Genomic DNA, 119,719 nt, shown 5'->3' on the forward strand with positions numbered 1-119,719 from the left:
ATCAAGAAATTTTCAATCAAGTTCTTGAACCTGGGATAGGTAGCTACAAAAAATGTGAATAAACTGTTTTGTAAGTGTAGCCCTCTCTTTATTCCCCAATGAATTTGAAATGGTTTATTCAATGAGGTAAGTAGGCTAACTTAGGGCCCTAGGACCTAGGGCTAAGCAATTAACTTGTGAATGTTGAGTTTTAAATACACGTAAGAGTTGTAAATTGAAATATTTTATAAATTAACTTTCAAACTCTTTAACAAAAAAACTCAGATCCTCGATATCAACACATTTTTGCTGCACATCCATGTTTCAATGCTATTCAATCCAAATTAATGGATGTAATTTTACAAACAGGTAAGGAAAAAATTATTCTATTAACCCTGGAGCGGGCGCTTAACCTTCAAAATTTGCATGCGTTTAAGTTTAGTGGTAGGGTATATAAGGTCATTATTGCAAGAGAGGGGGGCATGTGGAGATTTTATCCGCAATGAAGCAGTTATGAATTTATGGAAAAAAATTATTTGATAGTAAAATAATCATGTAACAGGATAGGTGGGCTTAATTGTATTTCAGGTGTTTTGTAGATTCTTTAAAAAAATTCTCTGCGATATGTAATAAATTTGGAAGAAATAAAACAAAAACCTAGAAAGAGCGCACATAGAGAAAACCTCCAAAACTTAACCGCATTTATTAACTCACATCGCATATTGAACCTAGGGAAACGGTAGGTGTAAACATTGTTTTGGGGAAATCCAGGATTGTGCGTGGACACAACTGGCGACATCAATTAAGTAGTTTTTTTAGTCAAAATCCTAACATGCAGAGCTAAACATCGCAAGCGCCTGGAAGATTAGTTATACCTAGTCTGAATTAAAATATTATATGGATTAAGAAACTGTCTTGCCATAACTAACGTACACGTAGATAATGTTTTTTTTTTACTGCTTGTTAAGCATGCTGGTTTAGGGGGGGGGGAGTGTGTATGAGACAGACGGCATTGCTCTCCTCAGTTTAATTAGAAATTTTATATGCTGACTCATAGTTTCATTTTTTAGCAGTCCATTTCAATACAGAACTCCTAGTCTATTTATTTATTTTCTTTAAAAGCTGATTTTATTTTAAATTAAGTCACCCTATACCTAATTACATCCGTTTAGGATATTTATAAGAGATTATTGAAGTTACCATTCCTGATGGAAAAAGTAAAAAATCTCCAAATTGAAACTAAATAATACTCTGTTGCGCCATATTTACAGATGAACAGCTCGTTGTAGCTGCCCCTACTGGGTCTGGGAAGACTGTTCTATTTGAACTCGCAATCGTTAGACTATTGCAGAAAATAGATCAGATGGAGAATTTTCAAGATTTTAAAATTGTCTACAGTAAGTAATACGTTTAAATGTTTTATTCATTTTGCTCAAAGTTGGTTAAAGTTGTGTATATTCTTTGATAATATGTACTGGTATCTCAACTCAATTGTATCTAATTCTCAACCAAGATCTTCCAAGACATGGATAGTGTATAGGAATAGTGTATAGGATTAATAGTATACTAGTGTACATGTTGCTCGAATTCGAGCAATTACAAAGTATTACAGGAGTTATTTCAGATTGAATAACAGTCATATTTACAATGAGTTTAAAAGAGTCAACTCAAATATTACCGTTGTGTAACTCAGACCCTGTTTATCTTCGTTATTGATAAACCTAAAGCATTCCGGACGGTTCTCTCCTTCTCAAAATGCCTCGCTGTACAGGCAACACAGGTCATTGATAGAGGGCCAATTGAGAACGAAAAGTCGTTTTGGGGTTGTGTTATGGCGCATTTGTAAGCAAATAGTTGAAGTTGTCCAGGTTCAGGTTCAGACTGTGATGAGTTAAGCCTATTACGCGCCACTACTCTGTAGCTGCGGTCGTTATCACGATTGCACCTCCTGTCTATGTTTCGTTGTCGTTGCGTCGGAGACATTTATAAGGAATAAACAACAAATAATAAACAAATTATAGCTACACAAAACAACGATAAATGCACAAACTTAAGTTACAATCATGCTAACACAATCCATCATAGCGACACAAAACAACGATAAATACACAAATTTAAGATACAGCCATACTAACACGATCCGTCTTGGGGGTTATGTTTACACAAACTCAAATAGTAAATAAATGTACTCAATGTGTTTCATTGAATTGAAAAGTAAATAACAGCAATAAAATTATACAGCTGATCAAAATGTAAACAATTATGTTCTTCATAAGGATAACATGGGAACTTTCAAAGCCACTGGGGCAGAGCCCAAGGGACTTTTTCAAAAATGTAAGGTCAGTTTGCAAATCTACGCGACACGCTCTTTCCAATGAGACGTCAATGGTGTGGTGGTGGTACTCTTGTGATATGGTTTTAAACTATTCTGGTTGTCAGTATTACCTTGGATTTCTGGAAAGGTGTGATGGGGGCCCAGAGAATTGGACCTTTTACCCAGACCAGGAAGACAGCCCAAGCCAGCTTTGATTACACTTATTTAACTAACACACTTAAATACCCTAATTTTGGTTGACACCTTCCAAACTAATATATAAATATATATAAGAAAAACCTGATTGAAGCAAGAATTGGTTGAATTGTAACTGGTAGATGAACTAAGCAACCCCTCTAACCGGCAATTTAATCTCTTGGAACATGTGGCTTCGAAACATGAAAAGGATTGTTTGATTCCGTTAGGCGGAATCAAACTTGATAGTTATTTACTACATTTTCCAGCGTACCTGCGAAGCCAGTGGCTTCCCCCCCTGAGATTTACTTCTAGCCTAACATATTTTAATATTTTACTTAAAACTAATAAGTTAACTTAGCTTGATTATTGTTCATTCTGTACGAAGTTTGAAGACTCGAAGTTCGTCAAATCACGGCAGCGGGCAGACAGGGGCGAGAGAAGAGACGAGCCGGCTGAGCTTAGAAAAAATTGGTCCAAGAAAAAGAGCGGTTGAACGGCATGCTAGCGCCTTACGCCATGAAGCTGTGGCGCTTGCGTCACAACCACCCCCCCTCGCGCAAAAGATTTTTTTTTTTTTTTTTTTTTTTTTTTGAGGTAGGTGAATGGAGTGGGAGGTGTGACAAGTTGTGTGAAAGGTGAGTTTTTTGGTCGAAACGCCTCCCTTCATCTTCGTTTCTGGGTCCTTAGATATCTTGACACGGTTTGGATTCCAAGGAAGCCGAGAAACAATGAGGGAAGCTTAAAACCGCCCAACCAGACTGGCTCGGCTTGGTTCATCCATCGCAAAACATTGGGGTGTGAAGCTAATTTAAAAAATAAATAAAATAAATAAATAAAATAAAATAAATAAAATCGGTTAGGAAATGGCGGAGGAGTTCAACCGACAAACTTTCGTGTAGCGTATTAATTATATAGATTGGATAGAGCAGAATGAGCGTGGGAACGGTGTCCCCGCTCCACTACACCACTTATAATAACATAGGTATCTTTAACAGCCTAGATGATATTCCATGATGTTAGTGATAACAGGTTTGGTTGATAGATTTTAATTTCAGTGGCTCCTGTCAAAGCTCTGTGCTCAGAGAAGTACCAAGACTGGGTGGACAAGTTCAGTAGGCTGGGGATCAACTGTTTAGAAGTAACAGGTGACTTTGACAACCTTGACTTCAACGACATAAAACAATATCAGCTGATTTTGACCACACCAGAGAAGTGGGACTCACTGACCAGAAGATGGAAGGACCACTCTGTGATAGTGCAGCAGATCAAACTGTTTCTCATTGATGAGGTAATTTTGTAGGCAATATTGACAGTTTGGAAAAAAATTGCATTTAATGAATACATTTAATATTTTAAGAGATTTATTAAATTTTACCAGTCTATTTTCCTCCACTAAAGGATAATTCCCCTGCTGCAAATCTGCAGACTAAGCAAATTTCAATTTGCCTGATTGGATTTTTACAAAAATATTTTCTTAAAAATTTTGGATTTTTCTTTTTACATAAAATTAGTGTGAATTAAATAATTAGGTATGCTGCTACAGGGGAGGAAATTAGGTATTTTTTAGGAAAATGTTAATAAATTACAATACAGTAGCCTATTAAACAAAATTTTCAAATTTGATCAAAATATGTTCATGAACAAGCAAACTACAACAGTTTACTTATTTTCCATAATAATAACATACGAGAAACTTAATTTACAGTTAGGGCCTATATGAAATTTTCTCCTCAACCAATAAACACATAACAACGCTTCAATATATTAAATTATTTGTTTTTTAAGCTCTACAAAATGGTTGTGCAAAAACTATTAAATTTATTTTTTATTTTTAGGAGAAAATCAATTTTTAGTTTATAAAACCCTCTAAATTCCATTCCCGTCAGCGTTTGTACTAAATTTCATCAAAGTCGGATGATTTTCACTTGAGTTATCGTACTAAACGGACATATGTATTTGAATTTTTACCGATAAATTTTTAGCCTTTCTAGTCATTTTGGTGACGTCAAAACAAAAAAGTAAATTGGTCCCGGGTCCAGGTCTTACCATGAGAACTACGGTAATAACTTGTTCCCTACATGGGAATCCGTATAGTGCTTGAACTTATAGAGGTTCAGCTTGTCTGGTAGTTAGAACGCTGGGACTTCTGTCTTTGATGCTGGCGTTCAAACCACAACAATCCCGAATGGCAAGCTATAGTCTACTAATGCTGTGATTCAGTTGTTTGAAGCCCACTCTTGATTGGTTCACTTATATGGAAAACAAAAAATTATTCAATTTTTAGGCGAGGAGAACTCCTTTCTCTGAAAGTAACGTAATTTTTTTAGTATTCCCAGTTTTAATAACAATTATAAGTTTACCTTGTGGCTGCCAGGTTGTTGAAGTTGGTGATGATGAAGCTCGATGTACATTTCACCTCTTGTGTGTCATCATCGGGAGCCCAGTTGATATACATTATTGTTCACACTAAATTACTGTATTTTGCCATTAGCTGTATTTCTTACAAGTACCTGAAGTGCCAATGGTGTTCGAACACCGGTACTTATCCTGGATAAACATTTGTTTGAGCTGTGTGAAAGATTTACTAGTAAGTTAGTCCAACTCCAAAACTAACTAGGCATCCATTCAGCTAAGCAAAATTATTGGGTCTTAAAAACTAAATTAGCATAAGAAATACAATAATGATTTCAGGTCCATTTACTAAATGAGGAGAAGAGAGGAGCAGTGTTGGAGGTTGTAGTCAGCAGAATGAAGACTATTCAGGAGACGGTGGACAGATCTTTCCAAGTGAGGTTCATTGCAGTGTCTGCCACCATACCTAACATTGAGGACATAGCTCTCTGGCTGGGCAACCCACAAAAACCTGCGGTTTACGAAAAGTAAGTGTTTCAGACGATAATGGTGGACTGACATTTAGTTGTCGTTGTTGTGGTTGATGCGGTTCAATTGGCTCGGCAGTTTTGTCTGTTTTGGGTTAACACTGGTTATGAAAATCATAATCGGTTTGAGAGTCGCCTCATTTGATACCTAGAAGCATCGGTCCTTCCAGTTTGTTAATAAGATGTATGGCGAGGCAGGGACAGTTTGTAATGTAGGAGTCAAATTGCTGTTTGAACCTTTAAGAGGTTTATGGGCACAGACTAGGTATTTTAGGTTTAGGTGGCCCAACATTATAATTGTGTCAGGAATATTTTTAATAATGTATTTTTAAGAACATGATGTAACCTGTTTATATTTTTGGAAACAAACACCTTGTATATTACTTGACAAAGTCATGTCGCCCAGTGGATTATTTTCCACTATGCCGCAGCGTTTTGTACAAAGAATTTTTTTTACAAAAATTGAATTTTTATTTTCTGAAATTAATAGTCTGCCACAATTGCGGGTGATGATGACAATGGCCTTGTAATTGCAGGAGAGGTTCACAATTTGCCTGCGATCGCAGGGAAGTTCCACCTGAGGTTCAGGGGACACAAGTGCTCTAAATCCAACACTAACGGCAACACTAACTTTTAAATGCTTCTGAACTTAAGATGACGACCTATTTCCAGGATAGGTGAGGAAATGAGACCAGTCACTCTCAGGAAGATCGTCAAAGGTTATCCTTCACATCCAAACCAGAATCCTTTCGTGTTTGATCTAAAATTGAGCTACAAATTAAAGCAAATCATATTTGAACACTCGAACAGCAAGCCAACTTTGGTACGTACATGATTTATACTGTAGTGTTTATAACTAATGTATAGTTTGTGTTAGGTAGTTTATTAGTTTATATTTAGTAGTTTTTATCCACATGATTCATAAATAATTATGTACTATTCGGTTCTGGAGTTCAACGAATACAAAAAAAAAAAAACCGAATAAGTAGGCTATTTATATTTACTGTATAGGCTATATTGAATGTTCCCAAAACAATGACAGATTGTGCTCAACATAGCGAGTGACAGGTTTTGGGTTTGGGTAAGCTGGGGTAGAATGCCCTTGAAAAAAGTATAAATAACAGACATTTTCTTCCCTGAAAATTTACCATTAATAATTCTTTATATTTTTTACATTATATTTAATTAAACTTAATAATTCTCTAAGTAACTAAAATGAAAAGAAACACTTCAATGCATTGTTTGTATTGCACAAGATCGCCCATTGATTAAAAACATGTTGTATCTTCATCCATTTTTTCAAGCAAACTTCTTACATACATATTTCACAGATATTCTGTTCCACTCGCAAGGGTGTTCTTCAGTCAGCAAAAGTTCTGGTGAAAGAAATCTCAATTATTTTATCACCTGTTCAAAGACAGAAATTAGAGGAAATATCCGCTCAATTGTCCGACAGCCAGATAGCCGGTAAGATTTTTTTGATAAAAATTAAAATAATTGCAGCATAAACTCTGAGATTGGTATTATAATCAACTAGTTGTTACCCACGGGCTTCACCCCGTTTGACTTCATAAGTATTAATAAAACTATTGTTGGTTAGGTTAAGCTGAAATAAACAAAACAGAATACAGTAATACAAACAAATAATCTCACCTGATTTTAATAAGGTAATAAATTGAAAGAATAACATACAAATTAATACAGCTGAGGTATTTTTAACATTAGTCATATGGAAAGTTCCATTTGGAAAGCAATTACGACCTTATAGGGCAATTTAAGAAACAATGGATAGTTTTGCGCAAGGTTTCTCGTCACGACGAACATTTTAAGTAGGCCTATATGGTTTATGGGGATGTGACTTGTAGTTTTCTCAAAAGTTCATGGGTACTTTTGGCTTTATATATAGATTTCACAACCCAACAACATGATTTAATATGTCAGCCATAATGAGTACGGTAACATAACAACAGCTTTATTTACTTACATCTATTTGTAAAAAACTTGATAATATAGGTTAAAACTGAACCTGAGATGTGCTGCAACCTAGCATACAGGCTTAGAACTACTACTCTAGCAGGGGTCTTCAACCTTTTCTCATACTATTCTCATACTTAAACACAGTAGCTAGCCGACCTGGAGATTGGAAATCGTACGCAAATTTTGTTGAACAGGAATAAGACAGTTGATTGCACTTGACTCTGGTACTGGTAATGACTTAATCAGTCCTAGGCATCGTGTATCTGTCGGATCTGACTTTCAACTCTAATACCACAGAATACCTTCTGCTTGGGGTCGGCTGTCATCATGCTGGTCTGACTACTGAAGATAGGACTTTGGTCGCTGATCTGTTTCGATGCGGATACATGCCAATTCTGATTGCCACCAGCACTTTAGGTAAGTCCATTTTGACTTATTTGTAGAACATATGTATACCACTAAGTATATTTATATACTAAGTAGAACCTTACTAATTTAAGCCTTAATCATTTTAAAACCTCTTAAGGACTGTTCACACCGGCGTAGCCAGACGTATTAATACTTTTTCGGAATACGTAGCTGACGTAGCTCCTAATGTAATTCATAGAGAGTGTTCACACCGGCGTATTAATACGTGAGCTACGGAAGCTACGGCTGTCACCGCCACCCTCCCTCCACCTTATAATTAATTTATTAAGCGGTAAATGTTGGATTATAACACCAAAATTAAGAATCACTTAAAAAAATCATTAAATCACTATAACATAACAACCTTAAGAAAACTTTATATGATCAATATAATAATACTTCATCATACGAGTACCTAATGTTCACTAATATTTTGCTTGTAAATCTCCTTATCAAAAAAGTCGTCTCTCTTAATATGGTCTATTATGGTTCATATTGTGGGCTGATATTTATGAAACATTAATGAATTATTTTTAGACATAGGCCTACGTCTTACTTACACAATAGAATATTTTATCATGTAATCCATGGATGAGCAAAATTATTGCATGTTTTCTGATAATATTTATTTTATATTATAATATAGCACAAGTTTTATAGTCTACTATATACGGCCTAAAATTAGAATGAAACATTTTTGTCAACATTAACTCATTAATCAACAGACTTTTCAGGGTACTATAAAAGCTGCAATTGAACCGTGACAATCTTAACTGAAATCCATAAAACGCTAATAAAAATAAACAATAAAATTACCAAATATAAAATAATATAAAAAAATAAACAAACAACAGCCGGCTCACCGGCTACGTAGCCGTCAGACGTAGCTGCGGTGTGAACAGTGCACGGGCGACGTATTAATACACCGAATACGTCTGCTGACGTCGGGCTACGCCGGTGTGAACAGGCCTTTAAATAGCGTTGGAAAACTATGTTACACTATGTAATCATTAAAGTATCATTAAATAGGCAACTCCATAAACCAAATTTAGTTTTTTAAATAATATTTACGACATTTTACTGAATTTCCACACAGACTATTTTACATTTTTCTTTATCACATTAACGTTTAATTTTCCCCTCTCCTATTTAACCATGCAGTTTGCAGATTGCAGGAAATAAGAGCAGCGACCTTGGTCAGGTATTGAACTTGAGGATGTCTAATCGTAGTGTAATATTCGCTAATGTTAACCATGAAAGGGTGGGTGATTAAGCAAACCAACCAAGCCGTCGTAATGGTTGTCCAGGGTAGGACAGATTTAAATCAAGTGTACGTTCTTAACGGAGTAAGAAGTTAAAAATTGTTTTCAAGTGGTTTGATTCATTTTGTGTGTTTTTTTTTATGTGAACAATTATGCCGCTTTAAAGTGGAAAACGTGGGTATACTTAAAACTCCCAAGCCAGAACTATCATTGCGTCGGTGATAGATTACTTCGAGCGGGAATGTGACAACAAAGGTCCATTATTAGGCGCTAAAATAATAATAAAAATAAATAACATGTGTAATTAATACATAAAGTCCCAGTACAATTCATGCTATTTTGGCTGATTAAATAGGATGCAACAACATATTTTCATATCATTCTACCCTTTTTCTAATTACTTATAAAATTAAATATCGTCTTAAGATTAGGATGTTATAAGAAGTATACAATATTGTATCAAAGCATCATCATACTACGGCTGAAAAGATATAACTTTCGGCCACTTTGTTAATTTTTATTCAAAACACATCGTATTTTGTATCAATCTTCTTAGTTTTTGTTAGTATTTTATGAATATCACATTTATATAAAAGTATTACAAGGAATACAAAAATTAGCAATTTTATTGGAGGTGCTAGTTGGTGACTCATCAAGGAAACTGCTTCGAGCCCCGAGGGGAGATAAGAACCAGCCCGTGTAGCTGATAGGGGCGCGCGCCAACTTACTGTATACATACTGTAATCCAATAATTTTGAAGTAAATTAAAATGTGATAAATGTCCAAATGAAGTTAGAGTTTTTTTTGCAGTTTGAAAAAACATAGTGTCAACTAATTATATGAGGTGTTTCCTGTGCTACAGCTATGGGTGTCAACCTGCCAGCCCATCTAGTCATCATCAAGGGCACACAGCACTATATGGGAGGAGTGATGCAAGAATACGCAGAGGGACAAATACTGCAGATGATGGGACGAGCCGGCCGACCACAGTTTGAGACAAGTGCTACTGTCGTCATAATGACCAAGAATGCAACCAAGGTTTGTCACATCAATAGATGTAGCCTGATAATGGCACTGATAGTCATACAGTGTGATTTTTTGGAAAGTAAACGGAATTTGTATGTAATTTCAAGCTTGTTGTTATTCTGTTGTGTACTTGTATTTAATGTACTTGCAAGTGGGACTTAAATAAATCACAATTTACATTTCGAAACAGAGATTTATTAGGAGCTTCTTAAAATATTACAATTCAGTTTGGTGTTCTTTTTAAGAGAGCAAGTCTCCTTCATAATAAAAGTGAGCTGGCCGTCTCAGTGCTAACAAAACATAACACTTTCAAAACCTCTGACTAAACATAATGTTTACTAGCCTATATGAAACAACTCACAGCATTTCTAAGATGGGACAATACCTAGAACCATCGACTTTTGGATATATTTATAAACTATTAAGTGTCCTATGGTATTATACCAAGAGAAACAGTTTCAACAATCTGACACATACTTTCTCCCATTAGCCTGCCAACAACCCTTATGGGTAAGCAGTAGGAGTAGCTATGCTAGCTGTTTTAAGAGGAAAATCTCAAAAGTCGCCTGTGCTATGTCCAATCTAGTCTCTTGTCTAGATAATATTCATTTGTTGAATGTAGCCGAGACCCTAAAACCTAAATACTACAAGCTGTAAAACAAAGGTTTGATCTGCAGGACAAGTACGAGAAGCTAGTGGATGGTAAGGAGCTGGTGGAGAGCTGTCTACATCGCTTCCTAGAGGATCATCTCAACGCAGAGATCATCCTGAACACCATACAGGACGTAGCCATGGCTACTAACTGGATTAGGTCCACCTTCCTGTACATCCGAGCACTGCGCAACCCTTGTCATTACGGCTTGCCTAAGGACCTGTCCAAGGATGTCTACGAGTCTAGACTCGTTGGTTAGTAGTGTTATACTTTTAGTGAGTAAATTCTGGATTATTTATGTTACTGAACACATTAAGTAAGTAGTTTACTTCATTCTGCAAATCCCGTTTGGAGGAAATGTTTGTTCTGCAGATGTGAGAAACAATTTATAACACAATATAATATTAGTGATAAATTATGAACTTTATCATACATTCAAACTGTGTAGTTTTTGTCACTTAAAAATTATTTGGGGTCAAAAAATATCCTTAAGTTGATAAATTATGCATGTGATACAAAGTTGTAATGTAAACTTTACACTTGGAGGTGTTGGCTGCCACAAAACTAGAGATGACACTTTACAGGATAAAAAAAGAAAAGGTTGGTCACCGACCAAAATAATTTATCAGTTTGAATGTTCTCAAAGTACTTGGTTACTATCTGTCAGAAAAAAAACTAGGTAGTAGGGATGCAATCACTTTGAGTGCCATCTATTTATAAACACATGTGTCTTCCTCAGTGGGCTTAAGTTGATTAACCAAGGGACTAAATCAATAGTGGACCAGTTTAAGGTTTTTTTAGAACAGGAATAATCGCCAGTTTTCTTTATGTAGGTACCATCATAAACGTTTGTTCTGTATACACTAACATTTTATTCTCCATAGGGATCTGCATGAGGGCACTGAATAGTTTGGTACGTTTTGGACTTGTGACCATTGATACCAACGGTTACGACATTCAGGCTACTGAGAAGGGATCTCTCATGGCTCGTTATTACATTGGGTTTCACACCATGAAAATATTTTCTCAGGTAAGAAAACATTTGTCGGGTTCTAGCTTTAAAACAAAGTGTAATTTTTTTTATTAGTAAGGATTTTACTCCTCATGGTAAAAACACCCTGGTAGCTTTTTGTATATTTTTTGATTTAAAATCTAACTTGTAAAATTAACGATGATAGCTTTTCGTCAAAACTATTTTCATGAGATGTAAAAAATTAAGTGTTCTTTCTGTCAGTGGCCTACTTAAATGAAGTATTCCAAGTTTTAATAATTTCTAAGGTATAACCTGAGAATAAGCATCTGGAAAATGTTCTGAATCTGTAAATATTCAGGGGAGATAAAACAATCTAGAGAGGCAAACAATATCCAAACAATCGGTCTAAACAATATCGGTTTTCCTAGAGTAAATATAATGCACAATCCTAGACAGTAAGATTTGAGATTCAGAGTTTGGAGACAATAATGCTTCAGAAATAAATGAGTGTTTGTTGTGTCAGGTGAAGGGTACAGAGGATCTTCCTCAGATGCTGGAGATGCTGTGTCAGTGTCATGAGTTTGCTGATGTCAGACTGAGAGTGGATGAGAAGGTGACACTAAACAGTCTCAGTTGCAACAAACACGGTCCTGTTGTTCATTTCCATTGACATAAATGAGTGTTTGTTGTGTCAGGTGAAGGGCACAGAGGATCTTCCTCAGATACTGGAGGTGCTGTGTCAGTGTCATGAGTTTGCTGATGTCAGACTGAGAGTGGATGAGAAGTTGACACAAACAGTCTCAGTTGCAACAAACACGGTCCTGTTGTTAATTTCCATTGACATAAATGAGTGTTTGTTGTGTCAGGTGAAGGGCACAGAGGATCTTCCTCAGATGCTGGAGGTGCTGTGTCAGTGTCATGAGTTTGCTGATGTCAGACTGAGAGTGGATAAGAAGGTGACACTAAACAGTCTCAGTTGCAACAAACACGGTCCTGTTGTTCATTTCCATTGACATAAATGAGTGTTTGTTGTGTCAGGTGAAGGGCACAGAGGATCTTCCTCAGATGCTGGAGGTGCTGTGTCAGTGTCATGAGTTTGCTGATGTCAGACTGAGAGTGGATAAGAAGGTGACACCAAACAGTCTCAGTTGCAACAAACACGGTCCTGTTGTTCATTTCCATTGACATAAATGAGTGTTTGTTGTGTCAGGTGAAGGGCACAGAGGATCTTCCTCAGATGCTGGAGGTGCTGTGTCAGTGTCATGAGTTTGCTGATGTCAGACTGAGAGTGGATGAGAAGGTGACACTAAACAGTCTCAGTTGCAACAAACACGGTCCTGTTGTTCATTTCCATTGACATAAATGAGTGTTTGTTGTGTCAGGTGAAGGGCACAGAGGATCTTCCTCAGATGCTGGAGGTGCTGTGTCAGTGTCATGAGTTTTCTGATGTCAGACTGAGAGTAGATGAGAAGGTGACACTAAACAGTCTCAGTTGCAACAAACACGGTCCTGTTGTTCATTTCCATTGACATAAATGAGTGTTTGTTGTGTCAGGTGAAGGGCACAGAGGATCTTCCTCAGATGCTGGAGGTACTGTGTCAGTGTCATGAGTTTGCTGATGTCAGACTGAGAGTGGATGAGAAGGTGACACTAAACAGTCTCAGTTGCAACAAACACGGTCCTGTTGTTCATTTCCATTGACATAAATGAGTGTTTGTTGTGTCAGGTGAAGGGCACAGAGGATCTTCCTCAGATGCTGGAGGTGCTGTGTCAGTGTCATGAGTTTTCTGATGTCAGACTGAGAGTGGATGAGAAGGTGACACTAAACAGTCTCAGTTGCAACAAACACGGTCCTGTTGTTCATTTCCATTGACATAAATGAGTGTTTGTTGTGTCAGGTGAAGGGCACAGAGGATCTTCCTCAGATGCTGGAGGTACTGTGTCAGTGTCATGAGTTTGCTGATGTCAGACTGAGAGTGGATGAGAAGGTGACACTAAACAGTCTCAGTTGCAACAAACACGGTCCTGTTGTTCATTTCCATTGACATAAATGAGTGTTTGTTGTGTCAGGTGAAGGGCACAGAGGATCTTCCTCAGATGCTGGAGGTGCTGTGTCAGTGTCATGAGTTTGCTGATGTCAGACTGAGAGTGGATGAGAAGGTGACACTAAACAGTCTCAGTTGCAACAAACACGGTCCTGTTGTTCGCTTTCCTATTGACGGTCGAGTTAAAACCAAGGAAATGAAGGTCAACAGGTTAGTCACCAAAGGTTTATTGATTTTTCACTGTAAAAACCGATTATTTTCTCAAAAAGTGATGCAATTTTAAATATTTTGTTAAATTAATTGGTTTGATTTTACATTCTAAAGAACAAAATCTCCACAAATCTGTTACACGATTCAGAAAATTCCAAATAACATGAAAATAATCATATGTTTTATGCATTTTTGTGGTTTTAGTATTTTGACTATCATCATTATAATATAAAACACATGTATACCAATACTGGTAAAGAATAACTTTAAAAGGTTCTGCTATGTGGAATTTACTTGTTGACTGGAAATTGTCTGATGTCATACTGATCACAGTAATCTGAAAGAATTGCCCACATTACTTTGACCAAGGGAATATGTGTTTATTTGCTAAAGCAATGTGTTTTTTAGCACAACATGTTTATTTGCAGCTTGATTCAGGCACTCCTCAGCTGTGTTCCCATCAATGACCCATCTCTGAATCAGGAAGCTGCGAGACTGGTGAATATTGCCGAACGTCTTATGAAAGGCAAGTTGCGATATTATCATTTCATTTTCACCAGGCTATCGTCAACGAAGGAATAAGATTAGAGAAATTAAATATAGTCTCGATTTACCAACCTTTGGCTATGCAAACCTGAGTATAACCCATCCTTGAAATAAATCATTTCCATACCCCTATTTCCATACGGTATGATCTTCGTGTCTGTGTACTATAGTGGATTCATCGAGACAGTCCCACCTTTTGTGGCCTCTAAAGATGCAATTGACAGTTCTGTTTGTTTTTCAAGTGGTACGTATCACACAGTTTGTTACCTAACTATTTATCTTCTACGCCTCATGTCTTGATCACAGTAAAGAACAGAAAGCTACTTTTTTCCTTTGGTTTTATTATTTTCCCTTATATCCAACCTTTCCCCTAATTTGACCTTGCTGCTGCCCGTTTGGAAGGATTAATGGAGACTAGGGCCTACTGTAATAATAACAACACACTGTAATAGGTTAGTGATTTATTTGCAATGGTTGCATATCATATGCAGTATAACTACTCATACAAGTATAACTCATCATATGCAGTATATCTAAAAGGTAAGAGAACATCTTGGTTACTAAGGGTTTCATAGACAAGCAGAATATGAACGAGCTCCAGTTAGAATTACCCTAACTCGAGAATGTTTAGGTTTGTCTCTGTACCTGTGGAAGCAGCCGCACTTCCAAGCATTGGTGTCCAGCCTGGTATTGTCCAAATGTCTGGTGTGTCGTCTGTGGGAAGACTCGCAGTACGTGGTGAGGCAGCTGCCAGGCATCGGCCCCGCCTTGGCCGCACTGCTGGTCGGGGCTGGCAAGACAACCATACAGTCAATCATCGATGCTAATCCAAGGGAAATTGAGATGGTAACTTGCTATCTTTACTTGTTCACATAGATAAGAATGGATTTGAAAATATGATTTGCCATGTATGGTGATCAACTGTTTTTGATTACTATAGTACAGTTCTCTCTCGTTTTGATCCTATTACACCAGGCTATGGCCATTTACGTATGACTTACTCACACATACACAGACACTGCTTTGTGTACTAACAAGTGATAATCTGTTTACGTACTGTTGTTTGTTTGGATTTTTTTTGCTATTTTTCCTTTTTCCTTACTATAGTATTGTAGTTCATAATGTGTAGTTAAAAACATATCCAATAATTTTTCTATCTTCTGATCCTAACGTCCTCTTTTTCAGTTTGAACAATAATACGGACTTGAACTTTCCAAACGAGAGGAAGTCCAACACGTAGTTATTCTATGTAACATAACCTATTTATTTTGTATGGTAGAATAATTTCCGAGGAAGTAAAATACGCACATTCGAATATGCAAGCTCATAACTTCCACCATTGATCAAGTGATTGGTTCCTGACTCAATTTTTTGCACACAGCTGGTCAACCGACACCCTCCATTTGGCAACACACTACAGGAGGCGGCGTGGCGTATACCCAGGTTCTCTCTCTCTCTTGCTCTTGTGGAGGAGGGTGCCCAGATACAGGTGGCAGTGGAGGCAGTCAACCCAGGACATAACCAACAACACTCTGTCAGTCTAGTGGTGGGGGACAACAACAACCAGATCCTGCTGATCAGGAGATTCCAGTGAGTGTTATGTTGATTTCAGCTGGGCGTAAAGGAGTGAACATTTAAAAACGTACGTTTTCAGGAAAAGCACTTTGCAAATTTTTTTCCACTTTTTTCAAAACTTTTATTATTTTTTTTATTTCATTAACATTTGAAGTTTCATAAAATGTCCATGGCAACGCAATATCTTTGGTAGTTATTTTTTTAAAGAGCATATTTAGTGGAAAAACACAAAATCCTGTCACGACCATAACGGACGTTTAAATGAATATTAAAAATGGTTAATATTATTTTTATAACTATGTTTTGCTATAAACTAATTTACTTTTATGACCATTATACAATAAAAAGGTCACTAAGCTTTTAGTATATTTGGTCTTTCCAGAAAAAAATAAAAAAACTCAAAAATTGAAAAAAAGCCAATAAAATCTTTTTAAGTTTGTATAACTACGAAAAAACTTACCTGAGACCGGAAAAATCGTTATGTTTGTATAGAGGTGTGCTTCTTTTGTGTATAAAACATTGAAATATGACGATATTTTAATTTTTTAAATTGTTATGATAGAAATCATAAACGTGATGGTCAGGGACAAGCGGTACGGTCGTGAATTGTCTGGAATAATTTAAATCTTTCTAGGCAATCCTTCAATTATACTGTTAGTTATAATAAAAATATGTGTTTCAATTGAACTAAACTGTTCAATTCACAATTATATTAAAGTTATTGTCACGACCAAACACACTATAATCCATAAGGCTGGATTGGTCGTGAAAAAACCCGCGATGGTCGTGAAACTTTGGTCGTGAAATTACGTGTTATTTGGCTCTGTTCTGGTGGTAGCCCTGCACCTCATGTTCGAGGATACAAAGTGGACTTCTAGAATAATCTAGCAATTGAAATATCTTATAAACAAAAATTAACACCATGTCTACTTCATCGAATGACTACGTACGGTCATGGACACACCAAAATTACAAAAAAACACAATCTTTCCTTTATTAATCTTGTAATTCCTCCTTTCAACTCGAAACGACCGGCACTACAATCCTGACGTACACCCCGAACTAGTCTCTCAAACCAACTGACTCCATCGATGCCAGGCTTGCCACTGTCGGGCTTCAAAGTTGAAAATTTTTCCCAAATGGTCGTGACGCCAAATCGAGGGACAGACTTATTTTGTTATGGTAGTCAGTTTGCAATGACAATAAAATTATAAAATGCTCCTTTTTTGTAAGTTTAATAACCATTGATGACATAAAAATATGGCTTTATATATTTCGGCATGAATAATTAGTCTAAAAACAGCGTGAAAGTTGGAAAATGTACCCTAGGGACACGTCACGGTCGTGAATTTTGAGACTTTAAAAATACGAAAAAAATACCTAGAACCTATTTAAAACCAAATAAATGTGTGTAACATGTTGCCCCCATCCCAAAAAATATTAAAACACATAATAATAAACTACAAATCCAGTATCTACGAAGTAAAAGGCCAGGGACATGAAAACGTACGTTTTTAAATTTTCACTCAAAGCTTGTTCAGCCTATACAGTTTATCCATTGACTATTGACAAAACAACTACACATTTCCCCTCCATAAATCTGTAGGCAGTTTTAGAATGAAAATGGACATAGTTGGGTTGAGCTACTAACAGTTGATGTCAATTTATTTCAATCTATATGTTGAATTTGTCAACTTGTTAAGCAATAAGTCAAGCTTAATAAACATTTCCTGTAAATAAATCTCTCATGTCTCATAAATGATCAAAGTGGCTCATTTAACTATGTTCTAGAGAAAAAATTGGGCTAGTATCTAAAAGTCAGTCATATAATATGACTTAAACATCTTTTGATCAGACTTAGTACAAATTATACATCTTTTACATTATTTTGTCCATATAAACTGTCATAATGTCTATTCCAAGTTTTCTCACATACTTATTATAATAATTTCATTACAATTTTGGTCTTAGTGCAGGCACCTCCCATCTGGTTAATTTTCTTCAAATTGTGTTTCTTCCCCTTCTCTTAGCCAAGCCAATTCACCCTCCTACTTCTTATCTCTGCCAACACTTCTGTTTTGACGGGTTTTGTTGTACAAGTTTCCGAGTTTTCCATTCTTTAGTATTCCCATTTAGTCATTTCATATCTTTGAATGTTTGCCCAAATAATAGTGTGTTCATCATAGTAGAATGTATTTTGCCTGCATTTTATTTTATTGATATACAAATTGTAATTGAGATGTTTATGATTTTTATGTTTTCAGAGATTCATTTTGGACATCAAATAAGCAGTTTTTGACAAAAATTCCAAAGAAAGTTTGCAAGGAAGCATCTTCTGTAGAAGCATATCTCATCAGTGACTCATGGGGTATGCTCAAATGTTTTATTGCTCTACGTCTATAGCAATTATAGTTAAAATGTAAGTCTTGACCTTCACTAACAAAGTTAACGGTCAACAAAGTATCAAGTACTACATAAAATTGAAAAACGAGATATTTTAAGACCATTTTTACAAAGTGAACATCTTTTTTATTAATAACCAAACTACATAGGCAGACCACCTATATTCTGACTAATGGTTTTGGTGTATTGCCAGCCTAGTAGTTAGCATCTCAAGCGTTGGTGCAAAAGGGTCAGTTGCCTTAAAAGCATTTGCAATTCTTTCATAAAAATGGCTTAGACACTGAAGAAATGATAAAAAATGAATGTGTTTTTCCATTCCATTGGCACATTTTATGTTTTTGCAGGGAATTAAATTGAAATGCATTTATTTATAAGCATCTAAGTACAAATTGTTTTTTTAGTAATGGCACTAGATAAAGAATATACTATAAAAATTTTACAATGTACGATTTTGAATTACGATGTTTTCTGAAATGAGTCATCACCAAATCCATTTTGTTTGCATACAATTTCAGTTTGTTCCTTAAAGTCAAAATTTACAGTTAAGGTTTCAGAGGAGATTGCTAAGATTATGACAAAAAGCTTCTAGCAAAAAAAAATATTAATAATAATAATAATGAAATGGTCCAAAACCTCCATTAAGTAAGTAATTCCCCTTGTGCAGTGAATCCCTGCAAAAATTTATCTTTGTTCGATTTAATCGTACTTAAAAAACCATAATATTTCAGTTTTTTATTCTGACTAAACTTACCATTTTTGAAGAAATCATTTCCACAATTTACTTGTATGCTCTTGTGACCGAAAAACATTTGTAACACTGTCAATTAATGTGATCCAACGACATATATTTTAATACCTTTGAAATGGCGATCATACAAATGTAGGTATTTTAAGCCAAATATGAATGGAGATGAGTGTAGGATGAGTGGTGCGATATTGTAGTCTTGTTAGTGATTAAGGCCGACATATTCCTTAGACACAGCTGTTAATTATAGCCCATACAGCCAATGGCAACTAAGGGACCTACATTTTATAGTAGAATCCAAACAAAATTTTTGCCTTGTAATAATGTTGGTGATTATTTTGGACTGCATGCAAACTATAGTATTTAGCAAAATTTAGGTTCACATAATCTAATTTTACTCCTATGCTTATTCATATACATGCAACACTAAGGTAATATTCTGTAAAAATGTGTGTCCTTTTAGTTGGCATTGATGACAAGGCATCGCTCTCCCTGACCAAACCTGCAGTCTCCAACAATAGATCTGTTGTACAGAAAACTGTCAATACCAAAGTGAGTTATTTGATTTGCTACTTGTAAATACAGTAGAACCTCACTGATCCATCATCTTTAGGACACACTCCTGTGTGTTCAAGACAACATTGTTGCATTATGCTTGGTTTTAACACTCTTACTATAGATCAATCAGTGACTTTATGCTTATTTTCATCATATCACTCATCTTAAGCACAAAAACACTATAAGTAAGAATATGTGAAAATTAGCACGTTTTCTGATTTGATACGTACAATTTACCAAAGAATCCACCAATTCCATCAACTTCCACAAGAGGCATTCGCCATTCAATTCAGTAGAGCCTCTTCCACCAAGCCTGTATCCACTATCTGTGAAACGAATGCTCACACTCATTACATTGATGACCGATCATTAGACAGTTTATTGCATGTTTGTAGGATGAACAAATTAAACTACACTCCATGGCATACATAAACCGAATTAGTTCTTAAGTTTACAGTGTACACACTTCCGAGAGGTTTAAATTCCATTTCCATATTAATGATGTACTTTATACTTTATGTAGCCATTTTTAGCAAAAAAGAAAAGTTGTTTGGCCTACAAAAGAGTGTTTGTTTGGTACCGTTCCCTTCCTTATTACACATTTAATCATACCAGCTGATTTTAAAATATAGCATTCTTTCCCTTATATGTCTTATCAATTGTCATAGAGTAAAAATTAAAATAGAAAATAAAGCACAAAGAGGGTCTCATTCAACTATATTATCTTCCACTTGTTGCATTTAGTGCATAGATTTCCTTTAGCTTCAGAATTATGTAATAGAAGTATTATTTTTGTTTCTCTTTTACACTGATTGCTATATGATTTCTTTCAGACTTTGAAAAATCAAAATACTCCAAAACAAAACCAAACCTTGAACCGCAATAAAGGAAATCCTAAGTCAAACAGAGGGTCTGTAGATTTGACTAGATATGAATACAAACCATCCAAGCAGATAACAACAATCAACACTACAGATGAGAAGTCACAAAATTACAATCTTCCAGTTCATCAAAAGGAACAGGTGGCAGTCCAACCTAAATCGAATAACAATGTATTTCCTAACGATGAGGAAGATAGTCCTGATTTTGATTTTTCTGATGTTTTTGACGAAGCGCCAAATGAATCCTCGAATCATCAGAGTAACAATTATTCCATGTCACAAGCTCTAACCCAAAGCAGACAACAATGTGCTCCAGACAGTATATTTCTGACCCAACAGTTGCCACAAAGAAACTACAGATTGGATCAAAATGTATGTAGGAATATGGATTTTCCTGAGCTTAGGCAAAATGTAGAGGACAACCCTTATTCCTTTGCACACAAACCAGCAAATCAAATGAACCATTCACAATTTCAAAGTAGATATTTGAATTCTCAGCAAGAAACCCAAGGTGTTTCAAGCTATGGAAATGAACAGTGTTGGAGTCAAAGGTTTGAAAATAACAATCAAGCCTCACAAACTTTTGACCGAAGGTGTGATAAGACTTATGTAAATGGAAGTTCTCAGGAAGAAATTTCATCCGAGGTTCCAGTTAACAGGTACTTCTCATTAAATAGTCAAAGACTTCAGACAAACCAACTTGAAGCCAAGTCTCCATATATTGGTAGTAAATGGCAGTCAACCTGTACGAATAGGGAAGGAATTGACTGTTTAAATTATTCCAGGGAAACAAATTATGGATTCAACCATACAAATTCTTATAGAAACACTGTTTCTCCTGAACAAAGACCCAATAGTGAGGTAAGCAACATAAGGAAACAATACTTAAGTCAACTATTGGGAAAAGACATCCCAGTTGCTTCAGAAGCTCTAGATAGAGGACATACATTGTCTAATCATGATTTTCAAAGCAATCACTTGTCAAAAGACTATCTACACTCTCAGAAAGATGTAGTTAAAAGGTTCCAACAAACAATGAATTCAGAAACACTTGAGAATTTTACAGTCAATAGTCAAAGAGTTGGTTCAATAAATACATGTGAGTCAGTTCAAAACCGTGATTGGATCAACGACTCACCAGAACAAAGAGACAATGGTGAGGTAAGCAACATAAGGAAACAATACCTAAATCAACTATTGGGAAAAGACATCCCAGTTGCCTCAGAAGTTCTAGATAGAGGACATACATTGTCTAATCAAGATTTTAAAAGTAATTACTCGTCAAAAGACTATTCAAATCTACACTCTCAGAAAGATATAGTCAAGAAGTTCCAACAGACAATGCATTCAAAAACACTTGAGAATTTTCCAGTCAATAGTCAAAGAGCTAGTCCAATCAATGCATATGGTACGGTACAAAACCGTGATTGGATTAACCACTCAAATAGTTTTCATTGGCAATCAACTTCAGTTGATGAAGACAGAGTATGTATCGATAAGAATAGACCTACAAGGAATGATGAATGCTATCGGAACATGAACTACTTATCTCAGTCATACTCAGGAGCACAGCAGCCGGAAAGTATTCAAAATTATGATAATCTTGAAGGGAGTCAAAAGTTTGTGGGTTGCCCTGAAAAAGAGTCATCAACTATTGAAAATCAATTTGCATCTCATGTTTCATTTAGTCAACCTAGACTCCCAGCTAATAATTATTTTACCAAATGTTCAGAAAGACAGAGTGCAGAATCCTCCATTGGAGAGTATGCTAGGACATTGAACAATGAAAGTAGGTTAATGAATAAAGACATTAACAACGAACGTCCCTTCACATTCACACCAAACGATGGTACACGTTCATTTGTGAGTAAGGAATCGTATTCACAATCATCAGGCTACAACTTCAATTTATCCAATGATAAAACAATTTCTAAAAGTCCCAAACAGACAGGGTCTTTGAATAATCAAATGTCAGAGTTTCATGATTATTCATCTAATGTTGATTCAGGAACAACGGGACACAATGCCAACAGTTTTTCTACAATTACTAATGAGATTCAAAGACAAATACTTTCACGACCAGCATCAAATAAATATTTTAGTGCCATTGAAACGCAAGAACCCCATCATCCAAGTCAACTTATGATCCAAAGAGGAAACCCCTTACAACAATACAATACAAGCAGTTTTGCTTCCGGTACATCAGCTCAACACACCCCTTTTATACAAAGATCAAACTATGATGATTTGAGAAGTCAAGCCAACCCAAGAATGGATTTGAATGAAGGAAATAATTACAGTGCTGTTTCTTCACCATCTCATTTTCATAATGCTCAAAACAACTGTAAAGAGGTAACTCCCACAAAGAGTTCTCTGTATCATAATATTCCTGCAACTTCTAATCCCAGGCACTTCTCTCAGGAATCAACTTTGGAACCAACCAAAAAAGACCAGCTGAGAAAAATGTATTTGAATTGGCTTCTGAACAAGCCAGTCGAAAATGTAAAGAGGGACAGCAAAAGAAGTTATCTGAATTCTAATGAACAAGATATTTCAAGTAATCGTACATTTTCTAATCAAAATTTTCATGAAAATAGTTCTCAGGTAAATAAAAATCAGGATATAAAAAATTTCAGTAATATAAATGTTGATGAAATTAGCAATTCAAATAGTAATGAACAACTTATGGTCTGCGTAGAAGCAATTAGTTCAGGTGCCGAAGATGATTTTGTTGGATTTGATAATATTTTTGATGAGGAATTAGAAGATGATGCATTGGTTTCCAATGAAATCTGTTTACCAGTTGAAACACCACCAGTTAGAAACGTAGAAACAATAGAACTGTGTAATGAAACAGAAGAACGCGAGACAAGTTTGGAGGATGATGTCATCAATGATTCTAATGCTCAAGTAGAGACTTCAATTTCTAACATGAAACAAAAGGAAAATATGGCAAAGGAAGATGTGTTATCGCCTTCAATGGATGATGTTTGCTCTTTAAATCCGCTTGTATCAGATGACTTTGTTTCTCAGACAATTGCCAGCCGGCCAGTTCAAGTGAAGCCTATATTTTTCATGTATGGACAATCAAATAAATGTTCCATAGATGGCTCCTGCGGCAAATTTAATGCCAATGAAGGTGAGTGTATGTTGTTTATGCTTGTTTATACATATATTAGGCCATGTTTATTATATTTAGAACTAGCTGTGTGCCCGTTCTACGCACGGGGATCTCATCATAGTCAGTTAAAACCTTCTTATATACTAAAGCACAGCAGTTGGTTTGCATATTTTCAGATATGCTGACAAAACTATTCCTTCGCAAATACAGTATCTGACAGTTTCAAGCCAAAACTAATGCTTCGCAATTAAATGTCACCCGGATCTTTTTGGTCCATATGTTAAATGCAATGATTAAACTAAAAAAACTGTATCAGCATTCTTGACACATACTTTCTCCCATAAGTTTGTCAACAACCTTTGGAAATGGGATTTGTACAATTTTGTTCAGAATTTAAAGGATTATAACATAATGGTTAAAGGTATTTAAGGTACTACCTCAAACTCATAATTTAACACTTTATTCGGGTTGACATTTTCATTTTCAAGGTGCTCTTGTCCTTTCCGTGAAATACTGAGAAATAAAGGACATTAATGCGTTACCAACAGACATACACACAAAAATAAAGAACTTAATTAGGGAATTTGCTACGCTTTAAGCATAAAAAAGTACATATAAAATTAGTATTTGAAATCTTTGTTAATGTCATAAAATTTTATCATAACAATTTATATTTGCTATTGCTTGGACCGGAGATGACCCGAAATTCTGTCGAAATGCTATCTGAATCGGTTTGCTATATGAAATGAAGTACAGTAGGCCTACTATAGACGATTTAGATTGGTGATTTATAGTAAAAATTACCAAAATAGACCACGAACTATTGATACATAAACAACGTTCAAAGCGTTTGAACAATTCATGATGGTTTGCTGAATAAATGTTTTACTAAAATGCGTTATCGCTTAGCATAAACTAACAATTTGGAATCCAGACAGAAAAAGCAAAAAATATACAGTTAAGACATCAATAAATTGGATAGGCCTACGCCTGTAATAAATAAGGTGCAACACCACTAACTAATTTGTAAATTACTGTGATGTGTTGGTACGTAAAAATGATTCTTGCTGCTACCAATGGTTAAAAGGAAAAGAACCAGTACCGTACCAAAAACAACGTTTACAGTTAAGAACTGTAGTACATCCGACCAATTATATGCGTTAATCAAGGTTATTTATCTCTTGGTTTTGGATTTTCTCATAAAAAGTTATCGGCAATCAAAGTTATTTCCCATTAATTGCTTTATTTGTACACAACTCTTAATGTAAACTTATCGGTGTCAGTTTGAAAAAAAAAAACAACCTTATACAACATAACTTTCTGTTATTTAATAGATTACGTATTCTCTAAACAATGATTGCTGGTATATCTATTAACATTATAAGGAAATGTGACAAAAATTACACAACGTTGGGTTTTTGGACGTTTGTAATTTTATTTCTTAAGTACCTAGGTAGGCCGTGTATTCTATGGAAAAGTACCGGTATCAAGGATCGTTGTCGAAAAGGTTGTTATAAAAATAATTCTGTAAGAGTACGTACCCAAGAGATGGGCTATGGGCCTATTGGCTGTATGGTCCAGCGATTGCATCACACGGTGAGTAGGAACTATTAACTATATATAGTCAATGGTAGGAACAGAAAGTGACACATTGGAAAACCGAGCTTAGCATCATCCGTAAACCTCTGTTACAATCACCCTCTGCAGTTGTGATTTTTTACTTCACACTTTACACAACCGCCATTGAAGAGTCGTCAATGAGTGGAACCTTGTTTCTAAGCTATTGGTGACGATCATTAGTAAATTTAAGTTTGCCAGCCTTATACAACACTGATTCAATATCTTCTTTCTGGTTATCAAAACTCCAGAACAATTTTATACACAAAGAATGTCTGGTTCCTGACCTGGATGATGCCTAGTTATTTAATTTACGATTACACTATATTATTCCACTTGCGATTAATTAAATCCGTTATGTCAGAAAAACGTTTTTAATCTCACTTGGATGGGATTTGCCTTCAAAACGTGATCGGAAATGGTTGCGGTGTTTGTAAACAACATTTGTAAACATTTCAGTGACAGCTAGAAAAAATAATCTTGATCCGAACAGCTGTTCGTTATTTCATAGATGATTATGTGATAAAAATTGGACGAAAACTTGACAAAAATCGCACAAAACTGCATTTTTGAACGTCCGTAATTTTAATTACAAAGTAGTGAGGCCATATTTTAATGGCTAAAGACACTCTCGCCAATCCAGTGAATACATTAAAATGACTTGGGTCTTGATAGGTACTCTCGTTTTCCTGGAGAAGATTGCGTAAAATGCCATCTTGAGTGTTGCAGAAAGACAGAAAGACAGACAGACAGACAGACAGACAGACAGACAGACAGACAGAAATTTAGATGAGACTTGTTTCGGCTTCTTTAATGTATAAAACGTAAAAATAACCTAAAAATTTACGATTCTGAGCAATGTACAGACAAAACTCTAACTTTATTTATATAGATAATAACATAACAAGGTTTATCCTTGTATACAAACAATAGTTGTACCAAATAAATATTATTTTGTTTGGCTGTGAATTTAGGTATATATTTTCTTAACTCCATCAAAATATAAGTAATGTTGCAACATGCTGATTCTACCTATTGTAAGATTTTTTTCATTTGATTGGTTTACTAAAACATGCTGTAACATGGATATGAACGTCAGTTCATCTCTTGGATTCATTTATACCATGGATGACTACATCGATAGGGTGGTACCTTTACAAGCATTTTTATTTTCAATTCATTTTGGTGTTTACATAAAAAAAAAACATTTTACATTTAGGACTTATCATTAATCTGTCAAAATGTAATCAACTTTTTTAAACTTTTAATTTTTCAGAAATAAATTTAGATGGAGCCGAGAATTCTGGTGCAACAAAAGAAAAGGAAGTTGTAGCAACTGACGAGCAAAAAGAAGCCACTTGTACCAAAATTACATTAAAACAGGATGAAAATATCACCCACCAAACAAAACTTGGTGGTGATACAAAAGATACAAGATCTGACAATGGTCGTATTGTAAAAAATGTTGAAACGGTTGAGCAAAAAATTGTTGTGAACAATGATATAAAAAATAACGTACAAACAGAAGCAGAGTCATATATAAATGATCATGATGGGTGTCAAAACATAGGGAATGAAACTGGGCCAAAAAATCTTCAGTCAAAAACATTGAATCTAGAAAGCTTGCCAGCTGATTTGAGATATTTTCCCACCACGGAAAACCAAAATAGTAAGTTTCCCATTGCAATATCAGGTGGAGAAACATCAACAGATAATTCAAGATTTGATCCAAGCATTGGAAATAAAAACAATAAATTTCCTAATTCAAAAATAGATGAGACAAAGACACTTCTGAAAAGATCAGTTTTGGAAAACATAAATACAGTACATGCTAAAGTTGAAAATAGTCAAAAGACTGTGAACAAAAATGAAAATCATCAACTAGAAAGTGATGGAGCTTTAACAAACATCAAAGACGGCTTGAGTTCAGATGAAAAGGTTGTCTCCAATAAAGGTTATGGCTGGAAATATGAACAAAAAGAAGATGTTTTTATAGGCAATGCCAAGTAAGTGGAAGTATTTTGCCTTTACAAGTTAATATAATGCCTTTACAAGTATTTTGTATAGTTTAAAAAGTATATAAAGTATATTGTATGCTGAAGGTAAAACCCACTAAATCCTACAATGGTTTAAAACAGTTTTTCCTACAGTTACCTGACAAAGCAGACTTCCTTGCACTGATTATAGCACGCAAAGTAGCTAATTTCTACATTTACCTACTTTTGCCACACTCATTTTACTTTGCCGCACTCCAGTATTCTAACCAAACAACACAAAACATGGTGCTTTTATAAGGCACTTAATAAGTGTACGCTTGAAAATAAGTTGGCAACACTTAAAGATACTACGACTACGATCTACGAGCTATACAGTAGTAAAAATATGCTAAACAAATACTAAAACAGTTCAAAATTCTTTAACTAGGTATAACTTTTTTCTTTCTTAACGACGTTCTGTAAAAATAAAAATCTATTCGTTGAAGTTTAGGCCTACTCATAACAATATAACTAAAATTGTTCTGAAAAATGAAAAAAAAAATACAAATTTGTATGCTTTTTTAGGAAAAGTATTATGCATCAATTTAAAAGCCCTATTTTAGATATTTTAATTAACCTCTAATTTACAACTATCCTGATGAAAGTTCCTCCATACACTCCAGTTATGTTGAAGCTCTGTCAAGTGAATTTTACAATTTTTTAAAAGCTGTATCATCATTTTTTTCAGGAAGATCCACAATGAGGGTACAGAAATTAAGAATGCAATTAAAACTGTTTCTTCACAGGAAATCATATCAACCGACAAAAAAAGAAAATTTGAAGATTGGACAACTGACTTTGTAAAATCAGTTGTGATTGGAAACATCAAACTTGACTCAACTGATTCACTTCAACCAGGGTAAGATTTTGCAATGTCGCTAACTCAATCAATAATAAGCTAATTAATTGTCTTTGAAAATAAAAATTTTAAACTCTTCTGGTGAAAAAATCAAGTGTATTCCTCCTCAACAGTTGCTTTTTCTAGATAAAACTCAGTTGAACTATGATAATTTGTGTTGCCCTAGTCTTTGTACCTTTTTTTCGTGATAAACCATAGTAATCTTGGCTCAAAGTTGTGTTAGGTAATATTACAGCTTAAATAACTCAAGAACATATAACATTTCTTAGCCACCGTTTTGACAGTAAAGAGGGAAGGGCAGGGACATTATGTTACATTTATTTAACGATTATATTTATATCCAATGAAGTTTTTTATTTTGATTTTCCCAACGTAAGAAAGATTTTAAGACAAGTCAAATGGTTAGTTGACATAAACATGTTATAGTTATAAATACCCCCGCCGCAGCAAACCTGCAAACTAAGCGAATTTCAACTTGTCTGATTACATTTTTACTAAAATATTTCCATAAATAAAACATAAGTTATATATTTCCAATTTAAATAACATTAGATTTAACGAGTGCTTAGGTTTGCTGCTACGGGGAAGGTAAAAAGTGTTTTTTGACAATATGTCAATAGTATAGGATGAAATAAATAAATTTGCCAAATTTTATCAACATTATATCCATAAACAAGTAAATTACAACAGTTTTCATTTTCTCCATAAGAATAACAAGTGAATTTTAAATTACCTTTTTTTTTAATTTTCTCCGTGACCGTTAGGCATACAACAGCGCTTCAATATACTAAATTATTTGTTTTTTTTAAGCTCTACAAAATGGTTTGGAAAGAAATTGCTAAATTTTAAGTTTTTAGGGTCAAAAATGGGAAAAACCTATTTTTACCCCATAAAACCCCCCATAAACCCCTGTTCCCATGGTCCGATCATGCTGGTTCGCGAACTCGTTCGAATAAACGTAGGTTTACCCTTTTGTACCAAATTTCATCAAAATCGGATCATTTTTGCTCGAGTTATCGCGCTAACGGACACACACATATATATATATATATATAAATATATATATTGAATAAATATATCGTTCACTATTGAGGGCTACTATTATTATTAATAAATGAAATAAATAATTAAACATTTAGTACCTTTTTTTTTAAGTTATTAATTTATTGATATATATCTAATATATAAAATTCTCGTGTCACAGTGTTTGTCTGCAAACTCCTCCGGAACGACTTCACCGATCGTTATGAAATTTGGTGTGTAAATTCTGTAGGTATGCGAATCGGACGTAAACTATTTCCCGTTTCGAAATTCTTAAAAGGGCTCTGCCCAGTGGCTCTGGAGTTTCCCATGTTAACCTTATGAGAAATGGAATTAATGAATCTTAACAGCTGTTTCAATTAAACAAGTTGGTTCTGTTCTATGATGTTCAATAGCATTAAAGTTACAAGGATTACCAACAGGGTGCAGCACTATTATTTCTTTTACATTTATGACAACAGCTAATTTGCAACCAAAAGGTGAGTGAGCGTAGCGAACAAACTTCAACCTGGAGGCGAGTGAGCGTAGCGAACGAGCTAACCTGAAGGCAAGTGAGCGCAGCGAACGATTTCCAACCTAAAGGTGAGTGAGCGTAGCGAACGAGCTCCAACCCAAAGGTGAGTGAGCGTAGCAAACGAACTTCAACCAGGACGTGATTGAGCGATGCAAACGAGATCATCTTGAAAATTAAACGTAACGGTACTTTCTTTCCATCGGTCTGTCTTAGGGGAAACCTATAACTTAGGCGATACGAAGTTCGCCGGGTCAGCTAGTATATATATATATGAATTTGAACGGATGGTGTTTTTGGCCTCTGGGGACCTCAAAACGAAAAAGTAAATCGGTCCCGGGTCTAGGTCTTACCATGAGACCTACGGTAATAGCTTATTCCCTATATGGGAAATTCGCTAAAAAGTGTTAATTTTTTAAATTTACATAATGCTAATGAATTTTATTACCTACAGCCTGTTGTTTGTGTAATCTATTTTTTTATTTGTTGACATTGAATTAGTTTTTGTAAATGTTTTCAAGTGATTCCCTCTATGTAATTAGTTGAAATCTCAATGAATGTAAAAACCCGTAGGTTGTAATTTGGTAGTTGTCAGTGACTCAGTTTGAATCATTTGATTTTTTCAGAACCAGATCAGCTGGGGACATTTCCTCCTCACCTCAATCAATTGTCTTTGACATGCTACTGGGCAAAAGCAATCAGAAAAGTGTAACAAAATCAGTTGATAACCAATCACAATCAAACTCCACATTAAACACGGCCAAACGTCAACGGCTGGATTTGTGTCAACCTAAACTGAGAAGCAAGATTAATTCTTGGGAGGTAAGGAGATCATTAATAAAAGAACCAATGATTCCAAATATGAAATCAAGTACTATGAATTTTGGTCTTTCTCAAGAGATTATTGATGAAAAGATGAGATCTGTGGAAAAAATAATGGGACTAGGAGATTTTAAAAGCAAATCAGTAAGCAGTACTTTATCCAAGTTCGATTCAAAGTCAATCAAACAGACTTTGACACCTTACTTGTCTCAAAAGCGCAGAGTTGGGGAAAAGAAATCCATCACCAGTTCTGCTAGACAAGTGAGTAATCATACACCATCAAGTGCACCAAAATGTACGATGACACCTTCTTCTTCTTCGAAGCTCATAGAAATTGACTTCTCACAATACACTTCAGATCATAATAGCAGCAATGATCTCAGTTCTCCAGGTGGAAATTTGTCAAGTTATAGCTTGAAGTCTTCTACCCATAGTCACCAGCCAAGAGCAAAGACTTCTATACCGGTACCATCTCCTCAGCAATCTTTGTCGCACGGTCATTTGCGTTCACCATTATCTGATCAATATTTTAATGTGATTCAAGCTAATTCCTCCTCAAACTTCGGCAGTCCAGAGAAAACATTTGAATGTGAAAGAAACGAGAATTCGCTCTCTCCTATTTGGCCGAATCCACAAACAAGTTACCAACCCCCAAAAAGATACGTGACATCAAAAAAACTAGATTTGTTTGATTTTCCAGAAACAAATGAATATTTGTCAAGCAATCTTCACTCACCAGAAGACATTTCGTATTCACCAACATCAGACCAAGATGATTCGCCAATTCCAGGTGAGTACTCTTGTTTAATGTTGCTACTTTGTTCCCGAATCTTAGTTGTAGGCGATGCCAATAGACACATTCTTTTACCTTAACTGTTCGTTTAGAATGTTGATCTTTTTATGGTGATCTAAATAAAGACAATAGTGTATTACAATTTAAGAGGCATGGGCAAACCAGTGGTGTTGTGACTTGTGTGAATTCTCATTAATAATTTCCTACGCTAACATCGCTTTCTGCAGCTTAGACGGATTACATCTATGATTTGAAATACCCTTTAATTAACATGTGTCTCTGTAATAGTATGTTTCATCAACACTAGGCCAAAGAAACACTTTCAAATATACATTTAGATTTTGACACAGCATCGGAACTTTTTTAGCTGGCTCTAATTTATTACTGTAAAACAGTATTATGTTTAAAATTTTGACATCGTAGATGTCTATACTAAAACAACACATTTCAACGTGTTGTATTTTTATTGAACATAATATCCAGCTACGAGATATATACTTTTCCACCATGAAACAGTTGCATTACACACACAATACTATGCAAATTCAACATCTTTTGTCGATTTAATTATTTTAATTGGTAGAGTTTTACCTTTGACAATCTTAACAAGATCTTGATTTTGTTTAGATATTGACTACAATGAGAGCCCGACATTTTCTCACTTATCTAGTGATGTTTCTCCAATAGCTTTCTCCCCAATGGCAGAGCAGTACCCAGGACTTTTTTAATGAAAGGGAACAAGTTCATAAAGTACAGTTATTAATACAATTTATACTTATTTATAGGATTAGATTTAGTCTATGTTAAGATGATTAAATGACTAGCTTTAAATTAGTGAAAAAATATAATTTCTCCCATTTATTTGTTGGCTGACAAATAGTGATAGGTTTGTTCTAACATTGTTTTATGTTACAAATGTTATTTTAATTATTGCCATCACTATTGTTACTGGCATAAAGAACCTATAATCAGCGGTATTCTTGTAAAAATAAGTAAAATAATACTGTTACTTGTTATAGTTTTGAGTCGGGATTAATTTTAGGGATTTTAGTTTGATTCTTCATAATAGTTTTCAAAGCAGAAAATTTTATGTTTTTGTTAATGTTTTTAGCATTTTTTCATATTTTCAACTGAAGAATTTCTTTAGATATGTATTGATAGGATATAGTGGTCATTTAGGAGATTTAGATCCTTAGTTTATTTTTAAAGTACTGTATTCATTGTTAGGTAAATGATAAGATATTTCATTATTATAGGCTAGGTTTGTAATGTAAGCTTTGTATTCACTATAGGAATAAAAATATGATTCATAATGCTATAACCAATGCTCGTTTACTTTTCAAACTGATTTATTCTCTTTAATAATGTAAATTTTTTGATAGACAAAAAGTAACTAAGAAGTTTATAAGAGAGCTTAAAGTATTAATCAAGTTCATCGACACAGTATTATTTTTCTATTTTGTCTGTTGGGACAATTAAAAATTGTGTCAAAGGATTTAAGTAACCATCAACTTAAACTTAAAAGTTTCTCATTTTCCTGTATTAGGTAAATAATTATCAGCATTTAAAAGTACTGTAAAATTAAATTTAAAATTAATTAGTACAGAATTTCATAATTCTAGCCATATAAATTAACTAAATTATGTAAGACTATTTAATATGTACATTATATTCTAGTAAATCAGGTTTAATATCCCCCCTAAAGCACCAAAATTACTCTTAAATGAGATAATACTTACAATTTTTAAAGTTGAATTATGTTTTAAACCAACACTGGCCTCTAGTTGCAAGTCTTTATAAAACATAAGAAGTTTCAATATCAAATAAAAATGTACAAAAAGACAAACCTAAATGTAATTAGTTTATACTGTTTTATTTTACAATTATATATAGTAAAGATAATGTACAACATAGGTATTTAAAATAATTCATTCAAATTAGGAACACTATAGTATGGAAATTCTGTTCACTTTAGTTTCACTCCTCATTCTTTCAAACATAATGGGCTTAACCCTTCACTGCTGACAAATTAACAAGGTGATTAATTGTGTTCCGAAACAATTAATTAAAACAACACTGATTATAAATTGCCAGGAGTAAGCTCAATTAGTCTGATTCAGTGCCAGTCCGCAAAAATAGATTTGGGTCGTCTCTTTTGGCAACCAGCCCTGCTGCCATCTCAGCACCTATACCCCGTACAAAAATGAAACCCGAAACAAAATCCAAAATTCCAGTTCAGAAAAAGCCTGAAGAACTACCATGGGACCTGGTCGACCGATGTTTTCTGCCCATAGTGTTTTCCCATGCGGCCGCAATAATTTTGTCCACGATTTTAAACAATCTTTACATTTCCCAAGTGTCAATGTTCGCTCTGTTTTTCTGGTTCCTAGTGATAAGTGTTGGATCTACGATATTTTACCATAATTTGAAGGTAAGTGGGATAGTTATTTCAATTTACGTTTCTGATTTATAGTAAGGTTTTGATAGTTGATTTTGACTGGGTGAAATTGATCCAATTTATTTTAGTTTGGATGTATTTATTTATAAACTTGGTAATATATATACACCCTGCATAATGTTGTTAGAGCCAAAGTTTTTCATTGTGTAGTTTTTTTTTTATATAAAGGGATATACCTACAAATAGTAGGTATTTGGAAATAGTATCAGAAATCACAGGTAAAATCAGGGTTGCTTGTGTGAGTGTGTTATTTCTAACCGCAAGAAACTTTGTCTTTTTATGTGTAAACTAGCTGATCTGAATTGTACTTGGTTTTAACTGACTACTGAATTCCCGTACGTAGAACGGGCTAACACCTCGTATTACTTAATTTTTAAATGATATATTTACTGAGGTTCTGAATTAGTTAAAATTTGCAACAATGTCTTCTTTAAATGTGAGGAATTTTGTATTTAAATGTTTATCTTGAAATAGTTAAGATGGGAAATAAAAAAATTGTCTATAAACTATTTTTGTGCAGTAATGGGGTTTTTAAGGTACATATTTCAGATAATTTACCTGAGAAAATTTGAGACAGCAAGGTTAGAGATACACAATAAAAGGCTATGTAAAACTGTGCAGGTATTTTTCTAGTACTAATAAACTAGTGCTAGATACGTAAAAAAAAAACAATAAATATTTTTCTGACCATTTTTGTTTCTTTGTATCTATTAAGACCTCTGGCTTGTAATTAATTTATCCAACAAGCTAGCTAAACTCAAAACTCAACAGAAAACCTTGGATCTATAAACTGACTGAACTGATGTGCCCAAACTAGTAGGTTGTATAACCGGAAAACAATATCACCCAGCAGTTATAACCGGTATTTTAACCTTTTATTAATACTGGATTTCTGTGTGGTAATAACAATTGTCCTGTATAGGTGACGGCAGCAGGAAAGGCAGTCCTAGTGACAGGTTGCGACTCTCGAATCGGTTATGCCATCGCTAGACAGTTGGATGACCTGGTAATAATCTAAAATACAGAAAGTGTAATATTAACTAAAACTGGGTTTGTTTGGCAATATTTTAACAAAGACTTTTAGCTCTTTTTGAAGTATTCTTAGCCCCGTGTTTCCTAATGAAAATTACAGTAGTATATTTCATAAATGTGAAATGTGACCTTTGCGCTGAAAATACATGGCTAAGAAGCCTGGCCCTCCAAAAAATATTTGTCAATTGAAAGTCTTGATATCAAATTTTAAATCTAAATACATTTGGTGCTTTAAGTGTCCTTGGAGAGCCTAGACGTGCTAACTTATAAAGCATTTTAAAATCTACAAAGATCTCCAATCTCACAGTGTCTTAGATATTTAAATTATCACTTTGGTGTTTGAAAAATATTTTTTTGGTATAAATAACTCTTCAGCAGCTGTTCTCATCAAAGATGGCCGCTAGCCTCCGAGGACTCTTAATTACATTTGATAGATTAATGGTAAATATCCTCTTCAATGGTTTGTTTATGGTCTGAGTGCACCTCTGCTTTATTACAGGGGTTCACAGTGATAGCTGGGTTCCCTGTGAAAGACGAGAAGTCCGCTAAACTCAAAGAGGAATCGTCTGGAAGACTTCACATCATCCAGCTTGACCCTACGTCGGAATCTCAGATACTTCAAGCTGTCCTGTATGTCAAGAACCACATTCCTCAAGGTATGAAAGTTCTTGATATTGGTAATAAACCATGGATAGCTGAGTACTTATAGTGTCTGTCACATTACTGAGTGTAATTGGTTCAATGCTGAGAAGTCAGTAGACTTTTGACCTCATTCATTACACAAATTACACTATACCATAGCTACCTTAATCAAGTGATTATGTGAAATCCCACATTATTTGTGTTGTTAAAGATTTCCTAGTGTAAAAAATTGTTGGACCTAGATGAAAATTTAAAACCTAGTTTCGTACCACTCTTACCTAAAGTTTTGTTGTTTTTTTTTTAAGGACTCTGGGCATTGGTGAACAATGTTTCATGGGCAGCTTTTGGTGAGATTGAGTGGGTTCCAATTCATATATTTAAAAAATCTACCGATGTGAACTTCATAAGTACCGTCAGAATCACTCAGCTGTTTCTGCCTCAGATTAGAAAAACGAAAGGTAAGTACTTGCATTTTCAGGAAAAGACTTTTATTGATGAAAAATCAAACTCCATACACAGCGTCTGTCAAGGTTTTTGATAAAGTTTAGGAACATTTGTAGTTTTATAAGGTTTAGATATTAATTTGTGGGATATTCATGATGAAGTTTTGTTTTTACCATCCAAGTTGTATATGGGTATTGTATTCGTTTGAAAGCTATCCTTTACATGTTTTAAATTTGAACGCTGTAAACTAGATGAGTAAATCTTACTAATATTATAAATGTGAAAGTTTGTTTGTTTGAAGTTCAATCACGCATTAACTACTGGATGGATTGGGCTGGAATTTGGCATGATGATAGCTCACATTCCCGATTAACATATAGGCATATTCTTATCTCGAAAAACCTTTCGGGCTTCGCCCCAGTGGCTCTGTAGTTCCCCATGTTAAATATGTTACATATTTAAAGTGAATTAAAGATTTTATAGTCAGCTGATTCAACTAAAAAAAGTTAAAGTTGGTTCTATAATATGCAAAAGCATTAAAAAGATATAAAATTTACCAACAGGCTGCAGCATCATAATTTTTTGCATTTATGAAAACAGCTAATTTAAACTAAGCAGCAACAAAAAACTGTGATACACTATGAGAACTACCTGTCAAGGTAGGATTGTTTACAGTTATGTTTATGTTTTTAATTTCATGAATAATTGGTGATATTTTGCGAATTTTTGATCATTTATTTTTCTCCATCGTTCAGGTGAAGTGGTTACCATTATGGCTATGGTAGATTTGTAATACTATAGAATACTGTAAATTTAAAGAAGCAAATTTTATCAATCTGTGTCCTCCCTCATTGCAAACGCAAAGCTTGATTATAACTGCAATAATCATTTTATACTTATATGCCAACCCCGTACGAAGGACGGGTACTCTGCTAGTACAAGATAAATAAAACAGAAAATTAAATTTGCTATAGCTGTAAAATATAATTTAAAGCAATTCTCATTCTTCAACTACAGGTCGCTTGCATCACAATTAATTGAGACATGAGGTTAAATGGTTTTTAAGGTACTTGTCGGTGATCCTACTGTCGTCAATGGCAATAAGTTTAAAAACTAAAATCTCATCATCAGGTCTCAAAAGACTACATTTTTTGGAGTACAGATTTTAATCTCAAAACTGATCGTCATTGTCAACAGTAGGATCACGGACGGACGGATAACTTAAACCATTCAATTCTACAAGTGATCCTGGGCCACTAAGCACCATGAGACATGAGGTGTAACATAGAGGTATTTACTAGGTATGTAGAGTTATGTGCTGTCCATCTGTGAGGTATACAGTGTGTGAAAACTACCAAAGTTTAGTCAAACTCTACCGCAGTTTCCTTAAAGACTGGCATGTCTTCTGAGTACAGAGGAGACAGGGGCTATCTAGACACACCACAGATGTTACAGTCACGCCACATGAAACTAGCATGTCATTCGTGGTAGTCAATAGTTCAGAGAGAGGGTCAAATAACATGGAAGTTTGGATAATCAAACATCAGATGATCAAAACTCTACTCTACCTGTACCTAAAACTCTCACATGTAACAAGTTTTTAGAAGGATGTCCTTTTGTTAACCACAATGTTATTCGTCCAGTCAACAAACATTGCTATGAATATGTATCATTACATTAGTTAATGTTCACTACAGGAAGGGTCATCAATGTGATAAGTCTGCTCGGACGAATCGCAGCACCTGCAAAGTCTCCATTTTGCTCAGTCAAGTTCGGCTTGGAAGCGTTCAGCGACTGTTTGCGGCTAGAGATGAGAAGATGGGGAGTTGACGTGGTGGTTGTCGAACCTGGGGTTGCCAGCACAGGTTTGTAGTCGTTATTCCTTCACAATGATTTCATGATAGAATAGCAACTCTTAAACATAAGTGCAAGGGTTATTTTACCTGTGATACCTGATACCATAAAACAATCCAGTACAGTTGTAGTGACTAATTGATTTGTACTCATTAGTACTAGTACATCAACGGCTCCAAAATTGTACTTGAGTACTTGACCAAACTTATTGTTGTAAAATGCTTCATGTGTCATCTTTTAAGTGTTGTCTGTCCAGACTTTTTTTTTAGAAGAGAGAACTCCAAATGAGTGGAAGAAAGTCATAGTTGTTAAAATACCAAAGAAAGGGGATATGACAAATTTATAACAATTTCGAGAGGCATTACACTTTGGTCAGTTCCAAGCAAAGTGCTGGCCAGAATAATTCTAAACCGAATAAAATATTCCATTGAACTGAAATTGAAGAAAGAATAGGCAGGTTTCCGGAAAGCAAGAAGTTGTTTTCAGCTGATTCGTAAACAGGACCACTTTATTTATATGTACGTAAGCATTCTTTTGTTATAGCAAGCTGGTTCGATGACAAAGCTATTCTAGAGGAAGCTAAAACAATGTGGAAAGAGATGTCTGAAGAAGTGAGATATGATTATGGTGAAGACTACTTCGAATACAAAGTACGATCCATGCCGGAATACAACGCCCCAACGGTAAGTTAATGAAGATCTCTGTTCCATTAATTGGACAAAATACCAGGAAATCAAGTTTATTGGTAAGATTGCTTTATAGAAACAGAAACAATAGTAAAATTAATTTTATCACTCATGTTCCTAAAACTAAAACCTATCAAGAGCTAGGACCCCACCTTATTCATCCAAATTTTATCACGTTTGTGTATAAAAAAAATTAGGAATATAATATATGCAGTATTAGTATTTGTTTGAAACAACAAATTGTTTTCAAACTTCAAAGCACATCCACCTACGCTGTTTTTCTTCCTTAAATCAAATCATTACGTAACTTATATGTTCTACTTTGTACTTATTAATGTGAGACAAAGAGTTTGTTTCAAAGCTAATTTAATTGTAAAATTAGAGACAATTATTCATATGTTTTTACAGGATGTGGATTTGAGCCCAGTACTGAGATCCCTCGTAGACGCGGTAAGCCGAACATTTCCTCTCGCTCGATACACCCCAGTTACTCAGCAGGAGAAAGTTCAAGCTTTGGTGGCGGACCATCTTCCTCGATCCGTGTACGACATTATCTACAACTAAGGTAAGATCTACAATCAATTAATCATTTGACAGTGATGTATACTTGGGTGTGCATTCTTAGCTGAATATTAATGTAGGGCAAGTTTAGAATGGAGTAAGAAAAACAAGATTATCTCTGCTGTTTCATTAGTCAGGACAATTTATTTCAGCTAAATGATTGGGAAGAGCTGGGTTCAGGTTGGGGCTATCAAAAACGGAAAAGCTTCAGACTTTTCTTAGAATTGATATGCTGAGAATCCCGGGTTCGAATCCCGCTGGTGGCACAAACTTTTTGACTAAGATTTATCATTATCAGCAAGTTTGGTTGGTTTGGTTCGGTTATGACAGTTTAATTTTATTATTAAGTCATTATAAAATTTTAATTGAGCAATTTCTAGTTTTATTTAATGAACAGAATTATTTTTTCCATTAATAAACTTTTTTTATATTATTTCATTATCAGCAAGTTTGGTTAGGTTAGGTTATAATAATAATGTTAAAAAAAAATTATAAAATTTAATTTGAGGCATTTATAATTTTATTTTATGAACAGAACTATTTTGCGATTAGTAAACCTTCATTGCCAAAATGCTCTCTACTACAGCGCTGTTCACGGAGGAATTTTGAACTAATGCCTCAATCGAATCTTACCTCCGCTAAGTCAGACCCGAAATGGTAGCCTTCTAAAGGTTATGAAATCACTGTAACCACCCAGGAACTTCATTGCCGATTTTTTGTTACATGTTTAAATATTAAAATAAGTAACTTTTCATAATATTACAATTTCATCTTGAATTGAAAGTGTATAAAATAATCTGACGTGGTCTATTACTTTATTTCATGTTCAAGAGCAAAAAGAATCTTGAATCTTATAACCCAAATAATAATTTAAAATTTATTTATAAATTCACAATATGTTTTGTGTTGCAGATTTGTCTGATAAGTAGTCCTCACATTGCGCAATTTTTCATCGTTTCACATTTATTTTTGTACAGAAGAGACGTTTTTTGACCCAGCTTGTGTTGTTGAATATAAGTTGTATACTTTATTTCTCTCCTGGACCTTATAATTTGCATTTACTTTGTAGAAAAGCTTGTTATTTGTAAATTGTAACCTCTGTAGGTTACAATAAAATTACAGTTAGAACAATAATTTTATAGTGTAAATAAAGAGATTACAAAATTGTTAAAGATCTATCCAAGTGTACAATTTAATACCTGTCTGCTCAAATTACTGTAGATAAAAAAAATTACTGTAGGTAAAAAAAATTACTGTAGGTAAAAAATATATTACACCGTTCTGGGACTTTTCAGCCACACTGTATATTAAATTGTGATGCAACAATACCTTCATATTACAATTCAAATAACCACATGAAAAACTATTTTACCTAAGACCATTTTTGAAGTAGCCGTTGAAGTTCAGATCTTAATAGAATTGAAAAGTTTCACAAAAACAGCATGTTTACTTTCAACAGCATAGTTTTACTCATAAAAACAAGGGTAACGGATCAATGAGGTTCAAGGATTGAGAGAGAAGAAAATAGTAACGATTCGAACTTTAATTCAGGCCAATTTCACTGTCAAGTGGTGCAATTAGTGTTTGGTACAATGTTTCGTTGCATCAAACGAAAACATAACCTCTCTTAGAAGTTATGAGTAGTGATTTTAGGTAAAGGTAAATTAGTGTACACAGCTCACGTAAATAGTGTTAACAAAACTTTCTTTACACAATCATTGCGTAAACTACTATTTTTGTACAAAGGCAAAAATATAACACTTGTTTTCTTTTCTCTTTGTCAATATTTATTGAAATAATATAACACATGTAAAACTTACTAGCTAATCATACAAAGCAACATGACTCAAGTCTAGACAGGGCAAGCCTTGTTTTAATACACATAAATACAAAGTATAAATACAAAACATGTAAAATCAGGAACACTAAGAACACAACAGTTGCAGTGTCTGCGTTAATAAACCGTTTCGAGTCCTTCTTGAATCTGACCAATTGTATAAACAATAACAGTCTTGACACATTTATTGATAATACAAAGATTAAAATTTAAAAAAAATACACTTTTATATAACAAATTTCCTTGAATAGACAAAACAAGGGTTTTGATGTAATAATTTAAACTACAAATAAAAAATATTATATAAAAAAAAATTCAGTGAATAAAATGAGTAAAAACTTCGAAACATTGATCTGTTGTCACTTCAACACATTAGGTCGGATTCAATCATAAAAAGCCACTTAAATAAATGCAATATCTCGTTCAGTCTTATCGGATGCCCTTCTTGAGGATACTAGTGACTGCCTTGGACTCGGAAGGTTCCTTGCGCCGGGCCGGGTCGACCATGAAGCACTTCCACATGCGGATCGTCTCGTCGGCGCCGGCGCTCAGCACTGTGGTTCCATCAGGTGACATAGCGAGATGCAGGACTCGCGCCGTGTGGCCTGTCAGCTCTGTCGTCTGGGCAAAAAATAATATAAATAATATCTTTACTATCACAAAATGTACAATAGTATTTGTGTGCTTACTCACAAACGTAGGGAGTCACTAAATACGTGACATTGTAGATTTGTTACTCTAAACCTAAACAAAAACATGCATCCTACAACCGCCTGCCTATTTTTAAGTTTCTGCGAGTTTCAAATAAAAAAAAAAATAAAGTAAAATCACCAATGAAAACCTGTGTGAAAATGAATAAGCGTAGTATTCATACCAGACAAAATATAATTGATAATAATATTTCACTCTAACGAAGCATCAGTAAATTTATACAGAATTTCAAGAGATTGGCAAACATGAGGATGTCAGTTAAGCAATGAATTATTAATTCTCAGTTTAACTGGGTTTTTATTTGAACAAATCTGACTAGCCAAATAACTACATTACCTTAGTAGTAGTACTGCGTGTAAATTACCTTAGTCAATTGAGGATATTTCCAGATGATCAACTGGTTATTGGCGTAACCGTGTCCAGATACAATTTCTTTGTAATTTGCTGACCACAGCAAAGCACACACCTAGGATAACAATAATTTATGTTAGGTAAAGGTAAAAAACACTTCATTCCAGGAATACCTACATTAATTCTGCCTGGATAGCATCGTTTGCAATACACAACAAACACATTTAACACGCACATCATATAAATAAATATGTTATGTCTGATAGGCCTATCACGGGTACGCAACATTGCTGGTGTTTGGCAATGGCAGCTCGCCAAAACATGTAACACTTTGCCGAAGGTTACAATTTGGAACTGATAATATGTTCATGATTTCAATATAAGATACAAAACATGAGAATAAGCAAAAACAATAAAAAATAAACGGTATCGGCATTCTGACACATACTTTCTGTAGCTCATCAACAACCTTTATCATGGGTAAGCGGTGAGAAATATGGAAATTCTAAGCCATTGCTTCAGAATCAGGCTAATCAATCTACTCTGATACAACACAACAACAGCCAAGAATGTGTTAGAACTTGCAACATTGGTAGGTGGAGTAGGTTAGTTTTGCCTAACCATTTTCTTTGCGTACAACATCACAGGACAAAATTATTTTGCATGTCTATAGGTACCCCAAAGGTGTTTTATGAAATGAAATAATGTTATGTTTTGTTACTCCCCATAAAATCCCTATATACCCCACACTTTCATAGTCCAATCGAGCCGGTTAGCAAACTCATTCAAATAAATTAAGGTTTACAAGGTGGTACCAAATTCAGGGTGTCTAGTTTATTTCCATTATAAAATTCAAGACTAATTCCAGACTTTTCAAGACTAATTCCAGATTTTTCAAGACTTGTTTCTACAAAAATTAGTGGGTGTTGATACCAAAATGTATCGATTCTCGATTCTTGATACCGATACCAATTTTTATAGATTAACCAAATTTTCTAAATAATACTACACCAACCCCTGTCTTTGTCATAAAGTAGTTATATGATAATGTGGTGTTTTCAAGTAAAGAAACAATGCAGCAATAAAAAATTCTAACTAGCAAATTTGGTTTTTGTTATCATGAAATCTTTCGCGTACCGTACGTTTAGACATCATCATTGACTTCAGCGGTTACAGAAACGTCATCGTCATCGTCCGCGATCGCGGCAAAATCATGAACATTTCCCGCGGCTGTTTAGACATCACCATCATCTCCCGCGGTCACGGAAACGTTATCGTCGACGTCCGCAATCACGGCAAAATCATGAACATTTCCCGCGGCCGTGGAGACTACATCATCGTTGTCTCCCGCGGCCGTGGAGACATCATCGTTGTCTCCCGCGGCCGTGGAGACATCATCGTTGTCTCCCGCGGTCACGGAAACGTCATCGTCATCTCCCGCGGTCACGGAAACGTCATCGTCCTCTCCCGCGGTCACGGAAACGTCATCGTCATCTCCCGCGGTCACGGAAACGTTATCGTCGACGTCCGCAATCACGGCAAAATCATGAACATTTCCCACGGCCGTGGAGACATCATCGTTGTCTCCCGCGATCACGGAAACGTCATCGTCGTCTCCCACGGTCACGGAAACGTTATCGTCGTCTCCCGCGGTCGAGGAAACGCCATCGTCATATCCCGCGATCGCGACAAGATCATGAACATTTCCCGCGGCCGAGCAGATATCATCGTCGTGTCCCGCGGTCACGGAAACGCCATCGTCGTCTCCCGCGGTCACGGAAACGCCATCGTTATATCCCGCGATCGCGACAAGATCATGAACATTTCCTGCGGCCGAGCAGATATCATCGTCGTGTCCCGCGGTCACGGAAACGTCATCGTCGTCGTCGGTGATCACGGAAACGTCTTCGTCGTCGTCCGCGATCGCGACAAAATCATGAACATTTCGCGCAGCCGAGCAGATATCATCGTCGTTTCCCGCAATCGCGACAAAATCATGAACATTTCGCGCAGCCGAGCATATATCATCGTCATCTCCGGCGATCGCGACAAGATCATGAACATTTCCCGCGGCCGAGCAGATATCATCGTCGTGTCCCGCGGTCACGGAAACGTCATCGTCGTCGTCGGTGATCACGGAAACGTCTTCGTCGTCGTCCGCGATCGCGACAAAATCATGAACATTTCGCGCAGCCGAGCAGATATCATCGTCGTTTCCCGCGATCGCGACAAAATCATGAACATTTCGCGCAGCCGAGCAGATATCATCGTCGTTTCCCGCAATCGCGACAAAATCATGAACATTTCGCGCAGCCGAGCATATATCATCGTCATCTCCGGCGATCGCGACAAGATCATGAACATTTCCCGCGGCCGAGCAGATATCATCGTCGTGTCCCGCGGTCACGGAAACGTCATCGTCGTCGTCGGTGATCACGGAAACGTCTTCGTCGTCGTCCGCGATCGCGACAAAATCATGAACATTTCGCGCAGCCGAGCAGATATCATCGTCGTTTCCCGCGATCGCGGCAAAATCATGAACATTTCCCGCGGCTGTTTAGACATCACCGTCATCTCCTACGGTCACGGAAACGTTATCGTCGTCGTCCGCGATCACGGAAACGTCATCGTCGTCTCCCGCGGTCACGGAAACATCATCGTCATGTCCCGCGGTCACGGAAACGTCATCGTAGTCTCCCGCGGTCACGGAAACGTCATAGTCGTCGTCCGCGATCGCGGCAAAATCATGAACATTTCCCGCGGCTTTTTAGACATCACCGTCATCTCCTGCGGTCACGGAAACGTTATCGTCGTCGTCCGCGATCACGGCAAAATCATGAACATTTCCCGCGACCGTGTAGACATCATCGTCGTCTCCCGCGGTCACGGAAACGTTATCGTCGTATCCCGCGGTCACGGTAACGTCATCGTCGTCTATCGCTGTCACAGAAACGTCATCGTCGTCGTCCACTATCGCGGCAAAATCGTGAACATTTACCGAGGCCGTGTAGACATCATCATTGGCTTTCGCGGTTACGTAAACGCAAGACGACGATCGCGGCAAAATCATGAAAATTCCCGACTTTGAAATCAAATTTAAGACTAAATCCCGATTTTTCAAGACCATTTTGAAATTCAATACTAATTCCCGATTTTCCCGACTTCTAGACACCCTGCAAATTTAATCAAAATTGGATCATTTTAAAACTAGAGTTATCATTTATCAAGCAAACGGACACACACGACACACATAAATGAATTTGAACGTGTTTTCCTCTGGGGAAATCATAACAAAAAAGTAAATCAGTTCCGTCTAGGTCTTAGGTGAAATTCGCTGACACTAACAAGCAAAATTTCAAAGAGTATATTTCACTAATATTATGATACATACCTGGGACTTTGTGTCGATGGCGTTTACGCAAGTTCCCGTGTTGCAGTTCCAGAAGCGGATGTGTCGGTCTGCAGTTCCGCCACCAGAGGCCAGTATGCTCGGTTGCCACGGACACCACGCTACGGCCTTGACTGCCGCCTGGTGAGCGCTGCAATACACATTGAAAGAACAAAATCATAACACGTCTATACTTTTACAATTCTTAAGCACTTCAATCAAAACTAACCTGAATCGAAATCCTACTTTCCAGTAGAATCTCATCCATTTCCTTATTCCAGTTGCTCTAGAAGTATCTCTCGATTTACTGGATGGTCATCGCACATTTGTTACTTTCAGGTAGTTTTTCTTGTGTGAGATACAGTACAAAACCAATAGAGTGTTACTGTCATTACACTTTTTTTGTTTTATGTAAGTGTAATAGCTGAGCTGTTTTAAATAGTGTAACTATGTTTTAATCTTTTGTCAGAAAAATCTACCGAACAGCAACATAAACAAAATAAAGATAAAGTGGAATGTAAATCATTTCAGTAATTCTAACATATTTACAACAATGAGGAGGATTCATTGATATTTCACCTGAAGGAGTAGAGGGGTTGGGGTAGAGAGTAAATCTGTGCAGGAGCCTGTGGCCAGATGTTGAGCATGTTGTCGTTGCCACCACTCGCCAGGTACTTGCCGTCAGGAGACCACTTCAGTCCACACACCTACAAACAGACATCATTACAAAGATGGTGGTACGCACCAGACTTCCATGCAAGTGAGATGACTAAAACATGTAGCAAGGTGGGTGTGGAATTTTTTAAATTCCTATGATAGATAGACCAGCTGATAAAAGTTGAGAGCTCCGACAACTGCTCTTTCATCTGGTTGTTGGAATGTTTAAGACCCTGAATGATTGATTTGGGGGTGGACCTTATCTCTATCAGCATCAGTCACAAGTAGTCTTTTTGTAATCCTTGTGTAAGTACTTTTTCCTCCAATAACTAAATTTACTCAAATATTATTTAATTTGATCCACAACTTGTTTACCAAACTTTCTTTCCACCTTATTTGTTCACTTTCACACATACCTCTTGTGAGTGGCCGGCCAGTGTGGCAACGGCATGTTCTCGCTGGCGCACATCATGGTGTATGATCTGACCACTGCGTGCGCCGCTAGTCAGTATGTAGGAGTTCCATGCCAGGGAGCCGACACGAGTCGTGTGAGCCGTCATCACTCGTACTCGCTTTGCCTGTGTTGTGTCCCACAGCTGACCAAACAAACACATGAATAATAAGAGTAAAAGATATAAACAGATGTTCTTTGTGCAGTTTTTGTCTCACACCTGTATTGTTTTAAATTAGGTTAAGTTTAGTTTTCAATAGGCACAACTAATCTAGAATTCTGGTGACATTACATAATGACGTTTTTAAGAAATTGTACTTAGGCGAGGCCTATTATATTTCATACAAACCCTAAATAATATTTGTATTAGTAGCTGAAACATAGACCCAGGAATAACAAATACCCCCGCCGCAGCAAACCTGCCGCCTAAGCGAATTTCCATTTGCCTAAATTGATTTTCAATTGAATGTATTTAATTAGCATTAGGTTTTATGAGTACCTAGGCTTGGTGCTACTGGGAGGGTAAAAAGTGTGTTTTTAGTAAAATATGAATAACTTTGTATAAAATAAATCAATTTACCAAGTTTGATCAAAATACATCCATAAACAAGCAAACTACAACATTTTACAATATTCTCCATAAAAATAACATGGGAATTTTAAAATAACATTTTTTTTTAATTTTCTCCGTAACCAATAATTGTACAAAAACACTTTGATATACTAAATTATTTCTTTTTTTAAGCTCTGTAAAAAGGTCCGGAGAGAAATTGGGAAATTTTGTGTTTAGAGGGTAAAAAATTAGAAAAACCAATTTTTACTCCATAAAACCCCCCGTAAAACCCTGTTCCCATGGTCCAATCATGCTGGTTCGCGAACTCATTCAAGTTTATCCCGCCTTATACCTTCAAACCAAATTTCATCAAAATCGGACAAAAATTACTCAAGTTATCGTGTTCACGGACACACACATATATATATATATATATATATACATATATAAAAATTTGAACGAATGGTGTTTTTGGCCTCTGGGGACATCAAAATGAAAAAGTAAATCGGTCCCGGGCCTAGGTCTTACCATGCCACCTACGGTAATAGCTACTTCCCTATAGAGAAATTTGCTAAAAGAGATTATGATAGGCAAAGATTCCACGATCTTAAACAAAGACAGCATAGTTTTACATGTCGTGACATGTTTATTTACCTATAGGAATGAAATGAAATTAATATTCATACAAAATATATATGATGTCACAATAGGGGTTTTTTTTTTTTTGCGAACCTTACTTATATACAGGGTGTTTCAGAATTTGTGTCGGATATTTGAGGGTATTGTTCCTGGGTAAGAAACAAATCCAAATATAAGGCAAGTTTCATTTACAAAAGAATGCCTCAGCCGGGCTACCTTAACTAGGTCTCAATACCTGGACAGGTCCGTTGAACGTTCCCACAGCCAACATGTCTCCCTCCTGTATCCAGTTGAGTGAGCACACGTAGTCGGTGCCCTCCAGCTCCATCAGCTGGTCTATGTTGCCCGTGGTGGCGTTCCACAGGTACACACTGCTGCCTAGAGCTACAGCCAGGATGTTGTTGGTGCTCCAGTCTATCAGGTTCAGGTCTGCCAACACCACAAAAGATCCAATATACTTTAGATAGTACAGTAGAACCTCGATACTTTCTATACTTTAACACAGGCTGTGATGACATGGCATGTTGGCAGCGGCCGAGGATGGGTTCCAGAGGTCCTTATTGTTCACATGCACAAAATAAATACTTTGATGATCCCATTGATTTATATTTTTTTAAACATGCAAAGTGAAAAGCAGTTGTATGGGTGTGTTGCTAGCCTAGTGGTTAGCGTCTCGTACTTCGGTGCGGGAGAGACGGGTTCAGTTAACAGCACATCCACAAAACTTAAACGGGGGTGGACTGCTTTCTCTTAAAAACTTAAAAGCATTTAAAAATTGATTTGTAATTGGCATTATAAAAATGCCAATGGCATGAACACAAGAAAAAATTAAAATATGGTACGGTAGGCCTATTACAATCTCTTTTATAAATGAAGATGATTTGCAGGTATTGTATCATAGCTATTATACAGTAAGAAGCCAAAGAATTTACCTAGTAGAAATGTAAGTGGATACGTTTGTTTATACTAACTGGATCAGAGGATTAGTTTTATACTAATGTATTCATTAAATTGGTTTGCTTTATCTTGTGTTTTAAATAGTCCATATGTTTAGTGTCCTATACAGGTGAGTTTCTACTGACCGTGTTAACTTCGCCAGTGGGTTCTACTCACTAAAAGGAACAAAAAAGTTTATGGGAAGGTATGTCCGAAAATCCATATTTACCCAGATATCCGCCATTTTGTTTTTTATACAAAAATATTTTTATCTGTGAAGTTTTTTATTCGATGATTATGAAACTTGGTAAACATGTTACCATACACAAGACCTATAATAGAAAAAATAATACAGTTGTTCCGATGGTAAATTTCAAAATGGCGGCCGTTTGAATTTTTCTAACTTAAATAACTCGAAAACGGCTAATTCTATGAAAAAATGTCAAGGCTACTTTTTTTTAGCATTTTTAATTTCCTATCAAACGATACCAAGATCAAAAAGATCGGACAAAAGATAACTGAAATATAACGGGTTTTGTGTAAAAATAAGGCAAAGTTAGTCGGGGAACCCCTAATTTTTGCCTTATTTTTACACAAAAACCGGTTTATTTCAGTGATCTTTTGTCCGATCTTTTTGATCTTAGTATCGTTTGATAGGAAATTAAAAATGCTAAAAAAAGTATTCTTGACATTTTTTCATAGAATTAGCCGTTTTCGATTTATTTAAGTTAGAAAAATTCAAACGGCCGCCATTTTGAAATTTACCATCGGAACAACTTTATTATTTTTTCTATTATAGGTCTTGTGTATGGTAACATGTTTACCAAGTTTCATAATCATCGAATAAAAAACTTCACAGATAAAAATATTTTTGTATAAAAAACAAAATGGCGGATATCTGGGTAAATATGAATTTTCGGACATACCTTCCCATTAACTTTTTTGTTCCTTTTAGTGAGTAGAACCCACTGGCGAAGTTAACACGGTCAGTAGAAACTCACCCTGTATAGGAAAATTTACTGTGAACATCATGTTTTATATCAGCACAATATAAATGTTTAAAAAGAAAAATATAACTTTTACACCAGCTCGACACTCTGTTAGCGATACATTTAACTATATGTTTTATTTGAATACAAAAATGGCTACACGCTGAATTATAGTATCTACTCCAAAGTATAAGGGTATAGGATACCCTAGGTAAAGGTACAGGCAGCCTACTTGGATGATTTAAAACCTCAGACATTTTGCCATCTATGTCCTTATTGTGTACGCCCACTGAAAACTTGTTTTACAAGTACACTAAAAACTTTATATGAACTTATGGACTTACAGTAGTCGTCAACAATTTCTGGAGCATCCAAAATCCTATCGGGAGCTTGTGGAATGTAACGGCTTGCGCCTCTCGTTGATGCAGGAGTCTTGGACTGGCTATAAACCACTTTTAGTGGATTTGTGTATCCCTAAGAAAAAAATAAACAATTGACATAGGCCTACATGGAAGCAAATAATGACATTAAAAACTAAAACTATTCAAACCAGACGTCAATGAGATCTTTTTAACTGAATGGTGTTCATTTGGTGTACCTAAATACCAAATGTGTGAAACGTTTATTGCCAGCACTCCAAAAGTGTGTTTTTTTTTCAACAAATAAAAAAGTATGTATTAAATAACAAATAGTAGTTTTCGTTACTAGTCCCTAAAGTAGGTTTTTTTGGGACGATGTCGTGTTGGAAATTTGATTAAGTCACAAAAAAGCATTTTAGGACGAGTTATGAACAATATTTTTCATTACATTGTCATATATTATACTGTAGCAGAAAATACCAAATATAGCCAAAACCGTTCGATTAAAAAGTAACGTTTACTTTACCAAACATGTTTATATATATTGTTGAAGCAATTTAAAGGATCAGAACGGCTGATTTGTTTTTGAGATAAGCTTTGACATAAACCATATGATTCGAGTCCGTAAAATTTTATGGACTAGTCCGCAAAAAGCTATCTTTAGGGACTCAAAACGATCCGTAAGACAGCTGTTTTTGAGACAGTGTAATGAAAATAATGTTATCAAGCAGTTATTTTTATTGTGCAGCAAAAATTTCTAATAATCTTGTTTGACAAATTAAATTAAGAAAAATAAAATAGACAATTAAAAAGTATAAACCTGCAATATGTTTAGTTGATGATAAAATTTCATTAACCAAATCAGAGATACATTATTGAACACTACGGTTGTCAGGCACTCCAATAGTCAATGCTATAATATTGAGGTGTTTTACTGAAGATCAGATATCTCCAGGACCTATACACATCTTGTCGCAAGACTAAAAATTGATAAAACTGTGAGTTAACAAAATATCTGCTCTCGGAAAACAATGTTTGAACGCTCTAGAGCTATTTGCCTACCTCGGGGGGTGCCGGTGCCTTTTTCTGGAAAGCCAAAACTCTGCAGTTGTTGATATCTCTGCCGTGAAGATTCTCTGACATGGCCTTCTGCATCTCGGCCTGAGACGGGCTCAATGCCTCTTCACTCTGTTTTTGTTGAGCCATCTGTCCAAGGCAAACTTTGATCAAATTCAGTTTACAGTATAATTAATATCTTTGGTAATTTGGTTAAAATATTAATTATTTGAGCTATTTATAAACAATTAGAAGCCAAGTCTAGTTCTCTCTTTGGCCGTGGTTTTTTTCTACACAAATACTTAACAAAACTGGAACGTATAAACCATGTGTAATGAGGTCTACAAATGGAAAATTTAAGATTTTAAGACAAAGAATTTATTTTTCACTCACCTGGAAGTGGCAGAGGTCAAAGTTGGAAGCACTGCGGACAGGAATAAACCTGTCTCCGCCACTCGGAGTACCAGGGACTGATCCTGTAAAACATAGTGCTTCAACATAATGTACTAGGATCTTTGAAATCATTAAAAGTGACGTACCGGTGCTAACTACGGGTTAGCTAAGAGAGCATAACCGAAATACCACTGAAAACTGTAGGCCTACTTGGCATGAGCTCCAATCTTGGGAATAAACTTAGTATGCTAGGACATCAGGTTTACTGTTATTAACCTATGATAGACCACTAGGCCTGACCACTGGTCGGGGTATTAGTAGTTGTCTCGTCCAAGCGACAGCCACCATAGCTGAAACTCTTCTCGACCAAAGTCTGGTTAACAACTTGACACTTTGTAAGAAATAGTGGAGGAGCTTATAGGTAGGGGCCAACAGCTATGAGGAATGGTGGGCAGCCTACTTGGATGATTTAAATTTAAAACCTCAGACATTTTGCCATCTATGTCCTTATTGTGTACGCCCACTGAAAACTTGTTTTACAAGTACACTAAAACCTCACTAACTCAACAGTTTGTGGACCCAGAAGTTTTCAAGGTTATCCAGAACATTAAAAAAATGTTTAATGGGTTTCAATAAATTAATACATAACAGACAAATTTTAGACATATACATAAATTTAAATTTATTAATTGGACTATGAGTATTTTTATATAGGTAGCCCATTGAGTAAGCAATCTTCAAAGAAATTTTGAATATTCAACAATAAGGCTAAAACTTAAAAAGTCAAACACAATAGTAAGATAAGACAACACCGAAGCTAGATGCAGTCTGCCGTTGACTATTGAGTTAAAAGGGGTGTTGAGTTAGGTAGTGCGGTTTTACTGTATTTAGATATTTGTGTCCCAAAAATTATGATAAACAAAGCCAAAAATCGTCAGTTAAATCAATGAACAACAAGTTAAAGAATAAACTTAATACAAAATTATTATAGTGGTAGCCTAAAATAAACCCAATATTGTGATGTAAATATACATTTAGGCCTAGGCCTACCTAGGACCGTTTTTTAAACTAGCCGTTTCAGTTCTTAGAATTGAAAAGATTCACTATCAGCGTTGTTTACTTACTTAACAGCATTGTTTTTTTACTTAACATCAAGGGTAACGGACCAATGAGGTTCAAGGATTGAGAGAAAAGAAATAAAATTGTAATGCTTCAAACTACATATAATCAGATGTTCAGGCCAATTTAATTGTTGAGTGGTGCAATTATTGTTTGGTACAATGATTCGTTGCATCACTGTCAGGGGCAATGAGAGGTTAAACGAAAACACAACCTCTCTTAGAAGCTATGAAAAGTGATAGATAGTAATTAAAAAAATGTCATAGGTAAAGCAGTCTACTCAACTCTTGTAAATAGTCTTAACAACACTCGTAGAAGTTGTTAAGGCTAAATTTCTACTCGTGTCGTTAACACTATCTTTATGCGATCGTTAGGCTACATAAACCACTATAAAGACATATTTATTCTTAATAGGTACTTATATTTTAATAGGTCAACTTTTTTGACGTTTAAAACTTACTTGGTGACTTTTTGGGAGTTTTTGACGGTGTTTTTGATGGAGTCTTTCTCTGTTGGGCCAACTCCGCCGTTCCAAGTTTTTTGGGAGTTTTTGACGTGTTAGAAGAAAAAGACTTAGACATGTTCAAGCTGACGTTCATAGTGCTAAAACAAATTAACATGTACAACCAAAGAGACATGTTTTTGAACACAAATAAGAAAACCTAGTTTAAGTATCTTTTAAACCCTAATATCAGTAACAAAATTAATTTTTTGGGTGATTATGGGTACCTAACTTAGGTAAGTTAACACAGATCAGCCAGGACTTCTGTGACGGGTACAAAATATTTGAAATTTTTGTTTTACTTAACAATATTAAACTAAGGCCAAACTATCAATTTAACAATTGGTATATGTCGCTCTAAGATAATGATATTATGTCTATTTTGTAACTTAGGCCTAAGTTAAGTTATACATTGACAAATAAAGAGGGGATTGATAAACTTACTTGGAATTTTCCAATCCTTTCTTTTGCCACCTCGGGACAGGACCTCTTGTAAGAGGATCATCCATCCGGACAGCACTGTTGAGGTCATTGAAGAAGGAAAATTGGGCCATTTCAGTAACTTTGAAGTCTTAGAACCTGAAAAAGAACCAAAATTACTTAGACCTGTCAACAACATTAATAATCAAATTAACCTATAATTGTTTTGATAACATTAAATTAAGTTAGACCTGCCACTGAGGAGGACTTTGAAAAGGGTCAATTCTCCACTACTTTTGGAGGCTGCACTTTACTTTAGGTCCTACACTCATTCGAATGAAAATATCGATTATTCGATTGTTTCATTTGGTTAGTTAGGTTAGGTTTAACCATTTAACCAATTTAACTCTACCTAACTAACCAAACGATATATCGAATGAAACAATCGATTAATCTTTAAATTGATCGATATTTTCATTCGAATGAGTGTAGGACCTAAAGTAAAGTGCAGCCAAGTTTACTTTAAGTTTATATAGAGACAGGTTTGTTAATAGTTTTAAGAAGCCTAATAAGTTAACTTAAATTTTTTTAGGTAAAACAAATTAGCTAAAAATGCAGCTGAGCGTGGTTAAAAGAGCTAGGCCTAACAGGGAAGCTTAGACTCATATTGTAGTAGGCCTAGTTTATTTTGTATTTAATTTATTTGACCAAGAATTAACATGAAATATCTAGCCTTTGAAAATACTTGCTCAACGTGTTGAACAGGCAGGCCTATGTCCCGAATTTAACTTGAAATACATTTCATAACTTAACATAATTAAAATCTAGGCCTAACTAAAATAACGTTAAAGTTTGCATAGCATGTGTTTTTACCTGAAAGAGTTGTTATTGTTCTTATTGATCGGTCCAAATATTGTCATCAGCAAAAAGACACTTTTCAGTTTCACATAAACTTCAATCAAATGTAGCAAGTTTAGTCACCATTCAACAAACCAAGTAAACCAAAACCAAACCAACGTACACTGCTGACAGCAATTCAATTTCAATAGAAAAGAATAGAGTAACGAACTTTTCATTTGAATTTGCTTTTGGTGCTAAAAATCAGCTGAACATGCTGGACTGACATTGGCTGATGGAGATTAAACATCCTAGAGACTCACTGATTGGTTTAGATGGGCACTTGACTAAGGAACTCGGTAAAACCATTGACTAGTTATAAGCTTTGGTTATAGACCAATGGTCGTTGTATTGAGCAAGGTAAGTATCGAATTTATTGTTCAGTATTTTTGTGTATTAACTAAGCCATAGATTGGCATGTTAAAATAAAATACAATAAAATTATTAGAATAATAGTTGAGTAAGAAGTTTCATTCTTGTTTGTAAATATTAATAAAATTGATTGCAGTTTATAAAGATAATATAAATTGTGTATATAAAATCATGTGGACTATAGCTTTACCCATAGAAAATGAATATCAATAAATAAAATATCTTAATAACATTCAACATTTTGGTAACTGGCGTTTACAGCCTTTTATGTCTATCCTTCACATCCTAAGACCCTAGGTTCTAGCCACGGCCGCCTTTAACTCCAGGCCGCGGCCTTCGAAGTGGCAACATCGCAAGTGGTGTTGCAACAGCTGTTTTGTTTGGAAGCAGCTAATGGTATTTGTGTATTTACAAAAGATTGGTTACTGGACTAGGACAATATTGACTCCACTTCAAATGTACAGATATAGATGTTTAATTAATATTGTTTCGGTTTTCAATTCTGTATGTTTTATTTTCAATATTTTAATAAATTTATGTTCATAATTTTAATTTTAAATGAATGAAGTGCGAATTAATGAGCTGATGTCACCTGTCTGCCATGTTATCATATGGTACGTCTGTCACTAAACAACACCACTTGCGACGTTGCCAATTCTACCAAGCCGCGGCCTGTAGTTAAATGCGGCCGTGAAAGGATGAAAAGGCCGTGTTCTAGCACAGACAATGGAAGAAACTATAATATTATATTGTCTGTGGTTCTAGTCTGGAGCCATTTTACAAATCAATTCAAGTAGACCTAGAGGATTTCGACATAATCACATCGATCAAATCTATTGATTGTTGGCAGAATTTAAATCCTCGGGCTCCGAAGCCCCGGGCTTTACCTAGACCACCTAGCTCCCCTGTGACACCCTGGCACAAGTAATCACCACGACAAGCCAGAAGCACGCATGTTGTGAGCCTGCAAGACTAGAAACAGGCGACCACAGCTGCTTCGAGGGTGGGGGGGGGGGGGGTTTAAAGAGGGACAGACACTATTATCAAATATCAATTTTGAGATGGGGATGCCAACTAGGTGCGTATTTTAACCCAAATATGAGTGTATTTTAATGGTGTGTGGTGACCTGTGTAACTTTGTTACTGACTAAGATCAGCTGTTTCATTAGTCAGGATCATTTATTTAAAGCCCAATGATCAGGAACAGCTCGGTCCAGTTTCGAACCATCAAAAAGCTACTGACTTTTCTCAGGATCGAACAAGGTTGACATGCAAGTATGTTTTTGTCCCACCTTTACATCCTAGGACTCTAGCTCTAGCCCAGGCCGTTTTACTCATTATTTCAAGCAAGACCTAGAGGTTCGTGCTAAAGTGATAAAGGCTCAACAATAGCCACACCTAATACTATGGCAGTAGCCATTCACAGCCACCACCATCCCGATGTGACGTTGCCACACATTAACACCGCGGGTCACGGCCACTAGACGCCTGTGGCGATTGTGAGATCAGAATATTATATTCTAACAGCAAAATTTATTTTCCAAGAGTAAATACGTTTTTTGAGACCCAAGTGAGGCCCCTTCCTAGACCGATGAGAGGCTCTCGGCAATTACCGCGCCGTGCCCGCCGTTGGGGGAATACGGCCCTGATTTGGGGGTCTATGTTGGTGTTGGGCCTGGGGCGGACCACCCCCGTCAGCCGCCGGCCGCGACCATGCACGGCAACCTTTAACTCCAGGGGCCCATTTCATAATAAACTACAAGTTACTTGTAACTTGTAATTTCCATTAGATTTGCATTGGCCGATCAGCTGATTTACTAATAATATTTGTTTGTACTTTATTATGAAATGGGCCCCAGGCCGCGGCCTGGTAGAATTGGCAACGTCGCAAGTAGGGATGTTTACTGTCAGACGTGCCATAAGATAACAAGGCAGACAGGTGGCATCAGCTCATTAATTCACACTTTATTGATTTAAATTTAAATTTATGATCATAAATTTATGAACTTAAATTTATTAAAATATTGAAAATAAAACATACAGAATTGAAAACCTATATCTGTACATTTACAGCGGAGTCAATATTTTCATATTCCACTATTAGCTGCTTCCAAACAAAACAGCTGTTACAACACAACCCATAACCATGGTGGAAGGAAAAAACAGTTACAACCCTTCTACTTGCGACGTTGCCACTTCGAAGGCCGCGGCCTAGAGTTAAAGGTGGCCGTGGGCCATGTATTTAATGTGGTTTAATGTGGTGTGTTGTGTCATTATCACTTTGGCACTTTATAAAATACATTGATGATTGACGTGATTTGTAAGTGCTTTTTTGCCGGACCGGAGTCTTGTCCGGTTGTCAGTATGTGCATAGGTTGGTGGGTTTCATTGTTTTATTTTGGATTTATTTATTCTTTCGGATTTCTTGAGGAGTATGTTTTATCTATGTAAACATGTTGAGTTGACAATTTGATATAATTAATTGAATAAATACTGACAAATTATGAAACAATTTAAATTTTCCCTTTTAAGCTATGCCACATTTTCACGATTATAGATTATGGATCAAATTCTCAATTAATTGATAAGCCATTGTATGCCACCCTACCGAAAAATACATTAACGTCAATGTCGTCCTTCTCAATATATTTTTTTCTCCCTGTTCTGTTTCTGTTCTTTCTTTTCTTGCATCTTGATCTTGCTTTTTGCTTGCATGAGCAATGAGCATGACCCACGAGATTGATTACAACCGGCAATATCATTCAGATGATGTAATATATTATATCTTCAAGGATAAGTTAGTATTTTAAAAATCTGCTATCATTATAAGAAGTGCGATTAAAATTTCTGATTGGTTTGCCGCGATTGTGTCATTTTCTCATTTTACTTCTCAGGTCAAACTTGAAATTAAACATAGTTTCAAAGTGAGGTTAGGTCTTCAATGTTTTGGGAACCAACAACAAAAACTAAATTTTGCTAGTTACTGTAGCAGTACAGGTAAATTAAACAAAAACAATGTCTTCGTGGCTTTTTGGGTCTAGAAGAAATGACCCACCTTCAGGAGAGTTTCCACAATTTCCTCCTGCTGGTGGAGGTGATGGAGGAGGAGGAGAATCTGATGAAGAGCGCAAGAAGAGGATGGAAGCTTATAGGTTCGATTCTGCTGCTTTAGAAAGAGCTGCAAAAGCCGCAAAGGATTTAGAAACGTCAAGTAAGTTAGAGCCTATGTATATAAAGATAATATTAGGGTACACTTCCATATCCGTTGGCACAAACAACCGAATGAGTAATATTGATTATTCAATTGTTTAATTCGATTTATCGATCGATATTTTCATTCGGTTGTTTGAGCCAACAGATATGGAAGTGTACCCGAATATTACGTTTAGATTCTTCTTAATACTGTTTTACAAGCAAGTTAACTTAGTGGCTCTTTCTTTTCCATCTGATTAAGTCATGTCAGGGTACACCAATGAATCTATTTGTGTTGATTGTTCATACTTAGACGTAATAATTACCTGGTAATTTATGTTCCTAGTAGGCATACCTTTACGTTTTATTGTCAGATAAAGCTGCTGCCTAGAAATAGTAAAACTCCCCAATCACTGGGCGCGCTCTGGGAACACTTACTGGTGCAAAAAATTTGTCGTTCTGGGAGATTGGAGACTTAACTTAGCCAGACAGTTATTTCCTCTTTTTTTCCTCCATTGCACAAGATTCATGCACAGGAGAAATTGTAGGGTGCATAACTTAATACACCGACGGCTTCTGATTTATTTATTTATTTTATTTTATTTTATTTTTTTTATTTCATACGGAAACACCATTTAGGCTAACAATAATATACATAGGCAGATTACACTGTTTTGCATAAAAATATAATAACAATAGGCCTAACAATAATGAAATGATTGGAAAAAATAGCACTATACAATAATAACAAGAATAGCAATAACAAACATACAAGAATCAACAAGAACAATGAGGTGAAAGTTTGACCAGGTAATTAAGTTTAGGCTGATAATTACTGATTGGTCTGTTTCTTGGACTCCAGTCTGCAGCTATAGCAGGATGGCGGTTCCGTCATAATACTAACCAACATAAAAGTAAGGGATTAGGCCTAAACTATGTTTTATGTATGGTTCCATCAAATAACTTAAATGGTCAATTGTTTAAACCAGTTTGATGGATTATATTATGTATTAAGTGAATAAATTACCAGTACGGTAATATGTTCTAGGGCAAGTTGGTTTGATTTTAATATTATTAAGTAAATAGGAGGCTGATATCTATATTACAATACGATGTGCATAGTAAACCGTTCTGGGGTCCCAAGACTCTTGCTTTGGGGCGGTAGGCTACCATTGAGTAAGTCACTGGTGCACATCTGCACCGGTGTACCAATACATGTTCCTAGAACTAACTGCCCCCACTAACTGAACTTTAGCTTCTTGTCTATACTTTAATTCTACTCCCAACAGGGCAAACAGTTCTCTTGAGTACAGGTATTCTAATAAGTCCAACCTGTATAAGCTATTAAGATTATTTCTTTAATTTAATCAAAATCTACACTGGATCTTACTTCTATTGAGACTATGCCTAACTTGTATATAACTTACACAATGGAATCAGAGGTGGTAGGCCCTATGCTAATTTATGAGGTGTTTTTTTATTGGTTCTGTACATAAATAAAGGCCAAGTAAACTTATACAACCCCAACTTGTACTGAAGGTTTTATGTCAGTTTTAGATCCACCATGCTAGTCGATAAGCATCTAGACTGCCAGTGCAACTCCTAGGAACGGCCGATCGGTAGGATCGTGGATCAGATTGAAAAACCCCCCACCACCGCTCAGTGCCGATGGCGTGACGTCAACCATTACTGCAACGATACTGAACCGAACTGAGTCATGAGCCTTTGTGGTGTAGTGGATAGCGTGTCGGGCTGATAATCTGATGGTGCCGGGTTCGAATCCCACTGGGAGCACTAACTTTTTGTCAACAATTTTTTTCATATCAGCAAGTTTGGTTGGTTTGGTTAGGTTATGACAGTTTAATTTTATAATTAAAAGATTGTAAAATTGAATTTGAGACATTTTAAATTTTATTTTTAGAACAGAGCTATTTTTTGATTAGTAAACCTTCATTCGAGTTTATCATTATCAGAAAGTTTGGTTAGGTTATGATAGTTTAATTATATTTAATTCAAATTTAATCTACAAATTATACGTTTTGACAGCAACAGTGATACAGATAACAATTTTCCGCGAACAGTTAGATAAGCTATGCTGATGCGCCGGTATGATCTGATCCACGATCCTCCGTTCCTCGGACTTGCACTGGCAGTCTAGACGCTAGTTGCTAGTCGAAGGCACTTTAAAGGCCACATTGGGGGTTTGCTTAGTAACTTAACATACACTGAGACACAATGACTGAGTGATTTTTTATCAAGATATTTTAAAAAGATCTATAATTTAAATTAGCCTAAAATTTACGTAACTTACATTTTACTTGCAACAATATATGTTTTTGGTGATTTAAACTCACCTAGGTAGAGATCTTAATGTAGTTTTGACTGTTTGCCATTTTTAGGTGCTAGCCTACTCTTAAAAAATAAAATTAGTATAGTACTTAGGCCTAATTGTTAAATTCCAAACTGCTAACATTGTTTTTCCTTATGGTTTTATCTGATTATTTCAAAATAAGGTTTTACTTATAGGGTTTGCCAAGGAAGCATTAGATCTCTCTAAACAACAAGAGGTTACTCGCCAGCAGGAATATTTGGCAAAAGTCAAAGAATATGAAGCTCACATCGAGCAGTCGAAGAGTGAACTCAAGCGGGTTGAAGCTGAGGAGAAGCGGAAAACTCTGGCAGAGGAGACAAGGCAACATCAAGCTAGAGCTCAATACCAGGACCAACTAGCTCGCAAGAGGTAGGTCTATTCTATCTGATAGGTATTTTATCGGTACTGATACCTCTTAATGATGTAGCCTAATGAAACATCAGTTAACTTTAATTTCACTTACACGTAAAAAAATCTGTTTTCTTCATAATCGACCAATGCCTACTTGAACTCAAGCCTAAACCTTTAATTTAATATAAAAATTTGTTCTTGATGAAAAATAGTTGGTCAATGCTAAATGTAATTTACCAAACACAGAATTCTTATCTGGATTTGAAGGTCACTGAGATAACCATCGCATTTAATGTGCCACCTCCATATTAGGTTAGGCCTATAATATGTTACAAAACTGGTAACATGGTAGTATTTATTATTGAACATGTAAACAAATTGTGGATATTTATTGGCATGATCTTGGATGTGATACTCCCTGGTGTGGATTAACGTACGTACCACTGAGTACCTACTACGACTATCCGCAGTACTATCCTGATACTGTAATTAGAACAATTTGTTAATTACAAGGGAAAAATGTGGTTCGGATCCCTCTATGAACTGTAGTTCCCTTAGTTGCCATTGGCCGTATTGGCTATTAATTAACAATCATGTCTAAGGATACCCCCGCCGCAGCAAACCTGCCGTCTAAGCGAATTTCCATTTGGCTGAATTGATTTTCAATTGATCTATTTAAATAACATTAGGTTTAACGAGTACCTAGGTTTGCTGCTACAAGGAAACTAATAAAGTGTGTTTTTAGTAAAATATTGATAGCTTACTATTAAATAAATAAATTTGCCAAGTTTGATCAAAATATATCCATAAACAAGCAAACTACAACATTTTACAATATTCTCCATAAGAATAACATGGGAATTTTAAATTTACCATTTTTTTTAGTTTTCTCCGTAACCAATAACCGTACAAAAACACTTTGATATACTGAATTGTTTGTTTTTTTAAGCTCTTTAAGAAAGTTTAGAGAAAAATTGGGAAATTTTGTGTTTTGAGAGTCAAAAGTGAGAAAACCCAATTTTTACCCCATAAAACCCCCCATAAAACCCTGTTCCCATGGTCTGATCATGCTGGATCGCGAACTCATTCAAGTTTATCCCGCCTTACACCTTCAAACCAAATTTCATCGAAATCGGATAAAAATTACTCAAGTTATCGTGTTCACGGACACATATATATATATATAAATCTATATATATATCTATATATATATACATATATAAAAATTTGAACGAATGGTGTTTTTGGCCTCTGGGGACATCAAAATGAAAAAGTAAATCGGTCCCGGGCCTAAGTCTTACCATGAGACCTACGGTAATAGCTACTTCCCTATAGGGAAATTCGCTAAAAACATATCGCCCTTCCCAGTAACAAGACCACAAGATCGCGCCACTCATCCTACACTCATCTCCATTCTTACTTGGCTTAAAATACCTACCTTTGTATGGTCGCCATTTCCATTAAAAGTATTTAAAGTATTATTCATTTGTTCTGATTAACAATACATAATCTTTTGCAGGTATGAAGATCAGCTCCTTCAACAACAAAGGGTGAATGATGAGAACTTGAGAAGACAAGAGGAGTCTGTTGCTAAACAGGAAGCAATGCGAAAAGGTATTGATCACGTAGGCCTAATCTGAAAACATTCTACCTGATGATTTGCCACGTATAATGTTAACTATTTTATGTCATGTATTCTATTTTCCCAATCTGGACTTTGACTAGGTCTCTCAATTTTTCCCCATCCATCTACTGTTTTTCTTTCATCTGCCATCTCACTTCGTTATGTTCTTTTAGGTCTGCTTCTCTGTCTCCTTGCCTCGAAATTATCACTTTTAGAATGTAGATTACTAATAAATATGTTAAATACCTTTTCCTACAGTTACCTAACAATGTACATGTTCTCTCACTGATTTGAGAAAGCAAAGTGGCCAATTCGCTCATCAGTGAGACAATGTTAACATTGTCTCACTCTAATTACTTTGTCTCACTCCAGATTTGCAACGTGAAGGCACGAAATAGTGAACGTGTAACATGCAGGCAACGTCGTATGTGCACGAAATACGTTGGCAGCACTGGCTGTAAATCAGCTGGTCAGCTGTTTTACTGTTGTATTTTCACTTCACATTAAATGTTATATTAAAAGTTCACTTCTGTGTAAAAATAGGTTATGTTTCTTCACAAATTTATTTGTTTTATGGTAACTGTAGGAAAAGTATAATGTGCAACTCGAGTTCAAAGTACAATTGCCTCACTCGAGAAACCATTCCTCACTTGCCTACGGCTCGTGAGTAAGGATTTCTCTCGAGTGAGTCAATTGCTCACTTTTCTCACTAGTTGCACAAATAACTATTTCGCGTCTTCAATTCTAGTACCGGTAGTTTTTTTCAGGATGACTATAGTTTCAAGGCTTGCTACCCCATTGTCAAATCATGTGTCTTATTGATTGTTAAAACACAAGTCATCACAGTTCCACATATAGTTCATATACACACAGTTTTACACTGACATTTAATATCTTGGCCGGCCTAATTAAACTACTTCGCGAGGAACTGTGACGACTTCTGTTTTAACAACAATCAATGAAGACATATGATTTGACAATGAGGCAGCAAGCCTCGAAACTATTGTCATCATGAAAAAAAAACTACTAGGATTGATGATGTGAAAAGGTATTTAACCTTAACCGTAACCTATTTATTAGTATTCCATTTCAAGGAGGCAAAAACATGGATGAAGTAGACTATCCTATAGGTGAATAACTCTAATTTTACTTATAATATGAAACATATTTTTGATGAGAGCCCCCTAATTTTGACATTTAGTGCATTGTTTATTTTAGAAGGAATACAAAATGAAATAGTTTTTTTTGTGGAGAAAATCTTTTACTTTAGATCCTCTCTTAACATACCCTAACCGGACCAAGGTCGGATAACTCAAAATGTCGGATAAAACGGGCAATCCATGAGCACTTTATTAAAATGAAGTACCATTCATTTGGAACTAGGCCTATATAATCATTCTTCTGAAGTCTTGCGTGCATTATTTACAAAATAAACTAGGCTACACATTTATTTTTTTCTTGAGTATTAATGACAGAAAAGTCACAAATAAACCCTAAACACGGTAAAGTCAAATACTACCAGTGGAATAAAATAATAATAGTCGTAGACAAGAGTCAGTAGTGATTCTTATTTTAGTACCATAAGTAATACTATTTGATGCTTTCCAAATTAATCGTAATTCAGTGCAGAGTTTGTTTTCAAAATTAAATATACAAGCAACAATTTCGTTACAAGACAGGATGTGCAATATGCACTTTTTTATAGGATAAATAAAAAATAACTTTTCCTTGGTAACATCCTGTAGAGCTTAGCGTTTTGTTCCCATCGCCATAGGATGTAGGAAAGAAAAACTGTTTGGAAAGAACAAATTTAGCAAAAGACATCATAGCATCAATAGGATTTGTTCTGCAACTCACCTCACAACATACCAATGCAAGAGAAGATGGTCTCGGCTGTCGTGTCCTAGGGCTACTGTTACCTTGCGCGTTTGCTGATGCGTGTATGCGAGAGTGTGTGAATGTGTTTTTCTATTTGTTAAATTTTTATGTTTTTTTTTTAGATATGTAGGTACTTGAATTGTTAAATATTTTATGTTTAATTAGATTAAGTTATCCCTATGTCACATTATTTTTGTTATATTTTTAATGTCAGGTTAAGTGTAAGAAAGGGCCATGTGGCCCTAACTTTGCCTGAAATAATAAAGGATTTTTCATTTCATTTCAATGCAAGAGCAGTTCCAACCACACAAAACTCCCTAATGTTCAAACGATTAAAGGGTTGGTTTTTCTCAGCTACCATTGAGCACGAGATGGAGATGAGGGCGAAATTAGAGATGAAGAAACTGGAGGCAGAGATGGCTGCAAAGGCGAAAGCTGACCGGGAAAACCAAGATTTGACACTGGAGCAGATCAGAGTTCGGGCTGCGGAACAAAGAGTCACGATCCTCGAGTCAATCAAGTGAGAAATGTTTATATCTAACTGAAGTTTTTGCGTCTTAGTGATTCAAATTGTTACTTTACAGGGATTATTTTAAAATTTTAGTCTTTTTACTCGTCAATGTCTCTCTTATTAGAAAGTAGCCTATCATCATTTGAGTATTTTGAAATATAGGAAAGTGTTTTCATAAATGACTCCAGTCAGGGTTGCAACGCATCCCAATTCTGTTGGGACAGTCTTTGGTACTTTTTGCCTGTGTTCATGCCTTTTTTATTCCTGAGAGAAGGGGAGGCCTGCCTGATTTTCCCCTAACCAAAGGTGGCAACCCTGCCTCCAATACACATCCTATTTTTCACTCCTAGCTTGCAAGGTATGACTACAGGTCTTCATGCTAGCTCACCTAGTATACTTTCCATTATAGTAGGGCCTACTTATATAAAACTAATAACCAACAAAAATAACATCTCCCTTCTTAAATAACCTCCTCAATTTTTTGACCTTACAGTGTGCAATTTTTTTGTCTGGGTCTATGTAAAATCAACGTTTATTTACCGACAATGCCTCGAACACTTCAAGAGCTAGACGTAAACGTATTTGCATCACTTAAGATTCAATCAACCTCTCAATGTGTTAACGACATTGATTGGAAACGTTGCATGGCTAATGCAGTGATTGAGCGCTTGTAGGGGTACCTGAGATAGATTTAAGAAGTAATGTTAATTTTTTGTGTATTTAAGTTATAAAAACTGACAAATCATTCATAAACACCTCTTAGGATTGTTTACTGATATTTACTTATGGTTTGTAGGAGTGCTGGTACAGTGCTAGGGTCTGGGTTCTCCGCTCTACTGACAGACTGGGACAAAGTGCTGGCCTTGGCTGGTGGTGTGTCCCTGCTGGCACTAGGAGTCTACTCTGCCAAGGGTGCTACCTCGGTGACTGCCAGATACATCGAGGCTAGACTAGGTTAGTTTACTTAAGTGGTTGTCTAGGGACTCAAGTATTAAGTGTACAAAATTTAGAGTTTGACTCTAAATTCAAGTTAGTTGTTTCTAATGCTATTGTGGTTTTTTCCCCATCATTTTACATAATTCTCCATTTCTTCACTATAAACCTGTTATTCTCATAAAACATGAACTACTTTAGAAGTACAGTAGAACCTCTTTAATCCGAACCCCCGTAATCCGAACGTCCACTAATCCGAACACCTCATTGCTGCACTCTATACACAGTACAGTAGTTTTATATTGTATACTGTATTTAATGTAGGCTACAGTACTGTTTATTCACTATGTTTACTAGGCCTACCGTATTAAATAAATACTGTATTTTACTTTATAAGGCATTTTTTTACTTTTCCCGTAGCAATTACGATCCATTTTAGCTATTGTTATGTAAAGACACCAATATGTTCTGTAATCCGAACTATTCAATAGTCCAAACTACCCCCGGTCCCAATTAGTTCGGATTAAAGAGGTTTTACTGTAGTTCTTTCGGGCAGACACTTTAAACCAGTATTAAGTTAATTTAATATTTGCTTTGTTAATTTACAAGTCGATCTGGCTATTTTTAGTCATTGTAAACATAAACAGTTTTCTTTTACTTGTACATTTTGTCTAGGTAAACCATCTCTTGTGCGAGATACATCACGACTGTCACTACTGGAGAGTCTGCGACAGCCGGTGGAGACTTTCAAGAAGTTGAAGCCTGCGTCTGGAGACGCTCTGTCGGGCGTGGTGCTGGCTCCTTCACTGGAGGAAAGACTAAGGTATGTGGAGTGTAATCAGGACAGGTCTCTATCAATGAATAATCTTTTTCGCATTATAAGGATTACTTGAACATTTTTAAACTTAAGTAGAATAATCAAACGCTGAATTGTAAATTACAAAAAGTATACTTTTGCTTTTACTTAACATTTGTTTTATCTTAAGTAGGACTGTACACGTTAGAACATAAGCGTATAACCTGTTGATGATTTGTAACCTAAACTACCGATTCCAGGGACGTTGCGATAGCTACTAGGAACACCAAGAGAAACAAGGGAATGTATCGGAACATTCTGATGCACGGACCACCGGGGACAGGAAAGACTATGTTTGCTAAGGTAATTTCATACAATTAAACAGTCTTTGGTAAAATTGACTATTCTTAACACGTTCAATGCGGCACCGAAATTGGTCATATCACTCGTATGGCTAAAAAATGAAAACTTAAATTAACTAAGAACTATTAAGTGATGAAACTAAAAACGACTCTAACAGACTGCGAGCTTTGAGATCCAATGCAGTGGATCTGCAACATAGCCGCCCTCTTACATACAGCACCCCTGTTTCTGGGGATAAAACAAATAGTAGATGGAGCTCTGAAAAAAATAAAAATAAATCCTTTGCTATGGCTGTTAAGGGAAATAACTCGTCTAGGGTAAATTCTGATAAACAGACTAAAAACATGAAACCCACTTTTATACAAAACCGTTTTGAAGTTTTAAGTATTGATGAGGAGGAAACGCCTGAGGTCTCAATTGCTGCAATACATAATGTACAAACTGATAAGTGTGAAACAAAAATTAAGAAAATGCTGATCTGTGCCGATAGCCATGGCAGAGATTTAGCTTGGAACATCAACAAATCACAACATGAGTATGAAGCAATAGGTTATGTTAAACCAGGTGGAAGAACAAAACAGGTACTAGATAAGAGGAATATTGAGGAAGCTAGTCTCAACAAAGATGATGCCTTAGTATTACTCTGTGGCACTAATGATGTTGCGAGTAACGAAGCAGATGAAGTCATTGATGGCATTACTTCGACACTGGACACAGTTAAACAAACAAGAGTATTGTTAGTGGATTTGCCTAACAGGTATGACTTACCACACTGGTCTTGCGTTAACAAAGAAGTAAGAAAAACTAACCAGCGATTAAAAGAACTTAGTGAAAAATACAGCAATGTCATCTTGGTGGAAGCGAGCAATGCTGGAAGACATTCGCACACACGTCAGGGTCTTCACCTAAACCAGCAAGGGAAAAAATGGCTCTCTGAAAAGATATCTGAGGCTGTGACGGCAAGGAAGATGGAAAATCATCCAGCGAGTCCAAATGAAGAACAACCTCTCCCACCTGGCACCGAGTCTTTGTTGGGAAACGACTCACCACCAACACTAGACCGTCAACCATAGAACTCTCACCAACAAACTTTAGTATTTATCACTGTAATGTCCGGTCAATGAGAAATAAGTTAAATTTAATAGATGTTTTTTTAAGTAGTTTAAGATGTGATATTTTAACGATAAATGAGCACTGGTTGTTTGAAGAAGAATCCCGTTTGTATATACCTGCTGGGTACAACTTGGGTAATATTTGTGCTAGGGATAACTCACTGAATAGAGGGGGTGGAAGTGTTATTTTTGTAAAGCATGGGATTGAGGTTCAAGCTATAGATGTGAAACAATTCTATTGTGACAGCATTTTTGAAGTTACTGCCATTTTGTTACCTAATGATAATGTAGTTGTTTCCACTTTGTATAGAACTCCTGATTCTAATATTAGTATGTTTTTTAATCTATTTGAATCGTTTTTGTTACACTTATATGGTAAATATTCTGGGTCGAAGCATATTATTTCAGCTGATTTTAATATAGACATTTTGTCAAAATCACATGAAAGAGAATCATTTTTGAATTTATTGCGATCCTTTGACATGTATTGGTTGAATGAGGAACCGACTAGGGGGGGGAAATGCATAGATAATATTGTAAGTAATTTTAATAGAAAGAAAACAATTTGTTGTGTAATAGAACCTCATTTATCGGATCATGCGGGGGTATATGCTCAATTTAAAGAAATTTCTGTGGAAAGTGTGATACCTAACAATGTTTTGACTAAGAAAGTCAGAGAACTGACACCTGAAGCACTTTTCAATTTAAAAAGTAAATTGTCCCAAATTGACTGGACGCAGTTATGTAGTATAAGAGATGTAAATATAGCTTTCAATCATTTTAATTTATTGTTGACAAATTCATATAATGAATGCTGTAGGGTTAAGGAAGTTAAGGTGAAAACTAGAAAAAAGCCTGACTTAAAATGGTATACACCAGAATTGAAGAGCTTTAAAGTGTATGTAAATGCTTTTTATGATAGATATAAAAATAGCTTGGGCACAGAAAATGAAAATATCTTCAAACAAGAATATATAGATGTAAAAAAAAGGTACAAACACAAAGTTAACTATTGCAAGAAAGTTGCAAATGAAAAGTACATTTTAAATTCCTCAAATAAATGTAAAGCTGCGTGGGCTTTAATAAAAACTGAGTCAAATTGTAATGTCACTAAGCAAGAAAATGTATTAATTGATTCAGATACTTTTAATGACTATTTTGTTAATATTTTAAGTACCGGTAGTATAAATGTTGTTAGTGATAAGAATAAATCCCATGACAAGGCAGTAGAATTAGTAAATAATTTTGTCCTTGAAAGAAAAAAAGATTTGAATAAATATCTGGTTTGGCGAACAATTGAAGGTAAAGATGTGACTAAAGTTGTTACTAGCTTAAGTTCATCATGTAGTGAAGATTACTATGGTTTATCAAATAGAGTTCTAAAGGAAATATGTCAGGTGATAGTGACACCGTTGACTTTACTGTTTAATATGATCTTGGAACAGGGTATATATCCGCAAGCACTAAAAGTAACAAAAGTGATACCAGTCTATAAAAAGGGTGAAAAGTTGAGCCCATCTAGTTACCGACCAATATCTCTGGTTCCTATAGTAAGTAAAGTTTTTGAATCCTGTATTAAGGCTCAACTTGATACATTTTTTGTGACTAATAATTTGTTTTGTGAGGAACAGTATGGTTTCATGCAAGGTAAAAATACAGTAAAAGCAGTAGAGAATGTGATAGAAACAGTGTTAGAAAACTTAGAAAATAAGCTGTTATCATCTGCCTTACTCATAGATCTTACTAAAGCTTTTGATTGCATGAATCATGAGCTACTGCTAGACAAACTGTTTCACTATGGTATCAGAGGTAAAGAACTTAATTTATTTAAATCATACTTGAGTGGTAGAGAACAAATGGTGGTACAGGGCAGTGATAAGTCTGGCTTTAGAACAATATTAATGGGTGTGCCTCAGGGATCAGTCCTTGGACCTCTTTTATTTATTATTGCTGTGAACGATTTTGCTTCAAATATTCCTTGTGCCACAGTGTTATATGCAGATGATACCACACTTCTTAACAGTAAAAAACACCTAGATGATCTAATAAGAACTGAGAACCAAGCCTTAGAAATAGCAATGGAATGGTTTCATTCTAATCTTTTAATTGTTAATGAGAAAAAGACTGAACAAATTATCTTTTCTTTGGACTTTTCTATTTATAAAGATGTGAAACCTGTTAAGTTGTTAGGTATTTATCTTGATAGTAGGTTAAGTTGGGAAACTCATGTCGAGCAGTTGTGTAGAAAACTGTCTAGAGTAATTCACCTTCTTAGAAAGTTGAAAGATTGTGTAACCAAAAACATGCTGATAACTGCCTATTATGCTTTTTTTCATTCTCACTTAAAGTATGGCATAACTTTATGGGGCAACTCGTGTAGTGCATTAGAGGCTTTTAAGTGGCAAAAAAGAGCTGTAAGAGTCATTACAAATGTTTCAGATAGGGAGTCATGTGTTCCTTTATTCAAAGAGCTTAAAATAATGACTCTTCCAAATTTGTACATATATTGCTGCCTGATGGATGTTAAGAATTCTATTTGTAAATTGTCTGTTAGAAAAGAAATACATGGCTATCAAACGAGGAAAAACTATCTTCTTAACTTAATCTCTGTAAGGTTGGAAAAAACAAGAAACAGTCATGTTTATATGAAAATTAAATTATTTAATAAACTGCCAGAAAACATGTGGAATATAACTTCAAAACAGTTTGAAAATAAGATTAAAATATGGTTAAGAGAACATATTTTTTATACTGTTGATGAATTTTTAGCTTGTGACATTAGTACTTTAAGAATTTAAATTGGATAATTGTTTAGATTTTATATTAATTGTTTGTTATGTCATTCCCTGGTGTTTTTATATTTTGTTATTGTTTTTATCTATAAATTAATATTCTATTTTTCAATGTACCTTTTACTTAGAATAGGCTATTTACATACATTATATGCTTGTGACTTTGTCAATTGCACACATGTGTTTAAAGACAATAAAAATCTTTGACTTTGACTTTGAAACTTATCAAATGGTGTCTTGGATGATGATCTGGTGTTATTTCTTCAAAATTTTCAATTTTTGACAAGATATATGGCCTCATAGTTTTTGACGGGAATACTCGTCATGCGCTGCATCGTCCGGCTGCCATGTAGAACCTAGAACCGACGCACGTGACACCAAAAGTAATCCTTCGTTTGTGTTGTAAACAGTTGTTATCCGTATATCCTAGTTCATCTTCAGTAAGAAAGTTATCAATTCGTAAAGAATCAGCCATATTGATTCACTATGGCACAACACTTCGTCATAAAACACACTCACACAAAAAAAAAAAAACAAACACACAAATAATAAAAACTGTGCGCCGTGGGATCGACACCGCCCGAGAAAAAACAAAGGACTACTACATACAGCGCAACGAAAAACAACATCTTCCGACGACAGCTCAGCTGATATCGAGGCAATACCGGTGACAAGATTACTCGTCACCCGTATTGAACGTGTTAATCAGTCAAATCCAATTCAAAACTTAAGTATGTATTCATCACCTATCCAGAATTCTTATTGTAGGCCTATCTTACTTTATATCCTACCCAAGTGTTATAGAACCCAGTTACATGCGTAAACAAAAGAGTAATAGTGTTAATATTACCTTTTTTGTTTGTGACAGATCTGGTCTAAGTTAGTACTTATTTCAGAAATTGGCAGCCAATTCGGGTATGGACTACGCCATTTTGACAGGAGGAGATGTAGCCCCGATGGGAAGGGACGGAGTTACAGCTATTCATAAGGTCAGTCAAACGTGTAAAACTTTCTCTTTGAAGTATACATTACCACATATCAAATGTTGAATGTGATTCTATTAAACTTTCTGTCATAAAACCTTGTATGTTTCGGTCATTATATCCTTCTTTGTTTGACACGTCGTTGTCTACCTTTTATATTAACATTTCAATGAAAATATTCTGTGACATTGTGAATCTTATTCCGCAGGTGTTTGACTGGGCCAACACATCACGTAAAGGTCTGCTGCTGTTCGTGGATGAAGCAGATGCATTCCTCCGTAAACGCAGTTCAGAAACAATCAGCGAAGACTTGCGTGCGACTCTCAACGCTTTCCTTTACCGAACTGGAGAGCAAAGTCAGAAGTGAGTCGACAGTTTTAGCCGTTAACAGTGTGCATTTGTCATTATGATGTTTCAGACATTTATGAAAAACAATACGGTTCTTGTTTCTGTGAAAACCTGACTGAATTCAATCGAGTTGTTACATTCTTGAGAGAGAAATTGGTAGGAAATAAAGGATATGGAGACGAGATAACAAAATAAATAAGATCATATTTCTGGACTCGTTGTAACTTATCATATGGACCTCATTCTTAAAAATTTTAAACATTTACGGCAAATGAAAAATGATCAGCTTTACCAACAAGACAAGGATAGAATAGGCTTAGCATCGTACCTAATTGACTGGAGCTGCTGAATCGATGACAATGAATGTGAAAAAGTGCAAACCTATTTATATTTCACCATGTCTAAACTTTTTCAAGTATATTACAACATGGCCATGTCATGCGTAGGTTTATGCTGGTACTTGCCAGTAACACTCCAGAGCAGTTTGACTGGGCCGTCAACGATCGTCTGGACGAGATGGTGGAGTTCAACCTGCCTGGACTGGAGGAGCGCGAGAGACTCATGAGGTTGTACTTTGACAAGTTTGTACTCCAGCCTGCACTCGAGGGCAAAGGGTAAGTATACACCTTTCCGTCCAAACGCTAGTAGTCTCTGTTACCTGGAAATTTTCTAGAACTAGAAACTTGGGGAAGTAATGCAGGAGGTTTAATTTTTGTAGAGTATTGTGTGGAGTTATTAACCACTAATATTATGCCACTATAGTGTACTTAAGGGAACCAATAATAAAGTGTATGGTGGGGGAGGGGACCAACAGTATCCAAGCAAGCACGCCATTTTGATTCTCTCAGTCTCTTATTTGGTGACTGGTTGGAAGACTGGCCAAACACTATCTCTGTTTTAACATTTTTTTACTGGTCAAAAATTTATTCTAACATTTTTTAAGTATGCTTTTAGTCTCTCGGAAATTGTTTAAGCATTAGTGTAGATGTATTAAAACGTTTTGAAAGATTTATTATATTTGTATAATACAGTAGAGTCCCGCTAACTCGGCACTCGATAACGCGGCAGTCTGGATAACTCGGCCATCACCTGGCTCAGAACATTAGTGATTTTTTGAGTGCTAGTTAATCATGGACTCAAGCCAGCTTAAGTCAAATTATTCGCAACTGGTATTAAGGATTTGTTGTACTATATCTGATGACTTAATACTGACTTGTAATATAAATATAAATAAAAAAGGCAGTTAAAAAGCTTAAAAACTGTATTGTTCTCATTTTTAACCCTAGTTCCCGATAACCCGGCATTTCACAAACTCGGCACCCTTCCAGTCCACATTACGCCGAGTTTGCGGGACTCTACTGTAGTACCAACACGTGCAATGCTTAACGTTGAGGATGTTAAAGTCTAATCCTACTATTGTAAGATTAATGACATGTTATTTTGACACAACCAATCCATGTAAATATGTCTCACTTTGGTTAAATAAATAAGTTGTTGAGTAATTGTGATTGAGATAGATTTAGTGTAGTCTCTTCTTACACGAGAGAAGTTATAATTAACTATCAAAATCAATTTTGTTTTTGTTTAGTTTTAAATGATGTATTATTACATAACAAACACACAACAAAACAGCATGTCATATTTTATAGCATTTTGTTTTTATCCTTTATCATATTGCTGTAGTATTTCACTCTTATTATCTTTTAAACCAGCAGTGTTTTGTTTAAGAGAATTATAAATGCTTTGAAGAGTTTGTAATACAAACCTCTCTTAAATTTTTTTAGATATGCTGAGTATTAAATCTGTCCTCCTCCCCCTCCTACAGACCCAAGTAAGTAAGTATCAAGACCAAGACCCAAACCACTAGGAAACACACCTTACTACTAGGGATGGACGAGATTGGATTTTTAGTTCGAGACGAGACGAGACGAGATTTTTTATTTCTCATAAAATTTCGAGACGAGATCGAGACGGGATTTCCCTTCTCATACACAACGGGAAATGCACGTTCAAAATTTTTACCTGATTTTGTAACATTGTTAGATGACTGTTTAAATACAAAAATAATTATAATAGGCAAGAATATTTACAATCTTTTAACATTCAGGGCCGATTTACCGAATAGGCACGGTAGGCACGTGCCTAGGGCGCAAGGCAATTGGCTTTTTTGGGGGGCGCCAAAAATTTGGAAAAAAAAAAAAAATTTGTGGTTGTTTGTAAGCGATTGCGGTAAACTTTCTAATAATCCCTCGCCGCCGTGTAGACATCGTAATCGTCTCCCGCGTTTGCGGCGAGATTCTTACTATTTTCAGCGGTCAGGTTGTTTAGACATAATTATCGTCTTCCATGATCGAAGCAATATATGAGCATATCCCGCGGTCGTGAGGAGATTATCATCGTCTACCGCGAATGAGGCAAAATTCTGATCTTTTCCCGCGGTCGTAAGGACATTATCTTCGTCTTGCCAGTCGCGGTAAAATTCTGACCACCCCTCGCGGCCGTGAAGACATCATTATATCGTCCCCCGCGGTCGTTTGAACATATTAATCGCCTCCCACGATTGTAAAAAAATTGTAATCATCTCCCTCGGTCTCGTGGAGATCATCATCCTCTTCCGCAAATTAGGCAAAGTACTGAGCTTTTCCCGAGATCGTGTGGCCATTATCATCGCCTTCCGTGATCGTGGCAATTTTCTGATCATCCCTCGCGGCCATGTAGAAATCATTATTGTATCTCCTGCGGTCCTGTGGACATATGGAGATCATCGTCTTCCGTGAATGAGGCAAAATTCTGATTTTTTCCCGCGGTCATGTGGACATTATCATTGTCTTGCGCGATCGTGGCATAATTCCGATCGTCCCTCTCGGCCGTGTAAATCATTATTGTATCTCCCGCGGTCCTGTAGACATCGTAGCCGTCTCCCGCGGTCGTGTATACATGGCAATCGTCTCCCGCGATTGCAGAAAAATGTTAATCATGTTCCGTAGTTGTGTGGAGATCATCATCGTCTTCCGCGATCGCGGTAAAATTCTTGCTGTTTTGCGCGGTCGTGTGGACATTATCATCGTCTTCCGTGATCGTGGCAATATTCTGAATATCTCGCGGCCGAGTGTAGACATTATTATCGTCTCCCGCGGTCACGGAAACTGTTGTCATGTGCGATCACGGTAATTTGAAACTCCAGGTAGAAATACAAAATTCACACATAATTCCCGGTTCATAAAATTCCCGCATGATTCCTGGATTTCCCGGTCGGTGGACACCCTAATATATATATATTGCAAAGGGGCGCTACTATTAGTTGTGCCTAGGGCGCTGACAGGGTCAAAAACGGGCCTGTTAACATTAGAATAACATTTTTTTTATTAATAACGCCTTACTTATTAAAAATGCCTACGATTAGGAAACATAGTGATATCAGTTAGGATAGAGTTCAACTTATCCTAAAATAAAATAAATCATAAAATAAAAGCAATATTAATTTTTATAAAATAGTTACTTGTTTTGACTTTTTATAGTAATAAAATATTCCTCACACTGCTTACACTTAACAAAACTTCTCAAATGTTATTAAAGTAATATTATTAAAATAATTAAAGTAATATTTACATTTAAAGAATTAATTAAATAAGAACGCCTTCGCAAAGGAAACGCAACTACAACACGCTCCTGTATTGCGGGTATTGCATTGACTTTCTGCAGGCGTTTTTAATTTTTTTTTTTTTTTTATTCTCGTCTCGATAAAAATCTCGGCCAAAAAGAAATCTCGTCTCGTGTAACGAGATTTAAAATTTCCCGAAAATTTCCCGAAATTTTGAGACTTGACCATCCCTACTTACTACACATCCCATCGTTTTTAAACACAATAATTATCAAGGTAGATTCTTACCTCTCCACAATTTTGCAGCCGACTCAAGGTGGAGCAGTTTGACTACTCAGCGTTCTGTTCAGAGATGGCCAAGTTGACGGAGGGAATGTCCGGACGAGAGATCGCCAAGCTTGGAGTGTCATGGCAGGCGGCCGCTTATGCATCGGAGGACGGCGTGCTTACGGAGAAGATGGCTCGTGACAGAACTTACGACTCCGTCAAACAGCATCAGCAGAAGGTACAAGAAGTGTTCGTAGCTTGTTTTATGGCCAGTGTATTTTATGTACGGTTCTTTTAGAGCACAGCATGCATGTAACCTGGAGTTAGAGATCATGTGTGACTGTGAAATTTGTGGAATTAAACACGAGTCAAAAGTCTCGAGAAATTACTTAACATAATTCACTGCTTACGTTGATGCTGTAGGCCTACTAAAAATTATAAAATTACGTAAAAAATCTAATTGAGTATTATCACTTAAAAATATCCCATTAAAAAATGTACAGGTTCTAAATCATTATTAGTTTTAAATGTATATACTTTTATTCTTTTTTATGATTTTAGGCATACTCCTTTAATGTTGGAGTTGGAAGATAAATTAATTTTTTCCGCTGTAGCCTCCTATTATAAATCTGAATGCATTCTTTTACTCTCCATAATTATTTTTCTTGGCTATCTGTCTTCTGTTGACTCAGTTAACTCCACACTGGCTTGGAATATTTATCTACATTTGTGTGTTCTCACTTTTTTTTTCCTTATTTCCTGTTTTTAAACTCGTATGCCTCTCCTAATCATTTTCCTTTATATGTTTCCTTTTAATTTGACAATTTTACTTAGTAGTAAACAATTTATTTATTTCAAAATAACTTTCAGGTGGAATGGCAAAGTGAGCAGGAAAGAAGGGAGTCTAAAAGCATCAGCAGTAGAGTCGAGGGTTTACCATATACACTACACCCTCCCCCCTCCCCCACCACTAAATCTGCGTCTCCTGCCAGCGAGGCGGAACCAAGCGTCAAACCTTCGTAACGCTCAGGTGGGTGGCGATTGTAATTGTTAAGTTTTAGGTAAATTGTTAAATATTTGTTTCTAACAAGGAGTTGAATCTTGGCCAAGAATTGAAGGAAACGTTCCATTCTCATGTTTTTAAATTGTTAGTTTAAGGGTTAGAATTGACGTAGCCACTGAACTTGATGAAGTGATCTATATGGACCAGCTGTATTAAATCTTTCATTCCAAAAGAACATAATTGAGCCACTGACAGAATGAGCTGATAATAGCTGTTTTATATCCAACTAGCAGAGTACTCGTCCTTTGTACGGGGTTGGCATATAAGTATAAAATGCTTATTGTAGTTATACTCAAGCTTTGTGTTTGCAATGGGGGAGAACACTGTAGGGTAATCAAAAGGTTATTGTAGAAATAATAAAGTGGACTGTATATGGGTTATTAATTTAATTTTGACAACAGAAAATAATGGACTTTTGGTATAAATTTTTAACACTGAACTATAGTTATGTTACCACTTTGACGTTATTAAGGTCTTGAAAGAAGATCTGGTCGAATGTTGGCTCTAGTCGAGAAGATAATATGTTTCATTAATGTCCAAATGTTCTCACAGTAGGTACACAGAATTTAGAGTGAAATTAAAAAGGGTTTATTTAATGAACACAAAAGGAAAAGGTAAATGAAATAAGTCAAAATAAAAGGAGAGAGAAATGAATTATGTTACACAAAGAAACGATATTACAAGAGAGAAAAATTGCACTTTTTGAACCAGAATGTTTACCTTGGAAAGTTTACATTTTTAAAATTTTATTATTGTATTGTTGTTGACAGCTGGCCTTTTACTGAACATACCGGCCTCCATAAAACGATAGTTTTATAACAATGAACACAAAATTGTACAAAAACGGAGCACTGAAGAATATTCTGAATGTTATTTACAACTATTTACAGGAGGTTTGTCTTTGAATTTACGTGTTAGCTTCTTAACCGGCCTCCCACACGAATTATGCCGGAAGCATCCAGAAAAGGGTCTAAGGGTTGAAGATTAGAGGTTCTGGGTGTGTTTTTGAGAAGTAGAGTCAATTCATTCGTAAAACATGTAGCTTGTACACACTTGATGATGGTACGCTCTGAGTTCTTAAGTTCAGAGACGGTGAGATGCCCATGGCTTCGGTCAGAGCTACGTGCATTGTGGATAAACTGCAAGACATAGCTTGTTACTCTAAGTAGTTTGGACCACGATGAGTACTTGGAGAGAAGATCCCATTCTGGAGGTTGGGTTGAAACTAGGACATTTAGAGGAGTAGTTTTACATTCTTGAGTGTCTTGCAAGTTGATTGGAACGAAGCGATTAGATGGCCAATGATCATCTGAAAGAATTAACCATGGAGGGCCATTCCACCATAGAGGATGATCAATAAGTTGAGCGGGAAGCAAACCACGTGACGCACAATCAGCGGGATTGTCCGTTGAGGGAACGTAGCGCCAGGAGTGAGAGGGGATCAATTCTTGGACTTGAGCAACTCTGTTGGCAACATACGTTTTTAGTCGATATGAAGGGGTGTGTAACCATGTGAGGGTTACTGATGAATCACACCACAATGTAGTTTGAGAAAGGTCAATCTTTTCTTTGAAAATTGTACAACAGTAGGTTGTGAGTTTTGCAAGTAAGTATGCACCACATAGTTCCAAGCGGGGTAGAGTAACACGTTTTAAAGGAGCTACACGTGTTTTTGCGAGAATCTGACGAGTGATGATTTCTCCAGTTGAAAACTCACAGCGGAAGTATAAAACTGCTGAGTATCCTACTTCGGAGGCATCTGAAAATCCATGGAGTTCTAAGGAACATGTGGTAGTGAAATGGAACGAGCGAGGGATCTTAATACTTGAAAGTAGAGAGGTTTCATCAACGAAAATGTGCCATTTTTCGGCGAGTTCATTTGGAAGAGTGTCATCCCATTGGAAGTTTGGTTGTACTACTGGTTTCCTTCAGTACACCGTGATGAGGCAGATAGTAGTGTGGCTGCGAAAGATCGGAAGGGGATGCTTTGACCATGTGTCCGAGATGTTCATATTCAGTCATAAACTGTGTATACAATTCCTTGAAATTAGAGTTGGATTCAAACTTTCGTTCAATTGAGTGAAGTCTATGTTCAGCAGCAGATTTTGAAGTGCCCAGAGGTTGATGTTGGTCCTTGAAAGGGAGTCGAACCACATATGTTCCATCTGGAGAGCGGGAGTGAGTTGATTTGAAGTGATCTTCAGCGATGCGATCGTCTTCAGAGATAAGATTGCACTGCGGTACCCCTTGTTGTTGCCAAAAGCGAAGTAGCGGTGACGAGAGACGTTCAATAGCTGTGCTAGATTGTAAATCTAGATTGTAGTAGGCCTAGTATTAACTTTAAGGTCAATTTGGTTGAGGTAAATACTGTTATGTGTGTTGTAAATAAAATGAGTAACTCTAAATCTGAAGATGTTTACGGAATGTCAAACTTTTTAATTAAGAATATAATTCATGAAATTGTAATACCATTAACTTTTATTGTTAACTTAGTTCTTAGCACAGGCATATTCCCTGAATGCTTAAAAGTGACAAAAGTTACACCCATCTTCAAAAAAGGTGATGTAAACAAACCTGAAAACTACAGGCCAATTGCAATCGTTCCTATTATAAGCAAGGTTATAGAACACTGTATTGTAAACCAGCTCAATGATTATTTTGTAAGTAATAGTTTGTTTTATCCTTTTCAGTCTGGCTTTAGGCCTAAACACTCGACAATAGATGCTGTTGAAAAAGTAGTCGAATATGTTTTAAATGGCTTTGAACAAAAACTCACTGTAGGGTCATTGCTAATTGATTTAAGTAAAGCTTTTGACTCTGTATCACACAAAATCTTATGTGACAAGCTAAAGTCTTATGGAGTAGCAGATAAGGAATTGAGGTTAATTCAAACATATCTCCAAAGCAGAAAACAGATGGTTAGCTTTAATAATATGAATTCCGAATACCTAGATGTTACAGTAGGGGTACCACAAGGCTCTGTCCTTGGTCCTTTTTTGTTTTTAGTTTTTGTTAACGATTTTAGCTCTAATGTCTCTACTTTTTCTGTGTTGTACGCTGATGACACCACCCTGGTACAATCTGATATAGATTTGGTGGGTGTTCAGAACAAACTTGACATAGCCTTGATGGAGTCAAAATCATGGTTCTCTGCAAATATGTTAGCTGTGAACGAAGGTAAAACAGAGCGCTTAATTTTTACACTAAGGAACCATTGTGATTTAGATTTAGATAATGACTTGTTCAAGCCTGTAAAACTGCTGGGTATTACTCTGGACAGTAAACTCTGTTGGGACGAACATGTACACAACTTGTGCAAAAAACTTGCTCGTGTTACCTGTCTTTTAAGAAAACTTAAAACTTGTGTTAATTCTGATGTTCTTTTTATGGTTTATTTTGGTTTGTTTCATACCCATCTTATTTATGGTATAAGACTATGGGGCAATTCACCATCAGCAAAAAAAGTGTTTGTTTGGCAAAAAAAGCAATTAGGGTTATCTGTGGCCTAAATGAAAATGATTCATGCAGAACAGTCTTTCCTGAACTTAGCATATTTACTCACCTAGTCTGTTTATTTACTATAATCTTATATTTGTTAATTTTATTATTGTATTGTTGTTGACGTGGGGATTATTTTAATATGCTCATATGGTCAGCTGGCCTTTTACTGAACAAACACAGTTTGATAAGATTTTCTTCTTTAAATTTACAGTTTCACATCTACCATAGCCATAATGTTCTACCACTTCACCTAAACAATAGAGAAAAATAAATGTTAAAAGAACGCAAAATACCACAAATTGTTCATGACATTAAAAACAAACAAAACTGTAAACAATCATACTTTGACATTTCTCATTGCGTATCACAGTTTTTTGTTGCTGCTTAGTTCAAATTACCTGTTTTCATAAATGCAAAAAAATAATAGTTTTGCACCCTGTTGGTGAATCTTGTAACTTTTTAATGCTTTTGCATATCATAGAACCAACTTTTTAAATTGAGACAGCTGACTAAATTCTTTAATTCCCTTTAAATATGAAAAACATGGGGAACTACAGAGCCACTGGGGCGGAGCCCGAAAGGGTTTAGGTAGTCCAGTAGTTAATGCGTGATTGAACTTCAAACAAACAAACACACAAACTTTCACATTTATAATATTAGTAAGATTACTTTTCAACTAAACCAAACTGAAAGGACAACTTATTGTAACAATAGCATCTTTCAACATCACAGTAACAAGAACAAAGGGAGAAAATAAAGTTTTAGTCTCTTCACACTCTGTAAGTAGCTCATTAAACTTGGTCTTTTGTTTGGAAACTGCTTACAGCTGGTCTATATAGATTGGACAATTACTTCAATACGTAATTGAATTGTTAAAGTTTAAATTATTGGATAAAAACATTCAGTAATGAATTTCATTGCTCAAGAAAGTGAATTGTAATATAATTAAAAAACTTTTGTTATAGTTTGACCAAATAACTAAGATGGTAAAAAATTAGGCCTTCCTGCACCCAATCAATAAAGTACTAAGAATTGGAATTTTTTCAGGGTCAACTGAAATAGTCAGTCAAGGATAGTGAAGATTCCATGTTAAAAGAAGGCATCGCAGCAATTTTTTAAATCACGACATTTAGTTGAAGACTGATTTATTTCCGCTGGACTTGTTCAACAGAGCTAACTCTAGTTACCACGTGGTTACAATGTTGGATGTTCGGCAATGTTGAGTTTGTTTGTGTACAGATGTTGTTTACTGTTGAATCTGTATCAACTTAACTCTGATCATTTACATTTTGTTAAATTTATATTTAAAGTATAAAAATGTATAGACTGCCATGCATCTAGAATAAATTTTTTGTTTATACTGTGGTGGTTTCTAATTTTCCCACTTCTACTAATTAACTTTAATAGTCAAATTGTTTATTATGATGTTTCTTTTCAGTTGATCTTAAACTGTTTTGTATTGTGTAAATTGGAGAACTGTCAATAGGTTTGTGCACTAAACGGTTAAACGCAAATATTTCTGTAACATTCTAGATTTAATTTGGGTTTTACGTGGGTTTATTGTCTAAATTTCAAACATTTAATTACTCTTATTGTACAATAAATCAATAATTAATTGAATAATTATAATTATCGAAGAATAATCGACAAAATCGTCGATGTGATCCACCAACAGATTTTGCTGATCTAAAATACTTATTTCTGTAGAATACACAAAACTAATTGATTTATTAGTCAAACATATGGAATGACTTGGTGAACAAAAAATAAGGTAGGAAATTGAATTTTAGACACTAGCGCATTCTGTGACTGGCCCACAACTGTGTTCTTTTTTCATAAAATTTGTGACAGCTAGTCCACATAGATGGGACGTTTAAAATCATCAAAAAGCTACTGACTTCCTCAGAATGTAATTACCAGGGGAGCATACTAACCAGTCAGCTATTTTTCAATATAGAACAATTATGTTCACATTCAAAACTATAGAAGGGAAGCAGTGAATGTTTTACAAAATTATAGATAAAACAATACCGAAGCAATTTTATAGAACTAAACTGTAAAGCACAAATCATAAAATTAACTCTAGAATAATACAAACAAACTTTTGGTGCCACTAGAGCTCAAGAGTCACCAACATAAGCTACATGAAAAAAAGCTTCAGATTTGACGATGGGATCAGAAGTCTACTTGTGTTGGTTAGTCTATGGAAGTGATTATAGTTCCATCCATTTGCCTCTCTCCCTATACGTATCAATATATGTGATTGGACATAAAAAACCTTTATATTACATATTACTCGCATTAAAACATGCTTTACAATTTAAAATGCGGTAGAATGAGAAGTTTCTGGGGCAGCTGCTCAAATGCCGAAACCATTTTCAAAATTCAAAAAAAGATCCTTAGAATTATGACATTTTCAAAGCCTAGGCAATCCTGTAAATTATTATTTAGAGAATTGAAAATATTAACACTTCCGTCTGTTTATATCCTGCAAACATTAATATTTATTAAAAAAAATCTTGAATATTTTATGAATGAAAACCATAACCATAATTATTTAACACGACATCGAAATGATTTACAACTGCCCATTCATAGACTTACCTCACTAGAAACCCTTCCACAATACCTAGGGAAAAAAACTGTATAATAAACTGCCTGATAATATTAAATCATTAGAATCTTTTGAAAAATACAAAAAAGAAGTTACCAAATTGCTGCTTAATAAAGGGTATTACAAAGTTGATGATTTTTTAAATGATGTATATATTTGATTTCTTAGCATATTGTATAGTTATTATAGTTTTATGTATTTTAATTGTCCATGACCATTTCACCTGTTTCCCAGCTATGCTGGATCTGTAAAACGTTATGTGAAAATAAATGATTGACTTGACTTGACTTGACTTCCTTGTAGTATCCAAAGTCAATGATTAAATTAACTATTTTACACTTGAGTACGAAATTCAATGCTTGCAAGAAAAGTCAAGCATTTTCCATAGTCTACTTTACTTTATGTTAACATTGTGAATGAGTTTTGTTGGTCAAATTTACCTGTGGTGTCATATGATATTTATTTGTAAATAAGCTAAATTTCAAAACATGTTAGCAAAACAAATACTGTTTAATTGTGAATTGTGAGCTCCTGACTGAGATTGTGTATCAAGACTCTGAAATAAGTGTAATAATTTTAAAATTTGTGCTGTAATTGTAAATAGTTCCATGAAGAGGGATTATAAGTGTTCAAAACCTTGTGAAAATTTTTAATCCTTGTTGAAAACTGGTTCATACATGCAAGTCCTTCTTACTCTACTTTATCTTCTGAGGTTTCCTCGTTTGTTTTCTATCGACAAGTAAGCGTATATTTCCTTTTTTATAATTTAATTTATTCATTAATTTACATTTAACTAGTTAAGTTCTTCAGATAAGTGAATAGTCAATATTTTAAGAGCTAAAGTTCTCCATGGCCTTAAATTCACAAAATCAGACATCAACAGCCAAAGTAAAACTATGTTGAATAAACTTCTTAGAACGAACAATGAGCATCTGCCTCAATTATATATTTTACATGCGTGTGACTTTGAATTGATTTTGATTGTCTTGGCCTACAGGTAGACTCTACCTGTCAAAATCAATTCAAAGTCATATTCTTCATGGGCAGTCTTCAGCCTTTTTGGTGCTGTTATACTTGCTGGCTGATAAAATCACACTCTTTCAGTGATTGTATAATGTAACAGAAAGTTAATGCTGTTACTACTTGCTGGCTGATAAAATCACACTCTTTCAGTGATTGTATAATGTAACAGAAAGTTAATGTTGTTACTACTTGCTGGCTGATAAACACTCATTCTGGAATTGTGATTTATTTTTAGTAACCATCATCATCATCATCCATTGAACATGAGGACTTGTTGTATTTTAATCCATATTTGAACGTAAAATGCCCCAGGGTACCAAACGTCCCAGAAAACCAGGACCTCTGTTCTGTCATTAGGCACGGTGAGCTGAAAAATTTGTTGGGATCCCAAAAAAGTTCTAGAAGTTTATTATCAATACACTTGCTTGTGTATGCCAATTTTAATAACTACCTGGACACATTTTTTGAGGTTAGGGGGGACAAATATAGGTATTCAGGGTTTTCCCAAGGATGAATTGCCCTCTCCAGTTTAAACTTTTCAAATGTTTTAAAATTAATAAAAACAACACAATAGTAAACTTAACTACAACAGTACAATACAAAATAATGTATCAATTCCATATGATGTATATTTGTGCTATCCACCACTAAGAACTTCAAAACACTACTCTCCATCACAAAAGATGACTCCATCTTTAGCTTCAGCCACTGACTAGCCAGCAATATACATGTACGTGCAAGTAATGTGAGCACCCCAACTCGTGCTTGCTTGCGTCACCTAATCCACGTGCAAGCAATGTGATCGTAGCCTTAGAATTAATTGTGGTTTACAGTACCTAATAAAAAAACTTTATTGCAACATAATCATTTGCTGCTATGTTAACTACTATAGTCTTTGGTACAGCAATTGTAGGTTAGATTGCGCCCTGGGCCGTGTGGATGAGAAGTTCTGTCCCCAAGACGGAGGTTGGAGCCACTGGTCGACCTGGGGCGAGTGTGAAGGTGAATGTGGTGCGCTGGGACGACATACACGGATCCGCAACTGTTCCAACCCTGTTCCAAAGCGCAACGGAGCTGACTGTGATGGTGAATGGCTGCAGATAAAACCTTGTAGCGTCCCAGGTGATTGGAGAGTCAGGATATAATGTAACATAAATTATTGTGCTTATGTGTCGCTGTTGGACATTGCTTGTGAATGCTTTAACTTTGACAAATCTTACTCTTTGGGAGATGACGGTGATGGTGAGTGGGTGAATAGTGGTTGACGTTTCAGTTGAATTGCAGTCCTTGAAAATGGAATGCTGTAATATACCTGAATTTCAGTCCCTTTTTACGTTTTTATGTACCGAAGACCAAGATGCAATAGTCTACTTTGACCGTGGAAGCTTATGATCAAGATTTCAATCTTACTATCGCTCTTAACCTTTATTCAGATATAGACCTGACAATGAACTAAGTAAGTACCATTAAGTCCAATACTTTCACAAAGAAACTTCGGTATTCAACAGTTATTGCAAAGAATCGAACAAAAAACTGTTCCAATTGTAGCTGCACAACCTAGCCTAGATGCTTTAAAATCAGCTGGCGTCAATTTTCCTTCATTTGTGACTAGCGTCAAGGTACATAGCTCAAGACGCTGTTGGAGAAGTGGGATTGTTAAGCTTTGGCTAAACAAACTCTACACCAGCTGTTTTCAAAGTATTGTGGCTACAATTGCAACAGAAGATTTAGAATTGCGTCTTTGGACAGTTATTTTACCATTTGTGGTATGAACTGAGATTTTACCCAACAAATACATGTTGACATCCCAAAACTATTGAAACACTATATCAATATTTTTCCAGGCTGCTCGTATGAACAGTATGAGAAACTCCTTGCGCAGGACGATGTTCGGCTGGAACAGTTGGCAAACTTACGCAAGTACAGCGGTTCACAGTCTGCACTATTGACTAAGTGTCTCTCAAGCAGTTGTGAAATGTCAGACGTTGAGAAAACTTTGGCATCAGAGTCGGTTAGTGTTTTGTATTATTTATTTGTTTTTAAAGGAAAAACCAAGCTATTAGGAATGGTTTTGAAAAGAAATAAGAGTTTTTGTGTTACAGTACATTTACCCTCGATATTTCGATCAATCTACAACAATAGGCTAAAACCTGACCTATTAAATCAATCGATAAATAATTTTGATCGATAGGAATGCTATAATCGAAATTTACAACTGTTTACAACAGCTTATTTTTACTCCCTAGAGACTAAAAATGCTTTTTACTCCCTAATAAGCTAATCAAATCTGTAAAAAATACAATATAGTAAATCTGAAACATTTTTTGCAGAATAGTAAAAGTTTTAAATGTTTTTAGATTAAATTTTGGAACTCTTTGGTTTGTGTCAAGACAAATACAGGATGTCCAGGTAAGTAAATACATTTTTAAATAATACATAAATAATTGTTTCATTAATGAAGTACATATTTACCATTTACCAACCAGTCTGAAAAATTGTATATACTTAATAATTGAATTTGGTCCAGTATTAAGTTGTTTCCTCATATTTTATAAAATGTCAGATCCGGTAGAAACGTTTGTTATACTGTATATTGTTATTGTTCAACTATGTTGTCTTTATTCTTAAAAATCTTTACAGTAACTAGAGGACCCATGCTGCTCCGCAGGGATAAAATGAATATAATATCCGAGATATAACCAAGTTCATGATTTTTGATTGAGTAAAACAGTATCTTGAGCTTAACCGATTCAAACGATCAATAGCTCATATTAAAGCCTATAATTTACTGATTATTTTGAGTCTAAAACAAATAAAAAACCTAAACAATACTGGAGCTATTGATTGTTAATCATATGTAGAAATACCTTAGAAAAAAAAATGTTGTTCACCTTGCGTTTGCTTGAAACTCGCCCAATTTAAAAAACTAATAGCTTAAATGAAAGCCGGTATTTCTCTGGAGGTTGTTAGACCAAAATATATATGATTATACAATTATATAACTGGTGAAATACATCTTAAATTGAAGAAAAAATCCGAAAATGAATCAAATTATGTTTTTTGGTCAAAAAATACAGTAGGCAATTGTGCATTAATCTTCATCCCAGTGTGCATTGAGCTGCCAGTGTGTGACAGCATGCAATGCACACTGTGCTGATGAAGTTCCCTTTGGGAATGAAACTGCAGTAGCTTGCACGTAGACTACGAAGGATCTTTTTTGACCGTATAAGGTATTTAAACCATTCTTTATGACCTTTAAAAATGATGTTTTGAGTTGTTGTTTACCTTGAATTTTACTTTATTTAACATCCTACAGCTATGTACAATTTTTTTATGCTTAAGAAAATGCTTTTCATTACATGCGACTATTTAAAAAATCCTATTTTATTGCATAGCATTTACTAAAGGACAGTGTTCCTTAGGTACCTGAAATACCTACTTTTTAACTTTCTCCCACATGAGGGATACTATTGCTTTTGTCAAAATTTTCGAGGCTCAGTTTCAGATTGAAATATCCGTTTGGGTCCCCCTGAACCCAAAAAACGTGGTTTTCTATCCTAAAACAAAAATACCCCCGCCGCAGCAAACTCGCAGACTCAAAGCGAATTTCAACTTGTCTAATAACATTTCTACTAAAATATTTCCTTAAGACATATTTATTCGCAATTTTAATAACATTAGATTTAACGAGTGCTTAGGTTTGCTGCTACGGGGAAGGTAAAAAGTGGTTTTTGACCATACCTCAATAGGATGAAATAAATAAATTTGCCAAATTTTATCAACATATATCCATAAACAAGTAAACTTCAACAGTTTTCATTTTCCCCCTAAGAATAACATAGGAGCTTTATATTACACTTTTTTAAAATTTTCTACGTGACCGTTAGGCATACAACAGCGCTTCAATATACTAAATTATTTCTTTTTGTAAGCTCTACAAAATGGTTAAGAAAGAAATTGCCAAATGTTTTGTTTTTAGAGTAAAAAATGAGAAAAACCCATTTTTACCCCATATAACCCCCCCATAAACCCCTGTTCTCACGGTCCGATTATTCTGGTTCGCGAACTCGTTCGAATAAACGTAGGCTTACACGTTTGTACCAAATTTAATAAAAATCGGATCATTTTTGCTCAAGTTATCGCGCTAACGGAAATATATATATGAATTTGAACGGATGGTGTTTTTAGCCTCTGGGAACCTCAAAACGAAAAAGTAAATCGGTCCCGGGTCTAGGTCTTAACATGAGACCTACGGTAATAGCTTATTCCCTATAGGGAAATTCGCTAAAAGGTAAATTTTTTCTATCCTACTACAGTTGCAGGAGGTTGGGGGGACTGGTCTCCCTGGACACGTTGCAACGCACGTTGCGGCCCGGGACAACATATGAGGTGTCGAGCATGCTGTGACCCGCCGCCCTCCACGCATGATGTGACATGTCAAGGGGACAGCTGTGAATACCAGTCCTGTACAGGTGTACAATGCGGCACACGACTGTCCAAAGGTAAGATATTTAGGCCCTTTGTGTTTTTTTGTTGCATACCAGTTGCATTTTACAAGTTAACATAAAATTCTGTTGGGTAAAACAGTACAAGCCTCAACATTTTTTCATACCTCGGGGATTGAACAGGTTTTTTCACACTACATAGGAAAGCCCCAAATCTAAGTTTGGATTCTGTAGTGTTTTTTTTATATTTTTATTATTTTTAAGTCTCTATTAAGATGAGCTGAATAACAACGAGAGCATAATATATCTATATCCAAACATCATGAGATGGCATTGTTGTTCTGAAGAAATAGTTGAACTTCCACACCTTAGGTCTCAGAAAAAAATACATTATTCTAAAACCAATTTTGGAATAATTGTGTTTGACAAAAAAAAAAAAAAATACATCCATTCATTCTAAGATGTATTGATGTCATTATTTTCATCATATCCAACAAATAAAAAAAAACGTTATTTGTTCAACTAATAACATTGTTTTCTTCAAACTTTGTTCTTAGGCTATTCGTCTAGTTTAGTGAATAATTTATTTTCTGTGTAGTAAAAACACACCAGATTATTTTTTTTTTATTTAATTTAATTTTACTTTGTAAAATTCAGTATTCATTTGTAAATTAAGCAGTTTTATACACAACATTTTTTCAGCTTCAGAATGGAGTGAGTGGTCGTCGTGGTCCGAATGCTCAGCTCAATGTAATTTTGGATATAAAAGGCGAACCAGAGAATGTCTCAAAGAACAAAAGATTTTATCAAATGAAAAAGAGACGGCATTCAATGAAATGTATGATTATGACAATAGTGGGGAGTATGCAAACGCTGACGATTACTACAACTATTACAACAACAATGACAGGGAAGAATCTGAAGATGCCTACGAAGATAACAATAACAACCCGAACAACATCCATTTAAGAGTCAAGAGGAGCAAAAGTTGTGACAAAGTTGAATACTACAATAATGACAACAATGAAGATGATTTGACAGAAACGACTTCAAAAGATAAGAGAACGACTGGAGAAGAGTATAAAAACAGGGGTGGTAAGTTGAAAAGTGTTGAAAACCCCACCACTGTGTCAGCACTAGAGCAGGATTCGTGGATTTTTAAACAGACTGAAGATCAAAGACTGGTTACTAAATTGAAAACTGAGTCGTCAAAACTTCATTCAATTCCTTTATCAACTTTTAGTTCAGAAACATTTGAAACACAAACGCAAAGTAGGTCAACATCTAGAAATCATCCAAAAACTTTAACTCATAGTTTTAGAAGTAAAGAACTGTTAAACGACATTAGAGTGAACGTAATGACACAACTTAAATCACCCATAACTACTGAATCTACATCTGCTGAAAATGTAGATTCTTTTGGTTCAAACGAAAGTAAAAATCTACCTTCAAAAATGTCTAAGTTGACAACTAAATGCACCGGAATATTAGGTATCAAAAAGAAAGAGAGCAAAAGAACTGATCCAATTCTTTTGGATAGTGAAGAAAGTCAGTGTGGAGAACTTTACAAAAACTCAATAACTGTTTCCACTTGTGAAAAGAAAGAGAAAACTTACACCGTAGATGACAAAGAATATACTAATACGTTAACAGTTCCATATATTCCCCAAACAAAGACAAAGTCGAATGTTATATACAGTAAAACTTCTTCTGACGTGAATAGTACAGTTATTCCCCCTTTTTCTACATCTACTATGATGCATTTAAATAGCTTTAAGATAACCTCAAAATCAGACAAAGACACAAATAAATTAAAAACCTCTGAAGTAACTGTAGTTGATTTAGAGCTTAATTCCACCGTTGGTTTTGAATATACAACTGGCTCAATACAAACAACAACCTCATTTTCAGAGAGTAGTAAAAAACAAGATGTGTCATCTAAAGATGGCACTGTTTCAAAAAATACCGGAAACTTAAATACAACTGGAAACACAGAGCCAGTAAAAAAGCTATTTGGAATATTTCCAAAAAAGGTTTCAACGCTGACTGTAACTCAAGCTAGTACAAAATACACCCAGACAACTTCGCAATACCCAGAAAGTGAAGAAGTTTCCGAAGCTTCATCAGAGGTTGAGCTTAACATATCAGAATTCAGTCCGCTCAGCTGTGACTTGTCAAAGAAACTCCAACTTCCGAACTTTATTGATTTATTTATAGCAGAAGGATGCAGTGGTCCGTTTGAAGAAATTAAACCATGCAACACTCAGTTATGCAACGGTAAGAAATTATTTTAAATAATTACTCTTTAATTTAATCAGTAATACTGAATTGCAACATTACCCTTAGTGTAGAACGCTTTTCTATACAGAGAAAGTTGTTTTATTTCCTATGTTCTTTTCTTTTCTGTGGCATAAAGGTAACCTACATTAGCTTCAAATCACGGGTAAGTGTGTTTAGCATCAACACATGGCTAATTTCCACTGGTCACTGGCAGGATTCTAACTTAAGCCAGCCAGTCGCACCCTAATTTACTCAATATCTGAAAAACATAAGAAGCATAATAAATTATTTACAGTACAACATCGCTAGACTGTCACCCACGGGATCGGGACCATGTTTGGAAGAGTGAAAAGGCCGGGGATCCGAGGAGCATTTAAAATTACCAAGTTCATTGCTTAACTGACATTTATTGATCGTGGAAGACGATGATATAGTGTCTGTTACCGTGGCAGGCGTAATATTAAGCCACGACCACGGGAGATGATGATGTTTCTGTGACAGTGGGAGACGTTCAATATTTTTCTGTTATCGCAGGCAACGACAATGTTTTTTCATTTACTGCAGGAGATACTCAGGAGTTTGCCACAATCACAGATAACAACGATAGTTTCCGTGATCGCAGAAGACGATGATGTTTCCTTTACCGCATGAGATATTTTTGAGTTTGCCAATATCTCAGATATTAGTCTCCTCACAAGGATACAGCTTCCGCAATTGCCGAAGACAGTGATGATTTTTTTTCTATGACCGATGGAGACGTTCAATATTTTGCCACCACTGCGAAGGATGACGATAAACGTTTCCGTGACCGTGAAAAACGAAGATGCTGTTTCCTTGATTATGGGGGATAAACAATATTTTTGCCGCAATTTTGGGATAATGGCAAATAGTCACAATATTACTTTGATAACATTGTTACTGATAAGTGATGACACGAGCTTAGGACGGATTACCAAAGTTGTACTGTACTTAACGAATTATTAAAAAAATCCAATTAAAAGTTGTTTTCTTCCAGCTTACGTGTACATGTTCCATCGAAGCTACAGATATAAATAAATATAAATTAGGTATACATTTTACAGATTTTCCCTGATATTGGGTGTATATCAAGTATAGGTAATGAAACAGTACTTTTAGATAATTTATTATGTTGAGAATTATTTTATTGAAGTCTACAGTGGTTTACAGAGGACGGGGGTTGGTCGGAGTGGTCGTCGTGGTCGGCCTGTGTGCCGAACTGTGGTATTGGCTGGCAGATCTCGGTGAGATCTTGCACCAATCCAGAGCCTCAGAGCAATGGCTCACGATGTGAAGGAGAGACAAGAAGACGACAGTCTTGCTATGTACAACCATGCCCAGGCAAGTACGCATAAACACTCTTTAATTATCCGACATTTGGCGGAAGTCCGACTTAGACTTCTTTTAAGTAAAACATGTAACAAAATACTTCTGCTGTTCATCAAAAAATAAATTGAATTAAACTGAATTAATAAATTGATAATTTCAAAGATGATACCCATCTGGTTCCTGTATTACAATATCTACACAATTTAATTCAAATCAAATATATAACGTTTCAGTCCCTTTGAGGACATCCGAGGCTGTGTTCATGACAGGCGAAAGTGTTGTGAAGTACGAAGCCACACAGCAACTCACCAGCGTGCTGCTGCTGTATGTACGATTGCGTCATTTCTCCCCGACAGGCAACATCGTATCTCGGCAACCACATGACTGTGTTGACAAGAACTGTGACTATGTGACACTCTCACTCTACCAGAGTCATGTTCTTGTCACCGTACGGCAACGGAATTGTCACGCTGACTTTCTAACTAGTCAGCGACTGTCTGTGAGTATATTTTAAATAGATAATGTATGTAAGGTGTGTTGCTAGTATGGTGTTTAAGCATTGACTTTATATCTACACGTGTAGATATAAAGTCAATGGTTTAAGTTGCTAGCCAATGCTTGGTTTCTACTGTTTCTAGAATCAATTTTGCCAGAATTGAAATCTTTTGGGAACTATGGTTTCTCTTCTCCATCCTCACCATTACTGTCATTCTATCCTTTCCAAAGACAACTTTGGTATAGTGTGACTAGGTACAACGAAAAACGGTAAAAACAAAAACATATGGAGCATAAGTACTTTTTTAGAAAATTTAGCTGGAGATGAACGACAATATAATTCTTGAGGTCCTGGAATGCTGTTTCACCGTGTTCTCCTGAAAATCAAACTATGTTTACTGCAGCTGTCTTAAAAAAATGTAGTATACCTTCAGATTGACTATTAAGCTGCTTTACACACACATATCCTTCTGTCCGGGATACAGGAATTGTTTTTCATTGACTTTTCAGCAAGATTCAACAGGATTCTCATGATATTTTTGCGATCGAGGGAGAGATCATCATGATGTTAGATTGAGGTAGATAATAACAATTCAGCTGCACTCGCAGGATATTTTGGAATTATTGAATAAAAATTCCAAAGTTTTGAAAATTGACTATTCTTTCAAACCGTGTACCAAGGTTTTTTTAGGAATGCAGCATTCTACTCTTTTGATAACTGAATTGTGAAGATTTTCTACTACAGGTTGGAGACTGGCATGAGGTGTTGTTGACTGTCGTTGGAGATGTTGTTACACTCCGCTTGGATAACAGTGTTCTCACCCCAACATTCAACCTGTCTTGTCGTCCGTCTTCGCCCAACTACGACGCAGACATGACACTTGGCGGAGCTGGCTTTGTAGGAGAAGTCAACCAACTCATTGTCAACTTCAAAAACTATAACTTCCAGAAGAGGCGCAACAAGAGGGATTTGCGGGTGAGATGGATGATCTTAAGGAGTATATTATTTGGATTTTTGCTCTGGCAAAATTTATTTTGGTTTTCGTTCAACCTTAGCGAATTTGCCGAATTTTAACAAATTCTCCTTAAATTCGGGGTAGTAATAGTTTTTTTATAGGTGAAATTCCAACTATATAGCCTATCACTGAGATACATTTTTTTTTATGTAGGCTACACTTTTTTATTATAAAAATAATTTTAAAACCTTAAAAATCTAGAATTGAATCTTTTATACACTGCTGACTTATTGTGACCAACATTTTATTTAAGCCTACTATTAGCACAAGCTTGTGTTTTCTTGTTCTTCAACTACAAATCAGTTTATGTTGTTTCCCGCAGGCTCAGAATGACGGTGGGATCTCGCCCTCCGAGAGCTCGCAAGTACAGAACGAAGTGAAGAGTAAGGGTAGCCAGGGTCCCTCCTTTGATTTGGCCCATCTCCTGCAAGTTCCATGCTTCCTCAACGCTTCCTCCTGGAATGTGAGTGCCATCTGGAGAGAAAAACATGTATTTTTTTGTCTTAGTGTTCTAGTTGCTATCGTTTCGTTGACTACAGGACACTGATGAAAATTAAAATTAACATTGTTTGGGTGGACTGATAGTGAGCAGAAACTGGCTTGGTGTCAAGACTGCTTTGGCAAAAACCTCAAAAATATAAAATCTGAAACAAACTGTGGCCAGTTTTAGAAGAAGCTCAGTACAATCATCAGTCATTGGTAATGCGCTGCTGCAAAATGCAGTTTATTACACTGCCTTTGAATTGTGACAAACTCAAAGGGCCACTTGTAAACTGCTATTTATGCCGCCATTAAATTCATAGAATGAAAATTACAGAGAAAGTAGGATATCAGTTATACCACACTGTATTTTAACTAAATCCTCTTTGAGAGAAATAGACAATAATCTTTATTGACATGTTCGTTGAGAACAGTACATTCTTCAGAATAAAGTTTTATGTAGGAAAACTACTATATTCTTTTTATGACAGAAACACTAACATATAGATGTGATTGTGTCTAATTCAGCACACTAAGTAAGAAAGCCCAGTCATGAAGAAAAAAAAGCACTAGAAAATAAAGAGCCAAAATGTTTAAGTCAGGTTGATATAATCTTAAATTCAAACATAACTGAAATATTTAACCTTCTTAATTCCTTATAGCATTTTACAATAATATCGTTGATTCCAGGTAGATTTGGCAATCAAACCAAACTTGCCTGATGGTTTGGTTTTGTTCATCAAAGGCTACGACAGCCGCGACTTTTTGTTTGTCTCTCTGGAACACACCAGAATAAGGTTGAGGGTTAGGTAAGTAGTGTTAAACACTGAGAGCTATCGTAATTCAACAGCTGAATTCTTAAATATATCTTATATTTTAAGTTCCTTAAGATTTTCCACATATGCTTCATCAGATTTAAGTGTGCAAACAACATCCTTTGCTTTAATGAAATACCCAAATTACCTACTGATCTCAAATATGCTGTTGAAGAATAAAAATATATTTAACTTTTTAATGTTATCAGCTCATATAGCTGGGTAGCAAAATTAATATGGCGTGAGCTTGCTTAGTAACAGAAGCTTGACGGTTCATACTTGAAAACACTCAAAGCAACTTGAAGCTTTTTAATGGTACCGAACTGGATCCAGCTGTTCTTGATTGAGCTTTCAATAATTGGGCCTGACTCGGGGATATCTCTTTGTACCAATAATGTATTCTCACTCGTATTACGTTCATCTTTGTGTTAGATTATACACTTTGGTGTGCAGTAGAATGGAGATGTATTAAAAAAATAACACAAATCAATAGTATAGATATTTATTATTTATGGCAGATAATATATATATATATATATAGGCTATTATATTTATCTTATCTTATCTTATCTGACAGGGGCAGGTCGAGACCTTAAAGCACTTCATCCGAAATCGAATTATTGCGCAGCCCAGATACTTAATTGCTTTCTTGTTGACCTACAAGTTGAGGCGCCCAATGAATGCCTGTAGCTTCCCAATTAGTTCATCCTCAGGAAGAAATCTTCCTCTAGCCATATTTCCAAGAGTTATCAATCTAGCGTCAGAGAGCTCAATACAATCAAAGAGTAAGTGATCAGCTGTCTCTTCTGACCTATCACAGTACCTACAGATCGGTTCACCATCATATAAGCCCATCCGTTGTAGATGTTTCCTGAATCTTCCATGACCAGTTATCAGTTCAACAATTAATTTAATTCTTCGTCTGTCTAGTCTCAAGAGGTCACAGGCAACCTTTTTGGAAGGCCTAAACAGAGTAAGCTTGCTGACCCTAAGAAGGGGAACATCGACCCAGCGTTTGCGATGCTTTTCCTTGGCCCATGACGCAATCGCAGAACATACACTGTTTCGTGAGATGCCACAGAAGGGTTGCGGGCCTAACAATGATGTCGCAGAGGCAGTATTTGCCAATCTGTCTGCAGCTTCATTTCCTTCAATGCCTGAGTGTCCTGGTACCCAGCAAAGCGTAAGGTCATTTCTCCTACCCAACTCAGACACAGAAGCAAGACAATCCCACACGAGCCTGGAGTTGAATTCGTAAGAGTTTAATGCTTTTAAGGTCGCTTGACTATCAGTAAAGATATTGATTGTTTTGTCTCTGATATCTTTGTTAAGATGTTCTTGAGCACAAACTAGAATGGCAGTGACCTCCGCTTGAAAGACAGTTGGGTACACCCCCATTGGAAGACAAATACCAGTGCCTCCATTCATCCAATGCACACCTGCTCCAGTGCCCCCATTTTTGATCTTAGAACCATCAGTATAGCATTCTAAGTCACCTGTGGGTATGGGTCCTTTTCCGCCAGACCAATCCTTCCTATCTGGTATTAGTACTTTGAAAGGCTTTCCAAAGGAGTATTTTTTGGACATGTGATCTGAAGGTAAGTCCAATTCATCATTATGTACCACCTGAACAATTTTAGAGTGCCCTTTATTGTTCCCTGAGGCTATCCATAAGTTTTCGCATCTAAGGCGTTGGGCTGTTTTACTTGCTACCACCTTAATATAAATGTCAATAGGTAGCATGTCAAGCAGACAGTCAAGTGCCGCTCCAGGACAGCTACTTACTGCCCCAGTTATCATAATAAGAGCAAGCCTCTGAACTCCTGCTAAAGCTTTGACAGCTATAGTTGATTCCATCTTTGGCCACCACACAAGCGAACCATATGTAAGGGCGGGTCGAACAACAGATACATACAGCCAGTGCATAAGTTTAGGCTGTAACCCCCATGTGCCACTTACCATCCGCCTGCATGCCATAAGGGACCATTTGCCACGCTCAATGACTTTTTGAAGGTGTGGTCCCCAGTGAAGTGATCTGTCCAAAATTACACCAAGATACTTCACCTGATTCTGCAGCTCTATTACAGTACCCTGCAGTCTTAGTGGGCCGATCCCGTCCAGTTTCCTCCTTCTTGTGAAGGGTACCATTACAACTTTCCTGGGATTTATAGAGAGCCCAACATCCTGGCACCAACGGTCCACTACCCTTAAAGCTCTATTCATAAGGTCAGTTATGGTTCCGTGGAACTTTCCAACCACAAGGATTGCAACATCATCAGCATAACCTAAGGCGAAAACCCCACTTTCGTTGAGGGTCCTTATAAGGTCGTCTGCTACCAAATTCCAAAGTAGAGGAGAAAGAACCCCCCCCTGAGGACATCCTCGAGTAGTTCTTGCCTCGATCGTATCATTGTGGAGTGAGAGCCTAACCTTCCTACTGAGAAGCAAGGATTCAATCCATCTACATATTATACCGTGAAAACCTCTTGCTCTCACCGCATTAAGAATCGCTGGAGTACCAGTATTGTCAAAAGCACCTTGAATATCGAGAAAGGCACCCAGGGCCACTTCACTGCTCTCTAGAGCTTTCTCAATCTTGCTTACAAGATGGTGCAACGCAGTCTCGCATGATCTTCCTGAGACATACGCATGCTGATTAATATGTAAAGGATGTGTCCTAAGAGCTGTATCCATCATATATCTTGAGACCAACTTCTCTAGGATCTTAAGAAAGAAAGAAGATAGAGAAATGGGTCTGAATGACTTAGGGTCAGTGTAACTATCCCTTCCTGGTTTAGGAATAAATGCGATACGCGAATTACACCACCCTAAGGGAATGTGTCCTAACGCTAAGCTGGCTCTGAAAAGTTTACAGAGTGGGTGTATAATTGTATCAAGACCCTCCTGCAAACAAACAGGTCTTACCTCATCAGGACCCGGCGATTTGAAGGGTCGTAATAAGCCAACAGCCCATCTTACCTTGCTGAAGGTGACTATGCGGCAAGCAGTGCTCCACATAGAATGAGTGGCACGACGGCCCAGGTTAGGCCGCTCTGGACTCACCTCCTCCTGCTGCACTTCAGAAACAATACAACCAGGGAAATGAGTTTTTACCATAACCTTTAGTATTTCGGTAGGTTCAAAAGCCATTACACCATCCGGTCCCTCAACGGCACCCAAAGTAACATGCCTGTCTCTAACAAGTACCTTATGTATTCTAGAAGTATCCTTGATACTCTCTAAATTTCCACAAAAATTTTTCCATGAGAGCCTTTTGGCCTTACGTACTGCATGGTTATATTCTGTGAGAGTTGTATGGTATGTATCCCAATTATTGGTTATCTTTGCTCGCCTAAATTGGGCCCTTACTCTCTTCCTAAGAGAGGCAAGTTCAGGACCCCACCAACTAGCCCTGTTGCTCTTTCCCTTGCTCAAAGGACAATTATCCTCAAAGGATGTAACTATGCACCTAGTTAGACGATCTGCCGCCTCGTCAAGCGCATCAACTGTGTTAATAGGAGATGTGTTCAGGTTCGAGGCAATTCTGCCCCGAAGATCAGCTCTGAAGGATGCCCAGTCGGTTTTAACTGGGCTCCTGAATAAGCGAACCTCGCCGCAGAAATTCCCCAACCCGAAGACAATGTGCCTATGATCAGACAGGGATGGCTCAAGGGACACTGACCAGTCAATAATCCTGTCAGCCATACCCGCCGAACACAGGGTAAGATCAATTACTGATTGGCCTATCCTGCTTAAAAAAGTTGGTTCTGAGCCTACATTTGCAACAAGTAGGCCGCAAGAAGCTATGTATTCTAGAAGTGACCTACCTCGGTTGTTAGTGTCCCTGCATCCCCAGGCCGTATTATGGGCATTGGAGTCGCAGCCTATCACGAGTTCAGATCCAGACTCGTGTGCGAGGTCGACCAATCTTCTGACCTCGGCCGATGGGAGCAGTCCATCGTCGCCCTGTGGCATGTAAACAGAGGCCAGCAGCAGATTTATGTTGGATTTAGTACATACAGTCTTAATTACTGTTACGTCCCTCGAACAAAGCTCTAGAACTGGATTACATTTTAGCCCCTCTTTAACCCAAATGCAAGTTCTAGGGTGTGGTACAGATGCAGAGAAGATGCTACCCTTTATAGTTCCCATCCCCGCAATTCTAAAATTATTGATCCAGGGTTCTTGAATCAAGGCATAATCTAAGGACTGCTTAACCGTGCTCAGACAGAACACAGCCGTGGCAGCCTTACTGTGTTGTAGGTTCGCTTGAAGGACCTGAGTCATCAGAGGGAGCACCAGAGATAACTCTGAGCTGTATTTTCCCCAGACCCAGATAGATAATCCAGCCACGATCTTTCAGAACCTGCGCATTCATTTCATCAATAGCAAGAACAAGAATCTGATGATCATCCTTCCTCTTCCCACCAATGACGCGCCAGTCCTTTGTCGTGACACCAGGATTTTGTCGCTCAATCTGAACAAACACTTTAGAGGCTTCGACCTTGGCCAAGCGCCTGTCAGTGCGTAGGAGCACTTTGGTCGTGCGCAACAGATCCTTATAGTCTGCTACAATGACCTCCATACTCCCCTCACTTCCCAGCGCCAGCTTCGGTGCCACCCTCTTTAGCCAGTCAGTTGTTTCAGAATTACCACAAGTTACGACAAGAGCACCCTTCTCATGGTAAATTTTTTCAAACTGATGAGGAATGTTGGCGCCGTCATCACCAAACACCAACTCCATCAGTTTGTCCTGCAACAAATCACATTCCTCAACAGAGAATCTCGCATCGGGATAGGCCGCTGGAGCTACTGCCAACTTGTGACCCACAAGCTGATCTCTGTAGCTGGCCTTTCCTGCAACGAGTCCATCTGCTGATTGATTAGAGTTTTTATTTCTCTTAGAAGGAGGATTTATATTATATTTAAATATATTATATTTAAATATACGTTGTGTCAGATCTGATGAAAGGCAAGCGAGGACCAAAGTTTGAAGTGTTTTGCAGGGCAGCTGCACAGGCGGGGGAGTGTGAGGTAGCGGAGACTGTAGCTCCACTAACCTGGTTGCACCTGAAGTTGTCTAAGCAGGCTGGGGGCCCTGTGGGGCTGTCAGTGAACGGAGGCCACCACTGTATAGTAAGTCTAGCCCCCGCCACTGCTGAAGAGCCTGATATCTACTGCACCGGTGACATACTGCTGGGAAACATGCCACTCGGTGTTATAGTAAGAGGAATGGATCTGGTAAAATTTATATTCTAAGAATTATACTTTTTTAATAAAAGGAGATTGAGATTGAAGGTGAGCTTTAGTGTAATGTTGAGAAAATAATTACTCTTCCTTAGAGGGTCACGCATAAAGATTTGGCTAAAACAAATAAGCCATTTTCAATAAAAAAAACCTTTCGATGACGGTAAGATGAAAAATTATAATAAATAAAAACACCAACACAGATATCGTAAAACATGAGTTAAAGTGGCAAACGCTTACTCAGTCATGGGTTATCATGCGCCCTAGCTAAGAGTGGTGCACTTACGTCTGACTACATGTTTTATTTTTTGTATCTATTGGGTTATGTAGCTTGCGATAACAAAGAGAATGTACAGGCAAGCCAAGGAGTGGAAAAATAGGTTGTCTTGTCACATGGTATACAGTGAACAGTCAACACACAAATAAAATCTGATTCCTGGTGGGGAGGTCAACCAAAGATCATTTCCATTCACTGTATAAACTTTTGCAAAATAGAATGTTAATTTATTTCATCTCAATGGCGTTTGGGTTAGGAACGTGTGGGATGTGAGGGTCCAAATCTGACTCATCATGTTTCCAGGCAGTACTAACCTCAGAGATGGGCCATGTTGAGCCAATGCATTCGCCACTGGGACTGCTCGGCCAGCTGTCTGTCGACAATCACATTCGTGACCTCGGCCATCTGCCTCACAAAACTGCCCCTGGTTTGTCTACGCAACACCAGGACCAGGAGTACCACCTGTCCAGCAACACTGCTGCCTCTACATGTGAGCTTATGTATTTGATTCTTTTTTTGTTTGTAAAAATTAGGTTGGCGGCCTGCAATTGCATTTGCCTGTACACAAAGCCCGCCTCGGACCAGTGCGTGGAATGTATCCGGCGAAGGGGTGCGTACAGTAGCCTACAAGAGTGAACTGTTCTGATAAAATTTAGTGGGGGGATTCTGTTACATCGCTTCCATACATTCCTAGTCTGTTGCGCTACCAACTTAGCCACCGACTCATCAACCCTGATGTTCCGTATTTCCATACAATCATTTGGGTCAGGGGTCTCTAAGCTACAACATCAGAATATTTCCTGGCCCACCAAAAGGCTAAATAAATACTACTAAATAAATTGTATTTCTCTACAGTGTGGTCTAGACTGTAGACGGATGATCGACTTTCCTGATTGCGGCAACACTTGTGAGTACATTTTGCAGTCATGACGATACCATGATCGTCCCTTGTGTTCGCGATTTCATACGATATTAAAGGAAACCAATTTAATCTCATCAACAAATGGGGGCTTGGCTGTATGTTATTGTCTACTATTATGAATTCAAAGTAAAACTTAAGGACTATATACCAAAGATCAAGATTCAAAACAAACAACCTGAATTTGGTTTTATTAATGTTACATGTACTCTTTTCTCAGTAAGTGTGAATTAGCTGTAGATGTAGTGAAGGAAGAATCTAAATGCACATCTTAATTCTTCTTCTTGCAGACACTCATCATTGTTATTTTCTACCCCAATAAAGAATTTCGATTAAGTTTTTGATTTTGATTGAAAAATTTGTATGATTACAAGTCTCCGCAAAATGATTACTTTTTCCAAACTCTTGTGAAGTTAGGGCAAACATATGGCATTTTATCCGTTATCCCATATTCTAAATAATTTCCCTATTTAGAATATGGGATAACGGATAAAATGCTAAAAAATTGATAAATAAGGGTGGTTCCTTTCTACAAGTTTTTAATTTATGAGATAATAAACATTTTTAGTGAAAGTTAAAAGTATATTGTTTTAGATTACTATGAAGAGATGATTGTGCTAGAAGGAGAGAGTTTGTCGATGCCTTGTCTATACGATGTGTCTTCAGGAAACCAGACAGATGCCAACAGCATACAAGATTTAGAATATAATTGGTACAGATTAGACACTCCAGTCAAAACTGTTTTTGCAAAGTGAGTAGTAATATAATGATAATATATTCTTGTGTAGCTTAATCTTCCTTCTAACGGCAAATACTTAAACAAACACTACAGAAATTGGTAAGCAGTATGAGATTCAACAAAATTGATAATTCGAACTGGACCAAGCTTCTTTTGATCATTAGACATAGACTTAAATGGTTTGTGCCAATGAACCAGCTGATCTTAGTCAGTAACAATGCTATCAACTCCTTCATCCAATACTCATCCCCGCCATGGTGTGTCAGTGTCAGATATATCTATTTGGATATAGTTTGTACGGAATTTATACTTGACAGCTCTTGTTTGCAGTGAGTCTGGAGTACACTATGAGATTTCCGCTACAGGGAAGGCCGTGACTTTGACCATAACTGGTTACTCTACTCCTGAGTCAGTGGAGGGGTTCTACTCTTGTTGGTTGAACTATCCCCCTCCCCTACCCAAACTGAACCTCGTCACTTACGGAGTGATCATAGTCAGCACCACAGGTGAGGATGGTGTTTCAGAAAAGTTGCGCACAAATGTGTGAGTTATGTCATTTTTTAAACTTAAGGTAAAAAGAGTTTTAGCGAATCTCCCCATAGAGGGAATAAGCTATTACCGTAAGTCCCAGTGTCACCTGGATCTAGGACCGAATTACTTTTTTGTTTTGATGTGTCCTTAGGCCAAAATCACCACCCGTTCAAATTTTTATATATGTGTCCGCAAGCACGATAACTCCAGTAAAAATTATCTCAATTTGATTACTGTAATTTTGCTACAGGTTTGCTGCGGTGGAAGTATTAAAATTATAGGATATGTGGTGTGCACACTTTAATAGTTTAAATAGTACTAATAGCCCTTACGATTTTAATCAGACCATTTTCATGCACTATACTTTTGAAACAGGCCAAGTACAGAATATTTATCACAACGTTTTTGCTCTAAATGTTGTTTTTTTTTTCAGGCAAGCGGTCGTGGCTATATAGGCTGATGAATACCCACTTGTGCTTTGTAATCATCCTACTTATTATATTGGTGATATGGGTAGTTTACGAGGGTTTTGAAGACTACAAGAAAGGGTAAGCTAATATTGTTTATTTTTATTTTAGTCATTGGCAAAACTAATATAAGCCTTTTAATCAAGTCCCCCCTAAAAAAAATATGCTTCTGAGTGCAATCTTTATAGGCTTGGTTAAAAACCTAGATAGCAAAATGAACACACAGGATTATTTGAACAAATTTCACAACTTTAGTAACAATTGCATTCAAATTTGATTATCTTGTTTTAGTAATTGGAACTATTGTTTGGTGTAAGGACAATGTGTTTTCCCACCCAAAGACCTTAGAAGGCATATGATTAAAATATATGAATAAGTGTAGAAATAATGCATTATAGTAAATAAGTCTGAAACTCCCCTCTGTCCCCCCCCCCCCCCCCCCCCCCCCCCCCCGAAACAGCTACAACTTTGTATACCAATGCTACTTTGCTTGGTTATAGTGCTCACCTAAAAATCAGAAGGTTGCTAGTTCGATGCTGCAAAAGGCCAGTAGCTTTTTGACGGTTTGAAACTGGCCTCCGCTGTCCATTATTATTGGGCTTGTAATAAGTGAGACACCGTCTGGATTGTACCTCCATCTTCAGGTCTTGAACATGTTGATTAGTAGCATTGTAGTTTTTGTTTATATTGATACCATTTCGCATTTTGGTGTTTTTGTAAACTCAGTGGGTTAAAATCTGGTCAAATTTTATCTTAACATGAGAATTTTACATTAGAATGTTTGGTCAAAGTACGTCAATAATACTAAAAATGTTTTTTTTTGTGTTTGTATTGTTTTAAAACTATAACTCTTTCTACCTTACCTTAAGAGGTCTACAGATTTTCTAACACAAAGTAAGTTTAACAGAACTCCACACATATCTCTATTACATCATATATATAACTATGCTTAGCCTATATCTATGCTTATATGTTTAATAGTTGATTTTACGTTGTTGGTTACTCCAAATCTCTTGTTTTAGGTCTGGTTTTTATCGTTGCAAGAAACTTCAAGGTGATGAAGCTTACAGAGCAATGGAGTTGTTCATTTTCTCTAATAAGGTAAATATTTTGATGTTTAGTTAGTTGCATTGCCTCTGTAAATACTCTAGTAAACAATATTAGCGAATAATTTTCAAATAAAACTCAGGTGAAGATAACAGATATTGTCACATGTTGTAACAAATCAAACTTTACTACATCAAGTCAGAACTAACAAGTGGACAACGTATTTGCATAGTTTCTTCCCTTGGAGCGAGCTGGTGTAGTGGTAAAGCGCGGGTCTTCGGAGCTTAGGTCGCCAACCACCAATGAATTTTATCTAAATGATAGTGTCCCGACCCTCTAGGACTAGCCTGAGTAATGTGTGCAACAGTTCCGAGCTACACCCTAGCGTCCTAGGATGTGAAGGTGGGACAAGGGAAAAAAGTCTCTACCCTGAAAGTAGTATTATCAGTATCGCTAAGTAAGATTTGCCACATTTACAGCTCTGACAGTTATTTTCCCACAGGCTATCAACAGACTGGGTGGCGAAGAAGCTGCTGAGGAGGCTTTGGAAAGATACGTTGAGTATCTGAAGCAGAAGGCGCTAGCTGAAGAAGAAGAAACAGCTTCAGAAACTGACGTTACAACAGGTACCTACTTTAGTGAAAAGATTTTTTCTGGTATTTTTTGGTCATGGTAGATATATAAAAAAACTGCAACTACTTCATAAAACGAAATTAAAGTGTTTAAAATTACTTACTTACTTACTCCCAAAGCCATTTATACCTAAGAAGGTGCATCCATTTTCTAACATTGTCTAGGTACTTTCAGGGCCGCGATAAGGGTCAGTGGAGGAGCCCTGGGCAAAGCCAAAAGCAGCGCCCTCCTTTTTTCCTAGTGCGGGCGGGTGGTTGTTGGGGGGCACCCAGTGGGCACCCCTAAACCTCCGGCGCTCCTGGGCATATGCCCAGTTTGCCCATTTATAAAAGTGGGCCTGGGTACTTATTTTGATCCTGTGCATCTTCTTTGCTAACTTTTAATATCCTCATATTAATAGCTACTTCCCATTTCCTCCACATCATCGTAAGTCCATGGGATTTGTTCCATCATATTTTTTTAACTTACTTAATTTGTCATAACTTCATCTCCCCTCCTTATCAGATTTCCAGTTTATCCCAAACAGTTTGCTTTTTGGCTTCAGAAAATAGAAATCACATTTGAAGCTTGAAATAAGTTCCCTTAGTTCACTTTTTGTTAAAGTTGTCTGGATCAACGATTTCAAGCTGTAGGAAGTGTTATTAATCTCTCAAATTTCTCAAATTCCCCCAACCTTTCTCAACCATAGGACTTAAACACAGTGGTGGTTCCAACGGCAGGCTTCAGGGGCTAAGCCCCCATCGGGCCCTGGAAAAAATTAATTCAAACATACATTTCGACCAAAAATCGTAAAGGAGGGTTTTGATATGGTTCTAGACTTTGAAAATGACTAAGAGGCACCCAAGTTTACTTGCTGTCATGATGTTACCACTTTCTGATTTGAAAATGTAAATTTGAACAATTATTGAAGAAATTACAGAAGTACCTAGTATTTTGTGTTATTTTAACTGTAGGCACATTATCCTGATAATAATTATGTAAAGAGACTGGGCAAAGGTGTCTGGCCATACATGGTTGGATTGGATTATAGTTAAATTTTTCTGTATAACAACAACTCAATATGAGTTGAATGTTCTAGTTACTATTCTTACTTAACTGCAACTCACAAGCCACAAATTAGACTACAAATTGTTGTAAAACAAGAATAAAAACAAGTTATAACTAACACATAGGCCTATGTACCTTAGCATATTGTTTTTTTTTTATTATTCTAGACAATCAAGAGTCCCGCTATTCCACAAGCGAAGAGGAACAAGGTACAAGAAGAAGTAATAAAGATAGGAACATTTCGTTCCAAAATGGAAATACCTACCCCAAAGGCAAGGGTCAGATCATTGTAGGAAGGGCGGAAGTGGAGTTTAAGTCTCCTTTTATACATCATGAGAAATATATTCCTAGGTGGGATTCAATCGATAAGTTATTAATATCAGATACCGAAGAAGAAAGAAGTATGAAAATGCTAAACTCAAATGACAACCTGATAGATGTGTCAGATAGATGGAAGCAAAAAGGATTTAATTCAAAAGTAAAAACAAATAATAAATAAATGGTCACCGTGTTTTATTTTTTAAACCATGCCGTTTTCTATCAGTTTTGCTATAGGCTTGCCCCATGGAGAATCATTGTTTAACAAATGGTATGAATTAATTGAAGAATAAACAAAGTAGGTAGTTCTTTCTCTACCTGCACTTAATCCTTAACCTCTATCATACACGCCTCCCTTATTAATTCTCCATTTCCATCTCTTCATCTACCACCTTTCAACCCTACCAACAACGCTACCTCCACTCACCATCTTCCACCCCTACCTCAATTCTCCACTTTCCACCTCTTTATCTTCATTCATCCCCCTTCACCTCCACCTACCAACCCTACCTCCACTCATCATCTTCCAACCCTACCTCCACTCACCATCATCCGCCCCTACCTCAATTCTCCACTTTCCACCTCTTTATCTTCATTCATCCCCCTTCACCTCCACCTACCAACCCTACCTCCACTCATCATCTTCCAACCCTACCTCCACTCACCATCTTCCACCCCCACCTCAATTCTCCACTTTCCACCTCTATCTTCATTCATCCCCCTTCACCTCCACCTACCAACCCTACCTCCACTCATCATCTTCCAACCCTACCTCCACTCACCATCATCCGCCCCTACCTCAATTCTCCACCTTCCATTTCTTCATCCACCTCCACCTCTTTATCTCCCTCCAACTTCCACCTCCTACTTGCCACCCATATCTTTCCATCAAACAATTGGGACCGACCCAATAGTTGATCAAACAATGTATGGATTAAACTTCATGTCCTAATTATCATCTCATCATCATTACCTGAGGATTTAAAATTAAAGCAGTTTTTAAATTCACTCAAAATTACTCTGGTGATAAATAAATCTATTTTGGCCCATTTAACTGCTATTTCTATGAAAAAAAAAAAAAAAAACTTTGACGATAACTAATTGGGAGCTTGAGTGTTGAGTAAATAGTAAATGTCATGAATAACAAATTTACATGTATTAAAAGTACAGTAATTATTGTAAAAACCTGCAATCCTAAAAAGATCTAAATATTTATTTGATTCTGGCAAAAAAAAAATATTTTTGTATGAAAATTTTATTGTTTGGTTGTTTTTGGCTGGTTGAAGATTGTTGTTGCAAAAATTTTTTACAATCAGGTCCTCTATTATATGTCAACAATCTATACTTATTTAATATACTTAGTACCTGGGGACCGAGCTTTGCTCGGGGAAAATCATTAGTCCACTCTGAAAGCAGTCTTAGTACTGTATTGGAGACACATAGATCCATTCCCAAACTCCACACGGCTCGCCTTTACTACGTCCTACACCATTTCCTACGTCTTGGACCTGTTTCCCTCCATTTCCATAGCATTTCAGAATTGCAGATACCTTAATCTAATCGTCATAAACAGTTCCCACAATACGGACAGCTCGCCTTGACTACTTCCTTCGCCACTTCCTACGTCGCGGACCTGTTTTCCTCCCTTCCCATAGCATTTTAGGATTATAGATACCTTAATCTAATCGTCATAAACAGTTCCCACACTCCGGACTACTCGCCTTGACTACTTCCTTCACCACTTCCTACGTCGCGGACCTGTTTTCCTCCCTTTCCATAGCATTTTTGGATTGCAAATACTTTAATCTAATCATCATAAACAGTTCCAACATTCCGGCTACTCGCCTTGACTACTTCCTTCACCACTTCCTACGTCGCAGACCTGTTTTCCTCCCTTTCCATAGGATTTTTGGATTGCAAATACCTTAATCCAATAATCATAAACAGTTCCCACGCTCCAGACAGCTCACCTTGACTACTTCCTTCACCACTTCCTTCGTCACGGACCTGTTTCCCTCCCTTCCCATAGCATTTTAGGATTGCCCATACCCTTATCTAATCGTCATAAACAGTTCCCACGCTCCGGACTACTCGCCTTGACTACTTCCTTCACCACTTCCTACGTCGCGGACCTGTTTTCCTCCCTTCCCATAGCATTTTAGGATTGTAGAAACCTTAATCTAAGCGTCATAAACAGTTCCCACACTCCGGGCAGCTCGCCTTGACTACTTCCTTCACCACTTCCTACGTCACGGACCTGTTTCCCTCCCTTCCCATAGCATTTTAGGATTGCCCATACCTTTATCTAATCGTCATAAACAGTTCCCACACTCCGGACAGCTCGCCTTGACTACTTCCTTAACACCTTCCTACGTCGCGGACCTGTTTTCCTTCCTTCCCATAGCATTTAAGGATTGCAGATACCTTAATCTAATCGTCATAAACAGTTCCCACACTCCGCACTACTCGCCTTGACTACCTCCTTCACCACTTCCTACGTCGCGGACCTGTTTCCCTCCCTTCCCATAGCATTTTAGGATTGCAGATACCCTGATGTTATCGTAATAAACAGTCCCCACACTCCGGACTGCTCGCCTTTACTACTTCCTTCATCACTTCCTACGTCACGGACCTGTTTCCCTCCCTTCCCATGGCATTTTAGGATTGCCCATACCCTTATCCAATCATCATAAACAGTTCCCACACTCCGGACAGCTCGCCTTGACTACTTCCTTAACACCTTCCTTCGTCACGGACCTGTTTCCCTCCCTTCCCATAGCATTTTAGGATTGCCCATACCCTTATCTAATCGTCATAAACAGTTCCCACACTCCGGACAGCTCGCCTTGACTACTTCCTTCACCACTTCCTACGTCACGGACCTGTTTCCCTCCCTTCCCATAGCATTTTAGGATTGCCCATACCCTTATCTAATCGTCATAAACAGATCCCAGACTTCTCACTGCTACCCTTGACTACAATGTATCGAGTAATCTTCAGTATAATCTTTGCTAAATGTTTTTTTTCCTTTTGTACTGTATTTGTAATTTGTTAGTATACTGTGGGTAGTTGGCTTATTATGAACACATGCTACAACTTCAAGTCTTTTGTTTACTTTTTCCTTGTTATTTAATTCAGCCAACAAGGTTACCTAGCAACCCATAAGACTAATGTTAAAAAAATGTGATTTTCAGTTTCATTTTTCTACGTAATTAGATTTTTGTTGGCAGTTCTAACTGCAGTAAACTCGTTTTTAGGCCAGAATTAAACTATTTACAACATTTGAAGAAAATCGTCGGAACCGTTTTCGAGATCTTTGTGCAAGCAAGCATACATACATACATACATACATACATACATACAAGCAAACATTGCTCGTATTAGAGTATAGGATTTAATAGCAAGCAGATTTTTTGTGACAATTACTCCTCCGAAACTACTGAACCAATTGTCATGTTTTTGGTGTCATTGGAAAGAGCGTAGCGTGAAGTTGTGCAGGAAACTTTTCTTTTTAGGGAAATAATGAGAGAGTGAGGCCCTGGAGCCCTTTAAAGTTTCGTATTTCCCCATAAGGATAACATAGGAGATAATTTTTATTTACAGAAACATATGTTTGTTATTTGAACATAGTCAAAGTCTACTACATAATAATTGCTGTGTATTATGACTGTTGATGTATACTACATTTCAATTTAAGGATTGTATACCTTAATGTTTATTCATAATGGATCTTACTACTTTATTTTAATTCTGGGAATAGTAAAATTTAGTTGAGATTAAGTTACCATGATTTAGAAAACTTCGCTATAATAATCTATGTATTTAAAATCACAAATCTTTGACATTATTTATTTTAAACAAAACAGATGATCGACAAATCAAACAAATCATCTACTTCAAGTGAATAATGTTGTTACACAACCAATAACTTGATTCTTTTTTACTCGTGGGTGTATTTTGAGTTTGCAGTTATGAAATCACCAAGCCAAGTAACTTTAATTAAAGATCAGCACTGTTCTTACCCAGACCAATTTCAGTCATGAGCAACTATATTATGTTGTTTTAAGTAAGGCTATGTCTTATAATGGGTTATACATATTCATTATTGGACATTTTAACGAGGGTTAATCTTCCTAAAGGTCAAAATCGTAGACTAAAATCGTTCAAGACTAAAATCGTAGTATTCATGGAAGTGCTTTTATGGTTAAAATATTGTTTTTTTAGTGTTTATTTTTAAAAGTGTTTTCTTCAAGCAGCATCTTTATGACCCTCAAAATATGCCACATAGCAGGTTCTACATAGGCCTATTGGTTTGATATGATAAAAAGTTTTGTTACATGTATTTTTAAAAATCTTTAACCCTCCGAGTGTCCCTTGTAGATAGTAAATACTGTACCTATAACTGTAGATAAAACAGAATCCATTTGTAAATTAAAATGGGCTAAAAATAGGCACAAAGAATGATTTCAAAATGTAAACAAATTAACATGGGCCTTATAGGTTGTTGTGCTGGTGACGAAATATCAATGAAATATAAACAGAAAATCAAAACAAATTGAAGAAATTCCAATCACATACCCTACTTTATTTTACAGCTTGGGGTGATAATAGAGAAGTCTGTACATTTTATATTTTTGGTCGAGTTTTCGACCACTGGACGGTGTAAGTACCTCTTGTACTTATTATTGTGTAATCAATAATATTTCTGTGGACCTAAAGCTCAGAGCACTATTAGGCCTAATAACATTATTATTGGACTGCTCTATAAACACCCTTGATTCACAGTGACGTAATCAAAAGTGATACAACATAGGTAACAACCCTCACTAAAACTATGCTCGTGAATTCCTTCGAACTAAAAAATCGAATCCCACTTCAACCCAATCGCAACATAAAAATAGCCAAGTGCCTGATAAGTTAGCGGTGGGCGCGGGCATGATGAAAGGCCACTCGAGGCTTTTACCTAGTCTACAAATAACCCAGTGAATTTTCTAATCATCTAGGCTAAGTAGGGTGATACTGATAAGGTGGAGCCGCCAAGATGGTTTGTGTTGAGTTCATCGCACCTTGGCCTTCGGATCTTCCGCGTCATTATCAGCACGTGGAGAGGGATGGTCCGCAAATGGGTCACACGATCCTTTGTGTCTCTGCCGCGATAGACAGAGATGACGTAGAATGTGGTGTGTCACTGGTGAAACTGGGTGTCGCGATTCATGGGAATTGTGGAATGAAAGGATGGTGTGGATGGTTTATTCAATATATAATTGCTACTTTTGATACAAATTCGTAAAAAAAAATATTAGATTTAACATATAAAATAAATTATCATACGAAAGTAGCCTACAGATGAAAAAAATTACAAAAATATGAACTTATTGATCGCAAAACGAACCAAAAATAAACTTTTTTGGTTGGCGATAGAAGACAAAGTTCTGCTTGTGCGTCTGCTTCGTTGCTATAATTAATTGTCCAGTGGCCTCAGCTGTAAGTTGATTTCACGGGTGGGGTTGTTGCTAATAATGAGTTTTATTTTATTTTTCTATGGGTTGAACAAATATTAACGTGGTTATGGAATGAACATGCATGAAGGCTGAGGGTCAATTCGGTGGGAGCAAGACACAGTAAAGGCGGTGACACACTATCGATCTTTTCCCCGATCAAGACCCCGAACCGAGCAGGGAGAAGGGAGATAAATTTCAGCAAAATTTCACTCCGAACATTTCCCCGAACAAGACCAAGACCAGACGAATTCTACCGAGCGCGGCAAAAGGGAGTTTAGAGAGAGATGGAGAGTGTGTGCGAGTGAGAGCGCGTTAAAAGACGGTTTTTGAAAACTTGTCGCAACAATAAAATATTCTAGAAAGGATACTTAGTTATATGTATTGATTTTTATTGGTTTTATTAATTGAAATAACGTTACAGAATGATAATTTTAATTGCCTTTAATAATATTAATGTTTATATTAATTTTGAAAGAATTTCAGACAACATAAATTACTTAATTCACTTTAATATTATTGATATAATTGATTTAACGGTTTCTACATTTTGAACCTCGACCAAACAAACCACAACATGTCATCTTAAATGGCCATAATATATAACGGCAACATATTACCCAACATTTATTTATTTTACCAATTAAAGGGTCTAATTGCCATATTAAATCATAACTCAACGCTAGCACAGGCGGCTGCTCGGTGCGGCGCTCGCGACGGCGTACGGGGCAAGTGACACACTATCGTACATCACTCCGTCGTACATCGGACCGATCTTTTCTTTGGTCTTTCACCAAAAAACCGCCTCCAGAGCGCTCGTCTCCCTGCTCGGCCTGATGTCTGGTTCGCCGTCTGGATCGGTGTACGGACCCGTGACACACTATCGAACATGCTCCCTTCGACCTCCCTTCTCCCTTCTCCCTGCTCGGTTCGGGGAAAAGATCGATAGTGTGTCACCGTCTTAAACGGGCTCTACGTTTAATCCTCCTAGGCTCTACTGCTCTACTCCTCGGGCTTGTTCAGAAGGTTCGCAAGACGTCACATTCAACAGGAGTTGGGCACTTTTAAAATCAACACGACCCGTGATGAAGCTGACACAACTAACCTTAAAACCATCCCACAGATTATAAATTTGATGGTTTGGTAACATTCTAATTCAGTAAAGCATGTGAAAGCCAACACAAACAAAAGTTGTTGTACAGTGCTCAATGACTGACTATTTTTCAGTTTCAGTACCTACATTACAACTAAAACAATTTCCCAGTTATTGTTATAGAGGGGTCTACCTTCCATTCGAAATCCTGCAATTTAGCCGACTGCAACACCACTTAAATGTCAACATTAATCGCAAATGATTCTCGGCAAATTGCAGCACACTGTCTCGGCAGTAGTCACTGACAATAGTGACATTGTTGGTACATTATTGGACACATGGTTCCACTGAAGCCTTCATCTTCCCTTACACCTAAAACAAATCGTATGAGAGTTTAAGCACAGAAAACATACTACTATAACACAATCTAAAACCTGAAAATTTGTGTTTGGTTTCTTGAATGCTGATCAAGAAATTAGTTAACATTTGGACCTTTTTTCCTTTTGATTTTCCTTTCAATTTTTTCTGTTCTTGTGTTTACGTTAGTAGAATTTTATGAAGTAATTCTAACCATTTTAAAGAACAGTGGTCCAAATCCATTTAAGTCTTTATCGATATGGCAGGAATTGAACCCGTACCTCCCGCACAGAAATCTGAGATACTAACCAATAGGCTAGCAACACACCCTAAATTTTACTAGACCTTACTATTACTGAACCTAGGATTGTAAGTTATGTCACAGAAAACATACTACTAGTATGTTTTCTTTGGTTTAAGTAACAAGCAACAAGTTCCTTTGATAATTGATACAATGTTGCTGCATGTATATAATCGAAAAGAAAGTACTAAAATGTATCACGATTTCTGCCGCAATAATTCTTTGCTGCATACTTGAGCATTGTTGAAACTTCCAAAATGGAGATTCAGCTAACTTTTTGTCCTGTGGTATGCGTAGCGAGGAAAACTAAATTAAAATCTATGTTGAAAATCAGCTGTTCATCATCTGATGTTCCGGATGCAAGTCCATCTCATATCGCCTCGCTCTGTTTCCCGCGGCTTTCCCGTAATTCCCGCCACTTTCCCGCACAATGATGTAACAGCTGCATGTAAGTTCTTAGGCGTAATTTCCTTCCTATATTCACGTCGTAATATGCTCGTATGCCATATTGTATGATTACATGTTAGCCGATTGTAATCTTGTTATGTAATGCAATTAAATGAATCGCGGATGGTAAGAGTTTGTACTGGGTACTGTAAATTGAAATATTTAGATGGGATGTCCACATCAATATCAAGTTTATAATTTTGTACAAAGAAATATATCATGTTACAGGCGATGATAAATTTTATGTTTACTAGCTATGATAAAGTAAGGCTTGTGGAATAGAGCCCGTCGAAGTAATCTATAATTTGCATGGGATCCCCTGTCAAATAAAATCGCAATACTTACATTTACTGCTTGAGAAATCGTTATAACGATAGCAGCTTTCAGCCTTCTTAATTAATAAGTATTTTATGCATTGGTTGATATACAATCTAAACTTAAGCAAATGCCTTTATAATCTCTATTGTTGCAAACATTACTACAAGGCTAGGCCGTGGCCGGATATTGTCGATGATTTGCAAGGCAGTGGCGGTGTTCTGTCGATGTTGAAGGCTGTGGGAATGTTCTAACTACAGCATTTTAATTTCAATTCATCCCATTCAAGGCTAACTGTGAATTACACCATTCAAAAGCACATCAACATTGACTGGGCGGATGGGAAAATGTCTAGCGAATGTCAATTAATTTGGTTTACCTTTAGCGAAGAGTTTAGAATGAGAAATGAATTTTGAAGATATAAATCTTCTCTTTGTATTGTTACAAGTCAGGAGCCCCGCGCAACAATAGCCAGGCGCCGTCACAAACGGGTTGTTTGTTTACACGGGTTTCTCAGAACGCACCACTGATAGACAATAGACCCATGTCAACGGACTACGTCAATAAGGGCTCCAGAACCTTCTACAATTCTACGCCGGTTTGTAAACAATGGATACTCGAACTCTCCACCTAGAATGTTCTACGGCAAGCTTATATAAGGGACCGTCTTCCGGCACACGGCAGTTGAGTTGAGTTGAGCCTTCCGAGAATCGTCGCAGCAAGCGCGTGTCGGTGTTAGTGACCAGTGCTAGTGCTAGTGGAGTGACAGTGTAGTGACAGTGAGAGTAACAGTGTAGTGACTCTAGTGACAGTGTAGTGACAGTATTGTAACAGAAGTGATAAATCCTGTAGAGGCTAGCTGTAAGTAGAATCATTGTAAATTAGAATAGGCTTTAGCTAGGTTTAGATAGGGTTAGCTAGGTGTTAGGTAATTTTAATATTTGTAAATATAGAATAATTAGTGTAAATAAAATAGTTATTATAAAATCGCCAAGTTTTATTTGTAAAGAACCTGCTAAGCCCGCAACAATTGGTGTCAGAAAGCGGCATTATTTTGGCGATTTTAATTGTAAAATATTGAGTTTTGTTTTAGTTGTATTAGAGATTAGTAAGAATCAGGGATTTTGTTTCATATTAGTAGTTTGTGTCGTAAATTTGTTTACGGAAAAATTAGTTTATTGCTATTGTTGAGCTTGTATCATCTGAAAAATAACAATTTATTGTAAAAATAATTGTAATTGTTTTTCATAAAAATGGCTTTCAAAGGTGTGAAACTTGATGAGTTAAAAGTAGCTGATCTTAGAAGAGAATTAGAAGAACGTGATCTAGATACCAATGGAACTAAATCAGCCCTTCAGGCACGCCTTAAACAAGCTTTGACTGATGCAGGTGAAGATCCAGATAATGTTTTATTTGAAACATCTGATATGAATAAAATGCTTAAAAACCTAGAGTCAAAAATGTCGGAAACTAGTAAAACGTTAGAAAACCTAGAAGCAAATATTGAGTCTAAAATGTTAGAAAACAGCAAATCATTAGAGTCAAAAATGTCAGAAAATAACAAAAACTTAGAAACTAGCATTGAGACAAAAATGTCAAATGTAGAATCAAAAATGCTGAACAAATTAGGTGAATATTCTAGCAAAGTTGATAGTTTAGAAAGTAGGATAAATGAAATCGATGAGAAAGTTAACTGTATAGAAAAAAATCTAGAAGATAGGTTAGTTGATAAGCTTAGACAGGAGATGGCTGCATCGGGGAGCTTCACACCTGCGTCATCGGCTAGCACTGACGAACTTCGGCAGGATAACACCCCAGAAACGATCTCCAAGCCAGCGCCCACCATTGCTGCCGCTGTACCTCAGAACATCGTTCCTCATTTCGATGGTAAAACTCCCTGGGAGGACTACATGCTTCTCTTCGAGACAGCGGCTATGGTCCATGGGTGGACCGAGGAAACAAAGGCTTCGACGCTGTGTCTTGCACTACGGGGCGATGCGTTAGCTGTTCTGCATGCTATGCCAATGGCGGAGCGGAAGAATTTCGCTGAACTAGTAAGAAGATTGGACATGCGCTTCGGGCATCGACACATGGACCAGCTTTACCGATCTCAACTGCGGAACCGGATCCAGAAACCCAGCGAGTCACTTCAGGAGTTCGAAGCCGACATTGCTCGCCTGGTGAGAAACGCCTACCCATCGGTCACGGATGATGTCTATGAGAGTTTGGCGGTGGATAAATTCCTAGACGGTCTACGTGAACCTGAGACTCAACAGGCAGTGAAGCTCGCCAGACCTAAGACCCTGAGTGACGCACTAACACAGGCACTGGAGTTCGAGGCTGTTCGGCAGTCGGTGAGAGGTCAGGCCCGAGTCCGTGTGGCAGACGCAGAACCTACATCTCCACTCGACATCGAGGAGCTGGTGAAACGAGTTCTGGAGGCGCTAAAAACACGTCGCCGGCAGATACGCTGTTGGAGCTGTGGACAGATGGGACATCCCCGTAGTAAATGTCCTTCGACCACATCAGAACCGAAGCAGGAAAACTAAGGAGGGTTGATGGAAAGGGGCAACCGTCAGCCCGCAATTTGACAGCCCCGAGGAATAGTGTAAAAGTTGCTTCACTGGGAAGTCAGTCAAGCAGTTTCTACATCGACGGAAAGGTGAACGGTCGTCTCCAAAGCTGTCTTCTGGATACCGGGGCGACTATGACAATTCTGAATCCGAACACTGTGTCAACTGAAGATATTTCACCAACATCATGGTCTTTGCGTACAGCTACAGGTCAGCTGGCTCAGGTCTACGGGCAGACGGTTGCTACCTTCCACATCGGCGGCTGCGTATTTAAACATTGCGCACTAGTTGCCGACATAGACGAGGACGTGATTTTGGGAACTGATATAATGGTGAAGTACGGATTGAAATTAGACATGTCAAGAGGATTAGTGACTCTCGGAGACGAAGATGTCATACTTCGGCGTGGAAAAGATATCTCTGCACGCGTACTTCTACTAGAGGACACAACGCTACCAGCGCGCAGCCAGGTCATCGTTCAAGCTACTGTCGAAGGAGATTGGACTAGTGGGCAAAGTGTTCTACTGGAGCCAGCAAGTGACAGTGAATCCCAGCTTGGTCGGGGTGTCTTTGTCGCCAGATCCTTATTTAATTTAGGACACGGAAATCCGGTACGACTGATGAACTTGAATGATTTTCCTGTGACGATAAAAAGAGGAGTGGTGATCGGAACGTGCGCGGCTGTTAACTCAGTGGTACGACAACTAAAATCATGTCCGCCATCCCCAAATAGATTGCCGAAGGAGCTGGAAAATTTCGTGGAGAGCACCTGTCAGGATCTGACGCATCAGCAAAGTGCGAAAATAAGAGACTTCATTACCAGATGGCAAGATGTCTTCGAGTACGGAAGCGGACCTAGAGGAAGAACAAACATAGTACAGCACAAGATAGACACCGGAGATTCAAAACCCATACGTCAGGCTCCTAGACGACTCCCGCTAGCAAAACGTGACGAAGCTGAGAAAATCATAAAAGAGATGGAAGCGGATGGTGTCATCGAGCCTTCTAGCAGCCCTTGGGTGTCACCTGTGGTACTAGTGAAGAAGAAGGACGGCTCAACAAGATTTTGCGTAGACTATCGCCTTCTCAACAATGTCACCAAGAAAGACAGCTACCCTCTACCCAGGATTGATGACACACTTGACACTCTGGGAGGATGTCAAATATTCTCAACTTTGGATCTGAGAAGTGGCTACTGGCAGGTCGGGCTCGCTCCTGAGGACAAGGAGAAGACGGCGTTCTCTATTGGGACAGGACTTTGGCAATTCACCGTCCTGCCTTTTGGACTTTGCAATGCCCCTGCTACTTTTGAAAGGCTTATGGAGAACGTCCTCAGGGGATTGTCATGGGAGACATGCCTGGTATACTTGGATGACATTATCGTCCTAGGAAAATCCTTCGAAGACCACCTGAAGAACCTGGAGAATGTCTTCATGCGACTGCGGACGGCTAATCTGAAGTTGAACCCCAAGAAGTGCAACTTGTTCCGCAAACAGGTCAATTACCTCGGCCATGTCGTATCAGACAAAGGAGTGTCTGTAGATCCGGAGAAGATCAGAGCTATCACCGATTGGCCAATACCACAAGATAAACACCAAGTTAGAAGCTTCCTTGGCCTGTGCGCTTACTACAGGAAATTTGTTAAGGGATTCGCTAATATTGCCAAACCGCTAACTAAGTTAACCGAAGACAAGAGAACCTTTGTTTGGGATGACGACTGCGGGATGGCTTTTGAAGAGCTGAAGACCAAATTATGCAGCGCACCCATATTGAGCTATCCACAATCAGACGGAAAGTTCATACTAGACACGGACGCCAGCAATACAGCCATTGGAGGAGTCCTTTCTCAGCTTCAGGATGGAGAAGAACATGTGATTGGATACTTCAGTAAGGTCCTGTCAGCGCCTGAGCGTAATTACTGTGTCACCAGGAGGGAGCTTCTCGCGGTGGTTAAGTCCATAGAACACTTTCATAAGTATCTGTATGGAAGAAGATTTCTCTTGAGAACGGACCATGCCGCACTGATGTGGTTGCTAAGATTTAAGTCTCCGGAAGGACAGGTTGCAAGATGGTTAGAAAGGTTACAAGAATATGACTTCGAATCAATCCATCGTGCGGGACCGAGCCACAGGAATGCAGATGCACTATCTAGAAGACCGTGTGGGGACAACTGCGTGCACTGTACAAGCAAGGAAGACAAAAGTGCATCAGTTCTTCGCGTGACCGCCGTTGACGACGAATGGGACAGTAAGAGACTGTCTGAGGACCAGAAGGAAGACCCAGACCTAAAACACGTCATGCAGTGGAAGATGGACAATAAAGGAAGACCGTCGTGGCAGGATATTGCTCCATTGTCTAAGAACGTCAAGACCTACTGGGCGCAGTGGAACTCGATTTTAATGGAAGAAGGAGTTTTGAAGCGAATCATCGAATCGGAAGAAGGGGGGCACCGAAAACTCCAACTAATAATTCCAAGGAAGAGGGTTCCTGAAGTGCTAAGGGAAGTGCACGATGGAATTTCTGGAGGCCATCTAGGGGTACATCGTACACTGGTAAAAGTAAGGGAGCGCTTCTACTGGGCTAATCAGAAAGACGACGTCATAGACTGGTGCAGAAGGTGTGCGACCTGCGCAGCATCAAATGGCCCTGTCAACAAACGAAAAGCCCCAATGAGGAAATACAACGTAGGTGCCCCGTTTGAGCGCATCGCCATTGACGTAGCAGGACCGTTCCCCATGTCCGATTCTGGAAATAGATTTATTTTGGTTGCAATGGATTACTTCAGCAAGTGGGTAGAGGCCTATGCATTGCCTAACCAGGAAGCGGTAACAGTTGCAGATATATTAATCAAGGAAATGGTGAGCAGATTTGGCGTCCCACTCGAACTTCATTCTGACCAAGGAAGGAATTTCGAGTCAGCGGTATTCTCTAGAATGTGTGAAGTTCTTGGTATCCGGAAGACTCGAACAAC

General features: G+C 36.8%; 5 protein-coding genes across 5 annotated transcripts; 4 read left to right on the forward strand and 1 right to left on the reverse strand.

Moving 5' to 3' along the window:
- Positions 1 to 326: 326 nt before the first annotated feature.
- On the forward strand, positions 327 to 31,954 carry LOC128992802 (uncharacterized). The gene is made up of 22 exons (XM_054416541.1): positions 327 to 348; positions 1,251 to 1,376; positions 3,547 to 3,779; positions 5,183 to 5,370; positions 6,043 to 6,193; positions 6,702 to 6,837; positions 7,645 to 7,764; positions 9,880 to 10,055; positions 10,721 to 10,949; positions 11,580 to 11,725; positions 13,739 to 13,923; positions 14,352 to 14,449; positions 15,101 to 15,315; positions 15,851 to 16,059; positions 18,309 to 18,412; positions 19,656 to 19,744; positions 20,584 to 21,290; positions 23,040 to 23,188; positions 23,330 to 23,770; positions 26,646 to 27,375; positions 28,094 to 28,264; positions 30,443 to 31,954. Exons 1-22 carry the CDS (start codon positions 327 to 329, stop codon positions 31,509 to 31,511), a joined length of 5,694 nt encoding a protein of 1,897 aa, XP_054272516.1. The 3' UTR covers positions 31,512 to 31,954.
- Positions 31,955 to 33,571: 1,617 nt separating this feature from the next.
- On the forward strand, positions 33,572 to 40,286 carry LOC128993229 (D-beta-hydroxybutyrate dehydrogenase, mitochondrial). Its single transcript, XM_054416994.1, has 8 exons — positions 33,572 to 33,862; positions 34,812 to 34,895; positions 35,421 to 35,577; positions 35,869 to 36,021; positions 37,705 to 37,872; positions 38,405 to 38,544; positions 38,956 to 39,112; positions 40,021 to 40,286. The coding sequence occupies exons 1-7, from the start codon at positions 33,635 to 33,637 to the stop codon at positions 39,109 to 39,111; spliced, it is 1,086 nt and encodes a 361-aa protein (XP_054272969.1). The 5' UTR covers positions 33,572 to 33,634; the 3' UTR covers position 39,112; positions 40,021 to 40,286.
- Positions 40,287 to 40,954: 668 nt separating this feature from the next.
- LOC128993225 (cell division cycle protein 20 homolog) lies at positions 40,955 to 54,474 on the reverse strand. Its single transcript, XM_054416991.1, has 12 exons — positions 54,343 to 54,474; positions 53,494 to 53,628; positions 53,008 to 53,150; positions 51,429 to 51,511; positions 51,042 to 51,185; positions 49,965 to 50,094; positions 47,931 to 48,124; positions 46,469 to 46,648; positions 45,975 to 46,102; positions 45,399 to 45,546; positions 42,021 to 42,122; positions 40,955 to 41,566 (listed from the first exon to the last, which is right to left on the reverse strand). Exons 2-12 carry the CDS (start codon positions 53,601 to 53,603, stop codon positions 41,375 to 41,377), a joined length of 1,554 nt encoding a protein of 517 aa, XP_054272966.1. The 5' UTR covers positions 53,604 to 53,628; positions 54,343 to 54,474; the 3' UTR covers positions 40,955 to 41,374.
- Positions 54,475 to 57,464: 2,990 nt separating this feature from the next.
- On the forward strand, positions 57,465 to 81,784 carry LOC128993224 (ATPase family AAA domain-containing protein 3A homolog). The gene is made up of 13 exons (XM_054416990.1): positions 57,465 to 57,949; positions 60,457 to 60,670; positions 62,172 to 62,266; positions 64,509 to 64,674; positions 65,462 to 65,619; positions 66,274 to 66,421; positions 66,655 to 66,757; positions 71,558 to 71,650; positions 71,853 to 72,007; positions 72,439 to 72,606; positions 75,900 to 76,098; positions 76,731 to 76,890; positions 81,472 to 81,784. The coding sequence occupies exons 1-12, from the start codon at positions 57,754 to 57,756 to the stop codon at positions 76,881 to 76,883; spliced, it is 1,848 nt and encodes a 615-aa protein (XP_054272965.1). The 5' UTR covers positions 57,465 to 57,753; the 3' UTR covers positions 76,884 to 76,890; positions 81,472 to 81,784.
- A 1,856-nt stretch (positions 81,785 to 83,640) lies between these two features.
- Positions 83,641 to 106,414, forward strand: LOC128992803 (uncharacterized). Its single transcript, XM_054416543.1, has 19 exons — positions 83,641 to 83,777; positions 84,966 to 85,183; positions 85,906 to 86,072; positions 86,419 to 86,470; positions 88,378 to 88,563; positions 89,209 to 90,783; positions 91,975 to 92,145; positions 92,367 to 92,632; positions 93,374 to 93,604; positions 93,967 to 94,107; positions 94,815 to 94,933; positions 99,946 to 100,162; positions 100,767 to 100,953; positions 101,977 to 102,133; positions 102,452 to 102,627; positions 103,086 to 103,200; positions 104,142 to 104,220; positions 104,669 to 104,792; positions 106,014 to 106,414. The coding sequence occupies exons 1-19, from the start codon at positions 83,716 to 83,718 to the stop codon at positions 106,343 to 106,345; spliced, it is 4,575 nt and encodes a 1,524-aa protein (XP_054272518.1). The 5' UTR covers positions 83,641 to 83,715; the 3' UTR covers positions 106,346 to 106,414.
- Positions 106,415 to 119,719: the final 13,305 nt, after the last annotated feature.

This window comes from Macrosteles quadrilineatus, unplaced genomic scaffold (assembly GCF_028750875.1).
Source record: "Macrosteles quadrilineatus isolate MER2022 unplaced genomic scaffold, UCM_ALF_1.0 Scaffold_4__1_contigs__length_99947679, whole genome shotgun sequence".
Taxonomy (NCBI): Eukaryota; Metazoa; Arthropoda; class Insecta; order Hemiptera; family Cicadellidae; genus Macrosteles; species Macrosteles quadrilineatus.

What these genes read in the sequence shown, in the direction of transcription:
- LOC128992802 (XM_054416541.1), top strand. Translation starts at nt 327, where the DNA reads ATGGATGTAATTTTACAAACAG. An exon ending in AGATTTTAAAATTGTCTACA is followed by an intron (nt 1,377 to 3,546) that starts GTAAGTAATACG and finishes TTTTAATTTCAG; the next exon opens with TGGCTCCTGTCAAAGCTCTG. An exon ending in ATCCAAGGGAAATTGAGATG is followed by an intron (nt 15,316 to 15,850) that starts GTAACTTGCTAT and finishes TTTTGCACACAG; the next exon opens with CTGGTCAACCGACACCCTCC.
- LOC128993229 (XM_054416994.1), top strand. Translation starts at nt 33,635, where the DNA reads ATGAAACCCGAAACAAAATCCAAAATTCCAGTTCAGAAAAAGCCTGAA. An exon ending in CAAGAACCACATTCCTCAAG is followed by an intron (nt 35,578 to 35,868) that starts GTATGAAAGTTC and finishes TTTTTTTTTAAG; the next exon opens with GACTCTGGGCATTGGTGAAC. An exon ending in TCAGATTAGAAAAACGAAAG is followed by an intron (nt 36,022 to 37,704) that starts GTAAGTACTTGC and finishes TGTTCACTACAG; the next exon opens with GAAGGGTCATCAATGTGATA.
- LOC128993225 (XM_054416991.1), bottom strand. Translation starts at nt 53,603, where the DNA reads ATGGCCCAATTTTCCTTCTTCAATGACCTCAACAGTGCTGTCCGGATG. An exon ending in AGAAATTGTTGACGACTACT is followed by an intron (nt 48,125 to 49,964) that starts GTAAGTCCATAA and finishes TGGTGTTGGCAG; the next exon opens with ACCTGAACCTGATAGACTGG. An exon ending in AATATCCTCAATTGACTAAG is followed by an intron (nt 41,567 to 42,020) that starts GTAATTTACACG and finishes TTTTTTGCCCAG; the next exon opens with ACGACAGAGCTGACAGGCCA.
- LOC128993224 (XM_054416990.1), top strand. Translation starts at nt 57,754, where the DNA reads ATGTCTTCGTGGCTTTTTGGGTCTAGAAGAAATGACCCACCTTCAGGA. An exon ending in ACAGGAAGCAATGCGAAAAG is followed by an intron (nt 62,267 to 64,508) that starts GTATTGATCACG and finishes GGTTTTTCTCAG; the next exon opens with CTACCATTGAGCACGAGATG. An exon ending in CCTGCACTCGAGGGCAAAGG is followed by an intron (nt 72,607 to 75,899) that starts GTAAGTATACAC and finishes ACAATTTTGCAG; the next exon opens with CCGACTCAAGGTGGAGCAGT.
- LOC128992803 (XM_054416543.1), top strand. Translation starts at nt 83,716, where the DNA reads ATGCAAGTCCTTCTTACTCTACTTTATCTTCTGAGGTTTCCTCGTTTG. An exon ending in TAACTAGTCAGCGACTGTCT is followed by an intron (nt 92,633 to 93,373) that starts GTGAGTATATTT and finishes TTTCTACTACAG; the next exon opens with GTTGGAGACTGGCATGAGGT. An exon ending in CAACACTGCTGCCTCTACAT is followed by an intron (nt 100,954 to 101,976) that starts GTGAGCTTATGT and finishes ATATTGTTTTAG; the next exon opens with ATTACTATGAAGAGATGATT.